This window comes from Passer montanus, unplaced genomic scaffold (assembly GCF_014805655.1).
Source record: "Passer montanus isolate IOZ18808 unplaced genomic scaffold, ASM1480565v1 scaffold36, whole genome shotgun sequence".
NCBI lineage: Eukaryota > Metazoa > Chordata > Aves > Passeriformes > Passeridae > Passer > Passer montanus.
The window spans coordinates 5,508,414-5,652,592 of record NW_024368374.1 but is presented as its reverse complement, the minus strand read 5'-3'; the positions used below and the strand labels follow the sequence as shown (position 1 = coordinate 5,652,592).

The window sequence follows — 144,179 nt, the reverse complement described above, 5'->3', positions numbered from 1 at the left end:
GGGGGTTAGAAATAATCATTCTTTATTGAATTCACAGAGGCTTTATTTTTAGAGAGGATAAAACCTGCTAAGCCTTCAGTTCCTGACACATCTCTTTGGAGCGAGAAGAGAGCAACAGCAATTAACAGGGAGGTCTCCGGCAGTGCCGATGGACAGGGGCTTTTCTGTGCGTTTTCATCTTTGAGCCCCCTAAAGGAGAGCAATCGGTGAGGAAGGCAGTGCACAGCCCAACAAAGGTAATTATTGCTAATGAAAACAGAACAGCACAACCACCACTCCAGCGAAACCATCCCAGCCAGCGTGGGAGGCTCTGGGCTCGTTATCGACCTTCCAGAAACCCTTGGTGACGTTCTTCAGGAGTGGGCTGATGTGATTCCCACTGCCACCAGCACCTGTCCTGCTGGCAGCAGTGCCAGAGAGCATTGCGACAGGGCCAGAGGTGCAGATCAACCATGTCAAAAACACCTTTGGTGGGCCAGACCTTCATTTTCCCCCCCTGGAATATGTTTTAAATGAAGTAAGTCTGGTGAAAAGAAGAGCCGAGCAAGCATTGAGAACTGTTTCTTGAATAAAACAAGGTTTAAAAGCCGCATTATCGTCCCGGGACACAATGGCCGTTACTGTTTTTGTTGGTAAGAACCCGTGTGATTTAAAGCTGCTGACAGCACCAGACGCTCACAATGAAATCATCTCTCCCTCCCCTCCCCGCAGTTCAGGCAGACACTCATTTGTATGTATGGGTTCAGCCTGTCTGCTGCGGCTGGCCAAAGCGACAGATACTAATGGCATATGTTAATTGCAACCCAACAACTTCCTTTCATTTGGGTGTTTATTAACATTCTCACTTCTGCCCGTGGAGGCAGCTGGCAGAGATGCTGAGGCGGCCGGGATCACACGCGATCTCCGATCTGGGACCGCCATGTGCACTGGATTACGCCTGGCATCCCAACGCACATTTTTCTCCCCCTCTGCTTATAAGGCTGCAGAGGGGATGGAAAGAAGAAGGGAGCTCCGAAGCAAACTCCCAGCCACTGCTGCTGGATGGATCCAGGTGTGGCTGTGCTTGGAACCCGGCACTTCGCTGGTAACGCCTTTGCGTAACAGCCCCAAAGAGCTGGAAAACAGCTTGATAATTCGGAATTTAGGGGCATCATAAAGTATCTGGTGTAAGCAGCAAATGCAACCAAACAGGTTTTGCTGAGAATAAGGGAATTGCCATCTCACCTGGAGCCAGGATCCATCTACTCTCCTGTCCAATTGCTGACTGTAATTGGAGACAAATGCTTCAAAGGCAAATGCAAGAAACATTTAAAGGGACAATTCAGGTGATGCTCCTTTACCTTCATCTTCACAACTGGTTTGTGACATTGGAAAAATGAGATAAAAGTTTACTTTGTAAGAAAGAAAAGATATCAGATTTTCATTTCTGAATCCCTCATCCTTATTAAGAGCCATCAGTGATTTCTTATGGTATGGTAATGCAAGATGATCAGGTAATTCTGTAATACATTTTTAAAAATCCCTCCAATCTCTTTTCAATTGCTGTGCTTCAATTTCATTCATAATCAACTTTATTAATAATCACTGTGCTGGCCAGGAGCCATGGCCAGTGGAGCAGGACTGGATGCAGCTAGGTTTTGCAGTTGTATAGAGCAAACCCACCACCTCACAGTATAAAACAAGCAGAGTCAGACACAGCACCACAAAGAAGAGCAGAGTGGGCAGGCTATTCTCTGCCACCTTTGAAGAAAATTGTGTTAATCAAAAGACATTTTCAGGAGCAGTTTCTAGGAGGCAGCTGCGTGGCTGATGGGAAGCTTTGAGGCAGCATGAAAGAAAAATAGGAGAGTTCCTTTGCTTTTGTTTTCAGACTGGGTTTGATGCACGTCAAACCCTGTGTGAGATAAGTCTGAGTATTCCTGGCATTCCTCTCAGCAGGCATCAGGCTGCCTTTGGCATCTGGGGACTTCATATAGCATTGTGCTGCCCTGGTGACTGTGAGTTGTTAAGTCCCCACATAATTCCCTAGAGCCTTCACTCATCTGGAAGTAAAGCATAATTAGCAATTTTTGTTATCTCACTATTTAACCCTTCTATGGAGTTTGTGTTTTGTACTGTTCATTTACAAATATCCGAGCCAAAATGATAAATCTGCTTTTATTTGTTGAGATGTGGAAAGAATTATAGTAGATCAGTAAGACAAAACTCTCCTTTGCAGTTGTCTGCTTTCTCTTCTTTTTGTATCCTATTTATCTTCCTGAGGTTAATTACTGAAGTTAGTGGTTTGGCCCATTGCACTGCACAACATAAATAGAAATAAGATTTAAAAATTTATAATTAAAAAAAAAGTGCCTGATACCATGTAGGTCATAATGTAAAAGGCCACTCGAGGAAATTTGATTTTTCTGTGCAGTTCATTCTCAAATTCCTGCATTTGTTCCTGGAGGCTTTTCTTGAGCAATTCAGAGTGAATGTGGAGGATTTGCAGGGTGAAGCCAGGCAAGGGAGCACTTCTCTGTGGCCTACAGCACTTTTTCCCCTACAGGAAGCAGAGAATTGTTCCTCTCCTTCCCCACTTCGTGGGACACTAAGACCTTAATACCTCTGCATCCAAGGAGCTGCTTGCGTGGTTTTTCTTCTTCACGCTGACCCAGAGCAGGGCTCTGAGGCCTCTGAAGTCTCAACAGGACTGAAGAAGTCATATCTGGGATGGGTAAGCCAGAACAGTAGAATGAACTACTATTTTTTTCACTGTTTACATCCAGCAAAATCCCCACACAATCACTCGTCACAGAGTACCAAGCACAGCCCCAAAAATCATGCCAGAGGAGCAAGGGTTCTTGGTTTAGCAGCCTCTATTGAAAACTACTTTGTTTCTTGTTTAAAGACAAGACATTTAATTATCTGGTTGTACATTGTTCTCACTCCCCATGCTGCTGGGCTGATGGGACATTTCAGTTATTTATTGACATGTAGCAAAGCCAAAACCTTTGGATACTACACTGAGGAGTTTGCATTGTCCCAGTCCTCTGTAGAAACTGTCCACTAGACAGAGGGAATTTAATTTCTTTCTTACAGTGAAAAACAGTCCTGCAAGACCCAGAACTGCAACAACCATGTAATCAGAAGGTGTCCATGGGGCTAGGTTTTAACAACAGCTCACAAATTAGTGCTAAATTGTCCATCATTATCCCAGGGCAAGGGCAGTCATGCCACCTGCACACACCCATGGGCAATGTCACCATGAAAGGATTGTTTCAATTAGCTGTGTCTGATTTTTGTATTAACAGAAATGATAAAATTAGAGCAGGAATGTCCTTGGATGGCTTCTGCTGTGTTCTGTTCTCACAGGATCAACTGCCCTGCGTGAGAACCTCTGGTTGGTAAATCCCAGCTATCACACAGGAGTTGTAGCTCGAGCCTCTCGTTCCCATGTACACAGCCACAAAGCACACTGAACACCCCCCTGCCTCAAGAATTCTGCCCTTTGTGTGCATCCATGATGTAGGGTTTTTCCAGCCATGAGTTTTCCACTGTTTCTGGTATGTCCCTTACGCAGTTCAATACATATAAGTTCATCAGGAGAAACAGATTAAACTGGTAGGCTGATACAAGCAGTAGAAGCAGAATTGATAAGAATTTGTCATACACCATGGTGGATGGGATGCATTGGGTGAAGCAAATGGGGCCCATCTTTGCAGCAAAGCCTGGTGACACCTGTCAGTCCTCTTCTCACCTCTGTGTTGGGCCAAATCCTCACTGGTTCCAGGTGGAACCAAGCACTCGGATCACCAGGAGTCCTCTGGGCAGCTGCTTCTCCTCCAGAAGCATTCTCCATCACAACCCCAAGCTCCCTAGGTATGACTTATGAGGGAGGACCCCAGATATAATTTTCTAGCCTGAAAGCCCAAACACTTTGGAGGATCAGGCCTCTTCTTTCCTCCTTCCTGCACCACATATCAGAGAACCAAGGACTGGAACCAATACAATACTGAGTTTCCAGCAAAAATATCTCCACTAAGTCCTAGAGGAACCTGGGATACTTTTTTCTGGACTGCTAAACCCTTCAAAGCACAGTGATTGAACCAGTCTGGAAAAGAAAACTGCAGACCTGGAGTCTTGAATCAGAAGCAGGAAGCACTGGCTGAACTGATAACTGGGAGATTGCTTTAAAACAACCGGGTGAATACAGCACCCAGCAAGGCTAAGGCAAGGGTAGGCTGTGCCTCTGCCATCATTGATTAGCTCCCCTGCAGTAAATAGAACTGATTCAAAACCAGACTTAGATTCTTAGTAACATTTTAAAAATGCTCCTCAGATAACTGGATAGGCATGTGGGTAAAATTCAGTCATGGATAAAAATTGCCAGTGAGAGTGTAAAGCAGGAGTTCACTTGCCATGTGGCAAAAGCAGCACATGGCTGCTGGTGTTCTGATGGGCAAAGCTGGAGGAGGGGAAGAGAAAAGGAAATATGCTGAAGACATCAATTTGTCCAGGTTAATTGAAACTAGAAAAATCTGTGAGGCACTTCAGAGATGAGGTCAAAGTAGTCTGAAGAAGCCTAGAAAGAGCAATAAAAAGATTTGAGGAGCGGAAGAGACTGAAAGATGAAAAGGCTCAGGTGAGAGTGATGGTAAATATGAAGGAACCTGACAGAATGACTTGAGATAATATAGAAAATGTCAGCTGAAGTAACACAAAGAATTTCAGCTGAACACAGTATTTCCTTTTATTTAACACAAGAGAAAAGTGACATCAGATGAAAATGAAAGATGACAGGTATAAACATCCAAAAAAAAACACTGCTTTTCAGAACAGCGTGCACCTCCACTGCCATAACTAAGCAGGTGGGCTTTTTTCATTCTGCCTAAATACAGGGCAATGTCCATAGGTGTGTGACTTCATTTTTCTCTCACAACACTAACATAAAATGTAACATAAAATGCTTCGTGCATGGAAATGGTTTTCATAAGGTGTTAGAAGAGATAGTCCATCTGAATTCCAGGAACAGCTTACATTTACATGAGTAATAGGCCCAGCAGGTATGTCAAGAGAAAAAATGCTCTAAAAGCCACCCTACTTTGAGGTGTGATACAACCAATAATTGCCTAAGATTAGCAGGAAAAAAATCCCCTGAATTGTGTACTCCAAAGGTACCTGATTCTAGGATCCTTTAACTTTCTTTTAGCACCAAACATTTCTGCAAGCAAATACATTAACTGAGTTAATTAGGAGGCTGGGACCTATGTCCTTAGCAACCTCTGCAGTCAGGCGGAATGCAATGCACATGCTACAGGAAGAGAAATAAAATCGTATTTTATAAAGCTTCTCTTACGTGAAAATATATGCAAACCTGATGGATGAGACCCCGGTGAAAGCCTTCCCCCCATATACCCCCCTGGAACCCCAAATATTCCCACAGGCCAACAGACCAAAACCCAGCAGAGCTCTGTTTTCCTCAGGACAAATGAGAAGCCCAGTGGCCAGAGTGGCAGAGTTGGGTCCCCCAACCCAACTCCATCACTTTCAGCATCTGAGCTGCAGAGGGAGGACACTGTAGCACCTTTAACAAAGCAGCCAGCAGCCACAGGGCAGAGCACAGACTCCCAGCTGAATTAGTCCTTGCTACCCTGCAAGACTAACTGAAGCCGCCAGGGAAGGTTACACATGACTGGGAAAGTTGCCAAGCAGTTGTATCCCAAAGTAAGAGAAAGTGAAAGTGTCACAATTTAGACATCTCTTCTTACAATGCTGTTCCACCTCATTCAAATTTCCTTTTTTTTTCCCTTTAATAAGTGCATTGTTTGTTACCCACCTGACTCCCATTTGGGAATGCTTTAAGAGTGGCTGCCCCTCAGACAGCATAACCTGGTATTGCCCAGGGTGCTGGTTCTGAGCTCAAGCTGGAGTGTTTGTAGTGACGCCCTTACACTTGCATGCAGCCCTGGCTACTGCCCACCAAGTCCTGCAGAAGGGTTACATACACACAGCTCTCCTTCACTGCTTTGGAAAAGCTGAACAAGCTTTGTCTCCATGAGAGGATACAGTACCTCATTATGATCTGGAAGGGTCGTTCTCAGAGATTCAGCACTGGGATGACAAATCCGTAAACTCCTTTGGGATCTGTTTCTTTGTAAATACACAGACATGACTCATTACACTAATGTAGTTATGTGTGAAAATTCAAGGGGAAAATATAACCCCAAACCACCTTCATAAGAAAATAAGCTGCAAAGCCAAACATTACTGCATGCTTTTTTTTTTTTTTTTTGCCTGGCTATCAGCAGTTTACAAGTTCCCTCTTGTTGGCCCTTGGGAAACAGCACATCCTGAGACTATGAACTATGAGCACCAGGCAGTTCAAAGCAATGCCAACGCTCTTCAGTGTGATTAAAAAAGCAAGTTCGTTGATATTTGCTGGAATTATCCATTGGCCTAGATAGTCCTGAAAGAATTTCTTTCTGTGTGCCATGCTGTCTGACCCTTGCAGGCCTAAGTGTTTATCCCCTGCGATGCCTGTGGCTCTTGTGCTTGCTGAAGGCTCCCAGGTCTGGTCCTGCTCCCCAGCAAGCCCTTGGAGGTCTGATGTTGCAAGCCCTCTGCTAATGGGCTGTGCACTGGTGCTAATGAGGTTCAGAGCACTGACCACAGAGAGGATGGGCCACTTGTTATTTTTCTAATTAATTCAAGAACTAATCACACAGCAGCATGCTCTGAAGACAGCCCATCTAACAACCGCGTTAAGAAGTCTGCACAGATCTGCCCCCTCTGCATTCGCCCCTGAGTATTTTCTGCTGCTTTTTGCAACTCATTTGAACAAAAGATGGCGAAAAAAATCTTGTTCTACCAGCTGCTTGTGTTCTCCCCCATGGCAGCTCATCTTGTACATTAGCTCCTTCTGCTGTTTTAAATCATTTGGCATTCCTTTTGGGCCCACCCATCCCGCATACCCTGAGCTTAAATTCTTGACCCTTACTGGGAGATGACATTAGCTCTCCGCTTCACTGCCTCTCCCATCTTACTCAAAGCTTATCTAAACCCACAGTTGCTCATATCTCTGATTTCTCTTTTTCTTTTGGTTATAACACTCTAATTAGAGCCTTGAAGCATACAGAGATGTGATTTGCATGAAAGGCACTATTCAAAATGAAACTGGTTCCCAACCCGTGCAGCTTAGCAGCAACATTTGAAGGCGATAAGTTATTTAGAGCCCTCACTTCTTGCCATTATTTTTTAAACACTCAAAGCCCCATTCATCTGCTCTCTTCTAAAGGATTGGAGCTAGTTTCGCTAGTTTTTCTGGATGGGTAGTACCCTCATAGCTCTGCACTGTGTTAAATAAACCCTAAAGAGTTTCCACATTCCTCTTCAGTGTGTATATATTTACTTGAATGTGTATCACCTGTTCCCCAGCCCACACAGTGGATGTCTATCCTGTATGTTAAAACACAGAAAATAAGGCCATTGTAATAAACATCTGCACTCACCACTTGCTCCTCCAAAGCTGCTTATTAAAAAAATAAAGACAGAAAAAAATCATATCAGAGAGGTAGGTAACTTTAAAGTGAAGTACTAACAGTAAAAATAAAGACATCTTATTATAGTTTCTGATTATTATTAAATATTAACTAAAATTAAATCTGGAAAGTTTGTAAATACCCTATTTACATACCCAAGTGGTTGTCTTACGTTCGAAGACTCCCCTCCCAGAAGAAAAGAAGCTCCCAGTGCCATTTGGCATGAAGGGGACATAAGTTACAGAAGACCTAACACGAGGAATTTGTGCTGTGGCTATTCATGGTGCCAATGCTTTCCACGTAACTCTTCATTTGTGGCCTGCTTGGGGAACGGGATGTGTCCCAGGCACTGGAGAAAAGCCAGAAAAGGGCCATTTATTGGTAGCATATTCAAAGCAACATTTGCAAAACAAATTCAGCACAAACAAAATCTGGCCCAAGCAATGTTGACAAATCCTTGCTTGTGCTGCCCACGGAGAGCAAGTCATGTCCTTGCTGGGGCACTCTGGCTGGGGTGTGTGAATGTCCTGCTGCCTGTAAGGATGCTTTACCCATCCTAAAACTGTGAGAACTCCCGGCACGCTGAATGCATGGCTAATCCCATGGGAAGCTTTCTGCACTGTGCTGTTTCAGCAGCCAGCCAGGCAACAGCAAATTGGTTGTGCAGACCCAAGCGTTTCCCCGTCCCCCTGCCTTTGAACAGGCGAGGATGAAGAACAAACTTCTAATGAATGGACTTCAGTGCACTGAATGTGCCCCTGGCTGGAGCGCTACAGCTCCGCTGGCCTCGGGCAGAAATGCTGCAGGGGAAGGATGCGAGGAGCAAAGCACTCAGAGCTGAATTTGGCCCTGTAATTTCAGTCTGGGGCTGTACCAGGTTAAGCTATGCAGTGCTACCTGCAAAGTTGAATGTTGTTACTCGAAGGATCAGGGAGAGAGGCCAGGCCAAGGCTGAATGCAGTGACAAGTGTTAAAAATCAGTAAGGAGTCTAGATGGAGAGCTGAGATTGCTGCATCTGCCTGTAGGGCAGGAGTGGTGAGCAGAGAAGATTCTGCTGCCTTAGGAGGATGGACCCCCACTCATCACTAAATCCCAGCCCCCTCCAGCAGCATCAGTAGCAGTGTCTTTGGTTTTTCAGGGCTCTGACACAGCCAAAATGAAGAGCAGGGTCCCAGACCTTGAGCTAGTCCCTTTCCTCCACCCTGCTTCCAGACAGCCTTCCCCTGCAGATACCCATCCACTTCATCTGTGTCTTCAGCTGGCCTTTCTCTGTGGGCTGCATTTATTGTTTTATATAAAAGATAATTCTGAGAAGAGCAAGCCAGAGAATGTGTCAGAGAGGGGGAAGAAGTGACTTTGTGACTCCAAATAAGTGCATGCAAACAGGGATGACTGCCAGTGATTACTCCCAGAGTTGTGCCTCCTGAACCCACCACATTCCCGTCCCGTGATGTTTGTTCTTCTCTCCAGCCTGACTGCAATCATTATCCAAAAGATATTGTGGAATTTCACTGTCAGCTAGTAAAACTAGGCCCTAGAAATGAGCTTCCTCTATAATTACTTCAGAATACTCAGAGGACCAGATGTTGAGGCATGTGGGACTCATCGCAGCACAACAGGATGGTTGTGGTTGGGCAGAATCTCTGGGGATCATCCAGTTCAAGCCCCCTGCTGAAACAGGGCTGGTTGCCCAGGTCCATGTCCAGACTGCAGTCCCAAACTCCAGCAGCAGGAAAAGCTCCTGAGGCGAGCTGGCTTCTCAGAAGGAAGAGAAATTCTCAGCAGATGCTCCGCCCCGATGGCAAAAGATGCCTTCATGGCTTCTGTAGGATAAAGCAGAAAGCAGGGCGGGGGAATACTGGGGTTTAAGTGGAAATGGGTTTTGGCCACAAAGAAATAGGTGGATACCAGAGAAGGGGGGCTGCCCCAAGCTGGAACAATAATAGTCCAAACTCCCATCAGTGCAGTTCTTGCCTGTGGAGCTGAATTAAGTGCTTTAAAAGAAAATAAACCAGTGTTGGGAAGACAGTACAGCTGTTATGGTTAGAGGGAGACCCAGCACCCAGGGACCTGGTGGGTGAGAGAGACAGGTTTAAGTTTCTTCATTGCATCAGGCTTCCTATGCCATTCTGGACAAATCCTGCCTAACCGTGCCTCAATTTCCCACAGGAAGAGGGAGGTAAGAGCATTTCTCAGGTTCTTTTTCTTCTTTTTCATTGTATATGCCAGGATGAGATAAACCTTAAGTAGCGAGGTGCTGGTGCTGGGCAAAAGTGGTGGATATTTAGGTAGACAGGCAAAACTCTAAGCAGGTGGTGCCAGGTTACCCTTTCTGAAGATGTCTCCAGTAGCCTCAGAAAAGAGGTGACTTGAAGACCTCCCTGAAGTGTTTCACCAAATAAATCCTGATTATTTGGGCTTTGTGAAGACAAAGTGATTGTTACTCTAACTTCTTAAGGCACATAAGCATTTAAGCTGCCTAAATCTTTAAGGTAGCACAATGTAAGCATTAGAGCCAACTTAAATCCTTATTAAGTCTTCTAGGTGCTTAAAGCAGTTAAGCCATTTCAAAGTCTTTTTAGAATGACTGCTGATTCCATGGGAAGGATGCAATGTTGAAGGACACTTTGTATGCGATGTCGCCTTAAAGTGCATGCTGTCAGACAAGCTGGTGTCTCATATGCAGCCTTATCAGGAGAGATTTGGAAAATGTCTAGACTTTAATTTCCCTGCCATTTCAGCTTTGGTCCCAGGTTCACAACAATGATTATAAATGTGACAGGGTTTTGAGAACATAATGATTGATCTACCAGCTCATCCTGGTGGTTCATGTTATCCCATATCAGGGCTCTATGGTCTGTGGTAGTGGTCCGTGCTTCAAAGGACAGTAGAGGAGATGCTGAAAATGAGCAAGTTCCTTGCACATACAGGGACAATCACAGCTCACATCTAAACAAAACTTTTTGCTCTGACTTTTCAGCAGTGACCTTTGGATTGCAATCAACCTTGGAATGCCCAATCTGAAAAGGCAACATTTTTGGCATGCCGTGAAAGCGAGGCTTTATAATAGAAACTACTTTTGCAACTTTTATTGTATGACTTGCACTCAAGAGGATGCCATAACAAACTGCTGAGCACAGTCTTTCTACAAGAAGAGATGCAATCCAGCTAACCCTGTCCTGTGTGCACAGGCAAAAAAAACACTTAACCCCTTGAATAAGAGGCGGCATATGTGGCAAAAGTTCTAAAGGACTGGGTTATCAGTGGACAGAGGGTTTTTCCAATAACTGCAGTGATAATTTTGACTTGTTCTGGCTCTTAACTTGTCTTGCTGGATCATATCCCTTATACAGTTATGACACTGAATGGCTGATAAAGCTCTTCTTTTAGCTTGATTTTTGACTGGCAATGGCTGGGAAGCAGTCTGCCTCCTTCAGCCCCTTAGCTGGTGCTGATATTGCAGGCACCCACTGAAGCAGCCCTCCAAAGTCAACAGAAGACCCACAGCAAGCACAAACCAGAGAGACATCTCACCTGAGTGTTGGACACTGTGCTGGGACATGGGCTCTCCTGCTGGAACCCTTCAAGGACTGACAAGATGCTCAAGGGACTATGGTATGATTTGTTTCTCCTCATCTTCTAATAAAATCTCTTTCTGGGTGGGTCATCCGATCAGACCTAATCACATTTAGTCAATGGGCAGGGACAGGCACCTTCAGGAAGCCATTCTCACAACCTGTTTAACACAACTCTCTAAAAGGACAGCCATACCTAAAAATAAGCTCATTGCTCTCCTGTATGCGTCCAGGCAATGTCAGACATAGGCCACAGTGCACGTTTGAGCAAAGGACATCTTACACCTAGGAACAAGCCAAATGCTTAAATTGGCCAGACTGGATCTTACCAAGTGTGCTCTGGTGTGTGTACAAAAGTGAATGAATTTCTCACCCACCTCTTGAGGTCAGTTTTGAAGACCCCCTTTACTTTAAAATGCCATTGCTGTTGAATCATGGGGCCAGTCTAGATTCTCCTTTCGCTTAATTGCAAACTGTTAGCCAGTATGCCATAAAAGGTTTGTGCAAGCATACCCAAGTGGGTTTGAATGCTTTCCACTTCCCTGCTTTTGCACGTGAGAACTGGCTCACTCCCATTTGCAGACTTTCAGCAGATCTGGGGGTTATGACTGAATGCCTCCAAGCTGGGGGATGCAAACAGACATCAGTGTTTGGAGTCAGTGACCGCACTCATGCCCGCGATAATCACGAGCATGTACAAGCCACAGGGAATTGTTAACATTGAGACTGATTTGGCCATAACAAAAGTCTCAACTGGGTTTTGTTATAAAGTGCCTCATTAATCTGATATTCTTTGTGACATCCCATTGGCAGTAGATATGAATAGAGAGTTTTTTCCTGTCTCACACATGAGCAATAGGCACAAATTCCAGTCAGCCAAAGCCAGGCCTGCTCTCCACACCAGAGATGTGTAATCTGTGGAACAGAACAGGGAGGTTGTGAAGTCTCCCTCACTGAAGATATTCAAGAACTGTCTGGACACAGTCCTGTGCCACGTGCTCTAGGATGACCCTGCTTGAGCAGGGGACTTGGAGCAGGTCACCCCCCTGTGGTCCCTTCCAACCCAACCCACTCTGTGATTCTGCGACTGTGTCTCTCAAGGACTGAGTCTGCAAGATGCTGAACACCCCCTGCTGATGAGAGGAGCCAGGTAGTTATTGCCTCAGTCTCCGGGATAATGTATCCCAAAAAGGGAATGGAAAGTTCAAGAGCTTATTTAAGAGCTCTGTGCCCAAACTTAGCTCGCGCAAAAGGAATCTGCAGGCTGAGCGAGTGCAGCCTGCTGCACAGCTCTCTCTCCTCCTCACCCCTGGGATGAGTTGAGGAGTATCACAACCCGAGTAGCGACTGCACCTGATGAAACCGAAAGGAGATTGCCACGCACAGAGTAGCATCTGCTGGAATGTGCAAACATGCAACATGCTGGGCTATGCAGACCAGCCATGGGCAGCAGGAGCAAAAGAGGGCTGGCTGTGCTCCTGCTCATGCAGCACAGGGTGAGGCTCATCTCCTCTGCTGCCATGAGGTGCAGCTGGCTCAAGGTCACCTTGTTGGCCACCAGGACAGCCAGATCCTTCTTTGCAGAGCTGCTTTCCACCTGACTGCTCCCATACTCGACTGGTGCACAGGGTTATTCCCCTAGGGGCAGGGCATTCTATTTCCCCTGCTTGACTTCATAATGTTCCTGTTGGACCACTTCTCCAGCCTCCTTAACATCCTTGTGCACGACTCAGTAGCACTGCTGACCTCACTGATGAGGCAAGCTGTCCTGTTAGGTTGTGTTCCTGAATCAAACCCTGACAAACTCCTCCAGCTGGACTCTGAACCACTGCCCACCACTCTGGCAATACAGCCAACTTTCCATTCGCCTTATTTATATCCAAATCACAATAATTAGGGCATGCCCTATCAAGCATTAACTTTACAGATTAAGCCACCGTGGTTAGGAATTGAAAACATATCTGCTTTTCCTTTCAAATATCCCTGTTTGAAGGAGAGTCATCCCTCTTCTCCACTGCTACCTAGACATGCAAAATGATTCAAACTGCTGATCCCGTGAGAAACAGCAAATGTCATCACAAACATCACAGGAACAATCTATTTGGCTCTGTAACAATACTTCTCACTAGTGAGAAGGAATACATTTTATTTAATGAATTACAGATCAAAGGCCCTGAACCAAGCCTTGGTATCACCTCACTTTCTACTTGGACAGAGGAAAGAAAATATTCCTGATACACTGAGATATCTCTGTTTATCTGAATGATCTGAAAGAGAGATTTGTAGTTGTTCCAATTAGATTCATAAAGAATATACTGCATGCTTGGCTATCTCTGAGATGAAGACCATGTGCAGTGCGCTGTTGTTAAATTGCTGATCACCTGCAGAGACAACGACCTCGATTCCATAGCACCCTCTTAATAGCTAAGGCGAGTGATCCTCTGCAATTGCAGTCAAGAGTTCATTCTGTTTGCTAAAGCCATTACAGTCATTATTCTAATTACCTATCGAGGCCTATTCTTGTGTGTGGTGCTGCACAAAGACAAAGGGAATATTGTTTCTGTCGCTCAAAGTTTGCACTCTTTATCAAAGAAGAGCATTCAGGCACCTAACAAATTGAGTGAGTTAGGAAGGGGAAGGAACTACCCTATGAATTAGCTACGAAATGTTTGTGAGGAAAATCTCTGGGTGAAAAATAAATGTATTCCTGTCAATCTCCAGCCCCGATATTCTTGCAAAGTGGAGTGCGAGAAGGCTGAGTGTCTAATAGCCTGCTTCACAGGCAGTAATTCCTCTGGAATATGGTGACTGATTTGCTTGACATTTCCTCTGGCGTCAGTGGTATTAGAGCCATCAGGCAATTTCTGAGAAGCTAATTTGTTCCTTTCTACTATATGTTGATAAGGAACAAAGAGATGTTAAGTGGTGAAATCTTTCAAAAATCCAGTATGATTTGGATGCAAATCTCAGGAATCCTTTAGTGTAATGTAAGAATTTATACAATTCCCTTTTCTATTTCATTAACAAAGTTTCCTGCTGGAAGTATCCAAAATAAATCTGAAGTCTGGCATAACATATAGACATGACTATAGAGAAAAATAATTTTGTTAATTTAATCAGTAATATGTCCTTATATGGAAACCTTGTCAGAATGTAATTATGTATCCCAGCAAATGTATTGCTACATGCTTCTTAGTAAGACTATTGCGGAGCAAAACTGTGAACTTAAAAGGAACAGAGAGGCTTCAGATGCCCAAACCATTCTACAGTCTTTGTTAAGATGCAATTCCCAGTGCTAGTGTGGTAGGGTTGGAGGGCACTGTAACCGTCTTATTTACCAAAAGCAGCTATTTGGGATTTTTTTTTACTCTTTTTTTGGGTAGTGGCTGAGATTATGATGGTCCCTGCTGCTAAATCAGGTTTGCTAGACAAGAGTCCCTTGGCCTGGGTTCAAATGAGTTGTACTGTGTTAGCTGGCTTGGCCCAAGGGACTGGCCTGTTTACCTTCATCTATATTCCTGACCTTTCTGTTCCTGTTTTTGTCACCTACATAGCACTTCAGAGACAGTTCTGCTCCCATGATTACCACGGCCACTTAGTGATGCTCAGCTTGGCTTTTTTGCAGTGCTTCTGCTGCATGGATCGTGACTATTGCAGCAAGAGCCATCTGAGAGCCCATGGCAGGACAGCCCTTGTCCTGACCTGCTGCAGTCAGCACAAAAGCTGAGATGGAGGATCACCATGAGGAAATAGCTGGGTTTAATTGTTACATCCCTTCCTTTTTTCTTCTTCCCCCACCTATTGCTACTCCCCACACATCTAGGTCTTGGGAACAGAGTTAATATTTCCTTTGTTTTATCCAAGGTGCAGGTTAGACACACAGAAGCATGAGCTCTTTCCCATGCAGGAGCCAGTTAGGCTAATTAGCGGATGTGAACACGAGCTGAGTGACTTTCAAGGTCACCTCATATCTGGGAATTGCTTTTGTGCTACATAAAGCTCAAACCTCCCAGCAGACTCTCTCGCTCTACCCCTATATTCTGCAATTTGTTTTATTTGGTAAACCAAACTCCTTTGTTACCCTGGATGGTGGACAGTTGAATTCACTCATTCTTCAAGCTCAATGGAACGAAATATTTGGGCCCAGAGCCTGGAGGTGTCACCAAAACACACGTAACAGGGTGACAAGCACACTGCCTGCTCTGCTGTTTGTTGCAGGTTGAAGACCAGTGCTCCCTGTGGGTCTGACCAGCTCCTTCTGGAAGCTCAGACAAGATTTTAGGTCTATCAGCTTTTAAAAGCTAGTTGTTATTTACCAGTACAAGCATTTAACAGCATGCAGCTTCCTAAAACATGATTCCCCCCTCCCACCCCCATCTTGATTAGTTTAAGAAGAGGAAATAACCTTATTTATAAGAATAAATTAGTGACTTAAATTAGAGAAAAGACTGAGCCCCAGGTGTAGTCTTATCTCAGAGCTGGACTTAGCATACACTAACGGTGGTGCAAGCTACTGCACTCAAAGGAGAGTGCTGCCTCAAAGAGGCACAACCTGGAGGATGTTTAAAGGCAAGCACTGAGTGCTAACAAATTTAGCAGTTTGCTGATGATGGTTCTGCTAATATGTTTATGCAAAACTTGTCCTTTGATTCTCCCAAGGCATGGGTAAATGCATGCAAGCAGTGCTAATGATGAGCTACAGAAAGTGTCAATGACTGAGCTCTTATTTTACTGACAGCACTGCATGCATAGGCAGGCACCAAACCCAACTATCTTTTTAGGGAAGGCCAAAGGGCTGGGATCCATACTTGTGTTTAGGTTCTTACATCCCTCTTAGAGGCTGGAAGCAGACCTTCCCCACCTAACAACAGGCATACTGTAAAGTTCATGTGCTTGGAGCTTAGTCACCCAAGTCAGAGAGAAAAAAATCAATGTTTTCAGGGGTGATTCAGACTTGAGCCACCTCTCAGAGCCACACATCTCCATGCAGAAGCTTACTTCAAATGGGCTCCCAGCTGCGCTGCCACAGGTGCCCGAGAGCAGCAAGTGCAGCTTTGGTGCTTTGCAAGACTGCAAAGGAAGATAACAGGTATGGTCCATAAACAAGCCTGGAGAGGAACTCTGTGTGAGAGATTGAAGAGCACTTCTGTTAGCAGCAGAAACATGAAGAAAAGATGGTGCTTTACCCTCCAGGAGTGGGGAAGAGAGACATTAGTGTAACTGTTCTATGATTTCCAACCCAAACCAGGGAGCTGGATGGTTGTTGAACCTTAATTTCTGCCTTTCAGACTATTCCATGCCAGGGTTTGAGTGTCTTCCCAAGGATGCTGGGAATTTTTATGCTGTGAAGAAGTTTATGCCCATTTCTCAAAAGAGCACTCACTCCCATGCACCGTGTGTTCAGTTTTCATTTCTTCAAACCACCTAGCATGGAGAGGAAGAAGAAAGCACAAAAAGAGTTACCTGTAGGTAATGCAAAGAAATACCTGCAAGGCTTAACCCTTGAGAGAGTGTGTTTGTCCTATATCCACAATTTAATAAATTTATTTCTGGAATGGTGCTGTCCTGTTTTAGAGCAAAGCAAAGCAAACATTTATTTGCAGCTGCCTGCAATGAGGTTACAAGTAAACTAATGATATAATATTTTCTCTTGGAATTTATTCTATGAAGATGACTCATGCTGGACAGCTAAATGCCATCAGTGTTGTGTCAGCTTTTACTGACTAAAGTGTTTTTCCATATGTGATAGTGGACTGTTCTTATTAATGGTTGAGCTGTAAAATCTTGCTTTCCCTCTTATTTATGGTACTGGAAAAAATCCAGTGTAGCACAGTACATGTGTAAGTCATTACCCTCCCTCTAAGCTCCCCCCCAAGTATGGAATGTTACTGTATTTTAATATATTACAGAAATAAACAAATGTTTTACATGTGGGGGATGAGTATAAATCAGAGATGACTCAAAGGGCAAAGGGGTTTAACAGAGTTTGCTGTGCCTGGAAATCTCTGGAGCCCAAGCAGTATTGTGAGGGGGTGTGGCTGTGCTGCTGCACTCTGCTTCCCCTCACTGGTTTGGCCACTTCCAGTTCTACAAAGTGCCAGGCTTAGAGTTCAAGCAATTTTTCAGGGCTGCTCTTTAAAGGGATCAGGGTATCTGATGGTTTTTTGTATCATGTGGTCTGTGTTCCTTACTGCTGCACCCCAAAGCCTGATGTTGGGGAGCTTTTCCTTCCAGACAGCACCTCCTCAGAGAGCTCCCATCCTTGAAGCCTCCTGAGGGCCACATGCAGACCCTGAGTACTCCTGTCCCAGTGGCTTCAGTCAGCCACTCTTGTGGTGTCCATGTTTCTTCTCACTGAGACCAGTAAAGGACAGTGGAGGTTAAATACAGAGACACTCCTGAGAACAGGGACCTCCCGAGTGCCTATGGATTTTAACTCTCTTCTCTTTTGGCACCTCATATCTCACATCTCCCTTTCCATTAGTGGCCCAGCTTGCAGAGGAGCATTATGGAGATTTTCTTTCCTGAGGAGCTGTGACTAGAATGTCCTCCCCCTAGGGAGTGAGCTGTCCCTTGGCTGTTGGCTCCCACCACTGACAGTGTCACCACCAAAAAGGGCTGGAGTGCTTTGGAGAGCTCTTTTAGCCCCACCAGGTGCAGGATCAAGGGCTGTGCATCAGCAGGTGCCATTTGTACTGGCGGGAAGAGAGGGCTGCTGAAAGCTGATGGACACACAGAGCTTCCATCCTTCTGCCTGAACATTTTTACCTCACCTCCCTCTCTCTGTGAACAATGCCAAAGCTGTTCCCTGGGCTTATCAGCATGGCTGTAGGCACTGCATCCATGCCTCACCATGCTGTGTGGGTAAGGCTAACTGGGGCCATCAGACATAGCTGCTAGTGGCCACTCCAGCGTTGGGTATCACATCTCTTATCCAGGAGGTGCCCAAGTGCCCCTTTCAATCAGGCCTTGATTTTGCCATGCCAAACTCCTCAGCTCAAGCATTTATGCTTGGATCAATTCTCTGTCACATAGGGAGTGAGGAAAAAAATCTTCCTCCTAAAAGAGCCTTTTCTTCCCTCTGGATCAATGCATACAACTTCATTTGACATCAGTGGGAGCTCTGTCAGAGATCAAGAGCAGTAAATGGCCTAATGGAAAGAATAATAATGCTATCATGTGTACATACCACTTCTCATCCATCTTGTGGGTTTAAAAATCTTCCTCTTGGTGAGCTCACTGGTCATAATGCTCACCCTCAGCTAATTCATACATTTTAATTATCTTTTCAAAGACACTATCAAAAATCAGGAGGAAAAAAGGAAATGCCTTCAATGCATAGAATATACAGATGGCAAGTTGAAATGAGATGCTCTAAAAGTTGAGTTTTCTCTTCTTAGAAATATAATACACAATATTTTTTTTTAAAAACAGTAACTTTTATTAGAAGCTCCATAATATAAAAACTATGATCCTGAGATTTAATTTCATCCAGCTGTAAAGTAATACTTTATTGACCTCAAGCTGGCTTATACAGGTTTTTTTTCTACCTCTTAATTATAACAGGCACATCTTTATAAGCCACTGGATTATTTACTAATGCAACTCTTTCATTTTATTTCAAGTGGGAAGAAAATCTATTTGTTGTGGGATTTTATTTTTCATAGTGTTTTTTTTCCCGTGGATGTTGCATCTTTGTGGGTACCTTTCATCTAATACAATATTAGCCTTCATGATGGGGCTGACCGCTTCCTTGATATTCACTTGAAGATGGATAATAAAGTAGGGAAGAATAAGAGAAAGACAATAGAAATAGAAAAGTCTGCATATATGTGGCAGTTAATTTTCTAGCAGCAGCATCATTATGTTTCCCCGAAACTGCTTCTCTGTTTGAGATTTCACTCTCATTTTGATGTATCGTGGCTCAATGGACACTTAAAATAATTATTGTTATTTTTTTCCTTTTGCTTGAATAGCAAAAATATTCTGAAACTCCCACAGATTCAGTGGCCACATTCACTTATAGTGATGTATTGTGGCTCAATGGACACTTAAAATAATTATTGTTATTTTTTTTCCTTTTGCTTTAATATTCTGGAACTCCCACAGATTCAGTGGCCTCATTCACTTATAGCTCAAACAGAAGGGATGCAAGGAAAGCTAAATTATTTTCTATATTTATGTTGGCATCCAGCAAAACAGAAAACATCATCTTGTTACTGTAATTGGTCATTAAGAAGAAATTATGAGTTTCTTGATGGCATAATTTATAAATTCTTTAAAAAGAGGTTAAAAGTGTGTGATAGTATAAAAAAATGGTAATGGACTGATTTTCAAGGAATATTCTGCCTATGTCAGGTATCACCATATACTCACATTGTGGAAGACCCCCTACACAATGAATAGATTACAGCAAGTCACTAAATGAGGAATCACATGGACTGATTTTCAAGGAATATTCTGCCTATGTCAGGTATCACAATATACTCACATTGTGGAAGACCCCCACAATGAATAGATTACAGCAAGTCACAAAAATGAGGAATCATAATAAAAGTAATTTCAAAACATACTAAGGAGCTAAAATTAAACATGTGCTTCCCCTCCCTCAGCTGATTCACCTCAGTCTTCAGTGGGGAAACCGAAGCACTTCTGTACATGACACAGTAAAACACAGAAACTGAGACTATTGATAGAAAATTATTTTAGGGTAATTGCTGCTTGCATTCAGTCTGCTCCTTGGAGATGAATGAGTTGTTATTAACCATATGCTCAAATCTGTGATGAGTAAATCCACCTTGTTTGCCTGGATGGAATGATGAGTCTCAGAGAATGTGAGGGGTTATGAGGAGGAAAGAGACATTTTAATATGAAACCTACATCAATGTGCTGTGGTGCTTAAATAGAAGAGAAAATGTCTTCTGTGGCAGGGAGGGTTTCATGCAGAAATTCTGAAATTTTAAGAGTAGGCAATTGGTGTTTAATTCATGTTATGAAACAGCACACTGTTCCATCAGAACAGCTGGGAAGAACTTAGCTTGTCCAGCAAAGTCTCAGGACAAAGGAAAACATGTGAAAATGTTCAATATTTTCCCCACTAACGTTTGGATGTTGGACAACACAGGGAAAAACAGAGCTTGTGAGCAGCTGCCTGCTGTGGCAGGGGAATGTGTGACTCCATCAGATTCTTCATTAGGTGCCAGAAATGATGCATGTCAGGTAGCCGGCACCACTCCTTGGTAGTTTGGAACAATTCAGAAAATGGGAAAAATTATCAAGACTGTAGGCCATTTTAACTCCTTTGAGCTCCCATTAATGAGCAAAACCAGCTCATTTCCAGTTTCCAGAGCACTCCTTCTATTGCAGAGGTCAGGGCCGAATCTCACAGAGGTTAAGTGCCTTTCCCAGGACTGGGGTGCGACAGCAATAAGGGCTGTGGGGGCTGATGACAAAGATAGGTCACGCAGCAAAACAATTGCAAGTCAGGAAAGGAATCTGGGCCACGGGGATGCTCAGACCCCGCACAGCCAGACGAATGCTAACCATGGTGGGAATAAGAAAGAAGACATTGTTCCTTCAAACATCTTGGGACTGAATGTTTATCAACACAGAATGCTCTTCAGATTTTTTCAAAACATGCTTCAGCCCAAGGCTTTCCTGGATATCAGTGAAGGAGTTAATAAAAGGCAGTGAAGATTAATGAGCCTTTAGTAGACTTGAACTCTTTATTTCAGAGTTACAGGATAGGTGTCTGCAAATCAAAATAATTTGAAAAAAAATAATAGATTCCATCTTTATCTGAAAAATAAAATCATATAAGAAAAAATTGAAAAATCGCAGAAAACATCCACCAGAAAGACATCATTATCCACACTTCTCCAGGAAAGTATGAAAAATGATAAGATCAAAGGTAGATGCACCAACTGCCTTGAACCATGTTTATACATAACATCTTCCATGTGTTCTGCTTTTGAAAGTAGATTAGCATTGGAAATGATTCAAAAACTTCTTCAAAATGAGCAATGCAGCTTTAGGAATACCAACATGAGGATGAGAAAATGCACAGAAAGAGGTTCAGATCTGGATTCGGGGCTGTAAGGGAAGCTGTTGTAAAGCCCTTGCAAGTTAAAGATGTTGGGGAAGACATCCAGACATCTGGACACAGAGAGTTTCTTGTGTCACACGAGAACCTCAGCTGTGAATAGAGGGAACCAAGAAGAGCAGACCAAGGAGAAGGAGAATTATGCTGAGCTTCTGGCAAAGAGAAATGAAAATAATCTAAAATCTCTTATTCATTTTATATTATGTTTTGGGTGTGTGAAACAGACAGAATATACATTTTACTTACCTTTTAGTACGCCTTTTCCTTTTTTGTTCCTCTCATGTCACAGAAATGCTCTTATTTAATGGGCTAAAATAAGCCTGGGAAATGAGGGTGCTTACCTTCTGTGTGGAGCCCAGATGTGGTGATGGAAGCAAAGGGAACCTGCCAACAGCTCCTTGAGGCAGAGTTTTCTAATTTCTGCAGGTGTCACAGTGGTTCATCGGTGGCCTGATTTCACTAGAAGATTCCAGTGTGCTAGATTATGGAAAGGGGGTATGTAAGAGCCTCTCTGCTGACCTCATGCACGCAGTTGGGTTTCTTTGTTGTGTAGGAAAGAGAAGAAGGTGACAGAGGAAGATGTCAACTTGCATGAGGCCAACATTTCCCCAGCTAATTTTGACCAGCAAAGTTGTCTTTGTTTCATTTGAGAAGGCTGAAGGGAATGTGTCCCTGCACAGAGCAGATCCTAAGGAATGGTAAATATGTTGGCATTCAAAATACACTTGAAATACAACATGCCAGACCTACTCTTCAAAGAAGTTACAGGTCCTGCCTCAGCCCACCCCCTGAGTACATGCTTCGCTTTGAGTCCCACTGAAATCAATGCCCCTTTGAAGTGTACTTTCCAACACTTTCAAGAAGCACAAGGGAGATAGCAAAAGGTTAACCTAAAGTAATGGCACTATGAGCTATATAAATCTTACTCTTGGATCTATAGCCTTTCCATCTGCAGCTGTGTAGATGGACAAATTTCTTTTGATGCCTGGAACTGTGTTGCAGCACACCAACATTTAGAAATTGCACCTCCTGATTTATTGCTTGAGTGAATTTCTCTTGTTGCACAGAAGGCACAAGAGAGCCTCTGTGGATCTGGCTGCTCTGAGGACTTGTCTGGTTGAACTTCTGCTGCTGGGAGGGTTGCCAGTGACGGGCAGTGGGAAGACAGCCGGGTGAAGACAGGATTACTCGGACTGCTGGAGAGTAGGGGTATAATGCTGAAAAGCTCCAGGGGAAAGCAAACTGCAGCCTGGCTCCAGCATGGGGATGCCTCACCCTGCTGTGCCTCCAGCTGTATGGTCTGGCACCTTGTGTGCCACAGGAGTGCCGGAGTGCACCTTGAGAGACTGGGCAGCCAGCTCCAGCATGTTCCACTGACACTGCCCTGTCTGCCCTCGGGGTCATGTAACTGTGGGGCAAAATTGTCTCTGTCATTTCCTTTCACGTGTCCCTGCACACCTCATTCTTCACTTTCTGCCACTCCCAGATCACCTCCAAAGCTCTGACTTTCTAGGTTTCTCATCCCCTTGAACATCTGCCTTTTATCCGGTTTTCCCCTAGATACATTATGTTTCATTTTTTCACTGAATGTCGCTGTTATTTTTCAGCTGGTATCTGTCTATTGCCACTTGCGTTTGCAATAGTAATGTCTGGGAATCTTAATAAACCAGAGTATCAAACACAACAACATTGGTTTGTAGGAACCTCTAAGCTAAAGGAAAGGGAAGGCAAACACTCTGCCCACAGACAAAAAGGTGGTTTCAGACTCTGGTGGCACAGAGAGCATTTGAGTTTACACCTGATCTGCAAAGATAAAGTTTTTCATCTGTTTGAAAAGAAAATAGCAATGACAGTACCGCCCTCAGCCCTCATGGTTTGTAAAAATATGCATCATAAAGATGAAAAGCAATATGAACAGAAGAAGAAGAAAAGGCATCCCTATGAAAATGCAATTGGCATTTCAGAGGCTGCTTTTGCTTTTAATCTGTGGGTTTTAGAAATGAGTGCACTTTAGTTGCTGTAACAAGAGATGACTTGTGCTGAGTAGGCAAGTTTGGTGGTGTGTGGAGGAGTGAGGAACAAGTCCTGCCCAAAGGAGGTGTATGTTCAACCTGACATTGCTCCAGGCACCCACAGCTGACCTTTAAACCAAATGTGAGCCCTGGGCTCTCCCTGAGAACTTTTCTAACGTGTGCTGGGATTTAGTGGGGATGTTTGGAGATTGGCTGGGGCATATTTATAGACTGCAGGTTCAAACTGCTCCACAGTTACCTTGTCTGTCCACACCTTAAGATGTTGCCCATTAAAACAGCCTGGGTCTGGCATTCCCTTTGCATGGGAATCCTCTTTTCTCCTTGGATATAACCATTTTCCCCAGCTCCATTTCAGGATGCATTTTCATGTCCTTGCCATTCCCCTAACCATTATAAACAGTGGGTAAAGGGTGGATTTTATAACAGCACTGGTGTATCTCCTTTAAAAATACTTCTTCCCTTCTCTCTTCACCTTTCCCATCTCTTTCTTTGCTGGCTTCAGAGTGAATGAAGGGCAAACCCAATTTCACAATCTTGGTATTATGTACGGTAGGCTGGAGAGCAACAGCTTTCTGAAGCAAGTCTAAATATGGAAGTTCTCATGGGAAAGGAAGGGAGAATGCATCTGTAGCAAAAAGGAAAGTTAGGATGAATGAGAAATGAAACACCGGAGGTGATTTCCTTATGGCAGGTGAGTACTTGCTTAGTTTAGGACAAAAGTAGTTATTGTAAAATCCATTAACTAGTGTGTTCTAACTGCTACCTCTTAACATTATTATTAAAGTATATATTTAATTTTATTTCATATATATAAAAATATTTATATTTATATTAAATTTATATTATCAGATATTTGAAGGTAGAGCTCAGACTGAAATGAAGGCTAATGAGGAGATAACTTTGCCCTAGCTGGCTAATCTGTGCTAAAATAGTTTCCCTTGTCTAGATTAAGGTCACGGGTCCATGACTGCAAGCAGTTGTAGTAGCTGATTGAGTTTCCCTCATCAGCTGACCTGCAGTACTGGTTGCATACTCTGAACACACACATCTACTCTGAACTCACCACAACACTGAATTCACATAATTTCCCAAAGGGGACCCTTGTGCAAAATCTGAGCCACAGTTTATGCTAAGATGTGCAAAACGAGTAGTTGCTGTGGCCTTGGTAGGCATTTTCAGCAGAAGATCTGCCTCAGTTTTGTGCCACAAGTACGTCTCTTGATGCCATGACGTCTGGGTTTTGGATCACTCATCAGTGCTTTGATCCTTTAAGAGTCACAGAATCTACGTGAGGCACTGCTGATAGGCAGTCTGAATAAAGCCCCTTTCTCTATCTAATCTGACTGGGCTGATGTAATGCACGATACGAGCCAGCATCTTCACAAGATAGGAATCTAGGAGCGGCTTATGTGGCTAAGCCTTATACCAGACACTGCCTGGTAATGCCGACTGCATGGGGGAATTAACTAGAGGAACAGTCAAGGCTCTTTGCTGAAGGGATTGCATCAATTGTTATAAGATATATTTGCAATAAAGATCTGTGGTTCCTGCTAGTAGGTTGGTATCAGTTGTGGCTAAGAACACTATCTTGCCATCTGTTCTTGGCGAGAATTGTACAATCCTTTCTTTCAAGTCGCAGATATTATTACACTTAGTCAGCCTTTGTCAGCTCAGGACTTGACCATTTTAATGCTCCCTGCAGGATGCTGCTCGCTGTGACCATCTGGAAAAAGAAGCTAGATCAGTATACAGCTGCTTATTCAGTAGCATTCCATACCACAAATGTCTCACACATCTGCCTTGTCGTCTGCTCCAGCTATTCATTTGAGGGTGTGGTGGGAGGTGCTGCTTTGAATCTATACAATGCTGTGCGTGCAGGCAGAACCATGCTAAAGGAACACTAGCCTGCAAAGTGAGGCAAAATTTCTAGTTTGGAAGCTTTGCAAGAAGCCTTTGGACTTCATTAAATATAGGGTGAAGGAGTATTTACACCTCTTGTCTTACGCTCTTGGACACAACCTGTGCCCACCAACTAAATTTCCAACTTCTTCCTCTAAATTGCCTTCAACTCAGATTGCTGTGACGTCCTCCAGTCACTGAGATGAGTGGCACAGAAAGGATGGTGCCCAGCAGGTGAACAGCTGTTCTGTGTTTTGTTTCTCATTATCCACTGCATGGCCCACTGCCCACTGCCCACACGTTATCCAGGCCTTTCTCAGAGGCAGGTCTGTTCCCTTCCTCGTGGTCCCTTCTGTGTCACTCATCACTGCGATGCATTAATTAATCAATTTATTCTCACAGACTCGTTTGTGGGGGAGATGGTGGTTTGTTTTCATCTTGCCTGTGATTGTCACATTCTCCTGGGGTCTCACCTGCTTTGTTCCACCTCTCATACCAAACGTTCTTGCTGTTGGTGGCTGGTGTGACTCTCATAAATTGAGGGCATGGTGCCTGTGGATTTTTGACATTTCCTTTCCTGGTGCCCAGGCTGCCTGGAGAAGGAGGTGCCCACCTCAGTGGCAGAGAAGACAAGCAGCAGCACAAATATGGGAAGTCATGGTGAAAGCATCTGAGAACTAGGAGCCTTGCAAGGTGGGTGAGGGAAAGAGGAACAAAGACGATGACTGAAGTCAGGCCACTGGCTCTGTTCCTTGTGGTGCTGCAGAGACTGAACCAAGGACTGGGAGAGAAGGCTGGGTGAAGGATAAACAGCTCAAAAGCTGGCAAATAGTTAGGTTTGGAATGATTAGGAGACCAGGAGAAGGAGGCATGGATGAGAAAAGGAAGAGCAGAGGCTGGGAGAGGCTGGAACATGTTTCCACCATGGTCTTGGACAAAAGCTGCCCTGATACTCCTCCATTGGCAAGAAACAGCCTTGAAACTCACCCACAAACTGTGCTATCATCCTCATCTTCTCACTGGTCCAAAGATTGGATGGCAACCTATCGCTACTATCAATTACTCCCTCAGATCAAGTGTCTGAGTCACTTCAAGTCCCAGAGGACCAATCTACCACAGACCACATCTAACCTGCTGGCTTTTCAAGGCTGATCTTACCCGTGGAGGCAAGGTAGAAGTTAAAATTCAATCCACAGTTGAAAATCTTTGGAGCTGCTGCCATACTGTGAGTTGTATTTTCCCGGGTAGTGTTCATGTAGGCTTGACCAGCAACACAATGAATGCACAGCTCCTCTGTATGTAGCTACAACTGCACGAGGACATCACACTCACACAGTCTATTTGCACAGCCTGTTAGCTGCATAACTGCTCTTTTGTACACCAAATCTCTGATTCAGCAAGTTCTTTAATCACGTGTCCCACTTTAAGCACGTCTCTGAAAATTGGGTCTTATGCCATGTACCTCTGAAAAATCAATTTTTGCCGCAGTTTGTGGCTTTTTCTGCCATTTGAGCTCTCTAGCTGGATTTGTCTGAAATTCCGTGCCTGAAGCAGAACATCAAGGAAACATACAAGTGCTTATAAATGATAACATTTGTCAAATAGTTGTCCTCCTATGGCTTAAAGTGACATGTCACTGATTTCCATTTTTTTCTGCATTATTATCCCACAAGAAAGGACTACCCCTTTAAAGAACAAAAATCTGCTCCTAAAACTACCCACAGGATAGTCTGAGGGTTTTTTCTCTTTATTGATTAATGAGAATAAAACAGGACATCAGAAAAAGACACATTTTACAGGATCTATTTACTCTGTTTACTCCTATTTACTCTATTTACTTCCCTTAAGCTCCATAAATTGTATGGGCATACCATTCAGCTTCACAAGTTTGTTTGCAAATCACAAACACCCTAAATTGGCATGATCCCACAAAGCCTACCACGCACTATATCCAAACACATTTGTCCAAATACCAATTTTATATCTGGTTCATATCTACTTTATATCTAGTTCTAGTATATATCAAAACTGCTACTTGTGCACAGATCAAGATTAGTGATTCAATGATGCCTGCTGAAAAATGGGAAAAAATTACCTGTATTATTAAAACCTAGAAGTTTTCCTATGCATTTAGGGACAATATTTTTTGGCTGGAGTTATCTAAACTGCACCTTGCCCTCCTACTCGTAGTAATGTGCATGACAGGCTTCACTGCTGGCTTCCACAGGGATGATTGATTGCATTTGGATATCAGAGAGCGCGTTCCTGGGTCTCAGGAAGTGTGTGAAGTCAGGCAGCACGTGGCTCCCCTGGTGACTTGCAGAGGTTGTATATACCAGTTGTGATGGAAAGAAACCATGACCTCTCTTTTTGTCTTCAGAAATTTTACAGATCTGTCCACAGAAAGCCAATTTGGGAATCAAATAACCTTTGTGTTTTCTAGGCTGCAGTCTGAATAGGCAGAGAAGGAGGAAACTACTGTCAATAAATGCAAAGCTAAAAATAGGAAGAGCAAAAGCCTCAGCAGGGCTCTGGAAAAATCCTTAAGGTGGAAGTAAGAGTTATTTATAAGGTTAGGAGCCGAGAGGGGAGAGAGAGGTCAGTAGAAGACATTACTTACATAGTTTGGGTTCCAGAAATTACTTTCTGGTGCACACAACATCACTATGAGGTGTTTCTGCTCAGGTCCTGGGTCCTAACTACTTTTTGTGCCAACACATCATGCCATACCAGGAAGCAGGTTTCTAGACATTGCCAGGGTGTAAGAAGGACAGGACTCATGACCTGTAACTCCTATTTGGAGAGCAGAGAGTCTTTCTTGCAGACACATGTTTTTCAAAAGTACTTTTTGGAGCCTGAAAGCAGGTCAAGCTGCCTCCACAGGCATGGTCCTAACTGGTAGGTAGTTTGATGAAACTGTAGCCAGATGCAAGCCTTGGGTGGAGTCATCTTCTCCAAACTGAACTGCAAAGCACTGAGTTTTCTAAGTTTGTTACCTAGGATGTGTCCAGACATCTCCACAATGGAAGGTGAGCTTTGAGGACTGGTACTGACTTAGGCCACGTACAATTAAGCAAAGAGATCAGTGCAACAGATTTGATGCTGGAAACTTGACATTTACATGATATAGACTGGTTTCATTCTAGTCTCATCCCATTAGCACACCAGATGTGTCCCCAGGAAACACCTTTTGAATTTTATCAGCAAGTGTACACCAGATCCAGCTGGTGTATCTGAGACTACTCTGTGATGTGAACCCCAGCAGGGAAGGGGGAGTATCCAGGGGATGCATTTCAGAAATACTTCCCAGTGCAAACAAAACTCTGTTGTAGACAGATTATGCATACTTAGATTAATAATTTTTATACAACTGAAATAGCTACTATTTCAGTTAGATAGATACCTATCCCAGATTATGCATACTTAGATTAATAATTTTTATACAACTGAAATAGCTACTATGATACCTATCTCTCAGTCCGAGTAGTCCACTGAAAATGTGAGATATGAGACAAAACCAAGATACTGACCTCATTTATACTTCTAAAATTTGAAAATTGTATATGTTTTCACCTCACATTTTCAAAGGAAATAGAGGGAATATTTCTTTTACAAGAGATCACACACTTTTTTCCCCCTATCTTTACTCTTAAAGGTAATAAAACATTTTGCTATTAACCAGCAAATTACCAAATTCTGCAATATTTAATGAAAAGTCTTGGGCAGGCTAAATTACAGATGGATATTCCAGCCTAATGTAATAGAATATAAATGAGCAGAAAGTGTGTATTTAAATATCTCCTCTTGGGCATATTTTAAATTGGCTATTTACATTAATTCTGAGTTAAATTGCTAGTGACTTTCATTAGGATTTTATTCTAGTTTTCCATTAGAAAGAAGGACAACAGTTGTGCTGGAGGTGTGTCCTGCCTGGCGGTTCAAGTGGACCTCCTTGGTTGCGAAAGGACACCTCTGAGAAGTTGCCTGTGCAGAAGAATATCAGAAGGAAATGCTGGGACAGGCAGCTCCTGCATGAAATAATTGACAGCATCCCACGGAGGAGCACTAACACTTCAGAGGCCTGATTTATTTCTTGCCCACACAAAACAATTCCGCCGGCGCAAGTGCGGGACCGGGAATTGCAGTGTGGAGGCAGGAAGGTGCACCCGGGGCTGTAATCACTTAAATGGGCTTTGCTGCATGAGGAAATGAGTGAGATAAGGAGCAATGAGGTGGAAATGTCTCTCGCTGAGGCTGAAGCTTGAAAAGCAGCGGCAGTCCTTCAGCAGCTAATTTAACAGTCATATTGCATATCAAAGGGACCCACTGACTTTTGGAGTGCACAGAATAAATAATTGATACCTCACCAGGGGGACTATCACGTCTCAGCCGTCAAGCTGATGGGAATTAGCCTCATTGGAGGGGATGTTTGCAAGGCCAGACCATAGGCAATACTGTTGATAAGCAATTTGGCTGTGACATAATGCAGAAGTCAATGACATGTCAGTATTTTGTTACACCATTTTACTCTCTGCTCTTCATTAAACCCTTCCAGTGTCTGAAAAGTAATTTCTTTCCAGTCACCACTGCAGTTGTTGGAGCCCTCTGACCCCAGCAGCCTGGTCACAAGGGTGTCATGACATTTCTGCTAGAACAAAACAGCTCTCTGAAAAGAGTGTAGGTAAGAGAGACACTGAATAGGCTATTTCCACTGCAAAGCTTCTTCGATGTTTCTGCATTTGGGAATGAAAACACTGAAATTATTTTTTGAAATAAAGGGTCGGGGTCAGGATCCTGCCAATGGCACCTCAAAAACAGGATGGTTCAATGTCACCCACTAGTTTGTACATAAGGATATGACTTTGCATGGGAAAGCTGGCTGTACAGCCATTGTCAGGAAAGCCTGTAACCCAAGGTTTCATTTGTATTGGCTGGAGGACAAACACTTCACCAAGAGAAAATCCCATTGCAAACCATTTGGTCAGAGCCAGTGCCTTGTCACTCGACTTCGAATCTAGAGGAGGGACGCAAAAATAATCTGGGAATACAACAAGAACTGCAGGGAATAGCTGTGAACTGGGAAGGCAGTGAGTGAGACTACTCTATGACATGGCTGCATATCTTGGTCTGATTCTACACTCCCATGCTCTGGATCTGTCTGCATGCACCTAAAATTTAGAAGAGAGACTTTCCCAGACACCGGAGACAGCAGAAAAACAGACTCAGGTGGAAGTAAATCCACCCCACACCTTTATCAGCTATCTCTGCAACAGGAAAAGGAGACATAACAAAGCTTTTATTTCTCAGGGACAGGCTAGGACAGGCTATTAGACCTGAGAGCTCCCGAGTATCATAGTGATGACTGCTGAGACCTTTCAGGGATACAGAGCAAAGGTACCCTCTATCACCATGTCAGGAGACTGAAAGGTTGTAGCACCTCTTGCTCACATCTGAGCAGTGCAAGTCCTTGGAACACAATGTGCTGCTGCAGCCAAGACCCAGCTCCGGCCCCAGCCTGCAGCTGTTCCTTGAAAACAACATCCCAGATCCCAGGTCATTGGTTCCACCTGGGACTGGGCAAGAGCGTGCCCCCAGCCTGGCCCTGCATGCCATGCATGCCTCAAGCCCCCTGCAATCAACAGGGGGGGCAGCTGCAGGGGAAACCGGGTCAAGCCTGTGCCATTAAGGGCTAATGAACAAGCTGGCAAGAGAGCTGGTTGTTTTTTTGGCTTCCTCCTGAGAGGGAGCCCAACGTAACTAAATACAAAGACAAAGGTGAGCAGGTCATTCCTGCTTTGGGCGGCCCCGGGTCACAGCTCTTTCCACTGGCACTGGGTCACAGCCTTGTGCAGAGCAGGGAGCGGGGTGAAGCTGCTGCACTTGCCCAATGTCAATCAGGGATGGGGCAGGGAAAGGCCATGACCTCGTTCATGTTGAGACCATGAACAGCCAGGAGACAGGCTGTGCTGTGCTGCACATCACCTTCAGTAACTTTTGAGCTCTGCCTTAAGCTTTGGAGGCCTTAAGCCCCCTTAAGGAGGCTGCTGTTTTAGAAACATGGAGGTCTACCTAAAAAATGGTACTATGGCTGGAATCTGGGTGTATTCCACAAGACTTAAATCTATGGAAATCACCACTTTGCAATCTGTACTGCTTTCAGGATCCTGCAGCCAAGGTCAGAGGTGGTAGGACTGATGCAGATTACCTGACATTACATTGTATAAAAAAATTATTGGGAAATAGTCAACTTACTAATGGGCAAGACCATTTTACCAAAGTTTCCGGGAACCTAAATGCCATCAGTGAATACATCCTCCCCAGTCCTGTCTGTATTTACCTCTGTACAGGTGAAGAAGTAAATAAAAATGGGCACTGGGAAATAAAGTGACTTACTCAAGATCATACAAAAGATCCACAGCCTTGTTTTTGGCATTCAGACCAGGTACACGTGTGGGGAGAAGTCTCACCCCACATTCCTCCTCTTTTCTGAGACTAATACCCCCAGAAGCTGAGCTCTCTGGAGGTGCTTCTCTTCCCTTTTGTGGCAAAAGGAGCCTCATCTGGGTGCATGGGAGGCACTGGATACAACTCAGCCCCTTCTGAGACACTGTCCAACTCCTTTAGAATTATATTAATCACCATTCCCAACTGTACTATTCAGGCTCAGATCAGGACTTAGCATGCTTGCATTTCATAATCTGCCTCTGAATTCTAAAATATTCCACCACAACCACTGTAGTAGACTCTTCAAATTAAAATGCTGTTTAACAGGAAAATGAAGTTCTAGAAATGTATTGCAAAATTAGAATTGCCCACAAAATAAAATAATTTTGATGTGACATATCTGGCTGTAAATTTGCCTTGCAACAGAAATATTCATAATTACAGTAATTTGCAGCTCAGCCTCTTACTGTAGTTACATGATCCCATAATTGCTGAGTTGTCTGCAAAGCGCTGGTTGTGCTAGCTAAACCAGTTTGCTGCTTTAAAGGAACAGACTCCGAGCCAGCTCCAGTGCGTCCTGAAGCCATGGAAAACTTCCTAGAGACTGCAGCGAGCAGTGGGCTGTGCCTTCAGCTGGAAGGGAGGATATCCAGTCTCCTGCAGAACTGTTTCAGTAACATTTGTTCAGGAATACTGGGATGGAGACAGATATTGGTAAAAATTGGGTAAAGCAACCTCTACTGTAAATCAGTGCATCTTATCTGAGCAGTGCTGGGCTTATGCCAACACAAATGGAAAATACTCTGGTCAACATTATGGATAAAACATTGGCTTGTAGTTAGGATAACAAGCTGTTGATTTCCTCAAATTCAGAAATGAATGTTCACTTTCCAGAAGCCACAATCAGGAGAGGTGTAATTCAATAAATACTACTTCCAGATTACATAAGCATGCCTACCCAAAAACATTGAGTATTTGAGCTCAACTGCAATTAATGATCTTGAAAAAAATAGTCTGTTTCTGCTATTACATAATCCATAGAGGTATCTTCTCAATTACACCAGTAAGCAAAGAACTTGCACAGGAAAGGAGAGCCTGAGGTCTAGGTCCTTGATCCCAGGGCAGCATCTGCATTTAATTTTGGGTAAAGCAAAAAAAGAGTCCTAACATTCTGTTCCTAAATCCTGAGCCTTTAAAGTTGTTTTCAACTAGTTATACCATCTTATTTCCTCAAACCTGTGTTCCAGGGAGGTTTATATTCAGCAAGAACAGAGTCTGGACTACCTGTGGAACAGTGTTTTCTCCTGGGATGTGGACACTGTGGACTTAGACTCCTCTAGATTGTGGTCCAAAGGGATTTTCCATCTCCTAAGAAAGCCTTAGAACCAAGCTGCTGTCAGAGGCAAGCTGTGCTGCATGGTCAGACAGTATGTAATGCCATAATAAATAACAGATAGGTGCTGGGTTTGGTTTTGTTTTTTTAAATATAATGAATACTACTATTGAAGCTATCTTTCTTCTGGTCTACAAAACTAATGTTACACTCAGTCTTATATTTTATGACACTAGAAAAAGAGAATCTTGCAAGAGATAGGTTTTTATACCTCAGCCAATATTGTAGCCATGCCTGTTTAGTCAAATCCATTGAGCACGGTGTTTGAATGATAACTCCTTTATTATCTAATGTGTTCCAGCAATGATCACCCACTTATGAAGCACTTATTGCAGCCAACAGCACGAGGTTTCTTCAAAAAAATTCTGTGACCATGGTTGGCCAGGTACCAACCTAATTCAGCTAAGAGACATAACCACTAAGGTCTTTCTGCTGTGCCTGGGCAAGAAGCAATTAAAAAGCTACTTTACCCAAAAGCTCAGGAGAGTCCTGTGACACAGTGCCTCTTAGCAGCCTGAATCTTGCTGCTGATGGGATGTCTGCTTGGAAATGCCCCATCCATCCAGGCTCGTACATCATAGCATTTCATTATGCTCACTGCAACTTAATACCCCCTACAGCAAGCAGGTTCCTGGCACATGCAACAGCCACCAGCTCACGTGGACACTCATTGCTGTGAGGAACCTTGCAGGGTGGGCTACAGTATTTTATACGACTTGTGGCAGTTGGTTACAAATAATGGTATTATTAAAGATATAAATTATGGCTATTCAGCTTGTGTAAATCCATTCAAAAGACTATTTGAGTATGTGACCTCTGGAAGGAGAGTTCAGATGCACATACTGCACCTTTTCCCTGGGCCAAGCGGGGAAGCGTAAATCCATTCAAAAGACTATTTGAGTATGTGACCTCTGGAAGGAGAGTTCAGAGGCACATACTGCACCTTCTCCCTTTTCCCTGGGCCAAGCAGGGAAGTTGCTAGTCAGGCTTTGCCCAACAAGTTTAAGGAGTTTGTTCCTCCTTCTGGCCTCATTCCACCAGGCTTTTCTCATCACTTCTGTTTAACTGGTTTCTGTCACTGTCATTTGAACAATGCTCTACATTGCTGACCTGCCTGCGTAGGAAGGAGTCTGACTTCAGACCTAGGATTTGGGATTGTTCATCCCTACACTGCAATGCATCCTCTTCCTCTGAAATCTTTGTCTGGAGCTGTTAGTCGCTCTCCCCCTCATCCCTAGCCAGCCTTCACCTCCTCCTCATCAGCCCGGGAGGTCAAGTCAGGGATGCTGTAGGTGGGAAGCAGAAAGATGAGGTGAGATTGTGATTGCTGCCATGCAATCAGCAATGGGAGCTGCAGGGACAGCTGCTGCTGCTGGGGGACCAGCTCCATCCTGGCCAGTCTCCTCTGCAACCCAGTGGCAGCTGCATCACTGCAGCACGTGTGGCCAGTCTACAGCAGGCACTGTGCCACTTTCCTTTTAATAAACAGACCAAGGAGAAGGGACATGCAATCCCTCTTCAACCTGTAAGCCTAAGAGCAAATGATTGTCCAGTGTTTCTTCTGGAAGTAATCGATTGCAGTACAGGGATATCAAGACCCAGAGTGTCTGGGCAAGCTGCCGTGAGCAAAATCACCCCTCCCTCCTCCCTGCATGCACATCATCCCAAAATAAATGTTGATGCCATCAGTAACCACCACAGTGTGCCAGCTAATGGACCGGGAGCAAGAGATGTGCTGCTACTACCTCAATAGAGACCTGTTGGAGTAGAACTTGATCTAGCTCTGTGCCTATTCTCAATATTTTTTGTGTGTTACAGTAGGTCTTTGGGGTGGCAGAAATGCTAGAACTTCTTTCTGGATGGTTCTTCCATCCTCTACCCCACCTCTTTTTTATTTTTTAACACATATCTCTCTGCATTTTTTAATTGCAAGTTCCTTTCTCCCACCTAAAGAGCTGACAGTACTGATTTCTGGTGTCTAATATAGTGATTCTTATAGAGGGACACACTGGTGCCTACAGATATGGAGCCATAGTCCACAGACAAGCTCTGCAACGGGTTCTATGCTGACCATCAACACATGATACCAAGGATCCATCTTCTCAGCAGCTTTCTTGGCTGTGTTCCAAATTTTGGATCAATTTTATGCTATCATTTTATATAATCTATTTTTTCCCTCTCTTAAAAAAAATAAAATAAAAGCCATGACAAGAGGGTTGTTACACCAACAAACAGTAAAAACATTGACTTTATGGAGTCTTCTGCCCTGGGCTGTATGTTTTGTAAAGTATTTTTTCAATCAGTGCCAGGCTGGGATTATGAAGTGTGATAACCAGATGCAGATAATCTGCATGTACAAAGCTGAATAGCTGGACAGTGCAAATGGCATTGATTTTTGTCATACTTAATGAAAGTTATTATTCTGACCTTAACACTTCCTTAACTTTCAAAGCAGTGTGTGGTGTTTTATCTCTATGGCTTCCTGGCCCCACACTGCTTCTGTCCAAGATAACAGAAATTTTATCAGGGATTTCAAAGGGGACAAGCTCATACCAATGATGTCAATACCACCTGCATCATAAGGCTATTATCCTTGAAACATTACCTGAACAGGAGTTCCCTGAACAGGAGGAACCACAGTCCATGTAATAGCACCAAATATTTGCCATATGACTTCATGTGGATCCACATGTCCATCACAGTTCTCACAGCTGATGTGGCAGCAAGTAGATGCTCAGCTGGGCTCATTTTCAGATGTCTGTTTCCTCTAGATTGAAGCCAAAGTCCAGATCTGTTGGCAGTGACTGTGTAATGTCAGTAGAGCTTACACTTCTGTGGCTAAAGGTAAATTGTGTCATTCTTTTTAATGAAATGCTCCTTAATTGCCTTTATTACTTTGAATAGTGTGCTTAATAAATAGAATATACATTTTATAAAGAGATTACAGAAAAGGAGAGTTGCTAATACCATTATATAATCTCGCAAATCCTAAACCTGAAACTGCCTTTTCTTGCTGTTCTACAGCACATCTTTTCTTTGTGTCCTCTATAGCTGACAGAATAGTGTTTGTTTAAAAAAATATGTGACAGAAAACACCATGGGAAAAAATGTATTGTGAAATCTCAGCCAACCCGCGGGAAGGCTCAAGCCGGGACTGTCAACACACACAATCCCAATTCAATGTCTGCTCTTTGCAGCAGAAGAAGGCAGTGCAGAGCTAAGCAGAAATTAATTAGAAGACCAAAAAGAAAGAACAGAGCAAATTTTATTTCTTCCTAATCCCCACCCAAACATGATTGGCAAATACCTGTCTACTGTATAAAGATATAGTTTCACTTTGTAGTGCCTACCCAGTGAAAGCCATAAACTTGCTCACAGTGAAGTTATCATTTTTTTGAAAGCCCAAACAAAACTCCTACTGATTTCAGTGGAGCTAGGCTTTCGTTTGATAAGCTTATCTTCTGCAATTTCAGCATTCTAAGAAACCAATAGTAGTTTTTCAGTTTTTTTCAAATCCTGCATTTCTTGGTCTGTGTATTTCAAATAACGCATCATAAACACTGTGAACATATAGAGTGATGCTATATATTTCTCAGAGTTGTAGGATGTTCATTTTACTGTTTGCCCCTCACAGAGACACACTAGATAATACACACAAAAGGCTTCTGTGTTCCTCCCCCTGCTGTAAAACAAGACCAGCTCTTAAACTGACTTTTCTGATTGGAGGTGGATCTTGAGATTGATTAACTGCTTGGGGCTTGAAGGTACCCACAGGCTCTGCCTGAAAAGACCTATTTGTCTGGCTTGGTTCCATCAGAGAAAAAAAATTGTGCCACACCCCAACAGATTCACTCACATCTGTTTTAGATGCTTTGGACACTCTCCAAATAAAAGTGGTTTTGCTATTGCTAAGGAAAGGTTTTCACCTTTGATTATGAAGTGGAAATATTTCTATGGAAGTAAAGCATTAAAAAACCAACCAACCAAACAAAAAAACCCGCAACAAAAACCCACCCAGGAACTTCAAGTGGATTGGATAGCTGCTTATGCCCAAGCTGTCACTTAAACTTCTTTTGAAGCATAATGAGTCCAGGAGTCCAGGACTCCACAGGAGTCCAGGGTAGAACTGGTGATTTTTGAGCTGCTGTTCTGCTTACTACCCTGATCTTCCCAGATTGCTAATGCACCCCACAGTATCCAGGTTTCACTGTGTGCCCACAAACTGTAGAGTTCACAGGACTCTTTCTTCTCCTAAGCTGCTAAGGAACCCTGAACTATTTTTGCAAGCATTTAAGCATACTTTAGAAATGGTCTGGATGTGGGATGCAGAGCCAGTGCCAGGCTTACCTTCCAGACTGCCCTTCCCAGGTGGCATGACCTGCACAGAGAACTTCTGATAGTGTCGTAGCAATGTACACATTGTTTATCACACAGAGAATTCCATTCAGAGCGTTTTGACAGCCTCTGGGGTTGTGAATGACTAGCACTGGCTTTCCACAGAGACGTTACGGTCTTGGGGCAGGTGTGGGGCTTGGTGTGTCACCTCCACACCTACCTGACGTCAGTATTATAAAATCATCACATATGCTATTGCGTCAGTAATGGCTATAGGACCTCCCTCTGCAGCTGCTGCTGCTCTGAGTGGCAAACTGGCCTGCAGCAGGACTAGGAGAGACTGGCTCCCTGCAGCTCTGTGTCTGGGAAACTCAGGAGAGCTATGGCTATAGGGCTTTTATGCAATGTATTTTATGCAATAGAGCTTCTCTCTTTCTTACACACGTCTCTCCATCCTCGTGTTATATCAGGAGTAAAAGTTACACTACAACCTTTCTCCTCTACTTCATTAAGCTTGTGCAAACTAAAGGTGTTTGGGACCTCAATCTTTTCTATCAAATACATTAAAATTCCCATATTGTCTGGGAATAAAAAAATGGGAAAAATATGCGCTCACAGATATTTCAAATCTTTTGGAAAGTAGGTTAGAAAATACTACAGGAGATGTAGGGCTTTCACTTTCTACCATGCTGCTCAACAAGGTGAGTAATATGGTCACAGCACATTCATATTTATAGAAATGGTGCTAGGGCAGTGCTCCTGGACATCCTGCTGGCAGAGGCCCTTCTGTCTGTAGAAAAAGCCTTTCATGAGTAGGATGCCGGTCACCATCGCTGCCCTACAGTACTGTTCCTAGGTACTGGGCACACCAGAAACCAGGCACAGGCTTAAATACTGTCCGTGGCATATTGTGACCAAAATCTGGGTTTAGTTATAGTCACCTTTTTAGTTCCCTGAAGGTATTCAAGTGCTTTTATGACAGATGGGGGTTTGCATAGGGCAGAATGGAGCACTTCTGGGATATGATTTCACGGAACCATAAAAGGGTTTGGGTTAAAGGAACCTTTAAGATCATCTTGTTCCAACTCTACTACCATGGGCAGGGACACCTTTCACAAGACCAAGCCCCTGGCCTTGAACACTTCCAGGGATGGAGCATCCACAGTTTCTCTGGGCAACCTGTGCCAGTGTATCACCACTCTCACAGTGAAGGAATTCTTCCTAACATCCAATCCAAATTTACACTCCTTCCATTTAAACTCTCTCTGGTTTTTTAGATCAGTTGAGGCAGAAGTTCTAAGATTTCTGGTATTCCCAGAAAACTGAATATCCTTGGATTAGTTGTCCACACCCATTGCTTATACAGTCTTTTCCACTAAGTTATCAGGTCAGCAGGTAGTCTGCATAGAGTCAGCTGCCTCAGAACAAGCAGAATCCCTTTTAAAATACAGAATAGGAGCTGGAGTTTTTAAAATTTATTTATTTCATAAATAGGCACTTTTTTTTTTTTTTGTCCAGCAGCAATTTATGCTGCTGAATATGTGACTTTCTAACAAATCCCTTGCTTAAAGCATATAGAAAGAAATAATAATAGAGCGGAGAACTCTAAGTCCTGTAAGACTTGTGGAGATCTCTGCCAAAGTAGGTCAATGTGTTTGCACATCAGTTTTAGCAGAACTGCTGGAAGATTCCTGAGAGAAGTAAAAATCTGAAACGGCTTTATTTGTTGCTGGCTTTGCAATCTGCTAAAACTTACTTTAAAAAGTGGTTAAAAATATAGTGAAACTATTTTTATGGGAACTGAGACAATAGCAGTCATGTTGAGAAAGGAAGCAACATGCTCGTATCATTATGCAAAGCTCTAAATTATTCCTTCAGAAGGCTCCAAATGTTACTGATTTAATCCCAGATGTTTCTCATATTTATTATAATTTTTAGCCTTAAGAATTAACAAATTATGAGAACTTTCAGAAACCTATGGCAACAATCATGGTCTTAGGAAAAAAATAATTTACCTGGGATTTCCTGAAATAGGAGGAGAACAAATAGAAAATTTCTGAGAAGTTTAGTGAAATATCTGCCAATTCAAATCCTGGCCTGTGTCTTGAAGCCATAGCACTTTCTGCATCCTAAACATGCATATGACTGGATGTACAGGTTTTGATAAAATACTATTATACTTACACTAATATACCATGCAAATTCTTTGGTACTCTTACACCTTTGTCTCAAACCAGAATATTTTCCACAAAGATTCCCAAATTTTCTTCTCCTTTCCCGGTCTCCAGTAGCTAAATTTAATTCCTGTTTTTCTCAACTTTGCTAAACAGTGACAACTGGTAGCCAATTATCATTTTTGAGCTGTGTTTTCAGCCAAAGAGCTGGATTTAGAGCTCTGAAATGTGAAAACACAACCAGGGCATTTGTATCACATGCAGTTGCCAGCCTTTCCTATAAATAGCTGGGTCAGGAGAGCACCTGTGTTTTTTCCCTCCCAGCATTTGATGGATAGCTTTGCTGGCATCTCTGCAATAGACACTACACCAAATTCAAAAGAGAGGCTTAGTCAGTTCTAAGTAATGGAAAGTGTCCAAATTCTCTTTGGCTTTGATTCTAACAGGGAAAGACATAATTTTCTTGTCTCTTTCCAGATTAAACTCCATTCCATTTTCTGCTGCCCTCAATGCACACTCCTGAAAATCCCACAGACACATTAAGATTCAGTCAATGAAATATTTCTAGAAGCTAGACTACTACAATGTTTAGGTTCTTCTGCAGTTGCAAGGCCTCGATTTTAGCCTGCCTTAACAGTGCATAAATTGCCTTTAATTTTGACAGCCCTGAACAATACCATCTCGACAGCCTGTAATGCCTTGTACCTTGCTAGCTGTGCTACCCTGTCTTTAGGGCTGCCATTTTCATCTTCTGTTGATTGCTGATGTGAGAGAAAAAATCAATAATCACCATCGAAATCATGAAGAACCTGGCTTTTCACAAGTTCTCCTGGAAGTCCATGAGGAAACTTTTTTCAGCATATTGTTTGAAAATTCCTCAGAATGCGGGTGAAACAACAACGTGCAAATGTTTTCTCTTTTCCTTGTGCAGGATAAATAAACCACCCCCAGCTGGTAGAGTATCAGCAATTCCACATTCCAGCATTGGGGAAGCACGATGAAGGGAGGGATAGTATATCAGGGGAAGCACAAGCAGCAGGTTCAGGCTGTGAAAGTAAACAATACCTATGGAAAAGAGGAGATGTAACCTGCTAACATCGACCTCTTAAACCCTTCCCTTGAAGATGGCATGCTACAGAAAGTACAAGCTATTTTCTTGCCACTCACAACCTTTGGTTCAGCTGCTTGCAGACTCAGGAGGATTTGCTAACCAAATTTATAGCAGATCATGCTTTCAAAGTTTTCTTTGCAACTTCAAAGGGCAGGAGGGTACTTCAGACTGGAAATTAACAGCAACAGCACACAAGTTCTAGAGCGTGCCAAGTGCTGGCACTGTCTGGGTAGTCCCTTCTGGCACACTGCAGTGTCCTTGACCCAACCTTGTACGAGCCACCTTGCATATGCTAACATGTCCACTAGCTAAGGGCAAGATAACCAGCCAAGAATACACCCCATTCCTCAAGTGGCTTCTACTACTTGTGTCAAACTTCAGATTACTACATTGGTGGAGACTCCAAGATGGCTTAATGGGAGCTCATGCACATGTCTGCACACCCACAGCCATACATTGCTTGCTAAGCAATGTAGTCAAATGTGTTCAAAAAGTGTGTGTCATTCCTCAGCAGCCTTTTTCCACATAAAATTCAGTTCAACTGAATTAATTTCAGTGGCCTGAGCATATGTAGAGCTCCAAAAGGGCAGGTTCCTAGGTTACAGCTTACTTTACTTAAGCCCCATCGAAACTGCTGAGTTTCGTGACAGAGCACACTCCACCAGATTGACCAGTTTGTGTTTGGCCATGACAGTTCTAGCCTGATTTCCTTAGGCAAAGGTTTGTGATTGCAGCCTTCATGCATAAGTGTACATTTGCATGTCTATGGATTCTCATCACTGTCCATCACTCATTAGTAATGTTGAAGCTCTCAGTCACTTCCAGCCAAATCTGACAGCAGAGCAGAAATTTCTAACATGCTTATTTTCTATGGGTCTGTACAAATAGACAGTTAGTTAATGGATAAAAGCTCTGGTAGTATATCAGCAGCCCAAAGGAAAAGGTGTAACTCCCACAGTGTATGTCTATATCCCTACATTAATTTTCCAGGACCATTTTCTGCCATTAAGGGCAGCAGGCTGTGAACATATACTACTATATGCCATATACTACTAAATGCTCTTGCCCTCTGAAACAGAGGGTGGCCAGTTACTTGATGGAAATGGCACTGGCCAAAGCTCACTCCCACACTGTGATCCGCATTCATTTGGAAGACTGTTACAGACACAGGTCAGCACCATGCCAAGCAGTGTGTGGATAATCTGACAGTACAGAATATTGAATTTGAGTGGCCAGAACTGTTCCCTGCGACTGTTTGATGTAGTACAGAAACTCAAAAGGGAAGGGCTTAAGAATGTCCCATCCATAGGGAAAGCAGGATCAAGGTCACTACCATATTAGACAACAGAGAATCCAAGAATGAAGTACAAACCTTCAGGGAATAGGACTCATTAAATCTGTTTCTGACAGAATTACTTGTTTAGCTGATGGCACCTTATTTAGAATTCACTCCCACTAGCAACCCATTTCAGATATGATACAGAAACTCTCAGCCCTGGATGCCAGATGCATGAGTTGGGGTTTTTTTTTAGTATTTATTTAGCTGTTCAGATTTTGTTCTCTAGTTTGTTTGTAGTAGCTGCCACCATGATTGCTTTTTTAAGACATTGTAATTATATGCACCTTTATTGCTTAATATGTGAATCAGAGGATTTATCTTATTTGCTATCTGTAGAGGAAACTGAGAATTTAGATTGTCAGATTCAGTGACCTCCATGGCTAAAGCATGAAGATGTTAAAATCTTAGAGTATGAAGTCGGCTAACCAGCAGCTGCAAAGTCTCATCTTCCACAGCACAAAGAGAGACAGAGGACAAATACCAAGTATCTGCACACTGGGTATCTGAAGAGCAGCCTCCTGCAAGGATAAACAGCTGAAAATTGTAGCAATGCTGAGAAGATTTAAGGCTTGGAGGAGCTGGAAACTTGAATGCCCATGAGGACTCTGAAAATTGCAAGCTGCAGGCTCTATCTCTTGGGTACCAGAGAACGAAATCTCATATTCCTGCAGCAATATTATTAACATCTGTTTGTATTTCACTGGCACCTAGTGACCCAAATCCAAGACTAAGCCAACCGACTGAAAAATGAATACACATGCACCATGGGTCCATGATATGCATACACATGAAGAGAAAAACTCCAGAGAAGGAAACTCTTTTTGCATGCATCTTCCTTTGTCATAAATGCACTTGTTCCATGAAAAACAGCAATAACAACGCTTGCCTACAGACTTTTGCTGTGTACAGAGCAGGCCTCCATCCTTCCCACTTCATCAACATTTTTCTCCTCACCAGAACACTGCCCCTCCTCAAGCTCTTTTTGCCCCAGAGAGGGCTGTGGTGCCTGGCCAGACCTTGCCAGCTGAACCACAGAGCTGTGGCCACCCCAAATGGCTGTGGGATCACCTGTTGTTCCCTGGAGCCTGTGTTAGGACCTCATCCTTTCCTAGGCTGCAGAAGTACAGGATCTTCAGAGCCAGCATACCTTTGGGATCTCTATTCCTGCCTGAAATGAACAAACAGGTTCAGAGTTATTAAAGAGGGGCTGACAGACAAGCAGACAGACAGCCAGGCAGAACAGTTGTGTAAGCTTTGTTTCCTTAGGAAAGCAGGCTAAAAAAAGAAACAAAATGCAGTATTCACTCATCATTGTCTACAAAAACACTGAAATCAGCTATTTAACACTTTGCAATGAGTGTAATGGCTCAGCAGAGTTATTTATTCTGCTTGAAAAACCTGTTTCTAGGCCTCAGAGGATTAGTTGAGAAGCAGCATAACCTCTGTGTGACCCTACCCGAGAAGAAGCTGGTCTAACTGGAAGCCTGAAAGCAGCATTTTGAAAGTGGTGGCAGCTATGTGTAGCTGTTCTAGGACTGAAACTAAGGGGAAGTTTTGCAGAGAACGAAAATACTCTAAGCATCAGAAAGGAGAAAGAATCACAGAAAGTAAGTGAAAAGTAGGATTGAAGACAAGTGAAGAAAAAACCCCAGGATCAGCACATTAACAAATGCATTTAAGTGGGATAAGGAACATGGTATATAATAAAAATGACAGATTAAAGATATGTTTGGATCGTTGTTAGAAGCTGTACAGTTAAGAAATTTGTACAACACAGATTTGGTGTTCCTAAACACTTTTTAAATCAGCATGAAGCATCACTGCCTCCAAACACAGATGATGCCAGAGCAGGGAAAAGACGACAACATCAGTAATATGAAGCCAGGGCTGAACCCAAAAATCTGCTTTCATCTACCTGCCAGTGTTAGGTTTGGGAGGTCATGTTCACATGGACTGTAGAGAGATGTTCTGGGAAGAAGGAAGACAAGAAACATGGGAAGGAGATCTCATCTGCACAGGCCAGGCTAAACCAAGCCCAGCTTGGCTAACAGCATCTGACAGCAGGAGGAGGTGGAATTGTCAATCAGCAGACAATGAGAGCACCACCAAATTAGGAAACATTATTGAGATTATTATTTCCTAACTTATATTAGCATATGTGTTAGGAAACATATATTAAGATTATACATATAAAACAATACAATGTATATTTTCAATCAGAAAACCACAGATAAAAATATTTACTTATGTATGCACATATTTATATACATGCATAGATTTATCTATATAAAGAATGTGATTTTATTCCCCAGCATAATGTTAAAGAACAAAATCACACTCCTTTCTGCTCTGGATAATCACTTGTCACTTTAATCCTGGTATCAGGTAAAAAGTCTTCAATTATTGATTGTTGTTCTTTGCCAGATAAGAGTATTGTATATATTAATGGTAGGAATAATCTTACAGATTATATGAACCCTCTCTTGGTAAGCATAGGATTACTCTGTACAGGCAGTTCTTTAGTAATTTATCTTGGCTAAATTTGAATGTCACTGTAATTGATTTTCTACCCTTTTCTCATGGGCTGTTTTTCACTGTTGGTGTCCAGGGTACCTTCCAAACTGTTCTGATGTTCAGTCTAAATATTCTTCTTCTGATGCCATGGGCTCACATACTTCCCACCTTACCCTTGTTTCCTTTTAATAGACACACACTAAACATCTAATTACCCTGGAGTCTCCTAGCAGTCAGTGGAGACAGCTCCAGAGGATGCAGAGCTTGTAGGTGAATGTTCCTGCTCTGTACGAGCAATGTTACAGCAACACTTCTAATTCAGGTACCTCACTGGGGGTGAGCTGAATTTGGATTTTGAAATACTACCCCTCCCCTTTAAATAGTCGCAGATGATTATCTTGTGATTTAATGCCTCAACCTGAGGACACTCACAAACAAACACACATTATGACTGAAACTCCTGCTTTTTTCAACATAATTTTTTTTGCTGCATTTTTCCTATTTCCTGTTCTCCAATATATTTTTAGTACAATGTTCTAAAATTATTACAATTCACAGGGCATATCAACAACACCATCTTCATAAATGCCACCAAACATTAAAAATGTTACTTTGCATCCATTTTATATTCCAAAATTGGGTTTAATTTTGTGCTTACTAAGCGTGTGAACTAAGCAAACACACTTCTGGAAATACTAAGCCTGCATGTTATTTCCTGGACCTGGGTGATTGACACGCCACCTCTCATCTTCATGTCAATGAATTTCATTTGTATCCCATTAACTTCCTGCTTTATGCACCAAGAAAAAAGTACCATCTCGTGCAGCCCACGCCAAGAGGGAGTCGTTAGAAGTCCTCTCACCAAGGATTCCCCTTTGACCATCCTCACCAGGCTGCTGAGGAGGCACCTGTCAACTGGAGAGCAAGTGTTCTGCATGTTTCTGAGCTCGATTTAGCATGCATGCTGACCAGGGTTCGTCTTTTGCTTCCCACAGATGGTTTCAAGGAGACAACTGGGAAACACAGGGCAGTGGGTGCTTGCTGCAGGAAGCAATTGCCTCACTTACAATGTCACCATATTTTGTATCACAGGACAGACACACTGACACACTGTCCTTTATTCAAGTAGGATGGGCTCCGTCAGCACAGCGTGAGGTGTGTTTTGACACTATTTCTGCCTTTCCTCATGTGTTATCTAAGAATTCATTCAGCAGTGAGATGTGGCAAGTAACCCCAGCGGGTTTTAAACTCTCATCAGTGCTTCCATGCTGAAACTACTAATAAAGGTATTAAGACCGAGGAGGAATAAAGCACTTTCCAATCAATAGCAGCATGCGTTTTTGTTAGATGGCCTATTTAAAATAGGGAAGTTTCTGATTTCTTATGAACAACAGTTAAAATGCCTTAATAACAGGTAAAACTGGAAAACTGTAGCTTGATCCTAAAGCTATGAAATATTGCAGGGCTGGCTTTTAAGCTGACACAAAGCTCCATCAGACATAATGTCAGCATCTTTCAAAAAATATCAGCACCATGAGGAGTAAGTTCCTTCTTGATAAGGACTCAACAGTGTTACCAACTGAAGGTAAACAAAATCCTAAGTCTCCATAAGGCCACACCTTAGCACATACCTCATCTTTTTGTCTTCTAAGCCTACAAATATTTACAGATTTAATGTTAAGTTTTTAGGGGTTTGGTGACCAAACCTTAATCAAAGGGACTATTCACATGACTGAAGCTAAGCCTCTGACTTTGTGTTTGAATTGTCAGGACCTGACACATCTTTTGTTCTACTGAAAGTGACAAAGACAAATTTTTTTCTTGTGCTTGAGTTGGAAATCCTAAACCTGTTTCCCACTGAATTTTGTCACAATGGCATTTTTAATATAACTTTCAAGACTTGTCAGTGTATGTGTGCAGAAGCAAAAGTGACACATACAGTACTTAAAATGCAGAGATAATCGGAGACAAGATGCCTGAAAACTCACAATATAGGGAAACAAACCAAAGACCTCACAGATGTAGAAGAATTGAATTTACTGTTATTGTGAATGAGTTTTTAAGTCCTTTAGCAGAGATATAGTGCAGTATATATAACTTCTATTATTGGAGTTGTCAGGAAACATACCAAGTGATTATTGATAAAAATTGTGTTTACTTCTGCTATGCTCATGACCAGTCTGTGCTTACTTTCAGTAAGCAGTTCAGTTACATTACAACTAATGCATATAAAAAACAAAGCTGAAGTTTGCTCAAGTACTGCGCCATAGAAAATTCTAGATTTCTGCAAACAAACCCTTGCTTCCACAGAATATGTTTTAAATGGCCAGAAATACTGTTGACACAGCCAAAAGAGAAATGAAAACTAGATACACAAGCTTCAGACAATTAAATGAGTTCAAGAAGAATTTCTCTGTACCCTCAACAATCAGGAGATCCTATCTGCCTCCAGTTACTGTGTGATGACTAAAATTGCGTGGCTGTACTAAATACTAACTAACTAACTAACTACACATTCTACCCAAAGAATTCAGCATCGAAGAAACCCATCTCTTCAGGGGAAAAACAAAATTTAATTCTAGACTGCGATTTTAAAGATTTGTGCCTTATCGCAACAGACACATTCACTCCTGACCATTCAAGAAAACCACACATAAATCACAGAACTTTTAGACATCACAAAATTCCCAGTGTAGTGAGGGAACACAAAGTACATTCCCAAACAAAGCATTTTCCTAAGTGTTTTTCTCTATCAGGGTTAGGATCAGTCAGAAGAAAACAATTCCACACAATCTTTACAAGTGAGAATTACAAACCAAGAGCTCACATTTTCAGCATTTTTAAACAGTCCTATGTAAATGTTTATGATTAATTCATAAAACCTAAAACTAATCTAAAAAATGGTTGACCCATTACTTTGCTCATTGATTTACCTGACAAAAAAAAAAAAAAAAAGGAGGGGGGGAGGCTGTATTTAACTGTATGACCATTTTCCATAGATTTGATCATCTATTTTATTTAATCTTCAGCTTAATTATATATACCATTTGGCTGACTAATCAAAGATCAAACAGTTAGCAATCTAAGACCTGTACTCTACAAACACTTAATTAAATAAATGATCTCACACTATAGTGGTACTGCATTCATTACAGTTGCACATTGAGGTATCTGGGAAATATTTTCCATAACTTGGTACTTCTATAAGATGCAAATTCATCAGTTGACTACAAATTCAAGAGAAAATGGAGGAATAAAAGAGAGCAAGATTAATACAGTGATAAAATCATGGTGATCTTTTGGCTGTTAATTCATTAGTCATGGGCTGGTGGAGGATTTGCTTTTAACCCTTGCTCCCACAATACAGTAAATACAGTCCTGTATGTAGTCTACACACCTATGAAGTTTTTAAAGTGATGATAAAGCTTCTAAACATCTTTCATTAAATCTGAATTTGAATACAAACCCCATTAAAAAGAGACTGCCTACTTGGCCACATTCCCCAAGTGCAGGTATAATGAATATTTTAAAACAACTTTTCCAGATGATCTAGGAAGATATGATTTTGTGTATATTGGCATTGGAATACACCTTACTAGTCTAAAGAGAACTGATTTTTTTTTCCAAGACTGCTAGATTGCAGTCTTGAATTGTTGATTTCTGCAAGAATTTATTTAATAAAATCTTGTGAGAAAACTTCCCTTTCCCAAATGTTCAACATTATTTAATAAGAATTAAAATAAGGGATGAAAAATGTCTCAGTAGGCGTTTTGGAATCAGTAAACTCAATCAACCAACTAACCAGCCAACTAAAAACAAAACAAGAAAGGAAGATCAAGACTTGACTTGAACTTTCTAAGAAAATGCAAAAGCAGAATTACCACTTTTTCAGGGCTGAAAGGTGAGAATTTTCTTATGAATACCTCTCTTAGAAGGAAGAAAAAAAATGCATACATCTTTGCAAGTCAACTGAGAGACTACAGTCAGCAATATTAATGAGCAGAGAGAAGCCTTCTGTCTAAACCAACAATGGCAGCTTCATGGGAAAAAAATTATTTTCATTAAATTAAAAAAAAATTATTTATGAAGCAGTCACACAGGGTTTAAAGCATGCATCAGACTGATTTGTCATAATTCTGACTGTTTTAAGTAAAAACCCCATAGTATTCCTGCTTGCTGGCTTTATAATTACTTGGTACAAAGACATAAACTACTGCATATGCTAGGATGAATGCACACAACTGTGTCAAATAGTAAAGGAGCCAAAGAAAGAAAATATTAAAATACTGCTTCTTTTGGTATCCTTGGAGAATGTGCTGGTAACAAGGCTTGTTGTTTCCTGTCTGAAGAAATATTACATATACAGGAGACAGATTTCTAAATATTTACACTGTGAAGATCTTGTTCTCTTGCACTAGCCTGAATCATAAGACTTTAAAGTTGAAATAAGGGTTACTTCAGACACTCACTCTCCCTGCCTGGCAGCGAGGACTGCATCAAGCTCATCTGTGCTCGTTCATTTGGGAAGCATGTATGTAAGAGTTGCAATCCAAAGGGATTCCTCTGTCCTGGCAACCCTCCAGCACTCTTTGGTCTGCAGCTGAGGTAATGATGGGACTGCAGGACTGTCTGCCTTGTAGTCATGAGCAGTGATCATGGTCAGCAAGCTGCTGAATCCATCCAGTGATGACACAAGTAACTCTGGTTCCAGCTGGCTGATCAATAGAGTTAATTAAAAAATAGCAGGTAGACCTGTTTGGAATAACTACTGGGTCATTTCACTTACTTTCTATGCATGGTCAGTTGTGTGGTGGCTGAATTTTGAAATATCTGGTGTTTTGTAAACTGGGTATATGATGAAATTTCTTTTCCCACCTTGAACAACTAAAGAACACAATCCATTATAAATTATGGGAATTATAAATTTCAGTGGTTTAATTTTAATTTCATATAGTTTAATGGATATGAAAAGGAATTAAAATTGTTAATCTGAGAATCCCATTTTTATGCTTAGACTAATGCTTACCAAAAAATGAAAGAAAGTGAAGTAAGCTTATACACGAAGAAAATAGTTAAGGATAGAAAAAAGGTGTAACATGAAAAGTTCATATTTACAAACAGCATTAAAAAATTCATTTCAAATGTGCTACTTCCGATAAGGTTTGTCTAGTCTAGACCATTATTTTGATTGTTAACAGATCAGTGACCACATTATGCAGATATGTTAACACTGTTATCTAAATTTAATCTTTTCTTCAGCTTCTCTTTATAAGAAGAGAACAATATGGACCAAATTAATAAAAACCCCATTTCACACACTGTACTATGAAGTAGCCCAACTACGCAAAATTCATGTAAGTTAATTAGCATATGCAAAGCAAACATTTAATTACTAATTCTTCCAATTCTTTTTCAGCCTTGCTGATATTGATTAGGTGCATACAAACCTTACAACTCAATCCTTTTTAGGTTGCTTTTGCACAAATTGTTAAGTCTAGAAACCAACTCATCTGTATTCATAGCCTCTGTGCTTTAAAAGTAGTTGGACTTTGTTCAAACATTCAAAAGTCATCTTCGAGCTGCAACTCATCATAGAAGACTCAATTCCTCAAAGGAAATTGTTCTGGGAAAATTATAAGCAGACAGAACAGGGATTTTTAGCGGCAGTTGACTTGCAGTGTCGAGCTCTCATCTCAAAAATGTTTACACGTGTAAGTATCTCATTAAAGACAATCTAAGATTTCAGTGTTGCACCAAGGATCAAGATGTAGACAGATTGTGGGCACCTTTGTGATGCAATGATGTAACCTTTGCACCTGAAATCTGCAAAGGTTACATATAGGCAGCTCACTTTCAGGTAGTATTGTCTTTAAGTATAGGCTTCCATCTGATTATAATTTTTTAAAAAATAATATTGGCTTGCCCTCAGGAAAAGAAGGATCTTATTTAACTATGGCAGTACAGCCATGGAAGGTCTGTATAAAGGCAGTACAGCCATGGAAGAAGCAAGGGTTGCAAGTCTACCTTTCAGGTACCTGGAGACCTGAGCTGAGTGCCTGCATTCCACATAAAAGGAATTAAACTGCAAAAGGCAGGGTTTTTGCAAAAGCCACCCCTATCCCCACACCAAATGAGAGCTAGATAAGCTAGATTAGCAGGGAGAGGCAAGATGGAAGTGTGAAATTCAGGAACAGCCAGCAAAAGCTCTCACTGTATGTGACCTTGAATCCTTGCCCTTTTCACAAAATGCAGCAAGAAAAGCAGCTTTTTAGTTCCTCGGTGATTAAACACCACACACTAAACACGGGAGACTCAAATCTCCTCTCTGCCTGAAGGAACTATCATTTACATCTCCCATAAGAACTCTCTAATGACTCAGCTATATGATATAATACCTTGGACTCTCACAACTTTTTTTCCTACTACTCTTCCTTATGTGCTTAAATATTCACTGCAGCAAGAGCCAAGCCCTGTTTTTTCTCCATGCCTTGTTGATCCTGACCAGTGGGCTCCACAGCCAGGTTACAACATTAGCCTGAGCTCTTCAAGTCCTGCAAACACTTCACCATTCCAGGCAAACCACACCAATCTCAAAGCAGTGATTTGAGAAACCTCCTGCCTGCTCATGGATGTCTCTGGAGACAAAGCCACAGCGCCAGGAGTTGGGAATACCAGCAGCTGTCCAGGCACGGTGCACACTGTATGTAGCACAAAGCTGCTGGACAAACAGAGCAGAGGGTGTGAAGCTGTCCCTGTCTCTCTAGGAATGCAGGACACCCCACCTATGGAGCTGGGGAAGTCCGGCTGGAGAGGGGTTCTGCTGCCAGGGGAGGCAGAGCAGTGCCAGGGATCCATTGGGCTGGATCCATTGATTATGGCGGGGCCATGAGACACCTGCCAGGCAGCCACCGGCACAAGGACGTGAAGGAGAATCTCTGGGCAGATATGTGCACATCGAGTGTCTCTGGAGATCAGGGGGCTGCTGCTCGCCCAAGGGGAGAAGCTTCCTCCGTTTGGGATGGGAGCAGCCTCACGGTGGTGGGTGTGTTGAGCTTGAGCTTTGCCGCCTGGCTCTGGTGATGCCGGCACTAGAACAGTGAAGGAAGGTCGGCTGATTTCACCTCGATCCCGTTTAATAAGTTTTGTACTTTTTTTTTTTTTTTTTTTTTAATCAGTGCTTCGGCACGGTTCGTCTGGAGCTTTCCTGAGAAGCTCCTCCACACACGCACACTGGCACACCGCACGTGGATGCGGATGAACGATTCCGCCTGACCCCGGGCACCCCTGCCCGGCCGCGGCCGGGTGGGCGGCGGCCCCGCGGGGCTGTGGGGCTGCGGGGCCCCGGGGCCAGCCGCCCGCCCCGGGCACAAAGGGAGAGGCGGCCCCGAGCGAGGGGGATGCGCGGACACTCCGCTTTCCTCCCCATGCGCGGGGGAAGGAGCGGGCAGGAATATTCTGGACCGAGGGAGGGGAGGAAGGAGAGAAGGTGATGAATAACTTGAATAAATCTGCAGCGGAGCTGAGGAGAGGGGGAGGGAGGCGGCGGCGGCAGGTCATGTGAGGCACAGTCATGCTGCGGGCAGAGAGGGGGCACCTGGCGGCTACACCCCGCGGCCGGCCAGGGGGGCGGCTGCCGCCGCCATGGCCGTGCCCCGGCCTCGCCCCCTCCTCAGCCGGGACACCGCCGCCCGCCGCGGGCTCGGCGCCGCTCGGCCATTTCCGCCACGCGAGCCGAACCCTATTTCCGCCGGCCCCGGCCAGACGGGCTTTATGTCTGCCGGCGGGCCGCGCGTGCGCGGCGGCCGCCGCCATCTTACGTTGTCTCTCGCCCGCCCTCCCCTTTGGCGAGCTCTCCCCTCCTCCCCCCCGCGGCGCCTCCTCCAGCGCTCCGTGAGGAGACGGGGCAGGCACGGGGAGGGAGAGACCCGCGGCGGCGGGGAAGCCGGGAGTAGACCCTGAGGGAAGAAAGGACGGGGCGGACGCACACGCGGGAGGAGGAGGAGGACGGATTCCAGGCGCGGTTCTGCGGAGGACGAGCGGGTGCCGCCTGTTATAAAGGGGGAGGAGGCGGCGGAGGGGGAAGGAAGAGCGTGCGGAGCGGAGCCTCCTCCAGAGACAGCCAGACACAGGGAGGAGAGAGAGGCTGCTTGGCTGGCTCCCCCTTCCTCCCTCCCTCCCTCTCTCCTTTTCATGGACTCTTTTGTCGGGTTGCTGCTGCTGCTTTTCTTCCGTCCTTATTCCGTCTCTCTAATACCCAAAATGATTCAGCTCCATGGCTGCCACTGACGGGGATGTCCCTGCCCGGCTCAGCCTGCCGCTGCCGCCCTGCTGTGCGCCAGTCCTGTACGTATCCGCGCCTTCCTCCTCCTCCTACTACTAAGCGCGGTGATGGCGAGGGGCGCCGGCCGCCTCGCCGGGCTGCCCTGCGGGCCCGCTGGCTACCCTCGCCCCGCCGAGGCGGGGAGGGAGGCAGGGAGGGAGGGCGGTGCTGCCGGCTCCCGGCGAGCCGCGGCGCCCGGCGGAGCCTCGGCGGCGAGGAGGAAGGGGCTCGCCCCCGGGTCGGCCGGCTGGCCGCCCTCCCGGGTGAGGCGCAGTCGGGGGGCTGGGGAAGGGGGAGGCGGCCGAGCAGGGAGGTGGTGGCAGAAATCACAGGGAGGCGAGGGGGGGGGAGGGTGGTAGGGAGAAAGAAAGTGAATGGCGGAGGATTGAAAGTGTCACATTCAGAGGCGGCGGAGGACCGGTGCTCGCCCCCTCCCTGTCTCGGAGGGGAGGAGGAGGGGAGGGGAGAGGGGTGGTGGTGAGCGGCGGTGCCGAGCCGCCTCAGCCCGTGCGCTGCGGGAGTCGGGGGGGTTGTGCGTGGTGGTGTCTGCCCTGCCCTGAGCACACAGCTAACTGTGTGTGTGTGTCTGTCTGTCTGTCTCTTTCCATACCGGGGGATTGCACTCTTAAAATACACTCGATACAATGCACCAGCCTGACTCAGCCGCAGACATTAGTGCTAGGAAGATGGCGCACCCGGCGATGTTTCCTAGAAGGGGCAGCAGCAGTAGCAGCGGCAGCAGCTGCGTTACTGCTCCCACTGCACCAGGTACCGGCGTTGGGAGCGCTGCCCTCTCCGCCGAGGATTATCAGCCGCCTTTGCTGGTCCAGCCGCCGCCTCCATCTCCTGCAGCAGCTTCAACAGCGGGTCCACAGCCGACACCCCCTCATCCACAAAGCCTGAACCTCCTCTCTCAGTCTCAGCTCCAGCCACAGCCCCTTGCACAGACTGGAGCTCAAATGAAAAAGAAAAGTGGCTTTCAAATTACCAGTGTGACCCCTGCTCAAATATCAGCTAGTATGAGCTCTAATAACAGCATAGCCGAGGATACAGAAAGCTACGATGACCTGGATGAGTCTCACACCGAAGACCTGTCATCTTCAGAAATCTTGGATGTGTCTTTATCCAGAGCCACTGATATGGGAGAACCTGAGAGGAGTTCTTCTGAAGAGACTCTAAATAACTTCCAAGAGGCAGAGACTCCTGGGGCTGTCTCTCCAAACCAGCCTCATCTTCCTCAGCAGCATGCTCCTCTGCCTCATCACCCACAGCAGAGTGTTGTGATCAATGGAAGTGTTCATCCTCACCATGTTCATCATCACCACCATCTTCACCATCACCATCATGGACACCATCATCCATCGCATCCCGGGGTGGGTAGCGCCCCAATTTCTGGAGGACCACCGCCCAGTCCGTCGTTTAGAAAACTATCAACAACTGGAAGCTCTGACAATGTTATATCAACTGCACCAGTTTCTGCTGCATCATCCACTGGTTCCCCGGCATCTGCCGTGTCTAATATCCGCACTACAAGTAGTCCTGGCAATTTAGGTATAAGTCCTGCTGCTGGAACTGGTACCTTAAGTAATATTGGTGGTGGTAGTTCTAGTGTGGCAAGCAATGTGCTTGGTACTATAAATTTAAGCAACATCATGAGTACTGGTAATGTAAATGCTTTGTCTGGAGCTAGCAGCAATGCTAATGTGAATATCTTGAGTGGTGTTGGCAATGGTACGAGTGCTTCCTCTAGTGTCATTAACAATGTTACTAATCCAACTGCAGGAATGGCAGTGGGATCAAGCCAGCAGCAGCCTGCATCTGGCACGTCAAGGTTTAGGGTTGTAAAATTAGATTCTAGTTCTGAACCTTTCAAAAAAGGTAGATGGACATGTACTGAATTCTATGATAAAGAAAACACTGTTGCAGTTTCAGAGGGAGTAGCAGTAAACAAAGCAGTAGAGACGATAAAACAAAACCCGCTTGAAGTGACTTCTGAAAGGGAGAGCACCAGTGGGAGTTCTGTTAGCAGCAATGTAAGCACACTGAGTCACTATACAGAAAGTGTGGGAAGTGGAGAAATGGGAGCACCTACTGTGGTACAGCAGCAAGCATTTCAAGGTGTGGGTCCGCAGCAGATGGATTTTAGCAGTGCTGCTCCTCCAGCAATTCCAGCATCTAGTATACCACAGAGTGTTTCTCAATCACAGCTTGCACAAGTCCAGCTGCATTCTCAAGAAGTAAACTATCCACAGCAGAAGCCAGGGGTCCAACCTCCTGCACAGGCCAGTCTAACCACTGTTACTGGGGTTCAGCCAGCCCCAGTTAATATACTAGGTGTATCCCCGTCTCTGGGCCACCAGCAGCCTGCCCTTCAGAGTATGGCTCAACAGCAGCTGCCGTATTCGCAGCCGGCGCAGCCTGTGCAGACTTTGCCAGTGGTGCAGCAGCAGTTGCAGTATGGACAGCAGCAGCAACAGCAGCCAGTTCCTACGCAGATGGCCGCGGGTCACGTTAAGCCGGTGAACCAAAACTCTGTCACAGGGGCTATGCCAGACTACATTCAACATCAGCAGATCCTTCAGACTCCAGCCCCTGCCATGCAGCCAAGTTCTACAGGAGTAGGAGCTGGGCAACCGGTTCCTGTTGCCCAGGCACAGGGCATGCAGCCTACAGTGCAAGCACATCCAGCTGCTGCCCCAGCTCAGCCTGTTGCACATGCTCCAGCAGCAATACCAGGTGTAGCTGCCAGTGGTCAAATGCTAAATGTTGGGCAGCAAGGAAGTGTAGCCGCTGTGGTGCAACCACCATCTGCTGCAAACCAAATTCCACCTCCAGTTATGCCATCAACGGCTGCTCCTCCATCTTCCCAAGTAGTGCAGCCTGTGCAGACAGGAATAATGCAGCAAGGATTACAGGCTGGCGCTACAGGCCTTCCTCAACAAATGGTCATTGCTCAGCAAAACACCTTGTTACCTGTACAGCCACAGGCACAAGGAGTGGAATCTGTAGTCCAAGGGATGGCTGGCCAGCAGCTGCCTGCAGTAAGCCCTATACCCTCTGCTAGTACTGTTCCTGCACCGAGTCAAGCTGGTTCAGCTGTGCCTCCTGGCATACCTTCTGCTTCTTTAGGTTTGGGACAGCCACAGAACATAGCACAGGCTTCGGCTGTGCAGAATGGCAGTTTGGCTCAAAGTGTTAGTCAGCCTCCCTTGATATCAACAAGTATAGGTATGCCAGTGGCACAGAGTGTGCCACAGCAGATGCCATTAAGCTCTACCCAGTTCCCTGCACAATCACTAGCTCAGTCCATTGTAAGCCAAATCGAGGACGGCAGGCGCCCTACAGAACCTTCCTTGGCGGGTTTACCTCAAGCTGCTGGCGTCGAGAGCGGTGGTGGAGCATCGGCCGCTTCAGATGGCGGGAGCAGCAACATGCCGTCCTCGGCGTCCCTCTTCCCGCTGAAGGTGCTGCCCTTGACAACGCCTCTTGTAGATGGTGAGGATGAGAGGTAAGACTGCCTGTAACTTTATTAAAAGATGGACTCTCTGATAGTTTGATTTGCGCTAACTTGCAGGTCTTGTTACAGCCATTCTGTGAAATGAAGCAGTGTGATGTTTCTGTCTAATTAAAATACTATTTCTCAGGTCTCAGCACATGCAGATATTGTATTAAAGAACTTGTTTTCCACTTGAGGGGGTGGGTTGTATTGATTATGCTTTGAAACTACTGTGTGGGTAAATTGTGCTTAACAGTCTGTACAGTGTGTATATTCCCACTGTTGAGGAAGACAAGAATACTGTAGAGTGTGGGTATACTAGTGGTGATTGCAATTTAGATTATTTATTATATGAAAATAATTAATATTTATTCTTGGGTATATTTTTTTTCACAAGACTAGACTTCATCCTGCCTTAGCTTCTCTTTTTAAAGTACTGCTTTACTAAGGTTGAACCAGTTGTGATTCTGTAGTGTATTCAAAGCCTCTTTTACAGCCAAGAGGTGCTTTAGGCAAACGAGTATGGTGGGATAAGGGATGTTCAGCAGCATTGCTGTAGCTCTTTGAATTGAACCTGGGCTACTTTTGGTCTTGATGGTGCTGCTTCAGAGTGTTAATGCATGGTGAGATCTGCTGAGGCCTGCCGAAGGATGGTGAACCTTTGCATCTGGTGGACCAATTCTGTGCAGTTAGAGTAAGAAAACTGCACTTTTTTCCCCTATTTTCACCAGTTCAAACTGCATGTAGGTAGTGAACCTTTGCATCTGGTGGACCAATTCTGTGCAGTTAGAGCAAGAAAACTGCACTTTTTTTTTTCCTATTTTCACCAGTTCAAACTGCATGTGTTCTCTCACCTTCACCTTTTCAAGTAAATGACCACTGCCTAGCCTTAAGAGTACATGCATGTGAACATTCCCATTTCTTTGACAGTGTGTGTAGAGAAGTTGAGACCATTGTGTGTGCAGGCTGAATTGATTGAAACATCAATTTTAAAGTGTGATGGTTTGATATTAATTATGTGTGGAAAGTCCTCAATGTGTTGAGGACCTCTTGTGATATGGGTTGTGAGTGGCCAGGAAAACTGGTGCTTCTTCCAAAGAATTTCCTGTCTAAGAAGTATCTTTGAAGATAAATAACCCTCCCTGGGAACGTGGAGCAGGATAGAAAACACTAGAAAAACTGAGAGTAGGGTGAGGAGACAAAATAAGGCACTAAACACAAGGGGGGGAAAATACTGTAGCAATGGGAGGTGAAGCACTTTTTAAATGCCTTCTTGGTGCCATAACTTAAATCAGGAGTAATACCAGTGACCAGACTTTATTATTTTTTTTTTAATAAAATGGGTTGCTGGGAGAGGCTGGATTCTTTTCTTAATATTGAAAATCCTAACTCTATCAGCAGCCTCTGATTATGTTGATCATAAGGTGTTGACTGCCGTAGTGGCTTTCATCACATCTTTCTGAGATGCCAGAGAACTGTAATGAGTAGCAGCTTGTCTTCCAGGAGTGCTAGAAGACAAGTTCCAACACTGTTGCATTCTGATTATGTTTTTTTAGTCAATAAGTACATGAAGGTGATAGAAGACAGATTGAGATGTTAAAGCCAACAGTGTCACCATTATGCTGTTAGCAGTTTTTCAGAAATATTTTTTGGTTTTCTTTTGTTTGAATTTTGTAAGCCAAGACACTAATCCTTCTCTTCATGAGTCCCACTGGTGTTTGGTGGTGTTGTTTGTTTTTGTTGTAGTGTTGTTGTTGTTTTTTGGCTTTGTTTTGTTTTATCAACCAAAAAAATCCCCTAAGCTTTTAGGGGACCCTAGCCAAGTAGAAAAATCATAAGCTTAAAGATAGGGTTTTGGAGAATGACGTCTAGAATATGTCTGTACCCTGATTTTAAGAGCATATGTTAACAGTTCAACATGATTGGTAGTTTTTCCAGAATGTTTAAATCCCTCAGGGTAACAATAGCCAGAAATACCTTCTTCCTCTGTTGTTTGGCTAGCCAAAGATCATATCCTTTCTTCTCCCATGCACGTTGCGTCTTTGTTCAATCTGTCATCTCCAGGTAGGCTACACTTTTGTTTAGCTGCAGTTGGAAAACCATTTATATTCTTTACACAAAGCAGGATATGACTCTATTAAATGGAGACCAAAAATAATTGGGGTTTTTTTTGCATGGCAGTAGTGGCCAGGTTACTTTTGTGTACAATCAGACCATTTACAGCAGCACGTCTCCCTGTGTATTTGTATGTGACCTTATAAACCTGGTGAGATTGCTTCTGTTTCCACTTCCAGGGGGTCTCGGGGCAGGGTACTTCTGTTGTCATCCTCACTGGAATTTTGGGCTGGAGATGAGAGTTTGTTACTTGCTGGAGGCAGTGCAAGATACGTTGTTACTCTGCTTCGCTCCACGCCTTTCTGGCCATGGGAGCTCTCTCGTTCTGATTTTTTTTGGTTAGTTTGTTAGATTATGCCTCTTTTACAGGAGGTAAAGGGTAGTGTGTTGTAAAAGGACATAGTTTCAGAAGCAGGTGTACTGTAATTATGTGTGTTTGAAATCCCCATTTCTCTTGCTCTTATCTGCACACACATATATCACTGAAGATTTCTATCAATACATCCCAAGTGATTCTAAACCTGGCAAAGGAAAAGGTAGGAAAAAAGAAGTGAGTGGTGACATAATTGGGCCAGCGAAGAAGCTGTAAAATTCCACTTAGTGTGCCTTTGAAAAAACATCTGACCCATGTAATACCTTGTATAGATTAACTCCCAGCTTTCCTTAAAGCTGTATATAACTGCATTTAAGGCTATGCCAGTATCTTTAACTCTGTTTAGAACGCCATTTGCAGCTCTTTCTATGCCTGTTATCAGGGCATGGCCTTTTAAATATAGACAGTGTGGAGTGTATCTGCTTTGAGAACCGTAACCTTTATTTCCCCAGTATGAATGACTTTTATTTCAAGTCATAGTGAAGATTAGATATTAAAAATGAGCTGCTTGGCAGAATGCCATATGGAAAATTAATTTGCAAATGTGAATAAATAAAGAGAGGATACAAATAATACTCCCTGTACTTTCTGTGTTAACAAAAAAAATAAAAATCAAACTGCTGAACAAAAAACCCCAAACCCCAACAAAATCACCAAACACCTGTAGTTCTTCTGATGAGTCTTCTTAAGCCTGTTTGGTATGCCATAGATGTTTGTGTGTTGGTAGATTCATCATCTCTTAATTTTTTGGTCTACAGAAATGCAGGCCAGTTTTTTCGTTGTTAAATACTTTTTTTTCCCCTTTTCCTTAATTTGAGCCATGGTATGGACTCAGTGCATGGTTCTTAATTAGTTTCTTGGATTTGGAGTGGTTGCCTTGGTGTATTCACTATAACTACTAAATCTTGCTAATCTTAGGCATGGTCTTTTGAGTTTAGTATTTCATCTTTAGGACTGTGAGCAGGATTGCTTTTATTTTCATGTGTTTGATATTTAAGCATGGAAGAATGCATGTTTGTATCACAGTGAATCTTTTTGTGTATTTATACTTAGTGTTGCAAAATCAGTTACATCCATGTAGACAATGTTTTGCTGTACATGCTTGCAGTAAGATTTTGTATGGATTTACATTATTTTTAAGTTACCTGTAAAGTGAAGACTTCAAAAGTTAATGTATTTTAAGGCATCTATGAAGGCTGCTCTAAGTGAATTTAAAAATAACTTAATCTGAAACATTGTTTGTCATTCCTCAAAAGCAGATTTTTTTGTGAATGAAGGACAGAGAACTAGTAACTGCTTCCCTGTCCTTGACAACATTTCCTGCAGAACTGTTTGCATTCTTTAGGCTGGTGCAAGTTGTGTTCACCTGTTTGTGTATGTCATCCAGCGAAGCTGAAGAGAAACAGGAGGAAAAGATGGTGGCAAACGCAAAACAGGCATAGAGATTTAAAATATGTCTTATTATCTGACAATCTCATTATTAAGAGAAATTTTTATTAAAGGATCCCTTTAGAAATGTTTTTTTTTGTGTAAGACGTGTTTTGGCTTGTTACTAAGTTTGTAGAGGGGCTGGAGATTAAAGCTGAACACGAGAATTAAGACTTGTGAGCAACTTTTGAGAGATCTCTAGCAGTAGTAACTAGTACTAAATTGTAAAGTGAAGTACAGTCAGGAAGGTGGATTAATGTTAATCTTGTATGCAGCTATGTAGTGGAAAGGCTGACCAGGTACAAGTGAGATTTTTACAGATGGAATTCAATCCTTTTTGAAGATTTTAGGAAGCAGTAGTGAGTGAAGTAAGGTAGAACTGGAAACTTCAATTATATTTTTGGTGCAGTAACTATTTTGCGTACTTACTTGTGTAAGTGTTTAGAGTTTATATGGGCTTCTTTGTTTGCTGGAAGTTCTGCTGCTCTGCATGTGGTGAGAAAGGGAATAGATATTTTACAACAAAGGATTTCTGGTGGATTAGCATAGATCTATAGTGACTTTTTTTTTAGTTGCGTCTTAGGGACAGTGGTGTTACTTTCTGTCTTGCAGATTTTAAACTTGCTTCACAGTCTTGCCACCATTTTGAAAACCACGTGATTTGAGTTCTAGGAGATGAGCTGTTACAAAAATCTGGTCATATCTTCAACTGAGCTTTCTGTGGAACTTGAAAAAATTATTAACCTTACTAATGTCTAGTTAAGTGAGCAGAAAGAGAGAACTTTGATGAAGAAAGTGTGCTTGCTGTTGTGTCATGCTGACAAGTCCAGTTTCTCACTTTGTCTGATGGAGTAAAAGACCTATTGTTGGTTGAATTGACTTTGTTAGTTCTGCTCTAAGTAAAGAACAATGAAGAATTTAGGGTCTGCACCTTGTATGTCTGCTGACCAGCTGTAGGTGGCAATACCTTTTTTGGTGGAGCTTTTCCTGGCATCTTTTATAGATGCATTTTCTGCGTGCCATGACACACTTTGAACTAAGGATTGCTACAGTGCTTGGTATGATGTTATTTCAAGACAGGAAGAACCAACAGATACCAGGGAGTTGTAAAAGCAGTAATTTAGCACTTAAGGCAGATGCTGAGAAATTAATCTCTTCTAGTGATTTCCAGAAACCATTCCTTAGCACTGCCGTGCTCTGGAATGGTTTGGTTGCTCTTTGGAGCTGTGCATAGATATGAAACCATCTATGTATTTGTATGAGAAAATGAACAAACAAGATTTTAAAGTATTTAATTGAAAAACAATCTTTATTACTGTCTCAGGATTTGCATTCTTTACAGGCTAATCTGAAAATTATAATTAAACCCACTGACAAATGGATTGGTAGTGAAGTGTTTCAGCCTTTACAAGTTACTGTGATCTAGATAATGGGGAACAGAGTAATGACTGTATCAGTCAGTGGTAAACTAGCAAAGATAGCAGAGTGGGAAGGGAAAATAATTGAAAAACAAATGCCGCAATCCCCTCCAAAAAACCCTAATCCTAGCCACCCCCAATATGTTAATGTATCTTGCTTAGGCATAAATAAAAAGGTGTATGGTTAGCATACCTGTGCTACAAAAAGACCTCCTATAACCTGTTCATCTTACAGATGGTAATAAGGTAAATAAGCCTTTTCAGACCTGTCTCTTGATGGCCTAGGAAGTGCATCAAATTGTAAACAGCAGTATTGCTAGTATGATTTTTTTTTAACAAGAAACTGCACACGTCTGAATATCAGTGCAATTATAGCGAGTGATTCTTGCTATGACCTTTCTGGGAATAATTTGTGATCTGGGTTTGCAGTGTGATGTAGGTGAAACATAAAAATGACTAGAAAAGAATAGTGTGTCTTTGTTCTCATTGATTTAATGCACTGGTTCTTTTTCTATTCTTTTGATTAATTTATGAGACTAAAATGTACTGTGTGTAATGCATATTATACTTTAACAAATGACTGAACACTTCTTAAAGTGGGCCTATACCTTTCATTTACTGCATTTGTGCCGCCAAAAGCAGTGCTATTAAGATGGACTAAGAGTAAGATTATTCAGTAAATTATTTCATGGTGATGATCACTGTAAATAAGAAACTAGTTTATTCTCAGCATGGTTGTACAGGAAACCATAGCCTAAAGCTAAGATGGAAAGAGTTCCTGAGTGACTGGAGATACAGCACTTTATTTATTTTAGCCTGTTCTAAAGCATTCAGACTTAGGAATTGCATGATGGAAGTGCAGCATAATTATGGTGTCAAATTGGAGCACCTGATCATCCTTCTGGCTTTAATGTCTGGGAACACTTTAACTCCTTTTCTGCCTTTGGAATTTGCTAAACAAAGATCGTAGTTGTGCTATGGTCAGTGGTGTAGAAATCCTTATCAGCTCATTTTGTGCAAGCCTCCGAACACCTATTGTGCATTGTCAGTGTTGGAAGCAGGATTTGGTTTGTGGTTGCAATTCTATGCAAAAATCTCCATCTTTCACTGAAGCTGAATTGACTTTCCTGAGAGAGATATTTAGAGGTTATAAATGATTGGCAGGCAGGGATTGTAATGATGCCATGCATGCAAGTGGTAGAGCCTGTGGTGGTTTGGCTGTTCTGTCATTGTTGGTTACCTTATGGACTAAGTGACTTGCTAGTACCTACTGAATGAGGGCTTCTGATTTTGCAGAGATGAAGAATAATTCCTCATGTTCTTCAAACACATCATTATGCTTTAGTAATGGGAACTGGTTCCATTTTATGAATTTTTTTATACTTGCAGAAGTAAGATCTTTAACGTGTTATGGTAAAACAGAAAAGTCACAGTAAAATTTTTCACTGTTTTCTTTGAGCAAACTGTTACTTTGATTATGCTTCCTTTAAATTATTTTGGTATTATTATGTACCAAAAATTACTCCTGAGTTTTTTTTCTTCTTTTCTCCTCTGGGTTTTGTTAGATGTTTGTCCCTCATGCTGTTTTGAGGTGTTGGTGAGGCTTCCTATATTGATGACCTTCGACACTCAGGGTGTAAATTTAAGAATCATAGGCATTCGGGTTTGAAGTTCTTGTTCCAATTTCTGTTTCTTGTTGCAGTGCAGGGTTACTGATGGTCCAGAACAGTAAAAGTAACTTTGCCTCTTTCAACGGAGAATGGCTACTAAAGCAAACTACTCTTTATAAGTAGCCTTGCTTGCTGGGGCTTGTAGGTATTGTACAGTCTGAAATGGGTATAGAATTTTAAAAATACACTAGAAGAACAGAGTAAGAAGTAAAGTAGTTAGGGATTTTGTTTATCATTATGGCTTGGAAATTTAACACAGTTTTGGAACTTACTATGGTCCTCTAAGAGCAACAAATGCACCTACCACTGATGCTATTTGTTTTCCTCAAAGAAATTCTCAGAAAATGGTTTTGTAGCTGTTTTAATTAAATTTAAAGGGGTATCTTGTTCATCTGTTTACATACTTCTGAATAATCTATTTTTTTGACTGTAGCTGAGAAGTACCATGTTATAAATTGCTAAAACAGGCAGCAGAGGATCTTCTCTGAGTTTAGATTTAGAGATGAACTTGCTGCTAGGTGAATAGGACAACAGTCTCTTAAAAAAGACAGGCAGTCCTTCCAGTAAGGTGTACATTTGATAGCAACTGGAAGTTGGTTGTAGCGTGTTTTATCTTCTGCTTAAGATTGTTAAATGACTCGGCCAGGCTTATTGTTTGAGCTTCTGTGTGATTTAAGTATTTTTTTAACCTTCTTGTTTGTATGTCTTGTCTTTTTTTTTGTCTTGTTTTGTTTTTGGTTTTGTTAGGGTTTTTTTTTGTTTGTGTGTGTTTGGTTGTTTTAATTAGCATGGATATCAGCAGGAAGTTTTCAGGACTCTGATTTCTTGGTGTGTTACTGAGTTTTGAACTTCTCCAGCAGCTGTTTAAGCAACAGTGTCAAAGTACTGTGCGAAGTACTAGGGATAGTACTGAAAGCTGCTGAAAATGTGGATACACATTCAACAATAGTTTTAGCATCTTAATGCATTTAATAATAGGGTTCTTTTTTCCTTCAGTACTGCAGTGTAGCGCTTAATGATGACTTACACAGGTAATGGAATTTCAGCATGCAGTGCTACTACTGTATGGCTGTTTCTTTATCCTCAGTGTTACACTTGGTTCATTCCCCCTGTAAGATCTCAAGGTGTGAATCAAATGTAAGTTACACCATCTTTTTTGCAGATATTGTTAGTCTTTTGTTTGTAATCCATTGTCTTGTGGGTCCTAGTTATTGATAACTGAGTTATCACTATGTTGTCTTTGGTTCTTACATATCTAGTCAGTAGTCCTTTTAGTTACATAAAGTGTTAAATTCTGAATATGGTAACCATGAAATGTTGCTTATGCTGGTTTATAAATGGTGTTTTCCTCTAAATCCTTGTAAACAAATAAAAGTTGTAGAAATAGCTCTTAATGTTTCTCCAGTAACTTTGAAGTCTGTGCAATGTAGAGGGACGAAATTCCTGTCAAGATGAGAGAAAACTTAAATGCCTCTTAAGATTCCTCTGACCTTTGTTTCACCCAATTCCATCACAGTCATGGATAGATGACAAAGAGAGATGATGACTGGTGGTTGACTTTTATATATAAGAAACTGTAGAAATCAAAAGTGTTAGAATGTAACCATACTAAATTTGTTTCTATATATTTAGTGCTCTTATTAAGGAAGACAGTGATTAAAAATTAACCCAGTAATTCATGTATGATTGCTTTGATGTCTGTTGTGACTGCAATTTTTAAATACTTTTTAAAGAAAAGCAAGCAAAAATTTCTCAGACAGAATCTAAATAATGAGTGACTTGTTTGGCGTATATTGCCACTGAGCTGGGATAAGCAAAGGGAAAAAAAGGCTTCTGTAGATTTCCTGGAAGATTATTTTAAGCTTCATAATTTTACTGGATGTATGTGTGTTGAAATATCATAATGTGTTTTTGTACCATATGAAAGATTCCATATTTTTCTGAGGAAGTCTGTCTGTGGACTATAAACAGCGTTTTAATTTGTACTTCCAGATTGAGCCTGACAGAAGTGGAATGCTTTTCTTTCCCTTTAGGATTTCATGAGGGTTCATGCTGTAATGCCTGCCATATAGAAATGAATGTAAGGGGAAGGAGAACAGCTTAGGGTGTTCCATGATTATTGTGTGTATGTCAACTTGTGCATGGGATTAATTGTCATTCTCCCTTGATGTCACTTTCAGTAGAGGATTCTCAGACTATGAGCATCTATGAAATCTGTCAAGGAAGGATTTTATAGTAATAATTAGTTTATATTTAGCATTATTGTGTATGTTCTAAGCTGATCAGTGAAGAATCTTGACCTGACCTTAATTTGAAATGTTTCCTGAACATCTTGATTAACTTGCTTTTGAAATCCTTCAGTCTAAAATTCTTAATGTTCCTTACCTGTATGTACACGTATGAGAATATATAAAGCTTTTTTTTTAAATAAAACAATCCAAAACAAACCTACTGGTGAAAGAATGAGCAATACTGCTTTTACAGTCTCATTTCTTGCAGTCTTACAAAATAAGACCAAGTGAAAATAAAAGGAACCATGAATTAATGACTACATACTTTAAGTACTTGTTAAATAATTTACTGTAGCACCCAAATGAATTCAAGGTATAAATGTACCTCTTTAATCTGCTGAATGAGGTTATTATGTTAAGAATGGATCAGCATATTGCACTGCCAAGTGTTTCTTTAGTGGGCCTAATATCCCAAATTGGGTGAAATGTCGAATTGCTCATAAATGTTCAGGGATTGGTTAGGATGTGCATGTACCTCCATGTTATTTTTTTTCTTTCCAAGTGTATGAAATTCCTTCTCAGTTCTGTAATTGCTTGTGAAAAAGAGGAGTTGCTGAGCCTCCATTTGATTGGAGAGAGAGGAGGGAGGGTAGAAGGTGTGAAAGAAATGTTCATGATGCTGGTTTTGGTTTTCTTCTTTATTTTTGGTGGGGAAAGGGATTTTATTTTTTGAAATACTGTCAGGCAATGCAGTGTGTCTGTCGAGTATATGCAGTTGTTGGCAATACAGCCTCTTCCTATATATGGGATAGTAGCTGAAAGGCCTTGTTGTGATTTGGTGCCCTGCTTTGCTGGCTGCTTTATAACAGAGAGCAGAAAAGATAATGTTGAAGGACTTGGTGTCTGATGTCCATACAACTTCTGAAGTGATTTTAAGACAGTGATGGTTTAAAGTGGGCAGAATCCTAAACATTTTTAGTGATTTGTGGAAAAAAACAGAGCAGCAAAGCAGGATTAGTAATCTCTGTGTTCTTGTGGAGCTGCACCCTGCTAATAATGAAGTGCATCATCTCAGGAATGGCCCTGCACTGACAATTGTTGGAGCTCCCGTTTTGCCATGCAGGCGGGGGTCAGCCTCTTCAGGAGGTGTCACTGACTTCACCTTCTAGAGCACTGGGATCTGTGGAAGGGGAAAAAGAAATACTAGCATCTTAGAAGAGATAGGTCTAGTCATCTTCACTTCCTGCATTTGTCTGACCATCAGAATCCAATGTGGAATCTTAAGTATGTTTACAGTCACAATTCTTAAAATATTTAGAACTGCTGTTTTTTTTAATTCCTGTGAAGTTATTGAATAAAAATATTTTCTCTGAAAAAGTTCTCCAAAGAATTTTATAAAGGACAATAAAATTTTGTGAAGTGTTCATACATAATTTCAAATGGAGGCTTGTCTTGATACATAGATATTTAAGTATTTAAGCAAGCCATGTAGTCCTCCCTCTTAATACTTTTTATCTGGGGAGATGTTTAAGGAAAGTTGTTCAGGGTTATTTTTTTTTAAAAAGTGTCTCCTGTTCCAGCCTCTGAACATGATAGACTAAACCATTCTTAATGTTTCAGAAACATGTACATTTTATAACTATCTAAAATGTTCCAATTGTTTTTATATTCCAAGAACAACAATAAAGAACAAAAAAGCATCCAAACCCTGGGATATCTTTTTGTAAAATAATGAAGTTTACATAATATGTTAGCTAGAAGATAAGTCAGATCAATATAGCAGCCATGCAGTTACCTAAATCCCAGACATCTATCCTTCTAGTTTGGCTTTAAAATCCTATGATTTTGTGCATTTACAGGTACTCTTTAAAAATACATTCTTGAAGTTGCTGTCAGATTGCTCTGGATTATGTCTTTAGCCTTTGTGAATGCAGACAAATCTTCTCATGCTTTTATTACTGTGATGACTAGAGTCACACGTATTGAATTAATCAAATGATACTGCCATGTAGCTGTGCTCAACTTGGCATCAGCAGCTTGGCAGTGTGAGGTCTGTGCTCACAATTGGCCAAGTATAAGTTTTGGTTGTGTGTAACAGATTGTAATATGTATATGTAGAGTTTCTGTAAATTATATGCTAGAAGTTCTTAATGCGTGTTCTACTAAAAATGGTATCTTGGATACCATTCTTAAAAAATGTAATTACAATATTAGAAATCATGTTAAATGAAACAAATATTTTCTTTAGTATTTTATATCCTAAATTGTATGCTCTAACCCAAGATATGCATTTAAAATTATGATATTAAAATGGTTTGTTCTGTTGCAGAATTGTTCAAGCATATGGGTAACCCTTTATTTAAATTCTTTTTCTCATCTGTTTCATGTTTTTCACCACTGATTTATATTGTCTGCTTCTGACGAAAAGGCAAGCTTTAGAAATAAAGCCATTTCAGAAATCATGGGATTGCTGTAAAGATTTGCATTTTGTTTCAGAAATAAGAGTTTAAGAAGTAGCTATCATTGGTAGTCTCATCTTCCTAATGTGACCACAAGAAAAATGTACCAAAAATAATTGCTGGGAAAAGTAGGCTTTTTTCTTCATGAAAGAAGATCCAGCCATGTCTGAATACTATTTAATTATAGTGTCTGTCAGTGAATGTGACTAGTTTCTGTGAGATTGTTCTTAAGTGGTAAACAAGGGTTGTTTTTAATCTCAAACTGGTAAGAAATGGTTTGAAATACTGTGTTTGAAGAGATGTGCAATTCTTTCTGGTGAAGTAAGCAATTTTTTCGCTTAAGTATGGAGTGGTGGATTTTATGAAGATGGCACAGATAGGAAACATGAAAATTAGAACTTTTTGCTTCTGGCTGTTTTGAAAATTAAAACTGAATAGAAGGCATGTTTGAAACATGGCAATGAACACCTGAAATATCAGTGTGGCTGCTGTTGACTTGGTAGATTGATTTTCTTGAAGGATGATCAAGTTAATTCACCTAACAGAGCAACTGATGATACCAGTAATATAAAAAAGAGATGCTGAAGAGAAGGCTCAATAAGAACCCTGTGAGGTGAAAAACTTGGAAATCCTGGATTGAGGTTTGCCTTTTGGATTTGGTTTGCCGCTTTGGTTTTGAATGCCCAGCCTTTACCTACTAGAACCTTTTGAACCTTTACTTAGAAGAAAGGCATCTAGAAATGTATTTCTGTCCTGTGTTACCTTCAGTGTAATTTCTTGGGAGGGGGTAGAAGAGTTCTTCTCTTAATGGTTCATGGCTGGAGGCCCACTGCCATAGGGAGAAATGGCTAATGGAGAAACATTTGTCCAGCTGGAGTGGGTTTTGTGGAGTCTGGCTGGTATGAGTGAGTGTTGTGGGGATGCCATATGTCCTTGAAAGTGACTGTTCTAGTCAATGCTTAACTGTTGAGGCCAAGACCATCCAGATTTATATACAATAGAAGCAATTGTTTGATGCTAATTGTAGGTTTCCAGATTAGCATGCTTTGTGTGTGTACAAATTGCATTTCACGATTTCGTAGTGCATTTTGTTTGCTTGGTGTGAACTGTTTGTCTTTTAGCTTCATTATACTGCTCTGCTTATATGTTGAAGGACAGGCTTCAGAACTTTGTTCTGCTTCTTTCCTGATAGTGTTGGCAAAATACAGCACTTGCCAAGCTAGGTTATGCTGCATGAACTAATGCATCCTATTTCTAAGCCTAGAACGATGTCTTAGAGTTTTTCTGCTTCAGCTTTGTGTCCTGTGCTTTTTCCATTTGCCCAGTTTGTTTCAGCATCTGCTGTTCTTTGCTTGAGGACTCCTGATGAATGGTAAATACTTGGGTTCAGGAAAGGCAGTCTTCTGTTGGTGAGTCTGAAGAGTAGAAGAAATAAAAGGAAGTAAGGACAAGAATGGTATGAGCAATTTAACTCAAGTTGGTGTGCTGCTAATTCCTCGTGAGATTGTGAGAAGACCTCCATTTATATTATTTTCCCTTCTTTGTATTCTCAGAAGGTCATTCTTACTGAACCAGAAGGCCTTTGTGTTGTCCTTGTAGGTCTGCTTGCTCCAAACATTTGGTGTCTATAGGAAATGGAGCCAATGTCAGGGTCAGTGGCTTTCCTTTTTTCTTATGTCACTCATATATTCTCTAAGTACAATGGAGAATTGTACCCTGGTCATTTTTGCCTTCCTGAGGATTTTTCACTCTCACACACTATTACTATGGTGAATTAATATGTTGAAGAGTTCAGATCTCTTGCCAAATGTGCCAGAAGGGTCACTTGGTTTTAGTGGCCAGGTAAAAAGCACAGAATGTCCATCTTGTAAATTAAGATGGTATTTTAACTTGGTTCTTTGAAAACAAAAAGCTGCTGTTGCTGAAGCCTACAACATCTCAAAAGTGAGTTGTGGTGTTGTATTTTTCTTAAATGACAAAAGATAATCTACAGGGATTAGAAGGAATTCAAAATGAAACAACCAAGTAATACCTAAACCAAGAAGTAAATCTCTAAAGCTGAATGAAAAACCTACATCAGACTTCTGATTGAGACATTGACTCATAAGGAGCCTTAAAGCTATGGTAGCATAGTCACTTTCTTGTGCTTTGAATTATAAATGAGGGTAGCTTAGATCATGAAGCTAGACTGTATGTGCCCTCAAACAATTTGGGAACAAGAGGCCATGGGTAGAGTTCCTTGGGCTAATACTAAGAAAGATTTTGTCTGTGGAGCTTGCTGGCCCAAGATCCTGTGGAGACCTACAGGAAAAAAAAAGTTTAGCGATTGTTGCCCCTTTAAAGTAGGGAAAAATGTAACAACTGCTCTACCCTGTCAAAGCATAAAACAGAAATTAAGATATTGTGTAAGTAGAAGCAAGATATTTGTGGTTTCATTAAGAACAAAACCACTTATTCACAATTATTTTTTGGGAAGCTGTTCTTATGCTTGAAAAATGTAATGGTCAGCATAGCAATGGCTCAAAATAGCATTTTGGATGCTATAGCACTGGCATTAGAGCGTTGTTGGCAAACATCCAAGAGGCCTGTAAAAGAAGAAAATGCCTTAAATGTTAAAGTTTCAAAAGCTTCTGTTTAAATTTAATTTAAATTTTCATTCCTATTTAAATTTAAATTTTCTAATATTTTCCAATTATATACCTATTTAGTCAAATATTTGAGAGTGAGCTTAAAATCCTGTGAAAACACACTAGATGGCAAGAATTCTTATTTGCAGCACAAATAATTATATTGATTATAGGAGAGCATGTAGGTAGGTAGCTGCAAAGAATTGCTCAAACTTTTTGCATACAGAATCAAGTGGTCACTGTACCAGTGAGATAAAAAGAAATAATTTCAGTAGCTGGATTTTTCTGTTCTCTCTGCTTGTGTATTTTTCAAATTTTTAGTTTCATGTCAGGTTACAGTGCAGGCCTTTCTAGGTCAGTTCTTCTTTCTATATGTACAAGTAGGTTTAGTGGTTACCTGATGCTGAGGTGAGTTTGTCCTTTTGCAGGACACTGTGGTGCCAGAGGGAGGGGTGGCCTTTAGCAGCCTCCTTCTTTGCTTTTCCCTACTCTTGGTAGTTATGTCCTGCCTCAGGGCAGGAAAGATGCCTCCTGTTGTAAAAACCCCTCTTAGAGTGTCAGTGGATAACCCGTAGCTGTTGCTAATGAATAAATAGGTCAATAGCAAGCATTTAATATTACCAGGATCTCAATTTTACTGCTGCGTAAAGCAAGACTTGGAATAAAGGGTGGTAAATACTTCCTGTGCTTCCATGTGTAATTGTGTTGGGTAAATGCTGTTACCAAAGTTGCTGTGAATTGTCTTCACAGTAAAAAACCAACCAAACAAAAAACCAAACAATTCCCCACCAAAAAAAACAAAAACAAAAACAAAAAAAAAAAAAAACAACAAAAAGAGAAGCGGATGTTTTAGGTCGATTAATCTCTTTGTGGTCATGTTGGCAACCAGGAGACTAGGAGTTACTTTTTTAAAATTAGTTACCAGGGCTCTGACATCTGGCATAGGTTTTAAAAATATGCCCTCATCACAATGCTCCTTTTTCAAATGTTTTAGGTAATTATCATAGAGGAGGAATTTGACTTTATGCTGCCAATAAATACTGGAGCCCATTTTCCAGGACTTCAGAGTTGCTGGCATATCTGATTCTCTGCAGATCAGGAAGCACGTCAGAGATCACTAAACCCTAAAGGAGACAAGTAATCTACTTAGGCGTTTAGGGGTTTTTTTCTGACTTTATTTATAACTTCTAGTTTGAAATGCATTGAAAATAGCTTTATTTTCATTGTGCTGTATTTTTGTTTTAATCCATCCAACAGCGGAGAAGGATGTTATCTTGTCCAGTGTGTGGAAACAAGTGTGCTTAGAGAAGACCTGAATATGATCCCCAAAGGGTACCATTGTGGGAAGGACTTGGGTCAAAACCTGGGTTAAGACAAGGCCCAGGTACTGGATCTGCTGTTTCTCTCCAGCTAAATAATATATTTTTTGATCTACAGCACCTGTTCTAGACCCCTACTTCAGAGGCTGGAGGAGTCTGCAGACTTTTCAGGGGATATATTTAGTGTTTGGAGAGGATGTTTGATTAGGTTTTAAAGTGAAGTGTGCTGTGGCTTATACAGAAATAATGCATAATATTGCAAGTCAACAGTAAAAAAGAGTGATACATTTAGAAATGCAGGAAGGCTGTCAATCTTGTTTTAATTATAAAATATTTGGCAAAACTTAGGCTTTTATTGTAAAAATTAATTGCAGTTATGAAAGTCAATAAATAACCCTAGTTTATATTTACTGTATAGAAAATGTTACTTCAAATATTGTTTGCTGCCACATGAGGTAGCATTGGAGAGAATTACTCTGAAAATGCAAAATTGAAAACCCAGTGTAGTATACTCCAAGGCTTCGCACGGCATATAGCTAATGTATGAGGCCAGTTAGCAAATGTGGTTTGGCTTAGTGTTAGTCTTGGTGTGAATTTCTGTTCTTCATCCATTTTTTCAGTCTATAACCTATTTTATGTAATAATTGATCTATAATATCTTTCCATAGCCTTAGAGAAGCATCTTGAATATGAAATTAGAATATGCAAAATTGCTTGTGCCTAAAATAAGGATTAGCCAAGTGTTCTATTTATATTTGAACTTTTATTCAGGAATTTGTCTCCCTGATGCTGGGTAGTCCTGTATTGTCTGGGTGATATTGTAATATGCTGTTTGTTGAGAACACTAAGGTCATGGATTACTTTTTCAGTAGGCTTTGAATATCTTACACTTCTCTGAAAATAGGTGCAGAATTACTGAAAGTGGAATAAAATACACATAAAGGAATAATGACTAAAATTCTTATTACGTTAGTACTTACCATGTGCTGCATCTTGTTTATGTCTACTGGAAGAGGCACAGGCACATGAGCATTTACATTCTTGGAAGAAAAACTGCTGAAGATTGAGGAAGGTGGTACAATTACGTGTGTAAACTACTTGTGAAGCTTTACTCTTAAGAAAATGTACCTGATCCTCTCTAATGTACCTTTGTTGATACGCTCTGTAAAACATCCTAGGAGAAAGGGGTCTGAGGAAGTTGGGACTTTGATCTGTGATTTTTGGACTTGTTCTGTATTATGAAAGAGACAGCAATTTATATGTGGCTAAGCAATAAATGACCTCTGAAGATCAGGAGTGGAAGCTTGACTGCAGGGGAAGACTGTGCTCATGAAGAAGGGATGCTGATAATCAAGAATAAAAGGAGTACGTTCTTTAGAAAGAAATCTTCATGTGGGGAAGGTTTATAAACACTGGTGGGTGAGAAGGGGCAGGTAGGAAGATAAAGCCAAGGCTGTAAGTATATCTCTTCCTCCAGATATTGCTCTCTAACAGTAGGTGCTGTTTTAGCCTGTTATTTTAAGTCACTGTACTGAGTATGGTTAGGTATATGTAATTAGACTGGCTGGCCTATTTCAGAAACATTTTCCATATTGTCATTGACTAGAGCATTGTGCTCGACTTACAAGTGTTAATCTTGTCTTTTGGTCTTCCATATTTATGGCACTGTATGATGTTTAAGATGTGAATGTAAGAAATGTCTGTGTACGTGCTGCTTCCTGGATGCAACCAGATATGCTTGTGATGAACAGCTCAAAAGCATAAGAAACTAAACTCCTCTGAACTAGCCATGTGATTCTGTAGAACAGTGGCTATTGGGTTGGATAAGTTTATAAATCTAATTAGTCTAATAACCTGGTGCCAGAAATTTTAATAGGTGCCTTTTGCAAAACCTTCTATTATGCAATCAGTTTGGATTTCAGTGTAAGTGTTTGAAGTATGCAACATTGGTTAATAGGCTTTGGAGATGGATGGAATTTTATTTTTGCTGGATGAGGACTTTAAGCTAAGGTGCTCCTGATACTCTTCTTTTTAATTACTTAGAACCAAAAATTGTATTGACTCTGTTTTGCCTTTGAAAAGAATTGTCACTGCTATTTGTGATTTGGAAACATTCATGCTCTTGTAATTAGGGGTTTGAGACTAATGGAAGAAAATTATCAAAGGGATTGCTGAGTTTCTAGTATTGCCAAGTTTAGATAGTTAGGTTTGGTTAATGGATTAAATTGATGTGGATTAAATAGTTTTAAAAACTGTGTACCAAGATGGTACTGAAGTTCTTCTAGCTAAAAAAAGAAATGTGAGTAAGGCTGAACACAAAACTCAGAAGAAAAAATAAGCCAGAACAGCTCAGTGCATAATTTATGCTATGCAAATTGCTTTGAAATTACTGACCCCCTGATGTCATTGCCCTTAAAAAATGCAAAAGGGAATAGAAAAGCTTGCATGTTATGTAGATCTCGACTGTAAAACTTGTTACTCATTCTAGACAATTCTCTTACTTGGAAAAAAATATAAACTGCTAAAATCCAGAAGCTTAAGGAGTAATCAGATGGAGTGGAAGAGATGTAGAAATTCAGTGACTGTGTTTATCAATAAATATATTATTTTTGGAATATGAGACTGAAAAGCAAACACTTTTGCATTGTTTGAAATTCATATTGTATATGTGACCAGCTGTAAGAGCTGTGGAACCTGATTCAGGTATTTGTGTAATGCTGATTTTCTGTTCTGGTTTGGATGATGCCTCATGTAATTTAAGGTTTTCAGATGTTGCACAAATGAACCTTACATTGCATTTCAGCATCAAAACAAAATGTTATTTTATTTGTGCTAATAGTTTTTGTCTTTTAAAAGTTAATGTAATCAGTTCAGATGATTAGCTATGTATTAAAAAGCATACTTAGTAATTAATAAAATCCCATTAAACCTCAGGTTTAATGCATGGAAGTTCAGCTGAAGGGAGATGAACAAATACTTTCCTTAATTTTTGAATTGATACTTAATAATTCTTGCAGTCCTAGATAGATCTAGGAAAAATATTCTTAAGATATTTGTATGTGATTAGTTATTTCTGTCCTGTATCTAGGCAGAATGAATTTCAAAGCCTTTGACAAATGCCTATTATTTCTAGATATTTGGAGCCCATTTTTCCCTGGAGGAAGAGTGATGTATCTAGGGAAGAATTTTCTATTGGAATTTACTCATAGCTGTCTAAAAATTCGTATTACAACTGCTTATCAATGTTTTGGGGGTTTTTGTCAGAATGGCTCTCTAAGGAACATTAGCAAGACAGAGGGAAATGTGAATTGCCATGGTTTTGACACAGAGTTGATATTAGTTCTTTGAACTTCATCTCTCTCTTGTAACAATGAAACTCAAAAATAGGAATCTAGATACATTCCTTGAAGATTTTGATTTCTCATAACTTTGACATTTGAGTAGTTTTTGAAGATATTTATATATTTAAGATTTTAATTAATATGACTTCAGTTGAAAACATGTATGTACTTCAAGAGATTTTATTGAAGTCACTGAGATTGCACATGTTGTGTTATATCTCTCCTAGTGTGTTTGCAGTATAGTGTGCTCTTTATCATTAATGTGGCCATTAGTTTATGAAAACTAGAAGAGATGTTTTGGCTTTAAAAAAGTCTTTGATTTTTGAAACCTTATTTTATTATACATAATAAAGAAGTGTAATATGGAATGCCATGACAATTTCAGTCTTTGGTTCACTTTTAAAAAATCACTGGTTTTGGTAGGTCCCAAATAATTGTCAGTGTTTACTTGACAACTAGGGAAGAGCAATTTTGTCTTCTTAATTCTTCTTATGGATTTAATGTAACTCAGTACTTAAATGCTGCAATAACAAACAAACTCAACCAACCAAAAAAATCCTTCATGCTAATATTCATGCTTCCAGAGTGGTTATGTTACTTGTTTTCTTGCTCTTTTGGTTTATTTTATAGTCTTGCCATGTACTCTTTTCAAACCCATGTGTCCCAGAGCATCCTGATGAAAATTTCTCGAAGTCAATCAAAATAGTGTCCCTGAACATGACTTGCTGTCTTTGCACTTTTTGGAACTTGGTCTTTGAAGCTTCTGTGTCTATTCACACTTTGTTTTTTCATGTCTTTTGGTGTTTCCTAGGTCTTGCGGATAAATAGAAAAAAATTCACACATTTCCTGTAGCTGTCTCTTTGCTCTTCAGTTTCAGTTATAAATAAAAAATACAGTTATTGAATGTATCAGTTGGAAAAGAATTTAGCATCTTCATTAAATGTTTTACACTCTTGAAATTAAGACTTTAAGATGGCAGGCTTTTTATGTGATACCCTAATTCTGCTGTATAGAAGTCTTTAGTAACAAATCAATTATAGACTGTTCCTGACAGTGAACAGTGACAGTGCAGACATGGTGTATGGCCTGGAAGAAATTGCTGACAAATAGAGAAAGGCTTCCCCTAAATTGGGAAATATCAAATTGTGACACATGTGTAAACAAGAAAGTTTACTGATTTGATAATCAGGTGTCAAAATGATATGTTAAATATAGTTACCTCGTGGGCTGGTGGCACATTGTGCATCACTGAGTGTTTGATATTTCTTGTAAAGAAAAAGCCTGTTTTCCCAAAAAGTAGTACACAGGACTCTAAAATGAAGCGTCTCTTTCTTATAGGGAAGTACCATTGTTACTCAGTCTAAAAGAATGGGCAGGAAGAGAGAAAGGTGGGCTGTTAGTTGCTGGCCCTATTTGTTTCTGCATCTCAAAAGTTGGCACACTGGGACATGTTGCAGCATGTTCTTTTGTAGTTTCTTACTGCTTTCTGCCAGCTGACCGTGCTGTGAGCAGTGGTGTTTGGACTAGGTGGTCTCCAGAGACCCCTTCCAGCCTCAGCTGGTTGGTGATCCTGTGAGAAATTCAGTACAGTTCCATAAATTTTTATTTTAAACTCTATTTCTTACAAAGCAAGGAGATGAGATACTTGTTGGGTGATTTTTATTTTTCTTTTTTTTGAGAAATGAACATAGAAATTGGGACCCGTGATTGTAAAACCAGAACTGAAGGTGGTGCTTCACTAAAACAAATAATATTCTTCCTTAATCACAGAACTGAAACCAGAAACCCTAAGTATCTTAGGGTGATGTATGGACAGCAAGCCAGAATTTTATTAATTCTCTTAAGCTTGCAGTTATTATTGGTTCTCTAGAACACCTTTAACTTGCTCCTAATACACACCTGTATTTTATTTAGATTTTTTTTCCCCAGAACATTTTTCATGAGACTTTATATACATACTTCTGTAAATTCCAGTGGCTGCCTTGTTTCAAAGAGATTGCTTCCTTCCTGAGGTCCCTTTGCCTTTCTCCCCGACCTGCTGATTTGTTTTATTGAAAGGCTTCAGATGGGATGTTTTGGGAAGATGAAAGGAAAGATGTGGTGAATTCACTGTAGTATTTTGTCTCTCTTGAGCCCATGGTGGTGGCACTGTGTATTTTCCATATTTGGTTTATTCTAACACATTATACAATTGTAAGTTTAACTTAAAAGTAGCAAGTTTTAGGAAGTGATAAAATTTGTGTTTTATATAACACAAATCATAAAAATAAGTATTTGCTGTCAGTATATAAAATTATGTGTTATGATGGTGAACATACATTTTCAATGAATTTAATTTAGTACACTGTAGTTTGAGAGAGAGAGCATCTGACTTTCTTTAAAGTTTCTGGAAGGACCATGAAAAAACTTACTGTTGCTTCTGCAGTCTGTAGTGAGTGCTTGCCTGTTTTACCCTTTGTTTGGTTATAGCCATATCATGTCCCCTTTTCTGGCTCCTACAGCCTTGGAATCTACAGTGCTATTGGCAAAGCTTCTATGAGCTCAAACTTTTGGGACAGAAGGATTTTAAATTTTGTTACACATTTTTTTGGGGAGATACCTAAGGAATGACTTGGTTTTGTTCCTGTGTTTGAATTCCTTTTCACTGGTGTTTGTAGAAAGGAACAGAAACTTGAAGTAAAGAATTGTAAAGTTTGACAGAGTATAGCAGAGAATTTGCTGCTGTCTGTCAGCAGTTCCACTTTTTGTGGTGCACTGTTAACTCATTGCTTTGGCAGCAGCCTACAAACTTCTGGACAGCTGACAACCTGTGCAGGTCCAAGAGTGCTTCCAGAGGAAGCAGCAGCTGGATAGGCAGGATTGTCACTCAAGGGGAGAGACATCCATTGTACTTGTTGTATGCATCTCTGATTCTCGAGGGTTCACTAGGCCTGGTACTTCAGACTCACTGTTTCTGGATAGTCTAGAACTGGAAAGTTTCTGTTCATCACTTTCTCATTTTGTGTTTTCTGATCTGGTAGAGAATGTGGTATAAATGCATGATGGGAGTGAGAGTAACATGTTCAGACTATCATTAGACCAGTAATTCAGAACTTGCTAGGTCTTTGTGTGGGTTTACTTTGGCCAGTGAGCAGACCAGAGTAAGTGTGTTAGAGCCAAGGAAATGCAATATGTTTTTGAACCATTGTTCAGGTTTATTCCAACTATTCTTTCTCCTGTTTGTTGAATTGTTCAGTGGCTTTGGTAGGTAACTTGAGGGAGAATGAAGATGGAGGAATTGGCAACTGCATATATTTCTTCAAACACCCTGTCGTGAGCCTGTTGATTACCTTTTCATGAACTTCTGTGAAACTTTTTCAAAAATCTTGGATGTTGAAAATTAAAATAAACAGGAGAGGGAGGTATCTAGGAGTCTGTCTTCCATTTGCCAGATTCTGTATTTTGGGGACCGATAATTTCATCATGACAACAGTAGTTTTACAAATGCTGAACGGGTTTTCCCATGATGTGTTTTTAAGATACATTTGTGTTATGGCTGACATACTGCTAGTGTTGCAAATCCTGAATGTGTCTTGATGAAAAGGAAAGCAAATCTAAGGATCAAGTCAGCATGAGAAACAAACCAAGGGTTCTAGCTTCCTAATTGAGTTAAATTACCTGACAAATCAGAAATGTTTTCCGAGGTTGCAGACTATCTGAAAATTGTAGGAAGGCACTTCTTTAGGTATGCAGCATAGGAACTGGGGAAGGCTCAGCAAAACCGGCTAAAGGATTCTGTTACCTTTCTGCTACAGCCTTGGATTGAGAATTCCCAAATTTTTCTTTTCAATTAGCCTCTTAGGGTGAGCATTTTTTAAAGTTGAGCTCTTTCTGAGAGGATATGGCACTACCTTTCATAAATGTTTCATAAGTGTGGTTTTGCTTCTTTGGAAATACTTTGAACTTTGTGTTAGGTGAAACAAAAATATGGTCACGTGTAGTTCTATTGTACTTTTGACTTAACTATTGCATTCCTTTTTGGTTTTTTAAAGGTTTGTTTTTCTAATAAAACTGCTTAAGTTATAGTTGATTCTCAATTTCATGCTGTCTCTTGGATGATACTTATTCTAGCACAAACTAATCTCACTTAATATTTTTCTAAAACACACTTGCACTGGTGGTCTCAGAAGAATGCTCCTGAAACTGGGACAAAGATTCTTCACTCAAAGCCATTTGCAATTGGAGAAGACATTCAAAACATTTGTCCCTGATTTGGTTAGTGGAGGAAGAGATTTCTAAAATGTTGGGTACATAAAAACTGGGAACTTCATGTTCTGCTCTCCCAATATGAGCAATTAAAACAAGTGTGGGAAAGAACAATTATATCTATTGCAAAATATTCTTGACAGGGCCTAATTTCTTTAAGTACTTGATTGCCAACTCTGGTAAGTGCTAATGTGTTCATTGATCATCCAAAAAAATTCTGTATTTAATTCAGAATTAAAAATACATTAAAATTATGAGCTATAAATTCAGCTGATCAGGCTCTTTGAAATACAACACAGGTAGATGTGTACTGATTGGAAATATTCAAGACTGAAAGCTGTCTTCCTGAAAATCCCCCTGCTTTGATTGTTTAAACCTTAATACAATCTGATTTTTCAAGTGTCCACTGTAAATTATTGGGCCTCTGTTAGAAAAGTTTTGTTGCAGGGTACCTGTGATGCTTCTAAAATTTTTTTGCACAGTGACGCCAGATGTTTTTACACTATCCTTCATTCAGCCTAAAGTAGTAACATGGAAGTAATAACAAAAAATGTTTTGCCAGCTTTGTTTTACTTAGAAGGATAGATTTTAATATTAGTCCACTTGTCAAGCATAGCAGTCACTTCTATGAATATTCTCACCAGTAGATACTGTTGTGTGATATTAGAATGGTTCTTCAATATTTGGCAAATAAGATGACATTGAGCAACTTGCATTGGAACAGTGTTTAAAACCAAATAAAAACCATATAGACTTGCATCAGATCGTGAAAGAAGCTGAATTGTACTTAAAAATAGCCTGGCTGATGCAATAGTCAGGCTAGTGTTAAAGCCTAAGTGTTATGCCCATAATGCTGACTCTAGTCCTGCCAGTGGCTTCATAAATGAATAAAGTTAATGCTTCAGGAGCAATGAATTCAGTGGAGTTCAGTCCAGTCAGTGGTTCTGCTACAGGGTTATCATAGGATGTGGGAACCAGCCTTGAAAGATTTTATTTTCAAGCATGTTTGCCCCCCTGGGTATTTTTGTTTAATATTTGAGAAAGAAACAAAAAGATCTATGAGTACTGGAGTTTAAAAATAAGTGTGTGCATGACTTTGGGAGGTTTCTGTCCAAAGTCTCGTTGACTGTGGCGCTGCAGTTACCCTTTTTCTATTGCCTTGCTGCTCTTCACTTTGCCCCCAGTATTTTAGTTCTTCTTGTATCTCTTTCCCATGTTCCCCATTGTAGTTTCCCTTTTGTTTTGTGTATTTTGGCTTGCTGACTGTCTGAAAAGAATCCCTGGCTGGGCTGCTGCTGCTCTCTCCGCTTGGGGTGTACTGTCTGGATAGCTGGTGGTTGTCCATCAGAATGGGTAATGTTTGGGATGCCTCTTGATGTTCCTCACCTTGGACTTGTGAAGGCAAAAATAGGACCATGCTCGTCTACTTCATTGGTCCCTTCTTCTGTTCTTTGAGGTGAGACACTGGATATAAAATTAACAGTGGTTTCAAAAGTGGTTTTGTGGGGAATGTACAGTAGAAATACTTGTTTTCTTTTGTTATTTTGGGCTTGTTTTGCTTTTGAAGACCAAGTAAGAATTATGCAGTAAGCAGTAATCTTGTTGAGTATGAGAGGGTTATGTTTGCAAACTATTTAAATGTAATAACTAGAAATTTACAAGTCCATGGAGTTACAAACCATGTGTGTGAACTAAATAAATTTCTATTAACTTTGTCAATTTCTGAACAAAATTAATGTTTCTAATCAAACATGTTACATTAGCTATGAGCCTCCTTTTCCCATAACTTGTACATTTCTGTGTTTAATGCTAGCTCCAACTCTGAGACAGATTGTTAAGCTTGTTTGAATTTGGCTTCCTCATAGTAACTCCGGTTCCTCCCTTTGAATTGTGTACTTTGCCTGGGCCCTGGGCAGGTGGATTACCGATGTCCTTGTCCATAGTATCATGTTTTTACATCACACTAGCTTTGGATTCGCTACATATTCATGCTGCAAATGAATGCGTAGTGGTAGTTTGAATCTGCCTTATGGTAATTGGAGAACAGGGTAATCAGATGATACTGGCTTTTCTGATTGCAAGCTGCTGCACAGACATAATTTTTTTTTACGTGATTATTTAGGACACTGCTCAGAGTAACAGTTTGCTCAGATGTTAGTGATGAAAAAGAGAAAAGGAAGATGTATTAATGCATACTGGGGAACGGAGTGGGGAAAAAAGATTGATTGGTAGTGTGTAAGAAGAATGTTAATGCTCACATTTTCTCTTAACTTTCCCTTTAAAATACTTAAGCTTTGTCAATAATATATTTTACCACTGTTACTAAATTGCATCTAGATTAATAGAACCATAGAATGGTTTGTGTTGCAAGGGACCTTAAAGATAATATAGTTCCAATGCCTGTCATATATTTGCATACATTTTTTTGTCTGTACTCAGTATTGTTTTGCTACAGTTAAAGAACTCTAGATATAGTAGAGTTCAAAAATCTGTGCTATCCAGTTAATGATTCATTTCCTTAAAGGCCAAGGTTATCATGGTATTATTAGCTCTTTGAGAACAGTTTGCCACATGCTTCTAACAGGTGATCAAGTGATTCCACTGGAGTTGTGGAATTATACCCTTCTCCATGTCCTCCTCTGCCCCACTGCTCTGTGTCTCAGCTTAGCATCTTCCAAGTAACTTCTTAAATGCAGAATGTCTTTTATTGCACATTATTGTAATGAACTGCAGTAAATATGAAAGCAAATTATTATTTGATTGTGGTTGTGAGTGACTTGGTAGATGGGAAGCATCTTCCAAGTAACTTCTTAAATGCAGAATATCTTTTATTGCACATTGTTGTAATGAACTGCAGTAAATATGAAGCAAATTATTACTTGATTGTGGTTGTGAGCGACTTGGCATTAGGCAGAAGCATTTTATTAAATGTAACAACTCTTTCTGAGGAAACACTGACCTATGCATATGTTTGGTACTGAAATCAGATGAGGCAACTCATTTCATGCCAAAAGAGTCATGTCAAGAATGCCTCCATTATATGTAATTGTCAGACTTGCTTCAAAATAAACTCTGCGTGTTGTAGATATTCATTATATGCAGAAATGTTAGGTAATGATTCAAAAGGCAATGTTGTTTGCAAGAAGGTTCCTAAGTTTTCCAACCATAATGATTCTGTGATACCGTCTTGCATGTTTGCCTGAGTGTGTGGGAAGGTCTTTTCTATCTGCCCTGGATTGTGGTTATTTTTATCAATGAAATCTCGACTCAAATGAAGGAGAGAGGGTCCTGTGAGATTCAGTGTATGGCTAAACACTCTCCAGCCCAGATCAGTCAGTGGGGTAAGTTGCTATTTTGGTACAGTTATTTGATGTCTGTCTTTTTCCCTGTTCTGAATAATTTTTGTGAAGACAGTATGCCTAGCCTAGAAATCAGTGGTTTTTTATGTATTCTTTTATGTATGACTTGGTACTGTTTTTTTTCTTGTATACAACCTAAACCAAGTGCTAATATTTCAACAGATACAGAATGACAGTCAAACACTACACACTGGTATGCCTGTGAAGAGGCACTGCCAAAGTTAATTGTGTCTAGTGCAAAAGCTTGGAGTTCTGGCTGATCAAAGCAGGTAGGTGTGAAGGTGCTTGCATGGAGAGAAGATAAGGGGACAACTCAATGCAAATAGTTTTACATAAGCAGAACAAAATTAGACATTTCAAATGGCCTTTACCTCAGCTGACTGAAACATTTTTATAATAAAACTTGTGATGGTCTTATTCCAAGCGGTTTGGAAAAAATGATGCAATTTTAATTTAATACTGAAATGTGGATGAATTGAGGCACTAGTCCAATAAGGAAAGTTAAGTCAGCAAATCTTCAGAAAACATTTAATTAGCTAATTAAAGACAGCATACCACAGTATGGTGGTAGCAGTACAAGACAATTTAGAATGCTTTTTTCATGTACTGTTAGCACATACTAGGTAAAAATATAAAAATGTAATTCTGATCTAAAGCATCACTGGCTGCATATGAGACTTCTTAAACTTGTATCTTGAACCTGAGAGTCAGACTGTATTACAGAGGTGTATCATGGTGTGCTTGCACATCATTTGCAAGTCATGACTAAATCAGTTTGTCTTCACTGTCAACTGCTCATGTTAGACAATAATAAGCCTCTGTTGCATCACAGACCTATTAATGCTGAAGAACTAAGACAGCTTACAATAGTATTTGACATCACTTTGTGCCTGAGCAGTAACAGTTACTCCAAAACTCAGTTTTGGCTGTAGAGTTCTTAGTGCTTCTGAAACTGAAGAAGGGATCAAGCCTGTTGCTCTGAGCACATTCTAAATTTATTAACTCTAAGAGTAAGGAAGCCCTTTCTAGAAATCAGGGCTTGGTATGGAAAGTAACATAAGTGCTCAAATATGAAATACAACTTTTGAGCGCTTTCCAAAAAAAAACTTTGTGAAACTGATGACTTCAAAAAACCCATGTTGTTTGTTTAGCTTTTATTTATCAGTGCATCCATATTGCCTTTTCCTAATGTTAATCTATTAAATATTTATATTGGGGTAAATATTGCATGAAAGGGGCATTTCTCTGCTGCATTTGAATTCTCCAGAGATCGCAGACACCAGAGGGAAGTCATGAAGTGTCAAAACTTAGAGAAAAGCCTTGAGCTGTTCTCATCTGGAAATTCAGATAGGACCTCACCCTACCTCCAAAAAACCCACCAAAAAACCAGAAAACCCACCCAAAGCCCCACAAAATCAAGCATCCAGTCTGATGTGGCTGTTGGAACAGCACTGAAATAATTCCTCCTAACATTCCTTGTGTGTGGTATTTCAGCTTCCAGGTTCTACAGATAGCCAGTCTAGAAGACTCTGACCAGAGAAGTGTAGGAATTGGGTGAAGATTGAAAACTTAGTAAGAGAAATAGTGCTTTAAAAAAATTGCGTAAGAAATTTCTGTTACCTAATTGTATTTAAATAGAATCAAATTATTTTGAGCAAGCCATGTACCAAGTGCAACAAAGGAAAATACAAAAAACACTGTTAACATTAAGAAAGTACAGGTTTTATTTAATTTTTTCAAAGAAGTTCAAGGTATACAGAAATGCTGTAACCTTTATTTCTCTAGTTGGCTTTCTTAAGTAGAATAAAGCAAACAAATAACCATCATATGATGTCTTTTAAAAAAAAGTTTTTTGGTTTTTTTTTTAATATTGGCTCATGCACTCTGCCCAGAAGCATAGAATTTCCCTAAGACTGAAAGAAGGTCTGTTTTTGACAGAAATGTATGTTAGTGCCAATAAAATCTGTTAATCTGATTAAAATGTGGTTTAGTTAGGCCAAAAAAGGTTTGCTTTCAACTGTACTTGGCATAAAAGCTGACAAGAAATAAAAAGCATGTTAATGAAGACATTAAAAAAAATTCTTGCAATGTAAACAGTTTTAAAAAGGAAAAATAATTATAATATTGTTTAGCAAATACCCATTTCTTTAATTGTATAAAATTGATGCTTCTATTAATGGGAATTGTTTTTAAAAGGTAGTATTTTCTATAATCAACCAATCATTCAATTTTATACCTCTAGTGTTTTCCTGTTGTTGTGTAAGTGCCAAGAAATATTGGCTGTGTTTCTCAAATGTGTGGTGTTGTGATAGCTATATATAATTTTGGAATTCTGTGTCATGCTGAGTTCAGAAAAGGCAGGGCTTTTTGCCACTCCTAGACTAGGAGTTTATGGAGGGTCTCTCAGGGATTGGTACCTATGCCAGTCTTAACTACATATTGTCTGATGCCTTGTCTGATAATGGAGACAATGCTATGACCCTCTGGGTTTTAGTAGGCCTTTAAAGTTGAGCACAAAACATTTCTGGAGAGAGGCCAAATGCTTTTAAAACACCTCCTGGAATTTAGAAAGTCAAGATTGTTGCCATTCTGTTTGTTGGCATATTTATCTTTTAATGACAGGTTGCATGATAATCTTAAAATAACACTTTGACCAAGGTTTTTGCTGCCTTTTCTCTCCATCTTGGGACAAAATAACATTATCTGATGTGGCTATTATAATGTTCAATGACTTCTGCCCTTCTCTTCAATCAAGTCTCCTCCTCCTCCTGTTGCCCCCCAAAAAGCCCTGAACCAGAAAGTTTCTGGAAACTACTATTTTTTTGTAGTTTCAATAGCTTGGAATTTAAACAACTTATATCACTCATTTTGATACTTAATACATGAGCCATGTCGGGGCTAGTTTCTGGGAAAATTATGTTTTACTAAAATTTGTTGTTCTTGTAATGTTTATTTTGAATAACAGTTCAACTGGATGCTGGTGCGTAGATCCCATGGTGGGTTTGCAGCCTGCACATATGTGTAAAAGTGTAATTGATGGCAGCAGGAGACAGCAACTATAAGAGCTGCAAGTGCTCTGCAGGGGTAGTTGCACCTTACATCTAAAATAATTGCATAATGCTTTAAAATTTCAGTTTGAGGGTTGGGAAATACTAGACCTGACTGCAGGTAGCTTGAATTAGGTATGGCAATTTGTCCTGTTTTCTATGTTCTTTCATTTGGATCCTGCAGTTGTTGGAGCTGCAGGATAAGAAATATGAAAAGTATTATTGTTTATATTCTGTACCATTAACCAAATATGGAGATTCAATTTTTTGCTTATTTTGCAGATGGTATCCTGTAGAATTTACTCATAATTGTTTGAACTTTCAATTTCTTGGCTATTGAGCTTCTGGTCACTGATGCAGAAAAATGGAGACCACTCCTCAGTGACTCATGAATTGGCTGTGGAATGTGCCCTATAGAGAAGGAAGAAAGCAATAAAAGGAGTTTTCCTGCAGGTGTATTTATCAACAGTCAGGGCACTATGGAAACACATTGCAGAGATTCTCTTTGCCCAAAGAAGATGAGGGTATTGATGATAGGATTCTTTACCATCTTCCATATACTCACAAACAGAACTGCTGGTGCTTTCCTGGCTTCATCTGTATCTGTAGATCACCAGAGTGTTTTTCTTGTGTCATCATGGCCATAATTTCTTTCTGCTGCAACCCAAAGGATCCCATCAGAGCCCACCCTTGAGGTAAATCATCAAACTACAGTACAGTGACTGAGAAGAGCTGTTGGTTATTCAGATGCTTAAGCTGACTTAACATACCTTCTAGGTAGTAAAAATCACTTCTGGCGATGGATATGAGGCAGCAAAAGAACTTATCCCAAAATTCCTATAAGAGGGATTTGGGTACTTTGTATGATCGTTTCTGGACTTCTTTTTCATTCTTTAGAATCTTTGTAAGGGCAGTGGAGTACTCATTAACATTTCTCATTTCAAAATGCAGAAAGATTTTGTTGCTTCATTCAGCCTGAAATACATATGTCTGTGTAGGAATCAATCAGGCTAGGGTTTTTGATAGCTAGAACACAAAAATTACCAACCTCATTTATAATGTACAGTTCAAGACAAGTCTGCTCAAGGGAAGAATTCTATATGAAAGGATAAAAATAAAGAGTTCTTCCTTGGTTGTAAAAGGAGAGATACCATGATCTTGATGAAAGAAAAAGAATTTAACGTGAAGTCATTCCTAACAGCTTGTTTCAGATTGATCTTCCAGAAATTGTTCAGCTGTTTCTGTGAGAACACCAATGGACAAAATCCTCAGAATGCCTTTTATTTTTCCCCTTAAATTTCACTTTGGATCTTTGTGTCTTCTGCTGAAGAAGAGACATGAATCAAATTAAGACCACGTACTCTTCTCTCCTATGCTCCTGAAGCTGCAATAGGTGATGTCAGACTGTTTAGTGTATTGAAGGTGATCTGGAGTTTTTTCTGTTGAATAGGGTCTTTCATGTGAAAGACCATTTCTTCTAGAGGCCCCAGACAGATTCCTGTTTCAAAGGACCCTGCAATAAGCTGGGTCATGCTGCTTTGTCTGGGGTGATCTGCTTTGATACCTTCTGTTGTTTTGAATATCTCGATACCTTCTGTTGCTGGAAAAGAATATTGACTTAGAAAGTCAGTAGTGTTTGTAGGCTTCAATGCATCACCTGACATGAAGCTTGTAGTGCTGTGTATGGCACTGTAGTTTTGAAGGATAACTAGTATTAGAGCAACTTGCAATGCCTTGAATCTCAGCAACTTATCAAATTATCTGGTTAAAAAAACCCTTCTATTCACAAGGAAGTCTTTAAGAAGAAATAATTCTTTCGACTGCTACTGTCTTTTTATATTTTTCTTAGCCAGCAGATACAGAGCAGTAGACACTTGCATTGAACACATTCTGTTTATTGTATTTTATCTTTCATTTTTCTCTGTCTCCTTTAATGGAAGAGGAGAGTACAAACATCAGCGTGGAGACATTTCTTGGCCAAGTGCATTTATATTATATTTGTGTTCATCCCTTACTCTTTCTGAATAGGAAGAAACAAGAACATGCATGTGGGGTGAAAAGACTGAGCCTCACTCTCTAATCTTTGGAAGTTGGTCTGAAATAATGAGACAATGTTTTGTCCAGTTGAAAGGTATAGGAACATATCTTGATCTCAAGTTGATGAAAAGTAATGAAATTACAGTAAAAGAGAACCCTATTTTTGTGAACCACTCTTTCTATTTAGACTATCAACTCTTATCTTAGCTTGAGATACTGTAACTATATTCAGGAACAAAGAGGCAGAGTATCCTTCTGCATGCCCAAGCACTTTCCCTGGGAAGAACTTGCTGATTTTTCTGTTTTAATTACTTTAGAGTATCAGGGTTTGTCCTTGCTGGCTTTATCTGTCACTTGTTTAAAAAACAAAAATGTTTCCTGTATGCTACTCTAACTGCAAAATTGCTGTGGTTTTAATGACAAAACCTTTCCCCCCCGCCCAATTTTCTTGTATTATTTTGAGCACCATGAACAAAAGCAAGCTTTTTCGAGCAGCAGAAAGCTTGTAATTGAAGAGCATGTGAGGTATCTAACCATATGAAGCTATTTTGTTTAGGTGTGTGCTCTAGAGGAGAGGATGAAGAAACACCACCAACTGCCCCAAAATGAATTAAGTGAAATTCTTCAAACATAATGAGTAATGTACCTCCTTGGTTAACTGTTGGATCACTCTCTACCTGATGTCTTAAGAGCAAGGAAGAGCCTGTCTAGTAAAGTGATGGAGCCTTATGTGCCTCAGCACGATGACTGCCCCACAGGCAAATGCCTGGCACTGCTGTTGTGCAGAAGCTATTGCAGTGGATATAACCAGTGAATGCATATGTCCCTGTAGCTGTTGGAAGTCCAGTGACTTCTGGTTCTGTTTTGTTGTATGTGGGCTCCATGCTACTTATAGAATTTCACAGGAGTCTTAAGCAGCTTTCGGGATTTGTGAAGAAGAAAATTTCAGCTCTCTTACACATTACTTTTGTTTGTTGCTCATAATTCACAACTCCTAGGGAATCTGGGTTTTCAGGAATAAAAAGAGGAGTATTTTAGAAATCCAGAAATACGATGCAGGAATTTGAGTAGGTTCTTATCTTCCACAGCAATCATAATCTGCCTAGGTTAGATCAAAGGTTGTCACAACAGCATGAAGCTGCTATTAGTGTTCAGTCAGTCTGATTTTGGCAAATAAAGTAGAAGACTTGAGATTGGACAAAGACCTTTACAGAGGAGTTGGGGGAGGTTTTAGGAAGTCATTGGTGAGGGAAACATTCAGGTAAGTATGACCATTTCTTCTTAAAAGAAATTATGGGGAGTTGTTCACTGCATTGCAATAGATGCCATTATTAATTCACTTGAGAAAAAGTTGAATAGAGGAGAGATTTGGATTATTTTTCCAAGAAATTAGCACTTAAATTTCCCCCTTCCCCCCACCTACATCTACTTGTAACAAACTGAGAGAACTTTCTGGACAAAACATCTTATGATTGATCTCATCTGTTGCTAGATGTCTTAACAGTCTTGAAAGTTCGCAGTTCAACACTTTGGGGTTGGTTTTTTTTGGCATCAGAGCATGAAAAAACTGCATGTACTAGTACTCATCTCTTGTCATCCTCCCCTATTGCAGTGACTATGTGTATGTCTCTGTGTGGCAGAAAATGAGGGAATACAGATCATTATTCAAGAAGTTACCAACTAGCACTTTTCCTTCCCCTCCAGTCTTTCTGCCTCCCTATCCTGGAAGTATGGAGTCCCTGCCTCAGCCTACGGCTTCATTCTTTTTCCAGCTGCCCACAAAAGTAAAGAACCAGTGTGAGAGTTTGAAGAAAGAATCTGCTCAGAGGACTGAGTCTCAAGCAAAAGCTCCAGGTTGCAGACTCAGAAAGAAACTTCCTTTGGGGAAGGATCTGCTTCCAGGATTTGCTCGTCTCTTTTTCCTTGGGCAAACAGTTCTTGAAGCAAACAACAGGGTTGCAGGTAGGTAGGGCCCCTTTGAACTGCCATCTGCTGAGGTGTGAAGGATGACTTTATGCTGTTTATGCATTTTTTTTATTGATGTTGTCTTCCACCTCTCTAAGCTGAGAGAGGGAAAGAGTGTGAACATTGTAAAGAAAAAGTGTTGGAGAGAGAGAGAGGAGAAAAATGTTCTGGGCACTTGGCAAGAATGCCTCTGTGTAAGCTTCCTGTCCATGGGTCATATTTGTACTTCAGTTCTGTGAAGCACTTATGTTGTACTTGGTGTGACCCTTCTCTAGACAGGAAGCCAAGTCAAGAGCAGAAACTGGTGGCTGGAGCCAAGATAAGGCCAGTGATTGTGTATGGTTCATAGCCACACAGTTTTCATCTCCTCCCTGTCTCTTTGCACTCCTGCTAGGTTCGAATGTGCAGTAAGGCAGAGATCATCACATGGGTTTGAAATCTGATGCGATTCCCAGCACTGAAAAAGTTGCCCCGTTCTAAACACACAAATGTTTCTTCCTTTAGAGGAGTCTGTGGCTGCTGGGTTTGTAAAGTCCTGTTCTTTTGTCCATATGAAGAAAATAGACTGGAATACTCTGATTAAGGGGATGTGCTGCTAACCCACAATATCAGCAATCCCTCAGGCCCAGAGAAGGGGAATCAGCTCAGGTAAATTCTGCCTTTTTCGCTTCATGCTGTGCAGAGCAACAGCCTCTTCCTTGCAAACATCAGTAGCCCACAGTCAGACCTTTCTTTTTCCAGCTATGTCATTGCTGGCACAGGAAGTTTATTCTAAATTCCTTTTTGATTTTTAGCAAAAGAAATCACTTGAAAACTGGCAATGAAATTCTAAGGAGATTTTACTAGTTCTTCTTTCATGCTGAGTTGAAGTCATGTGGAACTATGTTACATGCATTATTACTTTGGTGCATCTTGTGACTCTCTCTCCCTCTTCATTCCCTCCAAATTGCTTCAGGACACCTTCTAACCTTTACACTGCATCACAAGCCTTCAGCAGAAGATCTTATGTTGCTGGAAGATGACTGGGTTTGGATCTTGGCCTTCCCTAAGCAGGATCTCCTGGCAAAAAAATGGGATTGGGAAAGAAATGGCTCCTTTTTCCATCACACAGAACCACCCTAGAAATGGAGGCCTAGGCAGAAAATTACTTGTAATATATTGTTCTTTAGGAAATGTGTTTGGCCTCCCATGGTCCTTTTGTTACAATGTCATATAGATATCCTTTATAAAATCTAAACCTGGCATCTTCCTATCTGAAGATCAAGTCAATAAATCCAAGATTAAGAGTTTACAGGTCTAATAACACGGTTGGGTCTTGCTGTCCCTTGCATAGGAGATGCCATGTGAATCTGTGAAACAGGGTTCTGCTGTGGTTCTGACTGTTATATTTGTAAAGCCTTTTCCACTTATATTAAAATTATTAGAAACAATATTAATAAAGGTTCTTGTGAAAATGGTATTTAGACTTCTACCTTGCCGGGTTTACTTAAAAATAAATTTGAGCCAAAATGTCACAATGGATAATATGGGAAGTAGTGTACCTTTTGAGGTTTCCTGTGGCTTTGTGTCACAATAAAGTGTGTTGGAACTGTTGAGAGCTATAAAAGTGGAAGTCTTAGATTTTTCTTTAAGGGTGAGAAGTTGTTTGTTAGAAAGCAGAAAACTTTTAATCGTTCCCCCTAAGGGATTCTGTAGTCAAACTTAATTGAATGTCTAGCAAGATCTCAAATAAAAACCTTCTGTTTGGCAGTAGCGAACAGCACACACATGCCTGTTGCATTTGTGTTGTTCTAACTATAGGAAGTTAGTTTTGAAGAATGGGACTTAGTTCTAATGTTCAGATTAGGAAAGGGGAAAGTTTTGTTCTGAAGCTGAGTGTGAGAATAGGAGGCAGGAGGGTGTACCAGACTCTCTGGCAGTAGGTGAAGAGCACTTTGGTTTTTCTGTTTTCTACTTCTGGCAGTTGAAGTAAACTAGCCAGATGCTTATACTTGAATCCAATTAATTTCTTAAATAAGTTGCCACAAAACATTGTTTTTTAACTGGTGCCTAGATCTTTTGTTAAATTCACCAGCTTATTTAAATTGCTCAATAGTCTTAACATAGCCCTGAGGCTACTGCTTCATGGCAGTTGTCACTTCTTACTATTCTGGAATGCACTGCAGTCCTAGTACATTCTAAAAATAATTGTTCAGATGGTGCCGTTTAAGTACATACTTATGTAGTGAGCCATTTTCACTGGACTGTCTGAAATTGGCTTTCTGTTGGATGGCTTTTTAATATCTGATTTTGCTGTGATTATCAAACTTGTTTGTCTTGATGCTTCTGTGGTTATTGAGTAAAGTGCTGAACTTATAACCTGGTATTTTTAGAGAACTGATAGTCACGTGCCTGTGTTAAACTATGCAAGCACAGTAACATTTGTCAATTTGGAAGTTTAAAAATAAATCAGTTTGATGTATCAAATTCAGTCCTATTATAATATGTGGAAATATGTATGTGATGAACTCAAAATTGAGTAGTTGTTACAGATAGAGACATGAATTGTGTACTGAACAGAAGTAATCTAGACCTTATCAGCTGAAGATCTGTGGGTCTCAGAAATTAATTCTAACATCTGTGACTAGAGTTTTGTGCCAGCAGTGCTTTTAGTTGAAAATACCTGTTTTTCAAATTTCTAGTCCATTTAAGGTCTGATATACTTTGTGCCTTTAATAGGTAAACTTACACTTGCCTCAGCCACAGTTTTTGGTCATTTTGTTCTGTAGTAGGTAAATTTAGGACTGTCAAATATTTTTGAAACAGGCACTGAGAACTGTTTATGTTACTGTCTCAGTTCTTAAAATGGCTTTACTCCTCCCCATCACAATTAGGAAACCAAACCACCAAAACAAAAGCAAAAACCAAATTAAAAAGCCTGTTGCAATTCTACAGTTGTTATTTTGATATTTGTCTATCACCGTAGCGTTAGCATGTTTCTGTCATGCTCTGAGTGTTACAGTTGGAATCCTGGGTTCTTGATACATCCTTAGAACAATAACTCATGACTTTGTGTTACTAAATAATAAAGATTCCTGAAAACAAATTATTCTTGTTTATATTGTACTTGCCATGAGTGTATGTATTGAGTGACTCTTCTGACAAACTCTGGAATGCCAGGAAATGTGGAAAACCACTTCATTATTTCAGAGGTTTTTAATGCCTGGTACTAACAGAATTTCGAAAAACAGGCATATGATGGTCCTGTTTTTTCCTCTTTCTATTCTCTTAAATATTTCTTTGAGCATTTGAGCTACCTAACTCACTTCACGTAATCCTTTATGTCTTCTTGACCAGATACCAGCTCCTCCTAATTGTTTCATAGCCAGTTAATAAAATCCTGGCTTTTTGACACTGTTTTGCCTGTCCCAGAAGAGCTGTCTTGTTTAACTTGAAAGTTTAGCTTTCTTCTTTTCACCTTCTGTCCACCCTTTGTGGCTTGTGCCGCAGCTCTTTCTCTGTTACAGGATGCTTTGAGGAAATACCCTGTAAAGATCAGGAAATTTGGGGGAAATTCTTGCTGATGTTGCTACTTCAGCCAGAGCTAAACTTGTCATTTGTGCTAGAGATGCTTTGTCAGTTTAGTTTCAGGAAGGGGGATGTATAAAAAAGTGTTATTTTTGTAAACCAGAAAATTATTTTGATTTTATAAACAAGAAAGTGGGACTAAAGAGCATAGGTTCTGAGGTGTTTGTATCCCTTTGCTTTACACTGAGGAGGTGGGTAACAAAACATGAACAGTTTTATGTGATTTTCTGAAAGCCAGACTTGTTCCTTCAGCAATGGTGTTATTTAAGTAGGATTTCATTCTTTCAGTCCAGTTTGCCGGATGTGGGGATTTGAGCAGGTAACAGTGTCAAAAATATTTTTCAGATCTTTTTTCAGTTGAGGAAAGTAGGCTCATACCTTGGTTTATCAGACATGAAAGCATCCCTGAGTTTTGAAAGAAGGAATGTGATTTAGGGGTAAGTTTAGAAAAAGTGGTTTTAACTAAAAGCTGGAAAAGGGCATTTTCTGAAAGCAGTGGTGACTAATGGTTGAACCATTCCAGTTTTGTTTGTTGCATGGACTTTGAGAAGAATTGGCGGCTGCACGGCTCCTAGGACAGGTCCGTAAGTTGATGTCAGCAACGTGAGGTGAGTTGGTGGGTTGTTGCAGGAATTGTTGTTTTACTATTTAACTTGGGTTGTATACGTTTAAAGACCATATTAAATTTGTGATTCTTTTGCTGATGACAGTGACACTTCCCTGATCACTTGCTGATTTTTTTAAAGAATATAAATTATCTGTTCACCTGAACTCTTCTGTATTGTATTGTTTTGTTTCCCTGGTTGCTCTTACCAGAGTGGCTTTGCTTTCTCTCCAGTAGAAAGTGACATTTCTTGTTTTTACCATGTACTGAGGAAGTGGAGGTCAGGAAAATGTGTGGGTTTTAGCCTGGTGTTAAAAAACAGTAAGTGAAGAAATTGCACCTTGCACAGATGGGTGTCACTTTCATGGGGGCAAGATAATATTTTATCTTGAGAGAGGGTTGCAGGAGGTTGCACAGTTAAGGAGGCATATGGCTTTTGGTGGTTTTCTTCAACAATTGTAACCATACCAGTATCTGACCTCCTCTTGCCAGATTCAGTTGTAGAATCACCTGTAATTCTGAAGAAAATAACTTTTATATGGCTTTTGGTGGTTTTCTTCAACAATTGTAACCATACCAGTATCTGACCTCCTCTTGCCAGATTCAGTTTAAGAGACCACCTGTAATTCTGAAGAAAATAACTTTCAAATAAATAACAACTTGAATGGTTATAAATAGATTTAATGAGATTATAATTGGCCTTCAAAGATAGAAATGTGATTTATGTAGATTTTCCCAAACTATAACTTTGTCCTGACTTAAACTGAACTTTCATCATTGGGTGGAATTGCTTTAGAGCTCACATTAAAGTGTCCTTATCCATTTGAATGTTTCAGAGGAATTTCCACATACCTGCTGCTGATGTGTTTAGAACTTTTCAGAATAGTAAAATTTGAACTATTTTTTAAAATGGTTTCCTGGTCTCTGGTAGCGCTTGGTATTAGATGAGAAAGCATGAAAAATTGATTTGCAAAATCTTTGTGTGCATATATAAACAATGGAAAGATGAAATCAGACGGAAGTGTGTAAGAGTAAATGAAGAAAAGCTGACATCAGCACAGCTGCTACATACAGATGGAATGTTCCTGGGTGACTTCAGGATTACAGTCAAACTGAAGCTTAGTTGGATACTGGAACAGCACAGGACTTACAGGCAGCTAGCTAACATAGGAACTCTCCCTTAACAGGCAGTAGACTTGACAGAAAATCACTTGAAGCAGTTAAGTCTTTTTTCCCCTGCTATAGGTAATGATAGAAAAGTCTGGACTCCATAGATTTATAGCTTGTGTGGTTAGGTTCTCTGGTGTATAATAGTGTGTAAGTGCTGATTTGAAGCTTTATTATGCCTCAGGTGATAACACTAGTTGTGTTTATCACCTAGTGGTGTCTAAAACCTGAGTTAATGCTGCAGCTTTTTTTAAGGGAAAGAAGGCAGGGACAAGTTGGAAGGGCTTCTGAACTTGTACATTGTTTCTTAGGTAACTTTTTAAGACCTGTCATACTTCGGCAGCTGCAACACTTGCAGCTGCTCAAACTTAGAAACAGATTAGGAATTAGGTTAAAAAATTGGTAAGAACATAGGAGTAAGGATATTCAAAGAAAGAACTTATATTAGTTTCTTTCCTAATAAATTGAGTGGTGATAAAAAATGAAAATATGCTATACATCAAAAGCAAGTATCTGTTTGCTTGTATTAGTGCTAAATTTTATTGCAAATTTTTAGCTATTCTTCCCTATGCTTGCATCTGTTCTGGAGATTTCTCCCATTTATTCCTTTTCAATTAGTACATTACTCAGGACTTTGATACTTCCTTTTTAACTAGTACAGAACTGTTGGGTTTTTTAATAAAGCAGCTTGCAAATGAGAACAATGAACAGTAATGCTACATTTGTTCAGAGAATAAAAACTTCTGTTCCCATGTCAGTTTTCACATCATTCTCCAAAAAGACATACTACTTGGAAGACCTGACTGTATCTCCAGTGCTAGCAGTCAAACCAGTGTGGCAGTACTGAAGCTACAGGGCATTTTGCATGCTTGTCGTTGAACTCACGTTACTGTTTCAGATTAATTTTCTGTCTCCTTCAAAGACTTTTTAAAAGCTGTAATTTTGATCACAGTGTAATAATGATACAAAAGGCTATCTGTGCTCCTTGCTCATTCTATACGAATTTGCCAGTTCAACATTTTTTTGGGCTTTAGCACCACATATGAATGGATGAGATAATCTCGGATCTTCACTTGCCATTGCTCTTAAGCAGTGAATGGTTTGTATTGCCACATTTTGTCACCCTGAACTGCCATCTGTTTTGTGTCCCTTCTTAAGCGCCTGCTGTTTCAAAATCTGGCCTGCTTTTTTGAATCTGTGTACATTTTTCCTAAAGAAATTCTCCTTTCTGCCGTTCTGTAAATACCAAAGTATATGCAAGATGTTATGGCTTGACTAGCTGTTCCTATTTGGTTCTTAGCACAGAAGGCAGAATTAGATTGGAGATGTTTGAGAACCACATTGTGTAATCCTTTGGTTTAGTGAATAGTCTCATCAGTTTGATTGACCTGTGACATTCACTTATTCTCAGGTCACTACTTCTTGGAACTTTGTTTTTATGTGGACTTCACAGCAATAAATCATGTAGTGACTGGCTTTCTGTGAGGCAGGTATTCTTGTTGCCTGAAGGATTCTTTTCTGCACTACCTAAAAGAAAATACAACAAATCTGCTAAAGCCCTATATTTATTCCCCCTTCTTTGCTTCTGTGTTTGCTCATTAATTTCTGACACAATTAAGAGGTTTATTTACTTAGCAAGCTCATCCACCATTTGGAGAATCCATGCAGGTTAGATAAGCCTGGAAAATTAATTGCTTTCAATATGATCCATTACTTCATTTACAAAGTACATTAATATCAATAAAGCCTCACCCTATATCAAAATATAGGAATTTACCTTTCACCCTAAAATTACAGTGACTGTAATGTGATATAAATGCTGTTTCTACCTACTCCCTCAAACCTGAACTTCAGCTTAGTCTGTATAAAATTCAGGATGTAATTATTTTCTCTTTTTTCTCTCTATGCCAAAAAAGAGACTCTGCTTATTACATGAGACCATTTGTTGGTGTTTCACTACCAACATAACTAATTTGTTTTATAAGGCAAGGAATTTTATTTACACCCCAAATGAATGTAATTTTCTCATTTGCACCTAAGTTAAAGATTGTTCCCTCAAAATTCTGACTTGAACTAGTCTGTCATATAAGGATTTTGCTATGGCAGAAATCCCCCTAAGGTAGAGTTTTGGCATCTGTAGTATAAAGTATGGTGTAATATGTAATACAATATCTCTTCTTAACATGACACAAAAATAATTACTTTCAGAAACTGGGGACTGTACCCTGTTGGGTTTTTTCCTCACAGTTTGAGGTGTTTTAGAAAGGAATAATTTGTACCTGTGAATGGTGTGAAGCATTGTTAGTGAAGACCACCATTTTTAATAAGCCCTCTGCCCTTGTTGCCTAGTGTTACTTAGCACACTGACCTTATTTTTTTTTTGACTGCATTTGTAGTAGTGTCTTCTTCATCTTAAGACAGTAAAAAGATTTTTTTTAAAATATTTGAATGTTTATATGTGGGTTTTTTACTGTGCTGTTAGTGACAACTTCACCTGTGAGTTTGTTAGGCTTTTGCTAAATGAAAACATTCTTACAGCTATGGGAAATAGGTATATATTTTTAGTGGTTTTTTAATAAACATTGTGCTCTTGTATATAGAAGTGGTCAATTAAATACAAATATCTTAATATAACAGCTGCTTCATGGCACTAGGCATTCATACTGACCTTTATAATGCAAGCTAAACCCCAAATAAGCTCAAACTAAAGCAGCTAACATGACTGCCTGCAAAAAAACCACACTAAGGTAATGAGTTCTGTGAGTAGCAATTCCAGTGGTCATAAGGAGGCTGGGTTAAAGATGCAGATGATTACTTTTAAAGTGAGATCATTTAGTAAGAGATGATATTGGTTTCTTCAGCTCCACACCCATTACTTTTGGTATCTTTTAAGTGCTTAGTAAATTTAAAAAATGAACTTGTGTCAACTCTTAAGCTCCTGCAGCTTGTAAGAGTAAGTTGGAGTGTTGAATCTATTTTGTCTATGGAAATGTGATTATATGTCTGTATATAAACAGATCCATAGCTATGTCTGTTTCTACAGTTAGAACAAGTTAGTGTGGAATATCATTTTTGTAAACAGCTTTGGGAATTTAGAATTTCTATTTCTTCCATTTGATTTTAAAGACTATCAAACCCAGCCTCTAATAATTAAGTACTAAGGGCTTTAAAGTAACTTTTCCCCAGCTTTTCAAAACAGTGTTATTATACTGCAATTATTTAGTTTTTGATGATTCAGCACTAATGTATATACAGTATACCAATGTACCTACTTTTAGGTAGTGCAGAAAGGGGTTTGTCCCCACAAGGAGCAGTGATCACCCTCTGCAGCAGTGGTGTCCCTCTGTCACTACATAGGGCTGTTGAAGCTTTTTTTGCCATCTGTTACTCCTATGTGCTGATTTTTTGACTTGACCTGAATGCTCTTGACCTGTAAGGGTGGTGAGGTTTAAATGCTGAGCACAGACTGATTAACAAGGCATTAAGTCAGTTAATTCTTTCATTTTTAAATAAAGTATTAATGTGCTTTTGGTGGTCACTGATGTGCAGTACAAGTTAAAGGGATAGCTTATATAAGCAGTGTGGATTTCTAAACCATTTGAAGTTTTTGGTGGTTTTAGTCCTCAGTCTTAAACTGTGGAGTTCACAGAAATTAAGTTGCTGAATTTGCTTGCTCATGGTAGCTGTGGCAGTATTGAACAACAGGTATGTTACTAACTTGTTTAAAGAGGAAGGTTTTAAATGAGTTTGTGTAAGCCTCACTCTGTAAATGTGGTTTTTAGAAGGGATTTTCCTGTTTTATAAAACTGCTAGATTTACTAGGCAAGAGGTGGCTTTGCCACTGTGGTGGCTTAGTACCTGAGTGCTAGTTCAGTGAAACTTGAAATAAAGTGGGCTAGGGCTTGAGGAAGGTGGGAGTCATGCCCTCTAGATGGTACTGAAATAACATGACCTGTTACAACCTAATTTTTCCATGCTATCTAAACTTCAGGTATGATGCACTTTGAGTATTTCTCAGTCACAACCATAACAATGCATAAGATTAAGACCAAAAGTCCCCCTGGAGGGGAAAATAAATTTAAATCCGTATGCTTTAGAAGTAGTTTCAAATGCTGAAAATTAAACTAAAGATTTCTGTTTTGAGAAAGTGCTTTTTAGTTCTGAGGCCATCTGTAAAAAGATTTTTCATAAAATAATAGATGATCTTACATTATCTTGGATAATCTTACATTCATCTAAGAGGATTAATTAATACCACTCTTAATTTAATGGAATGGTAGAATATTCAAGTAAGAAGTGACCCACAATGATCATTGAATGCTCTGTGGGGATGACACAACAATTCTGTATGGCTTTAACAGAGGACCTGTTACTGCAGCACAGCCTCCTTGACAGGTGGCTGCTGAATTTTCATGGAGATGTTGTGGTGTTCATGGATAGACAGGTACTAACCAACACTGTTACCAACTTGTAGCATCTTAATGTCTCAGGACTTGTTTTGATTTATGCTGTTGTGAGTTGATGTACTCTTGAAGGACATGCTGGCATTCCTGGTTGACATAGTCGCCTGTTGTATGTCTTGCAAATGATGGAGTATCTTCTGACTGTAAACATGTGCTTAATTAGCATTGCTGTTACTTGCAAGGATGGCAGTGCACAGGGTAGTGCTTTTCCCCCAAATGCTGTGTTGAGCAGTCCTGCTTGTGCTGTTAACTGGGTCTGTTCTAACATCTCACTTGGAGATCTGGGGCATATTAACAGGTTTTGGATTATACTAAACCTATTTGTTACAGCGTGTTAGAGTAGATGTTGTATTTGGGGCATGTGTAGGGAGAAGACACAGACTTCAGGAGAGGCTAAGAGTTCCTGGGAACTCTTAACAATTGTGTAAGACTTCGTACAGTAAACACAAGTACTCCAGGTTTATCTTGGCACCCTCTCCAGCTGTGTATCTTTTGTGTGAAAGGCCATTAGTCACATTTCTGGATGCCAGAATAGGATAGAGAAGTTTGTTGCTTGCAGATGGTGCTTCACATGCAGAAATAAATAATTTCTGCTCATGCAGTTATGTGACAATGCTACGCAGCATGGCTATAACTTTTAAATTGTGCTAACACACATCTGAGGCTGGAGTTCTTGGGTTTGACGAGTCCTTTTCCTAAAGCTTACTTTGATATGATGTAGACCAACTAAAAGTTCTCAACAGGTTAGTCGTTACAACAGAGGAATCAAAATTTACTGAAGAAATCTACTGCTGTCTTGCTGACGGCCTTTTAAAGTAGGATTGAAAGTGCAAGTCAGTATAGGAAATGGCCTTTGAGCCATAAAGACTTTTTTTCCTTCCATCATACGTATGCTTTGAACCAAGTACCATACTCATGATTTTACATGAAAGGAGAGTCTGTGCAAAGAGTAATTAAAATAATGTTGATATAACAGACTCATGGTGGTCAGTCATTCCCTCTGTAATCTGAGTGCTGAAATCTCAGCAGTTTGACAGTTTTAAAGTTTGTGTTTCTCTGATCATCATCACAGAAATTGATAACATTCTCTTTTTTCAGTAATATTTCCCTTTGAGGATTTTAGGCCATGCATAACTACTGCATCTATCTAAAGATCATTTCATGAAAGGCCTCTTGTCATGCCTTCATGTTATCTTGGTGATACTCAAGTTTCAGCATAATTGGATGTGTCAGGACTTAGCATTAATTTTGGTCCAACTTGTTGTTTTGATAGTGGCATTAAACTTGTACAAATTTGATGCCATCACATTCAAATTCTAAAGGTATCCTAGTCTATCAGTATGTGAGTAGTTCTCCATTGACACTGATGGTGGGAGTTTTGTTTCCATTCTCTTTTATTGTTATATTGAAATATAATGTAGGTTTATGATAGGATTTAAAAATCCATGACTGTTAATCTGAGTAAGCATATATAATGTACTTAAAAGCTTCTGTCTGTCTTGTATCACTTCCTTCTGACTCTCCCTGGAAAAAGATTCAAACATTCAAAGTAGTCTCTAGAATACCTTACATTTTAACCTAGAGACAGAATTAATGTATAGTCCATTATCCACAGAGACTTTAGGTCTGTTTGATGCCAGGTTATGCCATTATATACATATTAAATGTGTATTTTTTATGAAAGTGTTTAACTGAATAAGCCATTATTCTGCTTGGAATGTGTTTTTGTTAATGAGCTGTGCATGTTAAGTAGACATTGTAGGGCTGGAGAGGTAGGGAGTTGTCCTTTCTCTTCAGCCTTATCCTTTCTACTTCTGATTCTTGCTGATAGCCAAAATTTTAAGAGCATTGCCCTGGAAGTTTTTTCCTTTTTAAAAAGGGTAGCAACATTCTTCTGTTTTGGCAGCCCACTTCCACTTGGTGGGTAGGACATTGTTCTTGTCACTTCTTCCTCCCTCTGCCCCAGCTGTTGTCTTGTTGGCTTTGCAAGCAAATTGAAACTTCCTCTCTCATGTTTAATATAGAAAGGAGATTCTCTGTCCTAGGACCTTCCCAAACCATGCTAACATTTTTGCAAAAGCAGCTCAAATCTGTTGTCTTATCCTCTTGTGTGAGTTTTTTTGCACTTATATCTGTGTTGAGCTTTAGGCTGCAAACAGTGATGCTACAGCTTCCCTGGTAATAGTACAGGTGGGAAATTAAGATCATGAGGGAAAGACCAAACCAAAAAATAAGGCACTTAGTTGGGAATGTCTGGTATAACCTAAGCATATGGCTGTGTGGGTGGCCATAGACTTTTTGGAGCTTCATGTTTAGAAAACCTGCCTAACTAATATTCGGATGATTCTCTAGCTAGTAGAGCATTCAATTCCAGACACTTGGTAATCAGAATTTTTGTAGTCATGCCCACTGCTCCAAATTCCTGTCATTCATCTGTCTATTTTAATGTGTCTCTTGTGGAGTAGTTGTAAAATTACCCACTGTTTTGACCTGACAAATGGGAATTTGTGAGCTCCTCCTGCTGCTGTTCAGCTGGTGTGTGGCTGCTTTCACCATTGAAGTGAGATGATGCTTCTTCATGGAAGAATGGGGCATAGTTAAATGCTGACTCTTGCTGTATGTTTGACCTTTCCATAGCAGTGACAGACAGGGTTTCAGCTCATCACTGCAGTGTTGAGAATGTGTTTTGTTTATTCAGTCAGATTTTCAGAGCCCCTCACTGAAGTTCAGCCTTTACAAACTTGCTCCCATGCAAAAGCCTGTTTTACTTGCCCTTAGTGGGCTTGCCCAGCCATGCTTCCTCCCTCTGCTTGTCTGGCCAAGCTCCTTGCTCCCTCAGAATGTGAATTTCTGTAGAATGTTTTGCACAAGGCAGTGAGCCATTTAACAGTGAGACTTGGGAAACGGGTGTTAAAAGTTATCAATAATAGTAACTCTTCTGCTAGGTTGTACATTATGTCATTGAGATCAAATAGTTTAGCAGTAGTGAGGTTTTCATTCAAATAAAACATGCCTTTCAGAGAAAATGGAAAGGAAAAAGGATCTCAAAGAGCTATCATGCCATGTACTGGTGAAGGAGAGCCCAGGCTTACTGGAGAAGGCAATATTTAGAAGGCAGTGGAAGAGGACAGCTTTTTACTCGGAAGATAAAAACCCAGCTCTGCTTCCTCTTTGTCTGTTCCTCTTCCATTTTCTAATTAATTCTTTTTCTTCTGACTAACTCTCTTTTTCTGTACATGAACAGATTTGCATTTTGCAGCTACTGTAACCACTAGGTAAGAAGTGATGAGTTCTCTCACCTTCTAATCATAAAATGGTATTTCATGAATTCCAGATGATGTCTGCAGTTCTAGTTCTGCCTTGCTGAGCTGCTGTCTAATTAAAAATTCAGCTTGCCTCTTATCTCCTATACAACCCAAACCTCCCATAGTTTTTAATCTCTTTACAGTTGAAATTTCTTAAATACTAGTGGTAAATGAGTTTTTGTCATCCAGTGATTTGGATAATTTATCAAAAGTTTTAAAAAACCTGTTTAGTTAGGTGAATTGTGAATTAAAAGAGTTGAAAGTCATTTATTTGCTGATAGACAGCGCTATGCAAATACTGTATGGTAGATCATCCAGTTGCTTAGCAATAACATTAACAGTCATGAGTGTTTATAAAGCAAATATAATACGATATTGTCAACAAGGTATGTGGTACTTTTTGTATTATTTAAGTGTCCTGATAACTGTTGGAAAACGTTTATTAGGATTACACATGAGCCAGCACCTGACACTTAAGAGCAACAACTTGAATAAGTAAATCTGATAAATTATATGCCTGTGTTTTTTTAATCTAAACCCCCATAACTTGAAACAAGTGGTGAACGTGATGATTTCCCAAATACACTAGCTTTGAACTTTGAAATGTTATTTTCATGGCTTTGATAAATACTCTTGTAATGGCTTTGGATGTTCAGCCTCGAAATACTAAGGGTGAGAGGTGATGTGATTAAAAGGCTTGTCTCCATGTGCACAGCAAAGCCGTGAGGCACAGCAGTGAGCAGGGCAACCTGGTAACCTCGTCAGAGAAATGAGCCCCCTGACCTGGCTCCTACCAGGGCTGTCACTGGAGATTATCAGCCCTTGGGGACCTGGGTGGCAGACACTTGAGTTAACGGAGGTCAGCTTGCAGGCTGGAAGGGGGTAGATGCAGGTAAGAACATTTTGGAATTGTACCCAGCTCAGAATGGGATGTTTGGGAAGGGACAAGGTTGGGGAAAGGAGGGATTGGTGACTTTGTGGGGAATGAATCATGAGTAAAATAGAGGAGTAAAGGGAGCTGCTTGTGTGTAAGCAGGTGGCTGGTCAGGATGTTTGTGAGGCCATGCCCTGGCCTCATCAGTGCAGTCTCATTAAACTCTAATTGTTTGATTGTGTAAGGGGCTCAGTAGTGTGTGAGTGCCTATAGGGAGTCTCAGTGCCAGCAGCTCGAGTCTGACCATGGGTCACAAGGGTCCACGTGGCGGCGTCAGGTGAGGGCGTGTGCATGGAGTGTGATGACTGAGGACAATGAAGCAGGAGAGGAGACTTGGGAGTTGCCATGAAGTCCTGTGTGCATCTGTATGATCCAGCTGCAGGAGCTGGGAGGCCGGGCCAAGTGCTGCAGAGACTCTGGGGTGCAGCTGAGAGCCCTGTTAGTGTGTGCATTTGTGCATGAGGTAGTGGGAGGCTCTGGGGCCAGCTGCTGGGCAGAGAGGGTGCAAGGCCACATCCCAGAGGGCTCTCTAATGAGTGTCTGCATGTTTGTGAGGGGGTCTCAGTACCAACACCTGGGGCCACGGGGGCTGGCGTGCCCTGTGCTGCTACTGGGCAGACCCCAGCTGCTGGGTGAGCTGCGAGCGAGCCCACGGGCAGTTCCAGGGCCGGGGATTCTCCGAGTGCGTGTGCACATGTGTACGTTGTCTCCTAATGGACTTTCACCCCCAGCAGCGAGGAGCGGGAAGAGGATGTTGCTGCCGGCTCTGTTTACCGAAGTGCTGAGCTTGCAGTGACCTGTGCTGCCAGACGTGTGTGTGCTGTGCACGTGTTTTGTGTGTGCCGTGGGGAGCTGTGCTCAGCCTCGCACCAGGCCAGACCTTGGGGAGGGGAGCTGGGGCTGGGGCGCCTCTGTCAGGCTGCTGGATTCGGCAGCTGCTGCTCAAGGGCTGTGGGTCTGAAAACAGGCTTTTTTAATTTTCTTTGAGAAATCTTTCCTTTTTAAAACTCAGAATGATCACCTGAGATAATTTACTTCAGGAGATACTGATTCCAGTTTTCAAATGTACTGTGCTGGTGAAACACATAAGAGAAATTGTAGTATAATGGGAAAATAATTTCAATGTAAAGACTTACAGATACTGGGGCTTACAGAAAGTCAGAAATCGGAGTGTACACCATTTATAACTAATCTAGAACATACGTACGATTTAGAATACAAAATCTGGTTTAAAATACAGCTATTAAGTATGGCATATGGTGTTGGACAACATTGTTCCCCTGCTAGATCTCTACTTTTCAGACTGTTAATGAAATCTTTTTGGCAGTACATTGTCATTTATTTATTTCTTTGCACTTTGTTATGAGGCAGCTTAGGCAAATTCAGATCTGACCTTGAAACCTTTTCTATGGGTCCTATATCTGACCTTGAAACCTTTTCTATGCATGTGTACCCTAAAGCAAAATCCATACAAGCAGCACATATTTAAGTGTCCCTCTTTTCTGGGATAGCTCTCTATTTTGATTTAGAAGAGGTTGCAAATTGTATTAAGTCTACAATAAGATTCTCTGGAATGATGTAAGAAGCTTCATCTGAAGGAAAGCCATCATTCATAAAGCCCTATAGATATTTAAGCTGTTACTTAGTAATATTGTCTAAACTTATGTAAGTTGACAAGTTTTGAAAAAATACTTTGGTGAATTCTCTCAGCCACCTGTTTCGCTGGAGGAAATAGCTATCAGTAAAAAAAACCCCAAAAACAACTCAACAACCTTGATACAGAAAACCAGGAAAATTGAAAAGCTACTTGAAGCAATCATGAGAATAAATGGTTGATGCTGTTGTGCTCTGTGAAGCTTCAGATACTGTGCTGCAAGGCTGTTTCACAATGTCACAGGCACTGTGTAAATAGGTTGGCAGTATATTCAGCCATATTCTTGTACTCTTTTTTTATTTATTTTGTTCTTAAAATGAGCTCAGACCTCTGAAGAAGCTCACATTAGACATTTGACATCATTCTGACATCTCATCTATTTTAAAGCAACTGATGTAGGGAGAAAATGAGCAATGGTTTGCTTTGTACAAAGTAAACACCGGTAAAAAATCAGAATGGCTTGTGCTGTTTGGGAAATGGTATGTAGCCCAGTAGCTGAAGACTGATGTAACACAGTAAAAAAGAGAGTTAAAGGTCTCTGATATCTTAATGTGGAGTAAGTTAATGCAATATATTAAAAGCTGAGGGGGTTACTGAATCTGGAAAGAATGAATTAATTCAGGATATGTAGGTTGGAATGCCTGCATCATGAAGATGGAAGGAAGGATCCTCTGCTGAACTTAAAAGAATTTAGATGAGTTTTTGAAAACTAGAAGTGCTTTATCTTTAAGTAACAAAGCCAAACAAACAGATACTAATTTCAGCAGAGGAATATTTTGGAAAGAACATGTTATGCAAACCAAGTTTGTAAGGAGTCTGTAAGCAAAACAGAGTTTAAGACCTGATACGCAAAATTATTTGTGTTCTACTGCAATTAATTACTGGGGGTATATGTGTTATCAGTTATCTAGTGCAAAGGATTATATTTAACCCTGAACAGATTCTTGTGTGAGAGTTTAGAAAGACTGACATTCAGCTTTGTGTGTGTGACACCAGTCTATTGGAAACAAGATTTTGCAGTTCAGATGACCTGTAATGTTCTGGCTCTGGCTGTTAAATATGGGCCAGATCTTTGAGAGCTGTGGGAAGGTCTGAGTTCTGGGCAACAGTGAGCTGATGAAATAATTGTGGTGCCTGATTTTGGCTTTTGTTTGTTTGCTGAGGATTGTAATGGATACATGTCCTTTCAGCCTTTGTGTATTCTTTCACAAGTCCGCAGCGCTTTTAATTTGTTTTGTTTCCTGGCTCACTTAGCAGGTGACTTCCTGAGAAGTCACTGGCAACTGAATACTGTGGCTCTGTTATAGGATTAAAACTTTGATTCAGAAGTCATTAGCTTCATCCTCTTTGACCACTAAGTACTGAAATAAATGTTTTCCATATTATGTTCTGTGAGCTTCTACAAGATACAACTTGACTTCTAATGTGTGTTAGTATTCCATTGTAATTAAAAAAGGGTAGGTCACTTACCTGAATACTTAGATAAGGACTTCTTTCTTGTCTGTGTAGTGTCTGCTTTCTGATTAGTCACTTTAAAATGCAAAACACTGGGGTATGGGAACAAATGTCTGCAGTGATTCTGGATGCAGTTTCATGATAATATTTTCCCTTCTGCTTGTTAACATAGTTGCATGTCTATTCCTGCCTCCACTGGTCTTATAAAGCTATTGGTTCTTTCCTATTCCTGTTTGCCAAAAAGTCTTAGGCTAAATTAGTTGATGAAAATGTCTCTATTTTGCTGATGCTGAGTCAGAAGTGTTTATTTAAAGATGATGAATTTAGTAATCATCAAACCATGTTTAAATCATCAGGAATGCTAATTATAGATCATCCAACCTATATTTTTCAAATCCTTAATGACTTGAAGTCCAAATCCTCCTTGCTTAAGTTAATAATAAATGCATTGGTTTCAGTTGGAAATAGGTGACTGTGGTTCACAAAAGATAAAAGTACTAATTATGAGGATGAAAACATAAAACTTCTTTCCCATGATATGGAGGGGAGAGAAGCAGAAGTTCTCTTTTTACATGTCCTTTAGGGTAAGAAAGGAATAAAAATATTTTGAGTTTTTTCAAGCTATATATATGATTTTTTTTTGTTTATGATGCTTTCCTGTGTTTTGGTATATTTTGAATATTTATTCTGCCTGATTGGTAAGGTTTTTTTCTTCATTTTTGTGGCTTCTGTTAGCATTTTTATTATCTAATATTTGAGGATCATGCTGTTGATTATGGCTAGTTTGACAGTCAATCTGAGGAAGAAAGCAAGTCTTCCATTAAGCCTTTACAATTTATTTAACACTTTATTTCCAGTAAGTATTTATAGTGGTAGTATGCTTTAATAGGTAGGGGAACATTTCATGGAAATCTGATTCTTGGGACAAAGCTATTTTAGAAAAGAATGAAAAAGCTGTCTTCTGTGCACGGACAAGGGCACAGTTACTGACATAAACTTTGAGTCTAAATTGTTACCATATAATTTTTAAATTTCTAAATTGTTGTAATATAAATTTTTATCCATTTTATGTGATGAGGAAATATCCAGATTGTTGTGCCTGTCCTTTTTTAAATCAGGAAATTCCATTTTCTTAGTGATTGTGAAATGTAATGGCATTGCAATGGTCTTGCATGCTGTTGTGAAGCAGTGCTGTTTTACTGGATGTAGATGTCTCTTATATTTTCAGAGACCAAGATACCATTGTTTCTGGTTTTGCTTTTCAAATGGATGGAAATCTGGGTACTTTCTAGTAAGAATCTGTGATAAAAAGAAAGAATATGAAATATTTTAATGTCTGACTAATTTAGATGAAGGATCTGTCCATAATTGTGCCTTATTTGCTTTCAGAAACTGATGACCAGTTCCTAGGGAAAAATTTTGTTCAGTTAAAATTGACTGAAGTATTATTCAGTGCAGCTTCCTAATAGGGCATCATTTGAACTTATGTGGACTCTTAGAGGTTATGCTAACTGGTGTTAAATAAAATTAGTCCAGAGCAGGCAGGTACAATTACTCTTACTGAAGTTACTGTTAGAGTGTCTGAATTCAAGGTGTTTGAGTGTTAATCAAATTTTAAATAGAAATAGTGAGTCTGATGGGCTCTGCTGGTATAAAATAATGCATTCAATAGTCTTTATTTTCCAAAGTGGAATGTTAAAAAAACCCCAAAGAACTAAAACCATGTTTCACAGTAGACAAGATGACAAGATGGATGTGTTTTAGGGGCTGGGAGAATTATTGCTGCTATGACTTTATTTTTTCAGGATAAGACAGTGGCTTCAGGGGAAATGGTACAGAATGCATGTGAGATCAAATAATGCTAAATTTGCAAAATTTATAATTCTGACAAATATGGGAAATTCTATGCTGTTAATGAAGGCAGATTTAACATGGCAGTATTGCTGATGAAAGGCAGACAATTGCCATGGATAACATTACAGGCTTTGTTAAAACTCACCTTCAAGTTTAGTTTCACATGGAGGCATATAAAGGTAAGACTACCTTAAGATGTTTCAGGTTTCTGAAAACTTTGGGGAAGAAATGACTGCGACTCCCCTGAAAAGAATGTTTTATCAGAAGTTTTCTTTAAATTCTACCCAAGATTCAGAGATCAAATATACACACATTTTCTGATACCAAGTGTGAGCTTCTCATTTAGTGTTGGGAAGAAAATAAGATTTTTATCTTGATGATGGGAAAAACCCAAGTCCCAGCACCTATTATCTAATTCTCTTCAGTGAGTTCCTGTTGTTTCAAATTACCCATGGTTTGTTACTTTTTTCTTCCTTTTTTTCCTGTGACCTGAATCTCTCAAAACTTTGTGACAGCAGGGGATTGTCACCTCATTAAACTTTTGTATGGCTTTGGAGCCAGGACAGTCAGTGTTTGAGAACAAATGAGTCTGAGCATCAGAAGAATGTTTTGTGCCTGTGTAGAGTCCCAGTTCATAACTGCCAAGTTTAGGCAACTGCTTATCTTTGGGCTATTCTTAACCTCCGCAAACATGTATTGCAAACATTTCCAGCATGTCTAACCTTGCTGTTAGAGCTCAGTCTAGAGTACAACTTCTGGGAAAAAAAAAAAAAAGGAAAAAAAAAAGGAAAATTCCATCATAACTTTGTGACCATCAAGTTTTGGAATATTAAAAATATCAGTTTTTAACTGTTGGAATCTATAGTACAGAAAGGTGTGTTTAGTATTGGCAGTGAGTGCAGAAAGAAAGAAACTGGTCTGAATAGACTTCAAAACCACTTATATTGTACCTATGCAACACAGATGTTTTGAGTATAATGTTAAATGGGATGATATAAGCTAAGATACGTCTCCAGTTCACTTACAGTCTTCGTGTAACCTGCTTGCTTTTTTTTCTCTTGTAGTAATAGCAATGTTGATTTCTAGATCTCTGTTTCTATTCTCCTTTTGACTTTTGATTGTACAGGGCTGTACTCACTGAGTTACTAATTAAATATATATCTTTGAACTTTAACAAGCTGCTAATAGTGGTTTAATTCAGGCAGCATTCATGTAAACACTTGGACTGAAACAGTGGTTCAGAGTGATAAATTAGAAAGCAGTCCCAAGCTACACAGGTGATGAACTTTGTGAAGGTGGTCATTCAAGTATTACAGAACAGCACCAAAGCTTATAAAACTTGAGCAGATTTATAGGCATTTTATAGGCATGTTTTTAACTTAAGACCAAAGTATCTAATTCTTGCCTGTGTTTTAAGGGTTTTTTTGTGATATTGTGTATATGTATGTATTACAGATGTGGCATTTTTAAAATGAATTCTACTTGGCATGAATGTTTTGGATCAGTCTCTGGGGTTATTTTTTAGATAGCATCTCTCTTGTCAGTTTGGATATGGCCTTCTTTCAATGCTGTCTGCAGCCCGGATCATGACATCATACCAAATTACAACATAACTCAATGGTTTGTGACCATTGTTTTTAAATATGTAAGTGGATCTAATTAGCACAATCTACTGATACAGTTAGCGTGTTGAATTCTTGAGGTTTCAGGGTGCTTTGGAGCTAGGATCTAGTCCTATTTACATTTGCAAGGCAAGAGAGCAGGGTTTCATCTGTGACAGTACTACAAAACCTGTTGCTTTCTGTGTGATGTGTTTGGTGGTGTTTTCACTGTCACTTCTCCCTTTGATACCCCTCCTGCCCTAATTCAAATGCAATTTGGGCATTTATGAAAAGGTTTCGTGTACTGAGTTTCTTGCTGTCTTTGGCTGTTGCCTTGATCACCTTTGCCAGAAGAAGTCTGAGGGAATGAGACCTTCCTCCTTAAAAAACATCCATGAGGGAGGAGAGTTATACTTCTTATTTTTCAGGCTAGTGTGGTGTCTTACCTTAAACTGTCACAAGAAAATAAATATGACATTTACTAAAGGTTACTGCTTGTGGGGAGCTGAGATTCTGGTTTGCTCTCCTACCAGGAGTGCAAAAACCAAATAGCTGAAGTAATTTTTTGAACACAGCTTAATATACAGTATGTTCTAAAGAGTTGCCTCCCGTACTTCTGTAACTTTTGATGAGCCATACAGTTTTTCCTGGCTCTCATATTCTAGAGCTGTAATATTTTGGAAATTGATTACTGGTTCTTTGGATACTCTGTTCTTTTCCTTTCTGCTGTTCCAGAAAATAACTTGTCCTGTTTTAGTTGAGGGAAGGGATCACAAATGTGTGGCTTTTGCTGGTCTGGATTGCAAGGTCCATATGAAGTTTGTACCATTTCTGTTCACTACTCTTCAGCATTCCTAAAGCTAAGTCTTTTGGATGGCACCTTCCAACCTGTGGTGGTCTGTCAGGGTAGTAGTGCTCATGAGCTTTGGGCTCTGTCTATTCTTGTACCATTGCTTCAGAGGCAGCCTCATGTAATTTTGAAGCTCACCTTCATTTGAGCAGGAGTTTGGACTAGGTGGAAGCCAAAGGACCCTTCCAGTCTAATTTTTTCCTGTTATTTTGTGGTTGGTAACACCTGTATTATACTTAAGTAAGTGGTTTTGAAGTCTTACATTTTACCTACTTATTTTCATTCCTTTTTTTCATTTTATTTCATTGACCTGCCATGTTATTGTTTGTTCCTATATGTTGAAGGCAGAAACTTTCAGTTCTCTAACTTGTAAAACATATAGCAAGAGACATTTGGTCAAATAGGAATTGCCCATCAGTATTCTTCCCTGTGCATCCTGGCAAAGGTCTGTTTTCAGAGATTTTTATCATGAAGAAAACTCACTGCCTGCTTCCCTTTTTTTGTGAAGTAGAGAGTAAAAAGAACTTGACTACTTCAAGACAGCTAAGATGATTCAGTGAAATAATTGAATAAAACATTGCCTTGATAATTTATAAGCATACATTTGGGTTTGATCAGATAACTTGTGGAGTCTACGTGCTGTATTGAAACTACCATAGTAGACAAAACTCCAGGTTGGCACAGTAACAAAAGATTCAGACTCTTGTATCAAATCCTGTTATGACAGTTGATTCAATACTAAATTTAGAAGAGTAGGTTGCATAAAGTATGTGTTTTTCATTGACTTCACAATATTGCAGGCACATCTTTTTCTGTGAAATACAATGTTCCAGTGCAGGTGTAGTAAAGTCAGTGAGGGAGAAGGTGAAGTGGAGGAGTGCAAAAAAAATCAAAGTGTGATCCCTTTTTTTTGTAATTACCTTTGCTGTTTCTTCAGTCACTTGAGTTTCTGAACATATGGATCTTCATGTAAGTTGGAGTGATTGTTTGAGGTGAATCCAGATTTTTTTTGATAATGTTTTTTGTCTTACAAGCTTTCACGCTGCTGGGCTAAGAAAACTAACAATAGTTTCCATTAATGCTTGACCTGGCAATGTGTATGTTCTGCCTGTTCAGAGGGAAGGCCAGTGTTACTAACAAAACAGTGCTGACATCACTTTTATACTAGTGATGCTTTTGGCAGTTGAAGAACAAGTCTGTGCCATGTTGGCTGATGCTCTGTTAAAACAAACAAACAGAAAAAAAACAAGGAAGGCAAAAACCAAACAACAATACATTCAAGTGTTTTGTGTGTTCATAAAAAGGAAAAACACTAAGCTGCATGTTCACCAACACTGAAAACGGTTGCACAGGAGAGTACACTCTCTTTAAGCTTCATGTTTTTCATAAAGAAATGCTTAAAATCCCCATAAAACCTGATTTTAAAATGCATTCTAGCAGTAAAAAGTCTTGAAAATTAAGACTCTAAAATCTGTGTTCTGAAATAAAGCCTCACTTGTGTGCACTGTGTACATAGCCACAGTTGTGCATATTTTCTTAAGCTAGGTTTAGCAAGGGCTTGTTTCTTGTGGTATCCCTGGGAACAGTGGCAGGATTTGAGTGCACAGAGTCTCGCTGATTTAGTATTTGCTCACAGGTAACTACCAGCTACCAAAGTTGGACTGGGTTGGAGGTGAGAGTGTGATGACCCTTTGGCAGCTTCTGCTAAAACAGCTCTTTGGATTGTTTTTATTTTCTGTCATATGTTGTGAGGCTGGCCCAAAGGGTAAGAGTCCCTTCTCAATAAAGCTGCAATGCTGTGGGCATGCATTTTTTGTGGACTGGCTAATGACCTCCTAGCAATAGAAAAGACTAAATTTAGGGGAGTTTTCAGGAAAACATAAGAGGGAGTCTGGTAATCTGATTGATAAAACGATTGCTTCAGTCTGAGAAATGACAATGGCTTTACAGTGGGGGAAAAGAGACGGTTTCTTAAATATGTCAGTTCAGTGTTTGGAAAGGAAAACAAAAAAATAGGTCTCTCATACATTATGCCACCATAAATTGAAATTCATTTTTCCCCTTTCTCTTGAAGTGTGGATTTTCTGGTGTGACACCAGTATCTTTCTACCCTTGCCTGTGGCTTTTTTGCTGATGAGAGGACTGAGGGGAGCGTGTTACTTTAGCATGATTTGAATTGGCAAGCATGGTATACTGCAGCCTGTCTGTTGTGGTGTTCTGCAGGTTACTCTCCCAAGAAAAACATGGTGTACTCAGTCTGATTCAGATCACTGTCTCTTCTGCCTCCATTCACTAGCAGGCTCCAGCAATCAAAGCTGTGCTGGCTTCCTGCATGTGCAGCACCAGGGAGATTTTTCTAGGCTTCTCCTGCGTGAACACAGCCTTAAGTATTTGGTTAGAGGGAAAAACCAACAGAGGTTTTTGGCTCCAAGGTCTTTTTAGACCTGAAAGTGTAGTGAGTGACTGGTGGATGCCCTGGGGAAGAGGCTGGTAATGGGGTTGGTATAGTGTCCTGGAGGCACCTGCTTTTCAGGGCAGTCAGAGAGACAAGTTGCTGGTGGGAACATGTCCCAGGACAAAGGCTCCCTTTCTCAGAATTTTGGTAGGACTCTGTCCCTGTGAGCTTTCCCTCGGCACTCTGTCTGTGCAGTGGGACTGTAGTACCAGAAGGCTCTAGATGGGGATGTGTAAGCGGCGCGTGGCCCAGGCCGAGGCTGATGCACAGTGGCTGGGGATAGATGTGCCCAGCAAGCCGTGGTGCCCATACCCGGCTGTGCTCCACCGACATCCAAACTGCCTTTCGCTCTCAGTCGGGTTTTGTCCGCTCTGATGCTCTTATTTATATACCCAGTCTCTGTGCAAAGCCGAGATATTCCTGTGCCAGCGCGCTTAGCCGTTATCGCTGCGGGTGAAGGCCAGATAGCTGAGTCGCTGTGCCTCCGTTCTCGGGCTGTTTTCCGGGAGATAAAGCCGTTTTCTCTAGGGAGGAAGGAGGGGGAGCCCGGAGCGCTGCGTGCAGTTCTGTGTGCGCGTCTCACGGTTTATGTGTGCAGTTATTTATCTGCAGCAGGTGTGCGGTGGCGCCGAGCGCGGCTTGGGGCCCGCACGGGGAGGGTCCCTGGGCCGGGGCCCTGCGGCGGCGGCGCCCGGGCCCGCAGCGCTCCCTAGCGGCCGCAGCCGGGCGCTGCCGCCTTCCAGGCGGCCGTGCGGCCTCCACCCGCGGCTCGGCGGCTCCGGGAGGAATGGGATGGAATGTTTCCCTCCCCAGCCGCCTCCTGTGCGGGGTGGACGGGAGAGCCGTCCCGCAGGACACGGCGGAGCGAGGCGGCCACAGCGCGGGTGCGGCGGCGCGTCCCGCTCGCAGCGGGGACGCGGCCGGCAGGTGGCGCGGCTGAGCCACGGCCGCGTCCTCTCCGTCCCTGCCCTGCGCCCGTGTCCTGAAATAACCCACGCCAGCGGCACGGGCACCTGCGGGGAGCAGCCCCTGCTCCGAGCTGTGCCGAGGTAATTCCTGAAATAACCCACGCCAGCGGCACGGGCACCTGCGGGGAGCAGCCTCTGTGCTCCGAGCTGTGCCGAGGTAATGCGCACAGGGGACACGACTCCAGTGTGTGAGTCGCAAGGGAAGCTGAATCACGACTGGCCAAACTGAAGGTAAAGGGACAGTGATGTCCCATAAGAATGCAGGTTCTGTTTGTACATGACACTTGTGAAATGAACTCAGTAAGTTAGGCAGAGCTTTCTACTGACCTTATATATGAGTTTCTTGGGAGGACAGGGTTGATGGAAGCAGTTAATAGCATTAAGGCTGCTTTTTGCATGTATGTGTCATGGTGACTATTCCACTTTCTTCCAGACTGATTCTGCAGAGGCCTGGTCTGGTATTTCCTATTTAAATTTCACCTCGATTCAGCTTTTAACTTCAAAGATGTTTGGAGCTAGACTTCTGGGGCAGAGTTGTCAGTAGGGGCTTACCTGACCTGTGTGTCTGACCAGAGAAGCACCTGCCTCTCCAAGCACACGGAGCCCAAAAGGAGGGAAGCATCAAGGGAAGGAAAGGCAGAAAAAGCTTTAAAGCTGCCAGGGCAGGATGGTGTTCAGCTCAGTCTGCAGTGTCAGCAGTGTGGTGTACTAGAAGCAGTTTTGCTCAGGTAGGATATTCTCAAGGTATCCTTAATTATTGCAGTGGTTGAATAACTCCCAAATGGGATGAATCTTGTGAGAAAAACAATGAATGGTCTAGACCTGTGTTTACACTTTACAGCTTGTTTGAGTTCCCAGTAATAAACAAAGGAGGCTTTTCTGTCCTAGCGTGACTGTTACAGATAATTCCACATATAAAGAGCCCTCTGAGGGCAAGGTTGGTGCTGATAACATTGAGCCTTTCTGCACTGAGAGCGAGGAATTTCTGGTTATGCAAGCATTATGCATTTTTAATTCCTATTTTTGGGCACAGTGTGCTGTATGGGAAGTTTAAGGATCTGTGTGACTTCTTTGCTTTTCTCCAAGCATTACATTATGCACGTGGTCACAGGTTGGCTTCTCATTGTTTTGGGGGATTTTGTTTGGTCTGTGATTTTTTTTTTTAAAGCTGCATTTGTATTTTAGATACCTACTTGCAGTGCTGATATTATTGGCAGCTCGATCTTGTTCTAAGTTGGTGCAAAAGAGAAGTGTTTGTTGAAAAAATGGATTATTTGTCTTTTATGCCTGTTGTATGGAAATGAGTGTTTTGTAGGAAGTTGAATTATTATACAACAGGGGCTTTGAAGGAAAAAAAAATAGGCACCTAACTGGTGGAAGGAGTTTCAAATCAGTCTGAGTAACCATGTGCTTTAAAAACAAAATCTTAAATACCTTTTAATCCTAGTAAAAACTTTCTTTTATGGACAAGCGGCAATTTGAGACTGAAAACTGTCTAATTTCCTCTTAATTCAAAGTGAAAAGAAAATAATTGGGATGAATGCTAAAATAGCAATAAGATGATAATGTTCCAGTTCTTAAAGTACCTTCTGCTGTGTAATTGAGCAAAGGTTCAAATCTAAGAAAACAATTTTTTTAATCTTCAGTGGGAGTTGCTAGATAGTGAGCACTCTTTTTGAGTTGTTGAAATAAGTATAAAAGTATCTAAAGCTAAAATTATTTTAAGGTTTCTCTGTGCAGTTTATGATAATAGATAATGATTTCTCCTTGGAGTTATTTTTTCTTTAAATCTTGTTATCTCTGGCTTTCCTAAAGGTGCCAGATTGGCCTCTTTGTGTGTGCTGTAGATCTCAGCTTTCCTTACAGTATGGTGTGCTAGAAGACTCTGCAGTCTCTACTGAGACATCTGCAGCTCAGATTAATTCTGTATGCTTGGTATCCATTGCCTTCGCCTTCTACCCAACTTCTTATGCTTCCCTCATGCTTGGAACTTCATTGCCAACTGTGTCTTCTGGAAATAGGGGAAAGGAGTACACCTGGAAGGTTTACTATGTGCCAGTTTGGTAAACCAAAGGGATAAGTACCTGAAAGAGCAGAGGAAAGAATTCAGGAGAGGTCGGAACAGAGAAATGGATGGGGGCACAGAAGCCAGCACAAAGCACAGGAACACAAGAGGTGCTACTAAAATGCTTTCCAGTAAGGGTCTCAGTTTGAGCAGCCTTGTAAAGTAATAGTATCTGTAGTTTCTGTGCATAATAGATTTTAGCTATCAGAATTCTTTTATAATTTTGGGGGATTTGTGTGCTTGTGCTTTGTTTTATGAGCTTTCATTTTGGCTTATACTGGTCACAGAAAAGTCTGCTTTATAGGAGGGAAGGATATTTATAGAAGCTAACCTTAGTTCAGGATATTCATTCTGCTGTTTCTGTGATTAGTGGAGAAAAGGCAGTGACCTTGGGTGCTATCCTCTGGACATCTAACCTTGTCTATGCTAAAGTGAACTTTAAAAGCACCACTTGATTCCAATATGTGAATTACTTCTAAGCTTGTGAGCAGACCTTTTTTTAACTGTGCACTTACCTTGCAGAGTGCCTTTGAATGGTCCACACGGTTACATGTGAAAATTACTCTAATAATACTTTGGAGTAAAATAATTGGATAATGTTGTATCTGTGTCAGTACCTCTCTCTTCCTAGGCACAAGCGATTCAGTCACTTCTTGGGTGACCCTGAAATAACAGGTTTAATATTAATTGTACTTTCTGTTGTGTGTCTCTTAATGTGATAACTTTGATTATAACTGAGATTTTTTTTTTTCTTTTTTCTCCTGTCATTTCTGTCTGCCTGCTTATCTTCATTGGAATGCGGTTCTTCAACTGTTCTGATAAACTTCTGACACAGGTAAATACCAGTCTGTTTGTATCTGTATTTACTGAGTATGCCTTTGCTTGGCAGTGTGCAATGATCTTGAATCAGATATGCTACACAGCTGTGTACTGAGAAAGGGAAATGCTACTGCCATGATGTGCATCTTTAGAAAAGATAATTAGCCAGGAATATTTATTTCCTTATCTGCTCTTTCTTATTCCTCCCTCACTTTTAACAACAGTAAAATAGATATCCAGATAGAAAATAACAAAATTTTGTATTTGCTTTTTGGTGGTAGTATATCCTACCTGGTGTTTCCTGGGATACCTTATGCTCGTAGTGGAGTTGGCGTGTGTGTAAGGAGGAGGAAAGCAACCTAGAAAGAAAAATGTTTATACAGTCTCACTCTTCCTACTCTGCTAGTCACTATTTTTTGCATTCACTTTTATATTTTCACATGGAGCAGCAGGTGGTAATTTTTGGTTTTCCTTTGGATCCAGTGAAAAGGAGGAGGCAAAAACATGTGGGCAGGATGCAGTAGGTGAACCTTTCATGGCAGTTAGTTGGAGCCCATTGTGCAATACAATAGTGGAATATGTGTAATGGAGTGAGAGTAAAGGAATGTTATTCAACTTGTGTTGTTAGCTGCATTCGTGCCTTTTATTAAAACACATAAAGTTCAGCCTTTGTCAATGGAAGACCTGCTGCCATGAATGCTGAGCAGGTTACTTACATCTTTGGACTCAGCTCAGTATGTAGGTACTGATAAGGATCACTGCAAAGGTTTAATGGGATATTGAACTGTTCACCAAAGGGGAAAGTAATAAACTTTGATTGGTTTGGGGTTTTTTTTTCCTCCCCCCAACTGTCTTGGAAACAAAACTCCTCATTCTTTTAAATAAATTCTTGATAAATAGATATTCAGAAGCCAGAAGTACAGAGAGTTTTTGCAGTACATTTAGAACCCATCATCCTTACCACTTCTGGTGCATTTTTCAGTGAACAATATGAAGTGTTAGCCATTATTAACTACAGCTGAAATGCACATAGGTCAATAAACTGGCATTGCATCCATCCATCTGTCCTGCCCACTCAAAATGGCTGTGCTCTGAAGAGGAGTGAAGACAGCAGCATATAATTCAGAGCTCACATGGGAATGCTGCTCTCCTGAAAACTCCTCACACGTGCGGTGGCTGAATCAGTTGTGATTGTGGAAAGATGGGTGTAGGCTGGGGTTTTGCTTTGGATGGTGCTTAACCAACCTGCACTGAAGGGCAGCTGCTGTGCTGGCTGCAGGGGCTGCTGCTGCATGGCTGAGCTGCAGTGCCCCTGGCAGGACGTGCTTCATGCTGGAGAGCTTTGGTGCATGGCTGCAAAAGGCAGGACAGCACAGCTCAGGGCTGGATGTGTCATTTTGGAAGGAGCTACCCTAGCATTGTCACCTTAGCCCTTTCCAGAGGGGTAAGATGAGCCATGTAGGGGGTCTTGGCTAATGTAACTGGCTTACTTCTGGTACTTCAGGTTAAAGCGTTTCTCTAGTACACTGTATTTGGAGCATGAACTGAAGAGACAGTCGTCACAGGCTGGATGACTTGCTCACGTACGTGGAAAAGGGAGCTTGAGAGTCTGAGACTTTAAAATTTTTTTCCCTATTTCTTCTTTTCTAAAAGTTGTCATCATAAGACAGTGATCCCATGGTGTTGGTTTATCAGTGGAAGTGCTGTTCTGCCAAGAGAAACTGCAGGGCTTTGGCAGCTGCTTGCTGTAGATTTAATTTCTTGGTTCTTCCCTTCCTAGATTTCTTTTTTTTCCCCTTGAAAAGTATGGCATTTCCAGAAATGCTCTTTCTGTTTTTCAGATGTTGTATTAAATGTACCAAAAAAATAACATCTGCTGTTACCTTTCTTTTGGGTACTTTTAGCCAATAATTCCTTTATCCTCTTCACTCCCTCATGCAGGTCCTGACCCTTCTCTCTTTAATGCTTTGCTCTCCTTTGCCCTGATTACTTTTTTCCCCTCTTTCTTCCCTGCTTCCATTTGCCTTTTTATTTTGAATCTTTGTTTCTTATTGTTACAGCTCTCTTTAGTTAACTGACATGTTTTTCTAGTTTTGACATCTGTAATTTTGATGGTTTTCCTGTAGTTCTGTTATTTAATATTTAATTTCATTATAAATACACTTTTCAGTCTTATAAAAGTATATAAAAATAATCTCTTTTCCTCTGAGATGCAGTGATACTCTTCCAAGGGCTTATTTTGGTCTCCCAAATAACCTTCACAGCCTTTTGCTCACCTGATTACAGCAATTCAGTTCAAGAAAATCACTGATAATTACTGGCTGTGGAACTGACGTCCCATTTTCTGGCTTGAGGGGCATTTCATTGCATCTGAAATGTTCTGAAATACTGTGCTTCTGACTGATAAGGGAAGAAGTGAAAATACTGTCAGAAGGTCTCTGAAGAAAACGCTTCGTCAGAAGCAGCTAACTGCAGAATTGCTGGCTGTTGTTACATAGCCAGATAAGAAAATTGAAGGTGATGACTTTCAGTCTTTTCTGTAATAAACATTGGCAAAGGCAGTCAGTTTAGCAGTATACCAAAACAGACACAACATAAAAGTTAAATGTTCATAATGAAAATAACGAAGTATTGCACTAGTGCTGTCTTCTTTAGTGGTGCCTGCTCAAAGAGCTAGTGCTTAATGTTAGAGTGCTGTTGACACTTGAACTAATGTAGCTTAATCATTCCTGGTGGCCACTGATGGGATTCATTACAGGAAAAGACCTGTGTGGTATCAATGTCTCAAAGTGGCAAGGTATTTAGTTTGCCACCTGTGGTGTTACTTCATTCACGCTGTTTTCCTGTCAAATCTCTTTAAGCATTTCAGTAGGTTTCTCAGCATGATGGAAGTAATTTGTTCAAGAACAGGTAACACACAGAACACTTGTCAGACCGTGCAGTTTCAGTTTCAGCAGCAAGCTACACCTTTCTTCTGCATGCACAGCACTTGCCTTATGCTGCTCGTGAGAGGTCCTGGGATGGTCCAGGAGCCAAATGCTTGGGCCTGGTGTAGTGGCCTTCTCTTGGGAAACAATGTGTTAATACAGGGTTTTATTCTGATTTAAACATCAGAGAATCACTTTTTAGCTAGATCTTGCCTTGCAGAATTTCTGGCCCAATAGAAGGAAGAGAGGCAGGATAACAAAGTGGTTTTCCTTCCGTGGGAAAACACTTGGCATGGCAGAGAGAACCCCAGTCTGTCTGGCCTCTGCAGCTTGCTTAGAGAAGTGAGGGTCATGTTAAAAATCCTGTGCCCACAATACCAAAAGGATTTGGTTACTCCTGTATGAATTGGTGGTTTTGTAGCATCTCAGAGGCGATGTTTGCTTGCCTCCTTTTGTAATCAGGCTGACTTCTTAAAAATAAGACAGTAGCCTTATGGCTCCCAAAGCATTTTGGGCCTGAACTGGGGCTTGAGTACAGGTTGCTCTCTGAAACCTGAAATAAAGGAAGAAATTTTAACCCTACAGCTGTCTTCCCCCTGGATTTTCCTATCTTGGTAATAGTTAGAACTACATTATTCTAAATCTTTGATTTACTCCTTTAATATGGATGTCACCAAATGCTCAAGAAATGTCTGTAATTTAGTTTCATAAAGCTACAGTATTACTGAGGAGGAATATCATAAGCATAGCTTTAACTGCTTCCTGTTAGCTCGCACCTAGTAAAGAGTCTCAGTTTGGAGGTTTAGGCAGGACAGAGATTTAGTCTGCAGTTTTCCTGTGGAGGTTTTGGATGGACCTTTTCAATAGGAAGCTCTGAGTCTTTCCTCATGGTGCATCTGTCTGTCAAAACTGTGAGGCTCCATTTCATGGATTATATGACTGGCAACTACAATTTCATAGTATTCTCAAGTTCTCTCTTGTATGCTTATGTTAAATGCTGACATGTTTTTGGGAGCAGGGTTCCTTCCCCTTCGGTCTGGCTGAATTTCTGCAAATCCTTCATTTTTATTTGTGTATTCAGCTGATGTAACATGCAAAATAAATTGTCAGTCCCTGGCAGCAAAAAATGCTGAGCTGTTGTTAGGTGCTGTGCCAGTTCATGTTCATCAGGCTTCTTGTTAATCAGAGATTCTGCTGGTTTGTGTTTCACAGGTACTACAGCAAGGGAAAGGAGCACTAGGCTAACAAAGCATAGCCAGGGTAGAGACATGCCTTACTTGTAGAAGTGGAAGAGATACTGGGCTTGTCTTCTGTAGGCTTAATTTGATCTTACTCATCTCCACAGTACAAAAAGCAGTAACCAGTAAATAGTCTAATTGGCAGTGTGGTTCAGTATCAATGCTAACAGAGTTGCACAGTTTGAATATGCTTTGACATTTGCTCTTCTGTATGATTAAATGACAGAAATTCAGTGACTTTCAGTTAGTGGAATGCAAAGCCCTCACCTGCAGATGGCTCACTGCGGTTCTTGGAGGAGACTGACTCCTGCAGCTGCTCCTTCATGCTTGTGCTGGCTTCCAGGTGTTTCTAATGTCTTCTTAAATCAGGACTGCTCTTGAGATTCAAAATCATATCTCTTTAGAAGCCAGGGTGATTGATGCTTCCTATTTGATAATTTTTAAAACATCGCTTCCCTGCCAGAATTTTATGAAAAGTTCAGAACTATGTGATGTAAGTAATTTCTTGAAAGGAAAATAAATGGACCAGTTATTGGAAAAAGGTTCTCTTGCATCATTAAACACTAAGTTATTTCTTCTTGTGCAGGAACTCCTCAAGCTGCTAGTTGCTGGCAGGTTGGAGGATACTGTAGGAAAGTTGCATTTATCTGTTTGCCTTTTGGGGTCCTCTCCTAAATATCTGTCTCTAGCCATGCCTAGAAGTGGCTCCCAGGTGAAACGGATGTTTCAATCCAGTGAGATCTTCCCCACATGTGTTTTTTGCTCTTTGACACAGGGAGGATTTGCTTTTCTGCAGTATATGTAGGGGTACCAAGATGAAAATAAAAATCGAGTGTAAACTAACAGGCTAAACATGTTCAATTGTAGTGCTTATTTCTGTGTAACTGAAACCCATGCCTTTGGTATCACTTGGTGACTACTATGAGGGATGTATAAGAAAATTCCTCAGATGTTCAATTAGGATGTTAATAGCTAAAGACTTTTTTTGATTGCATAATGGACTGAAAGCTATCTTCTCTAACTGCACTTCATGACAGTCATTCAAAATACAAAGATAGCAAAAATACAGCAGTGATTTTTGCTGCTAGCATTTGGGAATGAGATACTTCCCAGTTTGTTGTCCATGTTCTTGTCTTTCACTTCAGTGCTTTGGTTTTCACTAGAGTGCAGATGTCTTTTTACAGGGTTTTTTTGTGCTTTTTACCTTTTCTTGTCATCAAGACTATTTCCTTTGATAATCTGGCATGCATTGCTTTACTCATGGATTCTAATATTTTCTGAAGTCAGTTTTCGTTTTTGTGTGTTGTTGTTGCTGACTAGCAGCCTTGCAAAACCCTGTGCCAAAGCACTTGGTTAACAGGTAACAGGGCATTAAAAATCCTGTAGATTAGAATACAATTGATGTATGGGATATTTCCTGTAACAGTAAGCACTGTAACTTCATATAAAGGTTTCTTTGCTGTATTTGTGTTTTTTTAACCTCTAAATAGCTTAATGATTGCATGTTTGTAACTTTAAAGTCTCCAGAAGAGCTTGAATGTCTGGTGTATTTTATGCTTTATCAAGCACTCATAGGCACATCTGCATTTTAAATTTATTCTTTGTTTGCTGCATCATGTCAAAATTGATGCTTGTTACCATAGGGCACTTTGTCTGTAGTCTAAAGGTTGGCTTTATTTTCTACTTTGTCATATGGTGAAGTCTGCATTATTCAAACAGTGTCTGAAGTCCTCTATAGAATGTGAAAAGTGAACCTACTGAATGTTTACCCGGTGAAGGTATGGCAGCTCAATCAGTGATGTGTAACATGCTGAGGAATGTGGGCTGAAGTGCTACACTTTATTCAGACTGACATTAACAGTAAATTCTGCTGGATGAATGCCAGATTCATTCACTTACAGGTTAGATTTAAACTTGGGCTGATGCATTTTTTAATATATATATATTTTTTAAAGCAAAACTGTCAAGGAGTACCACAAATCAAGAATCTTAAAATAGGCTCCCTCTTCCCCTTTGGACATAAGAGCTATGGGTGGGGGAGAACCTAGGTACCCTGATGCTCTCATGCATGAAATCTTGTTTTTTGTTTCATTAAATGTTAAAATTTTCCTGTATCTGACATTCTCATGTACCCAGAGTGATAATTCATCTGTGCACAATCTGTCACTTTATATAAGAGCCAGGATAGTTCAGGACAAAGGAAGAAAAGCATAGCTTGATGCTGAATTCTTGAATGTGACAGGAGAAGAACGAAGATCCTTGTACTTCAGGCATTTTTCACTTGCAGCTAGGGGCTATTTTTTGAAGCAATAAAAATATTCAGTCTCTTAGATAATCCAGTTTTACAATTTCTTTGTGGGCTCTTTTACCTGTAAGTTGTTGACTTACACGTAACTAAATAATGCTTTTAATTACTTCAATGCACTGGAACCAACTTTGTCAAATTTGTGGGAAATGCTTATGAAAAAAAATCATATAGTTGTCAGAATACCTGCCTCTGAAGCATTTGTGTTTTCACTTTAATTTGTTTTCAGTCTGGTAACTGACAGAGCATATCCTTTGCTGCCTTTTGTGAAGGTGAGAAATGGAATTGATATAGATTTCTCTGGCACACAACCATCCCCCAAATAAAAAGTTGATTTATTTGAATCAGGTGCTTCTAGATCAGTGGTATAGAAGTAATTTTCCTTGACATAGCTAAAGAAGTATCATCAAATGAAGTCTGTGAATGTTGCCATACTGTAAAGTCATCACCAGAACTGGGGCTGAAGCATGAGGAAAGGTGATTGGTGTTACCAGAGATGGAGCTAGCTGTGGCTTTTCTTTGTGGTGCCTTTTCAGTGGGAGTGAGGAGAAAGCAGCTGCTATATGCTGCACTCCTGCATCATACATGCTTGGGTGTGTATATATGTGCTTTTCACTTTCAAACTGACTCTGATGTGCCTTCTTCTAATAAGCAGAGCAAATTACAGGAATTTTAGCAGAAATTCATGAGAAGGATGCTGCAAAAGTAATAGTTGCAATAGTATCTTTTTATTTGTGTGTGAAATTCCTTTCCCCCCTCCATGTAATCTAACATTTAGTGTTCTTTCTGGCTACATGGGAAACCCAGATTTGAGTCAGAACAGCTTTGGAGCTGAGCAGTGTATTAGTCAGATGTGCACAACTTACTGGACCATGTTTTTAACTCCCATGGCACAGCTGTTAGCATGATGGAGCTCCTGTTCAGAGGCATCTTGGAATAGGAAAGGAGAAAGTAAAGACTGGAAAGGTTAATGTCACTGCTTTCATCTCTTTCCCACCCCAGCATATGTCAGTGTTTGTTCATAGTTTCAGGCACCCTGGAAAACACCTGTGACCAGTGGCACGTACTCTATGCACAGTAAGTTTGGAGAAAGATTGTTCTCCTACCTGGTGTTGACTGTGCAGCTTTACAGGCAACAGAGATGGCATGAAGCATGTTAAACGGCATTAGGGAAATGGCATCTTAAAATCGCACAGCTGTTAGCATGATGGAGCTCCTGTTCAGAGGCATCTTGGAATAGGAAAGGAGAAAGTAAAGACTGGAAAGGTTAATGTCACTGCTTTCATCTCTTTCCCACCCCAGCATATGTCAGTGTTTGTTCATAGTTTCAGGCACCCTGGAAAACACCTGTGACCAGTGGCACGTACTCTATGCACAGTAAGTTTGGAGAAAGATTGTTCTCCTACCTGGTGTTGACTGTGCAGCTTTACAGGCAACAGAGATGGCATGAAGCATGTTAAACGGCGTTAGGGGAATGGCATCTTAAAATCTATTTTATCAGCTCTCTTGGTGCACTTCTGTGGGACACAGACTTAGCTGAGCCTGACTGCCACGGCTCAGCTGTGCAGAATGTCTGACAGATGTTGTAGCATATCTGATATATGGGACTGTGTAACCAGCAGGAATCATTAGGAGTTATTGCTGTACCAAGTCTCTGACTCTGGAAGGATATATAATATATAATTCTACTACTTAAAGTAGAATTTCTGGTTTGGTTCAGCTTTTTGGGATTGGTTTTGAGCATTCTTCTAGTCAGCTTGATGCTTCAGCTCTTTAAAATAAGCAAGATTCCATGCTATAAGATTTAATTTTGAATACTGAAGTTCCCGTTTTGAGCATTCTTCTAGTCAGCTTGATGCTTCAGCTCTTTAAAATAAGCAAGATTCTATGCTATAAGTAAGATTTAATTTTGAATACTGAAGTTACTCAATAATATTGGGTCAGACTTTCTCAGTAGTTGTTTATTGGTGTGATTGCTATTTCCTTTGTTCCTTGTTTATTTTCCATTGAAACCTGTTGACTTTGATTCACCTCCCCATTAAAAGTGGTTGTATCCACTTGAAGCTTTCAAGAGTAGCTCTGCTTTCAGAGTAAACATCCCTCTTTTAGGGCTGTTATATCAGTCTGCCTCTACTCCAAGGACCAAGATTGTGGAATACAACTGCTCCACCATCTGAGTGGACCCACCTCTGTGCCTTTTCAGTGGGAGTGAGGAGAAAGCTAAAATCAGCCTTGACTGTTACCCATTCTGATGCTGTGCTGAGAGAGATGGACTTGATATAATGAGAGAAACATTTATTGTAAAGTGTAACTTGTCAGCTTCAACTCCTTGGTGTTCCTTAAAAGGAACATTATGCTCTGTCCTTGTAAGGCAGGCGTACAAGGATCTGGGAGACTGTTTAGAAATATTCTGCCCTCTTTCACAGTTAGTACATCTGAAGCTCCATTTAAATTTTCTGAATTCCCTCTAGGCTTTGGAAATGGGGAATTAATCCCACTGCACCCCTCATTTCCAAGGGAAAACAATTTGCATTTTTTCTTTTCTTTGCTTCCTCACTACCTCCGACAGAAAATATTCCTTGTGTGTGATGGTAGACTTCTTAGCTCTAAGTAGAGTTGGTTTTGACACTCCCTTCCTCACCCAAGCCAGACCCCTTCTGTTTTATTGTGTAATACCCACTCCTATGGCTGTCAATCACCTCTTCATCGCCTTGGCAAGGTACAGCAGAAGTGCAGGTAAATAATATATGGCTATGCTCTGCACCAGCTGACAGAGGGCAGGTTTAGATCAGATAACAGGAAGCAATTCTTTACTGTGAGAGTGGCAGGACACTGGCACAGGAGGCCCAGAGAAGCTGTGGATACCCTGTCCCTGGCAGTGTTCAAGGTCAGGTTGGATGGGGTTTTGAGCAACCTGGTCTAGTGGAAGGCGTCCTTGCCCATGGCAGCAGGCTGGAACTAGATGGTCTTTTAGGTCCCTTCCAACCCAAATCATTCTATGATTCTAAGAATTTGTTCAACCCTTCCATTTGGTTTCTTTCCAATGTATTCTTGCAAGGTAAATATTCTTGAGGAGGCAGATCTAACATCACTTTAGCAGTCAGCAGTAAACCCAAGTAACATGTACTAGGCTGGGTTTTTGGTTTTGTCTCTGCATTTGCGTGGTCTTGGTCTGATGGAAGGGTGTAACCATTGTAGTCAATGCCCGTGCCCTCTGGTGTGGTGGGAGTTCCTGCACACATACTGCAAGTGGCTGGCTGTTTCCGTGGCGAGGGTTCTCTCTCACTCTGCAGCTTACCTGTGGAGTAAGGAAATTAATCTTCTTTGCTTCTCTACAATGTACTGTGAGCAGTCAACTTTGTTCCCACTGAAAAGCATTCAACAGGGTCAAGGAAGGAAAATAGCTTACCTGTGGAGTAAGGAAATTAATCTTCTTTGCTTCTCTACAATGTACTGTGAGCAGTCAACTTCTGTTCCCACAGAAAAGCATTCTACAGGGTCAAGGAAGGAAAAAGCTTACGTTGAAGCAATGTTGGATAATGGTATCTGTGCATATAGGCTCAGTTCCATGGCAGAGAGTTACTACAGTGCACCAGAACCCCCTCATGGCAATCTGTTTCTGTGAGGAAGAATATGCAGTATTTGACTGAATTTTGGCTTGATACATGATGAGTTGCTATCTTTATCTGACTTAACTAGATACATGTCTCCAGCTCTCATCACTGGTTCTTTTTAAAGTAGCAGTGACGGACAGGATTTGTCTGTGTAAAATATTTTCTGGCAAACAAGATACTGTCACTTTTGTGTCTAATTAGAATTGCCATTAAGCCTCAGAACTTTGATTTGAGAAACAGTACAACTTGTGCTGCCTTTCTCTAAGCAGAATTAGCTACCTGTAGTGATTAATATGTGCCTCACAAAAAGTGGGAGCAAGTTGAATCAGCTTCAGAGTTGACGAATTTGGCACTGCTGAGAGAAGATGCATTTGTTTGAGATTTGAAAACGTAATCACGAAGATTTTAATCTCTTTTGATGCTTTATGTAACAGAACACCATGTGACCTCAGGATCTGTGGTGTCACTGTTTGCCCTTCTTGTTTTTCTTGATCATGACCAACCAGTATTAAACTCAGCAAACTTTGAATTGAAGCAAGTGGATAATCTTTAACGGGCAAGGCTTTGCAATTCTTAAAGTGCTGCAGAATTCAGGACTCATAGTTAATAGTGGAATGCTAATGCTAATCTTGCAGCACCAAGGACTGAGAGGCATTTCTTCTGACCCTCCATCTGGGGTAAACTGACCAGCAGGTACTAAATAGATACATCAATGAAAGTGGGACTTCTCCAGAAACAAGTGTCTGACCAAATAATCATGAAAGTGTTATTCTTGGAGCTGGAACAGCATCTGAAGAGGTATTTGTAAAGTTTTTAAAATGTAGATGCTTGATTTATTTGTTTTAATTTTTGGGGGAGGTTCCTTTATTTTGTTTGTGCAAGTATTTAATACTTCTAAACCAAGGTGCTTGGCACGTGCTTAAACTATTTCAGGCTAGGAACATCATACTGGTTGACAGTACTGTCATGCAGAGTTGATTACTTATTCAGTGGAAATCTACATGCCTTGAAATATCTTTACTGCAGTATTTAAAATAATCTGTATTAAAAAAACATTTGCTCTTACAGTGCTTTTATTTCTTTTTTTTCAAAAAACGTTATTCCAGTTATTACAAATCTTAAGTAATGCAATATTAAACCAAAAAAAGAAAATTTGAAAAAACAGGATTTGAAACTCATTATCAAGTAAGTTTGTATTCATTCAAATACTTTTAAATACTTTTCATATATAATATGCACTATCTTCTGTACTGTCACATGATTAAAGTTTAGTTAATCAGTCTTGTTAAATGTTTGGAGAGAACTGAAATACAGCTTAGTCTTCTGCAACCTCCTTTTCCATATTTACAGTGAAATATGAACTGCATGGTTTTTATGTGGCTCTTTCTTGTGTTTAAAATAAATACCAAGTGACTTGGTGAATTGGAAGAATTATTTTACTGAGTTAAAAATTCATGACAGTGAAGGGAAAAAATGCCCTGACTCTTCATGTTGCAGAGTTGTTTTTCTGTGTGCAGAAGGAAAATACCCATCTGTGGGAGGGAGCATGGAATTTGTTCCTAACTTCTGATCTCTGAACTGGGGCTTTTGTTATGCCACACCCTTAAAATCTAAACCCCTTGATCTTATATAAATGTTTACATATATCAACTAATACATTCAACTTCATATTTTTGTCACGTTGTGTTTGTGGTATTGCCTGTGGAGAACAGCTTTCCTCTGTGAATGGTGTTGCTTTAAAGAATATAAAATTGTACATTGGAAAACTTCTTTTGAAAGCTCAATTTTAATTTTTTTCAGTAATTTATAGTTTCTGAAAACATGTTGAACTTTTAAATGAACAGTAAAATTGTAGTAAATTAATCTGAATGCTTAAGGATAAGTATAATAGTCTATAACAGCTATTGATATGTAATGGGAACAGTTATGTTATGCATGAGCAGCACATGTATACAGCAGTGATTGGTATCATGTATTCCTGAACAAGGGAGGTACTACTGAGGAGGTTGTTTCCTACCATCAACCAAGCTATTCCTCAGAATGTGTAATGAACAAGGTGTGGTGGAGTAAACATGTAATTTTTTTAACCTTTCTGCGTTATTAAAAAGTTTTGTTGTGACTGACTTTTACTGATGCACACAGGAGCATGATGTAGCACCTCTAGTCATAAACCAAAGTCTGCATCTGTTAGCATTATACAGAAAATGTGGACAGTTTCTCCACATTCTGCAAGCTACTTTCTCTTTAGTTTTCATTAGCCTTTGTTTCCTCTAGTTTCTCTTGCAGAGATGCTGGTTTTCTCCTGGTTATTGTTCAGTGAATTCAAGTTAGCTGGTTGTCCTGTCACCATAAATAGCAAATGCTAAATGGCCATTGCAAATGGTAGCCTTTCTTGGCTAATACTGCATGTGACTATATGTTTTTTTCTCAAAACTGACCCTGTAGGATGCATGGGTCAAATCAAATAAGCATTTAGCTTTTTCTAGTGTAGATGCAGAATTTGAGAGTGGATGCAGTTGTGTGTGGCTTTCTGGAAGAAAGAGAAGCAATTCTGGGGCCAGGCATCTCACTTAAAACTTAGAGAATATGGATACAGTTCATGAATCTTTTCCTTCTTGCAGTCCTTGGTCAAGGGCAGTTTGCAGTGTACTGAGAAGGATTTGTACTCTTAATAAAATTAAATACTTTATGCATATTTTGCATTTTAAGTTTGGCTGCCAGAATGAAGTCCAAGATTCAGAGTTTATGCTCTGGAGCTCCACCAAGTTGTTTTGGAAAAGCAATCCCTAATGTCTGTGTGCTGTTGGGGAGCTGTCTAGCACTAGACGGCTGGAAATGGTGATTGTATGGGCGTGCAGGAGCTGCAGCCTCTCTTGTGAAGTGCAGTTTGCAGACAGGTGGCTGTGTCCACTTTGGATGTACTCCACTATCTTTCCATATTCATACAGAAAGAATAGTGGTGTGGCATCCTCCATATTTCTTTTTGAAACTTGGAAGTGCAGAAGACGGGAGGGTAAGGGGGGAGATGAACACAGGTCAGAAGATACTTCAGCCTTTGCTTATGGCATAAACTCGAACGAGAGAGCATTGGATACATCTGCTAATTCTTAGGATGGGTAATGTGGGCTGTAGTTGGTTAAAATACATGAATAGTGAAGGCAGGCATGAACATATCTGTCTTGCTGTTATATTTAGATCATCCCTATCAGAACATCAGTAATTTAAATTTATTAAAAGCATACCTGAGTGATGGACATCTAGTCTCCGACAAGTAGACTTGGCAGTGTTAGGTTTTACAGTTGAACTCAATGATCTTAAAGGTCTTTTCCAACCTAAATGATCCTGTAGTACTGTGACATCAAGGGATAGAAAACTCACTTTTCATGAGCTCATGTTCTTACTATTTTTTTTTAAAAAGAGGCTTTAATTCATTATTAGGCAAATATTAGGTAGTTGTACTCTAATATGAAGAAGTAAAACAAAAGTTTAATAGCCCCTTTTAAACCTAGTGTTTTCTCTGTTTGAAGGTATCTTTTCACTCAAGTCACATCTCGGTCCTCCCAAGGATTTAAAGGATCCTTTCAAGTAACTTGACATCTTTCAGTCTGTCAGTATAAGTAAATTCCCCCAGCCTCAGAATCAGTTTAATGTTTCTGTTCTACCTGCATCAGTTTATTGACAGCTTGCTTTAAAATGCAGAGTTCTTCAGAAACAGGGCTGAAAAACAGGTTTGGGCAAGTCAGGAGCCTATCTGAGTGGCAGCAGTGCTACCCTGTGACTCAAACATTCACTTACAAATATTTTTGTTTGTATTTGTCATGATTGCTTGTACCTGAGCTGCTGATTGATGTTACTGTCCACCAGGTGAGGGCCTCTATGAGTTAGTAGTAGCTGGGAACAGTCAGAGAGGAATTCCCCTGTTCTGTACCTTGCGTGGGAGGAGGCATGCCTCCCTGGATGGGAGGTTGCCTAGTGTGGGTTTTAGAAAAGATCCTTCTGTCCTCTGTGCTTGGTGGACAGCAGTGGTTCCTTGGCTCTGTCAGTGGAGCTGGAAAAGGGAATTTCAATCCTGTGTTGCAGTAGGGATTTTCTCTCCTTCCCATATCTTGAGAGTAGCGTGGCAGCTCAGTGTGTTGATGCTGTAGAAGAGTGGCTACTGGGCTAACACCCTGTGTAAGAATGAGGAAACAATGCCTGGGAGCTGTTTTGGACTCCATGCATTTTCTAACCGTGTTACTCAGGCTTCTAATATTACAGTTACTTTGGTTTTGTTTTTGTGGGGATTGGGTTTTGTTTTGAATTGTTTTAAGTCACAGAGGTTCAGGGTGTCATTATAATGATAGTAGTTTCTGGAGGATGAAGTAATTGTTTTTCAGAATTGTTAAGTGCCTGACATAGTATATAAATGAGCCTTGGACCTTATATATACAAAAGACCCTTGGGCATCTAATTAAATGGTTTTGGGGGATATCCACCAAAAACATGCATCAGCAGTGTTAGGGGGAGGGCAGGAATGCTTCATAAACAGGGTGCCACTTGTAAATGTAGCTGTCACTGTATAAAGATGATTACCCAGATACTGATTAGGTATGAAATGATAGGCTGCAATCTTTCCTTTGCAAGTTGTGTATTAAAAGATAAAGAGAACGTCTTCTGCTGTTTGCAGAATGTCTGGCTCAGGGGCAGCTACATGTCAGTGGTGTGTGCCCTGCATGGCCACTGTGGATCCAACAGTCTCGAGGTGCTCGCTGCCTTTAAGCTAGAAGATGCTGTTCTGTGGAAAATTAGAGCTTCTTACTGCCTGAGGTTCCTTTACAGGATCAGTAGGGTACTGAGGAAGGCTGGATCCCATTTAAAGGAGAACCAGGACTTCAGGATATACAGCCTTTTGTAGATGACCTGGACCCATGCCAGCTGTTTGCAGTCTCTACCCTAGAAGGTGCTCCAGGGACATGTTCAAAATATGCTGAGCCAGCACACCTGTGTTCTGTTCTCTTTGGTTTGCAGTGTGGCAAGGTTTCAAGAATGAAGTGTTGTGCTAAAGTAGGTAATGCACCCCTAAAGCCACAAGGCAGTCACGTCAAATTATAATTTTGGTCAATCTGTTCTTTAAGTAATTTTTAAGTTTTGAAGCACACCTCATTTCATAGTCTTACCTACTCTCCCAGGTGTCTTATATTCTATTTCAAATCAGTACCACTTTACAATTTATTCCTTCAGCAAGGAGAGTGTAAATGGAGATACTCTGTTGGGATTTCTGTGATTGTGAGTCAGCAGGATTTGTGTCTCTTAAATCACTGAAGCTGTGCCTGGATTAAGAAGCCTGGGAGTGCTTTCCCACTCCAGAGTTGAGCTGTATCTGTTTCTCAATGCTGTACTGAGTTTGAAGCATGGGCATTCATCAAATTCCTCTCATATGCTTATTTTCACAGATGGAGAGAAGGTCACAGGGGGAAGGTACAAGTTAGGCAGGAAATGATCCCACAAATGCTCAGCTCAGTGGCTGTTAAAGGAAAGTAACATTTTGGGGTATACACTGCACTGTGCAGTAAATCAGGTCATATTCTTATTTGTTTGTGGAAATTCTCCCCATGCTTCCTGAATGGTAATGGAGATACATGGGGTTTGATTTCTAGAAATTAGCATTTCCATTCAGGTAGAAAAATACCTTTAAATAGGCTACAGTAACTTCAGCCTGTTACAGTTCTTCTTGCGTGGTACAGAAGGTCTTGAATTTTTCCTATATTTTATGTGGGTTGTGGCATTACTAGAGCAGGGTAGTTTAACGACTCATAGATTAGGAAATACAGCATTTCAAATTTGTGTAATATGCATGCATTGGAGCCAGGGGAGTTAGTCCTAAAGTCATTTACCTACTTGTACATTGATACTGCTGATACATGTGAAGCCATTTGCTGGTGATTGCAGAGATTGAAACTATGGGAGTGTAAATGGGCAACTGGATAGAGGTCTATTGTCTTAATTAACATCCTTGCTGAGGAAGAAAAGTGGCATTGAACTCTGAGCTTATTGTCTTTATTCTTCTATACGTGTAAACAAGTTGCAGTGTTGGGAGTTTATTATTATTTAACAGAATGACCTTAAAATGGTTCTGCATAGCAGGGTGGTAACGAGGGACCTGCCCCCACAAAGGCTTGAGAAGTGGCCGATTTTCATCCTCGTTCACGGCATCCCGAATGCTCCTTGCCTTCACTGAGGATTTACATTTTGTTTCTGTACTTTTCATCAGCTCTTCTTAATAATTTATGTAAAAGCTGGGGTAGGGAACTTCATTCCCAGCTTCCTGAAGACCATAGGACAACTCTAGTTAATTGCAGAGGTTTTGGCTTTTTTCCTGCCAACCCTGAGTTGGTTTCTGTTTTGATAGGCTTCTGTAGGAAACACAGGCTTAATTTCAAGTGTCACACCAAAAAATAGCCATCAAAGGGCAAATAATATTCAGTGGGAAGTGTAGACCAGCTGTAAATGCTATATAAATACTTTTTTAATAAGCATGACTAAATTATTAGCTGATCCAAGATTTTCAAAATAGTTTCAAGGGTAACACTTAGAAACAAGGGAGGAGGTGGGAAAAGATGAAGGAATGGATTAAAGAGTTAAAAAAAAAAAAAAAAATGGGTGTAAACTTTACAAGGAGCTGGGGACAAGGGAAATGAAGAGCCCCAATATCCTCCATCTCCCCCTTCCACAATTAGCAGTACTCAGTAAGACATAGTTTTCCCATTTCATGGGACCTGGTGTGGCTTTGAGGCAGCCTTAAGGAAACAGAAAATAATACAAGTTGAAAAATAATAGATGATGACCCTTCTTAGTTACTGGTTAATTTGGCTGATTTTTTATTTGATTACTAAACCCACTGTGTACTATTGAAGGTAACCTGGGGTGGGTGGTTGTCAGCATTTTCTTGTAGTCCTTCCTGGGCTGTTTGTCTCCTGGGTCAGAGATGCTTTTTCATACAGAGAATTTCATCTTTCCAAATGCTTGTCATGTCAGTGTGCCAAAACACTCCCTATACTTGCCATGTTTGTTATGTTAAGTGTAACTTAAAATGCTTCAGTGACTTTTTCCTTCCCTCTTCATTTAATTTTGGAGTATGTGGTTGAAAAATCTGTTGTACAGTTAGAATAACTGGGATTAAATATTTGTGTAAGTGGTTTTTACTTCAGGGTGTTCTTGCCTTTGAGAAAAGCCTTTACACATGAAAGGTACACAGAAGACCAGGGAATTCAACACTCTTCCTATGCATTAAATCTTAAATTATTGAAGCCGGATTTCACATAAAGGAAAAATAAATTTGGGTTGTGAAACTTAAAAGTTGTAACATTTTATCACTCTTCTATATATGCTGCGTAGTGACACAAAACTTCTTTCCCACATCCATCCCGGGGACAATGTCAGCTTGCAGTGTGATATTGTGTGCAGCTTTCTGTAGGAAAGAAAATATTCCTGGCTCAGATGTCTCCCTTAAAACTTTCAGGATGCTAACATGTTGGTGGATGCTTTCCTTTGCAGCCCTTGGTCAAGGGCACTTTATGGGATGCTGAGGAGGAGGGTTTTCACCTGTAGTAAAGTAAAATATTTCACACCTACTTATTTAAAGTTTTCTGAAATCAGGAAAGCCTGTGATTCCCAAGCTGCATGTTACTGCAAGTGCATAATTTCTTTAAATTTAAAGTGGAGTAGCATCTGGATGTAATTTCAGGTTTTGAGTTATGATAGACCTCAGCTGGCTCTTTGAGGGGACTTTGAAACTCATTGGATATGTACAGAGCACAGACCTTCATCTCAGCTGCACTGCTAGATGGTTATCTATGGATGATGTCGGGAAAGGAGATGCCCTACATCCCTCTCCAAGCATCAAAATTGTTTTAAGATGGCTCATATTTCCCTGCAGAGTTCTTTCTGATGGGTAACAAGTGGGTCATCTCTTTGTTTGACTGTATCCAGATACTTGATTATAGACAGTATGTTTTGTTTTGTCAGCATTAAATTGGTAGAATCATTATAATACTCATTAAAAATAACTAGGATTGACTTGGTAATTAGTTGCCTGTCAAAGAGAAAGAGGATATCCTCAGAGGAACCAGTGAGAACCTCTCTTTGTTTTTCTTTTGATCTTACATGGTTATCTTCTTGCTTTAAATGCAGCCTTCTCTCTCTTCTCTCACAGCATGACACTTCTGTGTATGCACTACGATCAGAGATACTGTCAGGTTATTTCCAGAGCCGCAGTAGGGTGTGTGTATTTTTTCCACTAAATGTTTATTTAGTTATGCTTGCACATCTGGAAAAAAAAAAGTATTTATAAATACAGCACTTCATTTCACTAGCATATTGCACAGCTTTCCGTTTTATCTGTTTTTCCTGGAACTAAACCCCAATTTCTAGCAAACAAATAAACTAAATTGTAGATGCAAATGAGATTACTATGGGGGAGGAAAAGCTCACATTTAGGAAAACTGAGAGAGTACTGTCTTGTAGAAAGAGCTTTTTCAATTTAGCAGAAGTACATAAATTGAAATAGCAGAATTCAATCTAGAAATAAAATACATGTCTTTTGGAGCTGAGCAGTAAGTTCTTAGCAGCTTGGTTTCTTTAAATCGAGATCTTAACTAAAGGTTTGGAGCTGGAAAAGGAAGTTGGCTGAGATTTTGTGATCTTTATTTAGGCTTTCTGAAGATGGGGCTTGTGTGGGTGGGGTTATTTTGTTTGGTTGTTTTTTTGGTCCTTAGTCTGTTAAAAATATTTATGATTTACTGTGGGAAAGAAAGTTCGTTGGACAGTTTCTCCAGTTATGTACCTTTACTGAGATGAAGAAAAAAAATCATGGCCTCTTGAAATAAATAAACCTTTAGTCCTTGATGTCAAGTACAGCCAGAGCTTTCTCTCTCAGTTATTAGTTTGGCACAGTTTTGCATAAATTGGATGCTGGGAGGGTTGCTGTCAGTACACAAAGAATTTTGAATCTATTAATTTTAAGGCAGAATAGTACTCTGCCATTTAGTCTCCATTTTTAGATGCCAAGTGGAATGCACAGTCAGATGTCAGGTAGAATCTAATTACTGTAGCCTTTTCTTGAGTAAATAGCAGATTTTATTTTTAACCTATTCAGTACCTGCATTCTGCAGTTGAAAGCTGTAGTTGAAGTTCACAGGATCTGAGCCTGTCTGAGCGTAAGATGAAAGTGTGCTGTGACAGCAATTGCTGTTTTTCTAATATGGTTTCTGGTGTGGCATCTTTGTAACATCCTCAAAAGATGAGATTTATTTTATGTTCAGAAGATGCTTATCGAGGGCTTTTAATGTTGTCATCTGAAGGGAGCATACACTGACAAGGTACTTAACAGATAAATGTTTTAAGTTAAAGAACTTTTTAACACACTTCGAGAAATATGACAAACCAGACTTGCATAGAGACAAAATGATTCTGTTCTGTAGTTTACCTCATTATGTGCTAAGATGAAAAGCATTTTTTCAAGTGCTTAGCATGAATAAATTGAGACAAGAGGAAATTATTTAGTGGAACAGTGTTTAAGAGCTGAAATATTACAAAAGGTGACACGTGCTAAAAAGTCTTTGACTACTGTTTGTGTGTTCAATTTAAGAAGTCAGTTTACTTGAGGATCAAAGATGCTGGTGAGCTACTCGTTTGCTGTATTGTACCCTGCCCTGCTGATTTCTCAGGAGCCCATCTAGAGTCTTTTTCTGTTACTTTATGCATTTGTGAACACCTGGGGTGCTCTGTAGATACGCAGGCTGCCAAAGCATGTGCTAACAACATGAATTTGTCCAACCCAGTGCAGACCTAGATTGTTTTAACCAAACTGAGGAATACTGCAGCTTTTTTCAACTCTGCTCCCAAGAACTGAGGCTTTTCCAGGAGCCGAATAGTAGTGTTATCTGTTAATGAAGTGTTAAAAGAGGTGGTTACAATATTTTGAGTAACACAGTAGTAATCTTGACGCCCTTCTACAGGAAAACTGAGTTTGGAGAACTATCTTTCTTAAATCTTCCATATACTTTATTTCATAAATGAGACATTTGTTAAAAACAACAGCATAAACCAGTCCTTAGAGTTCAGTGTCTGTCCTTGTCAGGCAGATGATGGGGTATTGAACTGAGAACATCAGAGAGTAGTGGTGCTGTCCCCTCCTCCCAAAGAAATTCACCCCAATTTTGGAGATTAAAGTAATTTATATCATGTTGTTTTGTTTTTTTTTAAATTTCCTAGATGATCCACTTTCTCAGCCATAAAGGGACACTTACAGTTTGCTTTTTTGTAGAGTGGGCAAAGCAGAACATGCATATTAATATGCAGTCCTACTTACACAGCTGACAGCTTTCTGTTGAATCACAACTCTGCTTGTAGGCATCTAAAAATAAATGACAGATTTTTGTTAAAAGCCCACTGAAGTTAATGGAAGATGGTTAATGAGTTTAGTGGGAATTTGATTTAGGATCATATGTGTTATCTCTTCTTTGTGAAGATTAATATAGATTGAAGATGGCAGTGTTGTTAATTTAGTTTAAGAATGGTATAATTTTTCTGTTGTAAACTGAATAGTGGCATTTGATAATTATCAGTTGTTATGGCAGAACCAACAACCATCTTGGAATGAATCCATGAGTTTATTTCTACATGTATGAACGAAACCAAATAACATTTTTCTGCTGTGTGTCCTGCAACAGCAAAGCAGGAGTTTTCAGGATATGTCTGTCCAGACCTGTGAATTTGCTATCTTCAAGTTCTTTTATAACAGCCTGCTATTAGCAGTAATAGGACTTTTTGCACCTACTCTGCCCTTTTTCTGATAAAGAGCTACAAGGCTCGGAGGTTGTCCCAGAGCTTTTGTCCAACTGCAGTTTTGTTAATTGTGCTGAGTAACTGCCGTGGGGAGGAGTCATTGGAGACATTACTGATCTTGGAGCCCAACCTGTCATGAAACACGAATTTAGATGAAGTCAAGGACAGGAGCTGATACAGATTCCAGTTCAGATGACGTGCTGCTGGCACTGTCTGTCAAAGGGCTCACTTGGTCGCTGGTGTGCAGTGAGTAACCTCTGCAGAGAATGCATCCCTGCACTCGTGGTTCCTGGTGCTTGTCCCTCGGGGGGGCTGCAGCCTGATGCACGTGTTCGAGCGCGCTGCTCCGCTTTACCTGCTGTCACGAGTTGGCAAGGCAGGACAGGGAGGGGTTTTTCTAAAACACTTCCTTCAATTTTCAGCCTGTTAGCTGCGATCCTGTGCAAATTCCCTGCATATCCAAAGGGTGGGATGAGAGCTGTGCCCTTGTGGGATGTGAACGAACCCTCTCTGCTGGCGGGAAAGTGGCTGTGAGGAATTATTATCCTTAAATGTGACCTCCCTGTGAACAGGATTAGTTTGTACTACTCTGCTGGCATCATTGAATGAAAGAATAGTAGTCTAGGACAACATAAATAAACTAAGAAGGATGATGCAGATACGCAAATGCTAAATTTAGCTTTAAGATGATTATTCCGTGCCTCCTGGCTTTCCTGCTTCTCTGGGAGCAGCACCTGTGATGTATGTGACCTGTAGCTCTTGGAGAAGTTTGCTGTAGAGAATGAAGAGGTTTTTGACTTTTTTTTTTTTTTTTTTTTTTTTTTTTTTTTTTTTTTACCTTTAAGTAACGTAACACATGCCGAAAGTGCAGGTCTAGAAACGAGAGTGGCTGTTTCTTGTGACAGTATTTGATCTAGTTCAGCCTTGGGTTTCTTTCTAAACTGTTACTGGTAGAGAAGATCACTTGGATGGGCACTAAATTTAGTTGCTGTGTTCCATGACACACAAGAGCAAAAGATTTGTTGAGAAAAACACCACAGTTAGGTGGGAGAAGGATCTTATCCTAAATTATTAATGCATGTACTGCAACTTTTAAGACTAAATGCCTTATGGTGCAGCCTAAAAATAAGTGAATAGGCATTTTCCCTGTTACTGCAGAGTAGTGTCAGCCGGCTTGCTGGAAATCCACAGGTTTGTGCCGTGTGTGCTTTTGTAGACAACCGACCGGTGGCTGAATCTGTTTCTCATAAATGGGTTTATGTGCTCTAAGGTGTGTGTAAGGGATGAGGGGGCTGGTGGCTGTCTGAAGGAGCTGTGTCCGCAGTGCGCGGGTATCCCGCTTTTCCTGCCGGGCGCGGGTTTGGGCCGGGCGCGCGGGGCGGCACCGCCGCTTTCCCGCTCCGCGCGCCGATAGGTGGCGCTGTCGGCGCGGCCACCGGCGGCCCCCCCGCGCGTCCCGCGCCCNNCGCCGGCCCGGGCCGCGCGCGGCGGGGGGGGCGCGCTAATGAGATGCGCGGGGCGGGGCCCGGGCAGCGCAGCCAATGGGAGGCGGCGCCGGCGCATAAATGATGGGGGGGGCCGGGATGCCCGGGTTTTGTGCTGCGCGGCGGAGCGCTGACCCCGCTCGGAGCCGGCCGAGCGCAGCCCCGCAGGGTCCCGCAGGGTCCCGGCCCCGCCTCGCCCGGCCGAGCGGCCCCGCACGCACACACGCCCGCGAGAGGAGCGAGACCTGATTTTTTAAAAATTTTTTTCGGGGAGCGTTTCTGGCCGCGGTTGCATGAATGCCCAATGTTGTAGACCGGTGGCAATGGATCTAGGAGTTTATCAACTAAGACACTTCTCGATTTCGTTCTTATCGTCATTGCTGGGCACCGACACCTCGTCTCTGAGGCTCGACAGTAGGTAAATAAGTGTTGTGTCCGAGCGGCTCTGCCGGCGCGGCGGCCGCGGGGCAGGTGAGCTCCGGGCTGGCTCCTTTGTCCGGGGGAGCCGCAGCGGCGGCTCCGCGCCCGCCTCTCCCCGCGGAGCTGCTGCCCTCCCCGGCGCCCGGCGCTTTTGCCGCAGCCTGGGATCGAGCTCCATCTTTATGGTCCGTCGGGGGGCAAAATGTCGGGATATTTGGTCGGCGCGGCTTCACAGGTTGCTTTGCTGCATTAGAGCATCCTGGTGAGGCGGCGGCAGGGCAGCGCCAGGATGACTTTCCCAGCCAACTGGCTACCAATGCTCGCGTCTCGCGTCTCTTAAATAATTCAGCCGCCGCTAATGTTGTATGTTTTTTCTCTTTCTTTCTCTCTTGCAGCTCCTCTGGTGCAAGCGTAGTAGCTATCGACAACAAAATCGAGCAAGCGATGGTACGTACCGATGGGGGCATAAAACCTTGTTCGTGCTGGGAGCAGTAAACAATATGGGGGTGCCGCGGCGGTACCCGTGCCGGGACGCGTTTCGCTAGCGGAGCCGGGGACGGAAGGGGAGGCACGGTGTCGGCTTCGGGAGCTTTTTTTGTTACTTTTATTTTTAATTGATCAAAGGCTTGCCGCGGGGAGGAATGCGCACGTTTGTGTATTGATGCCGGGGAGGGAATGACGGCATTGCTCTTGGCTGCTGCTTCCCCAAGCGATTGATCCGGCTCCATGCGGCGGCGGAGGGGCGCTGCTGGGCAGAAAGCGGAGCGTGTTTCTGGGGTTTTACAGTGCCAAAGAGAGAGCGTTTTGGGGTACTTTTCATTCTGTCTTTTTAACACCCCCCCCAGCGCAGGCGGGCGCATCCCCCGCGGGCTGCAGCCGGGGCACCCCGCGCCGCTGCGCCCTTCTCCCCGCGGGCGGCTCGGGGGGCCCGGCCGCCCTTTGTTACTGGAGCGGTGCCTGGAGCCGCTCTCCCGGGAGCCTCTCCGGCTGTTGCTAGGCAAACTCCGAGCCTTTAACTCCCGGCTATAAATAACTCGGCCGCCCATTGGCCGCGCCGCGCTCTGACGTCACCCGCGGCCGCGCGCGGACGGCGGGAGGGAGGGAAATGCGGCAACCTGCGCCCAGAACTGGCTGCAGCCGGCGCGCGCGGGGGCGGGGCCTGCGCGGGGGCAGGGCCGCGGTGCAGGCCGGCCGCACGTGAGGGCCGGTGACGGCCCGGCCCGGCCCGGCATGGCGGGCACCGCCGCCTCCCGCGGCACGGGCTGGGCTGGCAGCACCCGCCGGGCTGCGGCGGCTCTCCTAACGCACGCACTGCACTCTCTTCTGCCTTGCAGGATCTGGTAAAGAGTCACTTGATGTACGCAGTAAGGGAGGAAGTGGAGGTCCTCAAAGAGCAAATCAAAGAGCTGATAGAGAAGAACTCGCAGCTGGAGCAAGAAAACACTCTGCTAAAAACACTTGCCAGCCCAGAGCAGCTTGCCCAGTTCCAAGCACAGCTGCAGACTGGTTCTCCGCCTTCCTCTTCGCAGTCACAAGGGACAGCACAGCAGCCTGCTCAGCCAGCATCACAGGGCTCAGGGCCTTCAGCATAGCTCAAGATGCCATGGCCAGCATGATCGCTGGCTTCTGGACTGTCCCGAGCGAGGAGGACTGGCGGAATCCGCCACAGCCGCCCTTCATCCATTTCAATGCCCATTGCAGCCCAGACTGAGGACTCCATGCCTTGCACACATCAGGAGAGGCTTCTCCCCCTTGTATTACACACTCATCTGTCTCTCTCTTACCTCCCTTACCCCTTTGGCTTGAAGGAGTCTATGTTCTTAGGTTGGTTGAATAAAATAAACTTCTTCCAGAGAATTAGCACAAGTACACTGGGGACTCGAGCAGCTTCTGCAAATGGCTGAGAAACGAAGCTGCATGCCTGAATTTTTTTGGTTTGTTTTTAAATCTTCCACTCATCCAGTGCTACAGCTGATACAAGTGCTTTTCAAACTTGGAAACGTGAAGAAATAGACTGGAGTAAAAAGTGATGGCTCAACCCCCTGTAGTGCATTGGGGTTCCAAAGTGTGGACTGGTGCATAGGATCTAAGAGGAAGAGGGAGAAAGGTAATCTCAGTGTTTAACATTTAATTGTCACCTGAAACCTTAAGTGCAAATATTTGCACCGTTTTCTGAACCAGTGGACAGGTGCATAAAGCTGTATTATATATAGAAAACAGGTAGGTGACAATACAGTTGTTGGGTCATAGGATAATTACCATGAAGGTTATTTGCCTACTGTATATTTGTGTATTTAGTGTAATTACTTTGTAAAATAGAAAACTGTAACTATTTAGGTTGTACAGATTGAAGTTTAGTTGTTTCATTGGCTGATCTGAAGAAGTTTGAAAAGTTTTTTTTTATGCTACATAAATAAGAATGCACCTACGCAACTGTTCAGAATTTGGCAAATTAATGCTGTTTGTGTAACTTCTGAAGTTCCCTGGCTGCTGATTATCTTGAAGTAAATCATTGTGCATTGTAGTTTGGTTCAAGATGGGGAAAACCACTCCAAAAATTATCAAGCCCTGCTAGCAAAGAATTAAAGAAAAAAAAATTGGATTTCCCAGTATGGATTTTTTGCATATGATCTGTATAGTAGTATGCAATGTTTTTGTGCATGTTCTCTACAGTTGTAACACGTCAATGTATTTAACTGTTGCACTTGTCAACTTTCAATAAAGCATACAATGTTGATAAATCACTGTTTGTATATTGTACTGGTGTTAACCACAGCCACTTCTAAGATGTTGCAATGCAGTTTTACATGGGTGGTGAGGTCAGCTCTTGAAAAGAGGCAGATACTGAAGTTAAACGGAGGAGACGAGGAGGGAGTCGGGCACCTGACTAAGCAAAAACTGGGTTTGGTCCTATATGGGCAGGGCTGTAGGGCCACAGATATCTGTTGTATATAACAATTTATAAGTTGTTTCACAGTGGCAAGCTGTGCCCTTGCCTGTGCACTGGTTATCCCATGCTGGCGCAGTTCCCACCCTTAACTCGGGCTGTCAAGGGCAGTAAGCACTGCAGCTATCCCACCAGGCCAGCCTGCATCACAGTATTCATGGTGCCTTCTGAAAAATGCTGAGAATAATTTCCAGTTTTGTGTGTAGGTTTGGGAAAATGCTTCTTTAGTAATACTGATTCAAACTGAATCTGAGCTTATGAATGCTAGGTGAATGGGTAGTGAAGGTGTGATCAATGCACTGCAACCAGGGGAGCAAAGGAATTTGCAATTTTACAGCAGTGGAAAATAAACTGATTTGACTTAAAATATGAGGGTTATTTACAATGGGTTTTTAAAGGGTTGTATGACTGCTTACTTGTAATGAAAAGCAGGACATACTATATTTGTGGAGCTTACTTGACTGCTTACTTGTAATGAAAAGCAGGACATACTATATTTGTGGAGCTTCTTACTGAGAGTAATCAAGTGTAGCAGAGGAAACTAGAAGGCTGAAGGTTCAAGGTAGGACAGGTCACTTGTGTAATTCATAGCTAAATTTTTGCTTCTGGTGGATACCATGTAGCAGTTAAGGCACTGCTTAGCTGAATCACAAGTAGTTGAATTGCCTTTATTGGGATTGCCATGTTAAAGTGCTTGTGTGTCTTCATGGGAGTGTGAACTTGAATTCATAGCTTGTGTTCTTGAGATTTCAGTGTACAATTTGGGAGCGC

At 41.0% G+C, this 144,179-nt stretch overlaps 1 protein-coding gene across 4 annotated transcripts; it reads left to right on the top strand.

Moving 5' to 3' along the window:
* Positions 1 to 52,353: 52,353 nt before the first annotated feature.
* On the top strand, positions 52,354 to 143,205 carry TSC22D1 (TSC22 domain family member 1). Of its 4 annotated transcripts, XM_039716812.1 has the most exons (4): positions 52,354 to 52,780; positions 53,411 to 56,265; positions 140,857 to 140,908; positions 141,796 to 143,205. In XM_039716812.1, exons 2-4 carry the CDS (start codon positions 53,444 to 53,446, stop codon positions 142,051 to 142,053), a joined length of 3,132 nt encoding a protein of 1,043 aa, XP_039572746.1. In that variant the 5' UTR covers positions 52,354 to 52,780; positions 53,411 to 53,443; the 3' UTR covers positions 142,054 to 143,205. The 4 variants fall into 4 exon arrangements, with proteins under 4 accessions (XP_039572746.1, XP_039572745.1, XP_039572747.1 ...); XM_039716811.1 differs by lacking the exon at positions 52,354 to 52,780 and having other exon boundaries at positions 53,402 to 56,265; XM_039716813.1 differs by lacking the exons at positions 52,354 to 52,780; positions 53,411 to 56,265 and adding an exon at positions 140,132 to 140,459.
* The last annotated feature ends 974 nt before the right edge of the window (positions 143,206 to 144,179 follow it).

Excerpts from the sequence above, each read along its gene's own strand:
- TSC22D1 (XM_039716811.1), top strand. The coding sequence starts at position 53,402 with ATGCACCAGCCTGACTCAGCCGCAGACATTAGTGCTAGGAAGATGGCG. Across the intron at positions 56,266-140,856 it reads GTAGATGGTGAGGATGAGAG|CTCCTCTGGTGCAAGCGTAG; the intron begins GTAAGACTGCCT and ends TCTCTCTTGCAG. Across the intron at positions 140,909-141,795 it reads ACAAAATCGAGCAAGCGATG|GATCTGGTAAAGAGTCACTT; the intron begins GTACGTACCGAT and ends TCTGCCTTGCAG.